The 144179-nt window shown below is 43.2% G+C and overlaps 2 protein-coding genes across 2 annotated transcripts; both read left to right on the forward strand.

Moving 5' to 3' along the window:
* Positions 1-11071: 11071 nt before the first annotated feature.
* Kif11 (kinesin family member 11) lies at positions 11072-68688 on the forward strand. Its single transcript, XM_036166824.1, has 22 exons — positions 11072-11148; positions 25139-25271; positions 25439-25536; positions 25626-25704; positions 28569-28754; positions 28863-28987; positions 31248-31338; positions 31583-31825; positions 33853-33948; positions 38832-38920; positions 47136-47223; positions 48367-48555; positions 49019-49226; positions 52779-52951; positions 58165-58290; positions 58369-58527; positions 59828-59934; positions 60471-60750; positions 62559-62781; positions 64547-64695; positions 65935-66051; positions 68520-68688. Exons 1-22 carry the CDS (start codon positions 11072-11074, stop codon positions 68649-68651), a joined length of 3168 nt encoding a protein of 1055 aa, XP_036022717.1. The 3' UTR covers positions 68652-68688.
* Positions 68689-83007: 14319 nt separating this feature from the next.
* Positions 83008-88517, forward strand: Hhex (hematopoietically expressed homeobox). The gene is made up of 4 exons (XM_036199536.1): positions 83008-83406; positions 85429-85607; positions 85776-85826; positions 87500-88517. Exons 1-4 carry the CDS (start codon positions 83043-83045, stop codon positions 87719-87721), a joined length of 816 nt encoding a protein of 271 aa, XP_036055429.1. The 5' UTR covers positions 83008-83042; the 3' UTR covers positions 87722-88517.
* Positions 88518-144179: the final 55662 nt, after the last annotated feature.

Here is a 144179-nt window from a genome sequence, read left to right on the forward strand (position 1 = left end):
CACACACACACACACACACACACACACACACACGGCAGTGGGTTGGGGAACTGGAGTTATAGTGGCACAGTGTTTCACTAGCATGTGAAAGACCTTGGGTCCAATCCCTCTAAAGAAACAAAACAAAACAAAGCAAATCTCCCTAATTTTAAACATACTGAGTAAAATGTTCTGCTGATTAACTAAAGACAATGAACTGACTCCCACCCCCTTTTTACGATAAGATCTTGCTAAGTAAGCCAGGCTCACTTGGGACTCACCATTGTGTGTTTCAAACTCCTAGTTCTCCTTTGGCATCTGAGTGCTGGATCACAGGTCCTAGAAGACCCAGCCAGAGTTAGTTTTAATGTTCAACCAATTTTTACTGACCAGGAGTGACTAGCAGTGTAGAGTCACAAAGACCAGAGTGAAAGGCTCTCTGCCTTCTGGGTTCTGCTGGAATGGAAAGGCAGAATTCCCAAGAGAAGGAACACTCAATGTTCTAGTAGTTTTTGAGACAAGATCTCATGAAGGCCAGACTGGCCTCAAACTCACTTCATAGCTGAGGATGAGCTTGAACTTCTGGCCCTCCTTCCTCCACCTCTGAGTGCTGGAATTACATGTATGTGTTGCCATACCTGGTTTATACAGTGCTGGAGACAGAACCCAGGGCTTCGTGCATGCAGGCAAGCACTCTACCAACTGAATTACATCCCCAGCCCTGTACAGTCTTTTATATATGCCATATGTATGCATATGTTTATATGCCACATATGTGTGTATATATATATATATATATATTCATATATACATACATACACACACACACACACACACACACACACACATATATATATATATATATATATATATATATATATATATATATGGCAGTAAAAGAGACAATTTCATCATAAAGCATTCTAGCCTTAACTTGCTAAGGTAGTTCCCTATGGCTATTAGAATAAAAAACCATAAAACTGGTGGCTTAAAACAGTATAAATTTGGGGCTGGAGAGATGGCTCAGAGGTTAAGAGCACCGACTGCTCTTTCAGAGGTCCTGAGTTCAATTCCCAGCAACCACATGGTTGCTCACAACCATCTGTAATGAGATCTGGCGCCCTCTTCTGTATACATAAGAAATAAATTAAATTAAAAAAAAAACAGTATAAATTTATCCTTTCCTAGTCAGAAGTTCAAAATCAAGGTTTGGCAGAGTTGGGAAGAATGCATTCCTTGGCTCTGCCAGTCCCTGCTGGCCTATGTGCTCGGCTCACAGCTGTTATCACACACCTGTCTTCACATTGCCATCTCCTCTGTGTGTCTTTTCCTCTTCTGTCTCTTATCAGAACATTTGCCATTGGACTTAGAGGCCCCCTGATTATTCCAAAATCATGTTATCTCCTCTCCTTGCAGTTAAGCACACCTACCAAGACATATTTTTCAAATAATTTAATATTCATAGGCTCCTAGAATTTGAATGTGACTATTATTTGTGTGTGGGGGGTGGTATGCATGTTCACATATGTGACACATGTGTGCAGATGTACATGTGGAGGTCAGAAGTTAACCTTGGGTATCTTTGGTATAGGTACTCAGGATCCCACCCTCATCTTGCAGGGCAGAGGCTTTACCCAGAGCCATCTTCCCAACCTCTAGAATGTAATGTGTTTGTAGGCACCAACACCCAATCTTCTACAGCACATGACCAGCCTCTACTCTCAGTGGGGCTAACTCCAGTTCTCAGGGCCAGCTGATGAAAATTCTCTCAGTGCTCTTACAACGTCCAAGTCCAGTTAGACGCCACTGTCTTCAGACTCTCCCTTGTTCTCTCATTCCTGGCGTAGTACACTGGAGATAGTCTCGCTCTGATCTGAGCTGCTGGAGATGCTAGCCACTCACTGAAGGTTCTTGTTTGAATCTTAACTTCCGCTGCTTGGAACAAGTATTATGACTGGTACCTGAAGTCACTACTGTATCACACCTGGCAATAAGCACAGTGCTTAGTAAAGACACAGCTGCTGGATGGGATCAAGCCTATTGATCCAGTTCCATTTACAGGAAATCACAGGGCAATGGCGGGGGGGGGGGGGGGGGGGGGGGGGTGGGTTTGATACGGAGTGTTTGATACACACTGGGAAAAAAAAATACCTAATCTTTAAATAATTAACTAATTAATCAATTTTTTGTTGAGACAGGATCTTGCTAGGTCATCCTAGGCTGGCTTCAAAACAGTGGTCTTAAGTGCTAAAATTACAGACATATGCTACCACGCTTGGCTGAGGCCTTATTTCTTTGACAAATTACAATATGAAGAAGAGAGGAAGGAGGAGCCTGTGGGTTAAAAAAAAGTCATGACCAATGTTTTATAAACAATTATATGAAAATGTAGAAGACAAAAAGATCCATGTCAACATTTTTTTTTTGTTGTTGTTTTATTTTATTTCTTTGGAAACAGGGTCTCCATGTGTAGCTGCCCTAGAGCTTGCTATGTAGACCAGGCTGTCCTGTAATTCACAGAAATATGCTTGCCTTTTCCTCCCCCTTTTGGCTTGGGGGAGTGCGGGGGGGGGGGTTGAGGGAATTTTGAGACGGGGGTTCTCTCTATAACTGCTCTGACAGTCCTCAAATTCACAGAGATCTGCCTCTGCCTTCCGAGTGCTGGGATTAAAGGTGTGCGCTACCACCCTCTGGCTGCCTCATTTTTTTAAGAAATGGGATTGCACTATGTTGCCTTTAACTTGTGATCCTTTTGCCTTAGCCTCATGAGTGCTAGGATCATATCATGTGCCCTCACCCCAAATCTTTTTTTTCCTATTTTGCTTTCTTGAGCTAGGGCCTCCTGTAGCCTAGGCTGGTTCTGAGTACACTGTATAGTTGAGAAGGATGTGTCTATCTTTCTAAGCCACTGTTTTATTTTTTGAGATAGGGTTTCTCTGTGTAACAGTTCTAGCTGTCCCAGAACTCACTCTGTAGGCTAGGCTGGCCTTGAACTCACAGAGATCTGCCTGCCTCTGCCTCAAGAATGCTGGGACTAAAGGTGTGCACCACCATCACCTGTCTCTAAACCACTGTTGAAGAACCTGGGTTTTTCTTTCATTTGATTTTGAGATTGTATTTTAATTAAATCTCCCCCTTTCCCTTCTTCCCTCAAAACCTTCCATATTTCCCTCCCAACTCTCCTTCAAATTCATGGCCTCCTTTTTCATCTATTGTTATTACATACATACATGTATTTATATATATACACATATATTCCTAAATATAACCTATTGAGGGTTGGGGATTTAGCTCAGCGGTAGAGCTAAATAAAACCTATTGAGTCCATACAATGTTACTTATGTATATGTTTTCAAGGCTGACCATTTGGCATTGAACAATTAATTGGTATGCCCTTCCCTGGGGAGGACCACCTCTCCTGCTTCCAGCTTTATTCAGTTGTCTGTAGTTGTTGGTGTAGGGTTGAGACCTCGTGGGCTTTTCCCTATGCAGTTTTGGGCCATCCTGTTGTTGAGATTTTACAAGTGTAGCTTCTGATGTCACCAGCAGGCACAATCTCTCAGCAAAGTTCATGCTCCTCTGGCTCTTGCAATCTTTCCACCTCCTCTTCCACAATGCTACCTGAGCCTTTGGTGCAGAGTTGTGTTGTAGATGGAGCCACTGGGACTGGGCTCCACAGCTCTGCATTTTGATTGGTTGTGGTTTCTGTAATGATCTCTATCTGTTGCAAAAGAAGTTTCCTTGATGAGGAGTGAGGACTACACTCATCAGCCTAGGCATTGGAGGAGAACATGTAGAGTCTCAGTATAGAGCTGGGTGGTGGAGGCTGCAGTTTCTAGGGTCTTGTTTGTGTGTTATTCTGGGTGGCCAGAAGATACTAGAAAGTCCAGGTTGACCTTAAACTCAATGATTCTCCTGCTTCAGCTCTGGAATAATTCCTTTGTACACTGTGAAGATTTGTTGCTATGATTGGTTTAATAAACAAGCTGACTGGCCAATAGCTGAACAGAATAGGTGAGGTGGGAAAACCAAACTGAGAATGCCAGAAAGAAGGGCAGAGTCAGAAGTCACCAGCCAGATGCAAAGGGAGCAGGAAATGAACGTGCCATGCTAATAAATATACTGCCATATGGCAGAGCATAAATAAGGAATATGGGTTAACTTAAAATGTAAGAGCTAGTTTGTAATAAGACTGAGCTATTGGCCAAGCACTTATAATTCATATAAGCCTCTGTGTGTTTATTTGGGAGCAGGTGGTCCAGACAAGAAACATCTGTTTACACACTTCAGCTTCGCAAGTGATAGGATTATAGATATGAGCCATTATACAAAGTGTTTTGAAAAAGAAAACAAAGCATTTATTTATTTTATTATTTTTCAAAAGATTTACTTATTATGTATACAGCATGTATGACCAGAAAAGGGCACCAGACCTATTACAGATGTTTGTGAGCCACCATGTGGTTGCTGGGAATTAAACTCAGGACCTCTGGAAGAGCAGGCAGTGCTTTTAACCTCTAAGCCACTTCTCCAGCCCCTTATAATTGTAATTCCTTTTTTTTTTTTTTTCTTTTTGAGACAGGGTTTCTCTGTGTAGCCTTGGCTGTCCTGGATCTCACTATGTAGACCAGGCTGGCCTCAAACTCACAGAGATGCGCCTGCCTTTGCCATCCAAGTGCTGGAACTAAAGGTGTGCGCCACCACCGCCCAGTGAAAACAAAGCATTTATCCCAAGCATTACTAATAGCATTATTAAGCTATGGTGGTTAAGACAATGTGATATGAGCTGGAGAGATGGCTCAGTGGTTGAGAGCACTGGCTGCTCCTCCAGAGGTCCTGGGTTTGGTTCCCAGGAACCATATGGTGACTCACAACCATCTGTGATGGGATCTGGTCTGTAGGTAGATCTGGATCTCTTCTGACCTGTGGGCAGGCATGTAGGTAGAACACTGTATACATAATAAATGAATGGATCTTTAAAGGAAAAAAAAGACAATCTAATATTAGCATGAAGACAGACAAAAGGGCATGAAAAACTGTTGAGTAGTACCACTAAAACTGTTTTAATATAGCTATCCATATGCCAGTCCATAATTTTAATTTTATCTATAAATAAGCCCAACGAAAAAAATGAACAAATGTGCATGAAAATACATGTACTGTAATGTTCATAACAGTAAAATTAGCTATAATCCCAAACTGGAAAGTCTAATTGCCCACTAACAGTAAAATACACAAAAAGTTAACTCTATAATATGCATAGAATATTGCACAGTAACAAAATGAACAAACATGAATGGAAGAGGCATGAGGCTCAGCAGTTCAAGGCCATCCTTGGCTACATAGCAAGTTCTAGGCCAGCCTGAGCTGCATGAGACTCTATCTAAAAACAAACAGAAAGAATGGAGAATAAAAATTAAACATATTCTTTTGCTGTGTAGGAAAGGAATAAATGGGGTCCTGGAGAGTTTGAGGGAGCTATTTTAGAAAAAGTGGTTGGGAGGGTCCCTATGAGGAAATGACATTAACATTGTCACGCCAATTTAAACACATGTGAGAAACACGACAGAAAGTGTTTTGGTCAGGAGGAAGTCTGGTATGTTCTGGGCCTGACAGGAAGCCAGGAAACTGAACAAGCATTAACCTTTGCTACTGAGATTGTACTATTTGAAAACACAGAACAATAATCAAAGTCTGGGTTTGGGAAACTCTATACTCTTATTTATTAAGACACGGTCTCAGCCAGGCGGTGGTGGCACATGCCTTTAATCCCAGCACTCGGGAGGCAGAGCCAGGTGGATCTCTGAGAGTTCGAGGCCAACCTGGTCTCCAAAGTGAGTTCCAGGAAAGGCACAAAGCTGCACAGAGAAACCTCGTCTCGAAAAACCAAAAAAAGAAAGAAAGACAGGGTCTCATGTGGCTTTGAACCTTGAACTTACTATGTAGTCAAGGATAACTTGAACTTCTAATCATCCTGCTTCTACCTCCCCAGTGGGATTATGGGTATATGCAATGAGAGCCTCAGTGGTCTATAAATATCAATTTATTAAGGGGTTCTATGGGCAAAACAGACTCCCTGATACAGGATAAGGTAAATCCAGTTGCAGAGTCCTTGGAAAGCTGGGGACCGATCACATCTGCTTTGTGCCACCAGCTCCGGTCTTCACCACCCAAGAGGCCATGAATCCCCTTCTCTTCTCTTTTAAGCTGTCACATAGGCAGATAAGAAGCACCACCTCTATCAGGCCAGATAGCCCAAGGTCATGTGCTGAGCGAATTCCCACTCCACTTCCCCTTTTTGTCTAAATGAGAAGGTTCTAAACCTAATATGAAACTATGTACAATAAGAACGATTATCAAGTATTGCCAGGAGAAAGAAAAGCTAATAGCATAAACAAAAATGGAATTACAACCAGCAAGAACAACATCAAGCAAGAAACACATACTAAAAGTCCAGACCATAGGCAACTGGCAAAATACAGAGATGACTCCAATAGCTGTCCTGTCTTGAAGAATCTAACTCTAGTACCTGATATGTTCTTAACTAAGATACCAGAGGATTGTAACTGTAACCATCTAGTCTTCAACCCCATCAAAGACCTGAAAAGAAAAATAATATTACCAAGGTCATAGGCAGAGTAAATTCCAACTACAGGTATATAGCACCATGCCTGCTTTTGTGTGGTGCTGGGGTTTAAAACCAGGACTTTGTGTAAACACGACCAAATGAGCTATATTCCTACCCTATATAAGCATTTTAAACTCTTTTTTACAAGGTTATAAGCAGTTCATGAACTATGCTTTACAAGTTTATCATACTTGTATAAACTTTATACAGTATACTATATCCATAGTTTATGAGTTCATGCAGACATACTTACTGATGTTCTCTTCGGTATTCATACCCACAGACATAACAGAACCTAACATGATTCCAGCAGCTAAAAACACATGCTTATATTCAAGAATGGCACCTTCAGTTGTTCACTGAAGAGTAGGATAGACTTTACTCAAAAGTCTTAAAAGATCATATAAATAGGAATGAGGCTTAGGAGCAATTTTTAAGGTCTTAGAAGAATGCTTAAGTTATGTTAATCCAGGATGCAAAACTACTCAATTGTGATCATACTGATTTTAAATATACATACGGACAACTTGGAAAAATAGATCAAGATATAATAGTGGTGCATGCTGGGAAGTGGAAATCTAATACCTAAGAGTTCCAGAAGCAAGAACAAAGCAAATGAGTAGGGTGTTTGATGAATTATTCAAACACATTTCTGAGAACTGAAGGAAATGAGTTGCCAGACTGTAAGGATTCTCTGAATGCTTGGTCCAATGGATGAAAGTAGATTTGCATATAAGCACAGTTGTAAAATCTCTAAGCCACTACTAGAATGAAATGCTCAGCCATGAATAGGCAAAATAACCCAAACACTGAATACCGATTTAAGAAAAATAGTAGCCATAAGCTGGTAGTACAAACCTTTAATCCCAGTACTCGGGAGGCAGAGCCAGGTGGATCTGTGAGTTCAAGGCCAGCCTGGTCTACAGAATGAGTTCCAGGATAGCTAGAGCTACACAGAGAAATCTATGTCTCAAAAAAGAAAAAAACAAACCACAACATAGTAATATTGAATATGCTGGACAGAGAGTACAAAGGATGGTAAACTCAGGAACCAAATCCTCACATCTATAAGTCAACAAATAACATTTAAAACTGATGAAACAAAATGTAACAGTGTGCATAAATTTCTTACAAAGCTGTGACTATTATCAATATTAAATGTTTCCCCAAAATTGGTAACAATTGCTTCTGGCTGTTTGGAGACATTGAGGCAGGAAAGGCTGTTGTTATAAGCTTTTTAAACTATACAAGTTGTTCTTGATTTTGTCCACATTTTACTCTAAAATCAAAAATCTTGGGCTGGGGAAATGGCTTACTGGGTAAAGTGCTTTGTTGCTTTAGCCTGAAGACCTGAGTTCAGAACCCCAGCACCCACCACAAAGTGTGGTGTGGCACCCCTGGAACCTTAGCCCTGGGGGTACAGAAACTTGATACTACCTGGAGTGCAATGGCTAGCCAGTCTAGCTGAAATGGCATGTGAATGTTCAGTAAGAAAGACTGCTGGGACTGAAGAGATGGCTCTTCCAGAGGTCCTGAGTCAATTCCCAGCAACCACATGGTGGCTCACAGCCTTCTGTAATGAGATCTGCTGCCTTCTTCTGGCCTGCAGGCATACATGCAGGCAGAACACTATATCAAATAAATCTTAAAAACAAAAACAAACAACCAAAAAACCCCAAAAAACAAATAACCAAAGACTGCTGATAAGATGGATAAAATTTTATTCAAGCCGAGCGGTGGTGGTGCATGCCTTTAATCCCAGTACTCGGGAGGTAGAGCCAGGTGGATCTCTGTGAGTCCGAGGCCAGCCTGGGCTACCAAGTGAGTTCCAGGAAAGGCGCAAAGCTACACGGAGAAAACCTGTCTTGAAAAACCAAAAAAAAAAAAAAAAAAAAAAAAAGGAGGTTCCTTTAAAGTGGATGGTCAGGAAAGTTGTTTTGTTTGTTTGTTTGTTTGTTTGTTTTGTTTTGTTTTCTTTCTTTCAGGGTCTCTTGTAGCCTAGCCTGGCTTTAACTTGCTAGGTACCTAGGCTGACTCAAACCTTGAGACTGGGATTACAGGCTTGCCCTACTAACTTACCTAAAAGTCTTCTTTCTTTCTTTCTTCCTTTCTTTCTTCCTTTCTTCCTTCCTTCCTTCCTTCTTTCTTTCTTTCTTTCCTTCCTTCCTTCCTCCTTCCTTCCTTCCTTCTCCTCCTTCCTTCCTCCTTTCCTTCCTTCCTTTCTTTCCTTCCTTTCTCTTTCTTCTCTCTCTCTTTCTTTCTTCCTTCCTTCCTTTTTTTTTTCTTCTTCGTTTTTTTTTTCCGAGACAGGGTTTCTCTGTGTAGCTTTGCACCTTTCCTGGATCTCGCTCTGTAGACCTCGAACTCACAGAGATCCGCCTGCCTCTGCCTCCCGAGTGCTGGGATTAAAGGCGTGCGCCACCATCACCTGGCTAAAAGTCTTTTAATATCAGAAGTTGGCATAAGTATGAAAGATGAGAATGAGTGTGATATCCAAAGGGTCAAAGGAAAGAGTTCCATCCAGGCAGATGGTGAATGAGTACAACAGGAAATGGGTGCACAGTGTAAACACCACCTTAGAAACTCTGGAAGCATCTCTAGTGGAGAGAAACTCGCTGAGGTTGACTGTAGTGGCAAAATAAGATCAACAGGCCTTAAAGAGATGATAAGGAATTTTGTATCTAATTCCAATAACATTGAAATCATGGGCTGGAGATAGTTAAGGTCAGTTAGGAGCATTTCCTGCTTTTCCAGAGGACCTGAGTTCATTTCTCAGCACCCACCTCAAGTGGTTCACAACTGCCTCTAATTCCAGCTCCAGGGATTCAAAGCTATAGTCTGTCCTCCAAGGGTACCACCACACTTGGAGGACACAAAAACATAAATCATTTTTTGTTTGTTTGTTTGCTTTTTTGAGACAGGGTCTCTTTGTGTAGCTTTGGCTGTCCTGGAACTCACAGAGATCCACCTGCCTCTGCCTCCCCCCCCCCCCCCCCCCCAACAAACAAAACAGCCAAGAGTGATCGGTCACTCTTGTCATACTAGTACTCAGGAGGCCGAGGCAGTAAAGTCACTGATTCACACAGGGCTAGCCTTAGGTTCAGAATGGCATGTCTAAAAAAACAAGATTAAAACGTAAGTGTCAGACATAACCCGATTGATACAGAACCTCGTGTAACTCAGAGCAGCCTCAAACTAAATGTACGAGAACGACCTGATCCTTCCGCCTCTGCCCCCACCTGTCTGCAGTTGGCTTTTAAAAGTATACTTCCTGAGTGAATGCAGTTGCAAAGGAGAGAAAAAGAGAAGTAGGGGCGTTCTGAAGGAAGTCATTCAGGTAAGAGATTCAAAGCACTGGAGGAGGGTGGTTGTTGAGGAGAGCTTGCAATAGACTTGTGAGAGTCAAAGGTTCTAGTTAACAAGCGTCAAAGTGAGGAAAAAAATAGGGTGGAGGCAAGAGTATAAAGAGTTCCTGTACCTGGTGGTGGCACAGGCCTTTAATCCCGGCATTCAGGAGGCAGAGGCAGGTTGATCTCTGAGTTCGAGGCCACCCTGGTTTACAAAGTGAGTTCCAGGACAGCCAGGACTACACAGGGAAACCCTGTCTGGAAGGGGAAGGAAAAAAAAAAGTTCTAGTGTGTCCACTTTGTGGGACATTTTGAGATGTCATTGAGTCTCCGGGATAGTGTAGTTTATTCGTAGACAGTTGACTCTAAGTAACTGAGAGGACCAGGGATCTGGACTGTGGAAGCAAGTATTTGGAAGGTCCATGGGCGCTTTCCCTTGCACCCGCCGAGATACATGATGCTAAACGGCATTTAAGATCCCGAGAAACAGAAACACAGCTCGGGGCTGAACCCACCGCGGCGGGGGCGGGGGGGAACCATCCTTACACCGGCCGCCACCTACAACCTTAACCCGCCCAGTCGCCGCCTCCGCAAACCCCGCCGAGTCGTTCGTCACCTCTACGGGAAGCGAGAGGCCTCGGAGGGCGGGCAGGACCCGGCGAGCACGGCGGCGCAGGCATCCCAGGCCCCAGCAGCCCACCAGCCGCAGGCTCCTCGCAGGACGCTCCGCGCGGCGTACGCAGAACTGACTCCCCGGCCCGCACCATTTTCTTTTCCCTCCGGCCACGCCCTAGCGTGGCCGCGGTGACGACACAGCGTCCCATGATGCCTTGCGCGCCGCGCCGCGCTGCTATTGGCTCCGTAACTCGACTGCTTTTTCAAATTGAGGCGCCGAATCGTTTGCTGGTTTCTGGGCAGAGACCAGCTCGGGGCTTCTCTGTCTTCCTGGCTGTTGCGGGACGGTGGCTACGACCAGAAGCTTCCGTGCACCGCGGAGTCGCTGAGCTGCGAGTCTCGGTCCTCCAGGCCGCGGCAGCACCGGACGAGAGGAAGCGGGCGCCCGGTCCCCCACAGCGTCCGAGTCACCGCCACGGCGGCAGGTTTTGGCACCACCGTCATGGCGTCCCAGCCGAGTTCTTCTTCGAAGAAGAAAGAGGAGAAAGGCAAGAACATCCAGGTGGTGGTGAGATGCAGGTAGGCAGAGGCTGGTACGAGCCCAGACGCGGAGGCTTCGCCCTTGGGCTCCCACCCCCCTGCGCCGTTCGCGAGAGCGCTTTGTTTGCATTTTCTGAAGGAATCGAAATTACCCGTCGGATAAAAATGGTACCGGGGTGAGATCTAAATTAGGGTTTGTTTCAGAGGTGAAAGAATGTTGGTGTTGGTTAGAGTTAAGCTGCATTCATAAAGAATTGCATGGTTGCTCTTCACTGAAAAGTGCGTTCCCTTTTTAAAAACCCAATATCGCCGAAGATTTAGGAGTCATTGCCTGTGCTACTCCATGAAGGGTGTCAGTTTGGGAATAAAGCTTCATTCTACTTTGCAGGTAGTTTGGCGCTTTCCTTGGGGGTTATTTCCACTTAGGAAAGAGTAATCGCTCGTTTTCTCTATTCTAGATGTAATAGCTTATTCACCTCTAATTAACCAAGTAGACATCACTGAATTTAAGCATTGAAATGCTGTAAAGTGGGTTTATGAAGCTCACAAGCATTTAGGTACATATCATATCTGTGATGCTCTTTTTAAATTTTTTTTTTTAGTTTTTCGGGACATGTTTTCTCTGTATTACAGCCCTGACTGTACTGGAACTGGCCTAGAACTCACAGAGATTCCACCTGCCTCTGCCTCCTGAGTGCCACCACCGTCCAGTCATTTTGGTGGTTTTTTTTTTGTTTTGTTTAGTTTTTTTAAGACAGTCTTACTATGTTGCCTAGACTGGCTTCAAACTCTGGCTGTCTACCTGCTTTACCTCTTGAGTCCTGGAGTTAAAAGCAATTCAATCGCAATTCAATCTTGAGCTGTCATACCTCACTGGCCAAGTTTTTAAACTAGGTGTCGGAGAGGAAGTGTGGCAGTGACTTCCATTCTAGCCAAAGTCACTTAACTGTTACACACTAGGGCTTTACTTTAGTTACTTAGTTTGGGGATTTGTTTTTAATCAACAGGAAAGCAAATGAATTTAGCCAAGCGGTGGTGGTTCCAGCCTTTAATCTCAGCACTCTGGAGGCAGAGGCAGGTAGATTTCTGAGTTGGAGGACAGCCTGGTCTACAAAGAGAAACCTCTGTGTGTGTGTGTGTGTGTGTGTGTGTGTGTGTGTGTGTGTGTGTGTGTGTACATATATATACACATTAATTTTATATATTTATTTATTTATAAATATATTTATTTTAATTATGTATATATGTGTGGGTATGTACATGCATATGCAAGTGCCCATGGAGATCAGAAGAAAGCATCATCTCAAGGAGCTGGAGTTACAGGTAGTTGTGAGCCACCAGGTATGGGGGCTAGAAAGAAATAGAACTCCAGTCCTGGAAGAGCAAGAAGTGCTCTTAACCTGAGCTATCTTGCTACCCAATAAGTGCACTTTTTTTTTTTTTAGTTATTTTGCACGTTATTATTATTATTATTATTATTATTATTATTATTAGACTATTATCTTTTCCGTGTGCTATTATTTCCTTTGTTACTTGCAAAATATTTGAACTATAAAAAGTTATGCCGGGCAGTGGTGGCTCACTCCTTTAATCCCAGCACTCGGGGGGGCAGAGGCCAGCCTGGTCTACAGAGCGAGATCCAGGACAGGCTCCAAAACTACACGGAGAAACCCTGCCTCAAAAAACCCAAAAAACAAAAACAAAAACAAACAAAAATAGTTATAAAGAACACTAACGGTGTGGTGTGGTGGCACAGGCCTTTAATCTCAGCACTCAGGAGACAGGCAGGCAGATCTCTGAGTTTGAGGCCAGCTTGGTCTATAGAGTGAGTTCCAGGACAGCCAGGGCTACACAGAGAAACCCTGTCTTGAAAAACAAAAGACCACTGTAACAAACATGCTTTTATTTGTCACTCAAATTAATAGATAAAGCATCTAATTTGTCCTTATTGTCCTCCTACACGTCAAGTCTTGCCTTAAGAGATTTCTTTTACATTTTTTTACCAGTGAAAAATGTTTACGTTGTGTCTGTCATGTACAGTAATTTTGGCATAGGTTTTTCTTTTTCCTGTCTGGTTTCCCTTTTCTCTATCAAGCAGTGTTTCTGGTGCAAATCTGCCATTAATTTTAATAAACAACATATGAGGTTTTCTCAGGCTTGTTGGGTGTTAAATCCAATTTGTCTTGTATCCACGTTTGGTGGCAGGGTCTCTCTACATAGCTTTCTGGCTAGCCTCAAACTCAATTGGCTGTCCAGGCTGGGTTTGAACTCAGTGTAGTCCTCCTGCCTCAGCCTCCTGAGTTACATGTGTGAGCCACCATGCCTGTTTTTGATGCTGTTGCCTATGTGTTTGGTGTCTTATCCCAGGAATCACTGCTAAAGCCACCATTGTCAGTCTTAGGTGCAAGTCTTTGGTCCACCTTGAGTTGATTTTTTTGTATGTGGTGTTAGGTGAGCATTTGGCTTCGTTACTTTGTGTGTGGGTACCCAATTTCCCTAGCACCATTTGTTAAAAAGACTGTTCTTTTCCTACTAAATAGTTTTGGCACACTTGTCTAAAATCATCTGCTCTTATATGAGAGCATTCTGTATGTATCATTATGTATGTGGGCATTCTGTTCTACTGGTCTATGTCTGTCTGTCTGTCTATGTCCTTCCCATATAGTTTTGATTACTTATAGCTTTAGAATGAATATGTTTTAAAATCGAGAAATGTGAGTCTTGCAGGTTTGTTGGGTTTTTGTTTTTAGTCTCTTGTTTTGGCATCTTTGAAACAGGCTCATAAATTCTAGGTCACCCTCCAGCATGTGGCTCTTCCTGCCTTAGCTTCCCAAGTGTTGAGATGTGCTAGAACAGGTTTTAGTAATGTTTTGTAATTTCCATTTTAAAACCTTTTTAACTACCTGACTAAATTAATTTATTCTTGATGTTATTCAAATTGAATTAATTTTGTGATTTTCTTTTCAGACTATTTACTGCTAGTATGTAAAAGTGCAATTAATTTACATGCTAATTTTAAATATTATGTGTGTGTATGATGTGTATGTCACTGTCAGCATTCACATGCCTCTGTGTGTGTGTGTGTGTGTGTGTGTGTGTGTGTGTGTGTGTGTCTATACCAGAAGACAACTTTTGGGAGTCTATTCTATCCACCATGGATCTATACATTTAACTTAGGTCCTCTAGACTTGACCCAGAAAATACTTTTACTATGTTATCCTTCTTAACCTGCCCTGACTATATCTTGATACTTTGTTGAGTTTATTATTTAAAACATTTTTAATACAAATACTTATTTGTATTGTGTCTGTATGAATGTATATCATGTGTATGCCTGCCCAGAAGCCACAAGAAGGCATTGGATTACTTGGAGCTAGAGTTATAGGCTGTTATGAATCACTAGTCAAGGGTATTGGGAAGTGAACTCGGGTCCTTGTGCACATGTGCTGCCACACAGACCTTAGTGGTCCAAGGACAACTCTCAGGACTTGGTTCTAGCCTCTTACCCTTTGGGTCCCTGGACTTGAACTCAGATTGTCAGCTTTGGTGGGAATTGCCATTTTCCCATAGACCTACCCTCAATGGCCCTCAATTTAAAATTTTTGTTTTAGTTTAAAATAGAGTATAGGGTTTCATCACGGCGTCTTTATATACCTGATATGTGCTTTCCTTGTTTGTTTTCTTCCCCACTGCTCTCCCCTTTGACCCTCCCCATCTCTAGCCAATTCCCTTTCTTCCCCCAGTTAGTCCCTAAGTTTAGTTACTAGTCTTGTCTTGTATATATGTGTAATTATTAAGGTTCTCTCCCAGCTACTTAGGAGGCTAAGGCAAGAGGATTGTCTAAGCCCAGGAGTTCAATATCAACCTAGATGTTCTAGCAGCATGATTCTGTTTCTTAAAAAGAAAAAATTGGAGCTGGGCTGTAGTTCTGTGGGGAAGTATTTATCTAGCATATGCAAGGCCTTGACCTTGGTCTCCAACACACACACACACACACACACACACACACACACACACACACACACACAAACACACACACTCTCTCTCTCTCTCTCACAAAAGATAAATATACTTGAACATTCTTCTTCATGCTACCGGAGAACAGAGATACTTGTATTTCTTCCTCTCCAGTTTGGAAGTCTATTCTTTTTCTTGCCTGATTACTCATGTTAGAGTTCCAATTGCTGTGCTGAACAGTTGTGAGAGTGGACATCCTCTTTGGTTCATTCTTGTTCTTTTTTTTCCTTTTTAAAAACTTTTTTTTTTACGTGTGTGTGTGTGTGTCTGTCTCTGTGTGTGTGTGTCTGTCTGTGTGTGTGTGTGTGTCTGTGTGTGTGTCTGTGTGTGTGTCTGTGTGTGTGTCTGTCTGTCTGACTGAATGCCATGTGCCCATGGAGGCCAGCAGAGGGTGTTGGATCTCCTGGAGCTGGAGTCACAGGCAGTGGTGAGCCCTGACGGGGCTGGTGTAAGAATATGAGTCTTTTCTATAAAATGTTATAAAACTTGTGTTGAGGACAAGGAATTCAAATCTTTTCTCTCCCTTGTATATCATCCCCACACCCCCAAAGTCTTTGTTTATTCAAAAGTCCTGCTACAATCTAAGATTAAAGTGGTTAGCCCCTTCCCCTTTCAATTCCTCTCAGCCGATTGTAGTCAGAGCCGATTTTTTTGTTTTTTTATTTGTCTAGACAGGGTTTCTCAAAGTAGTCCTTGCTGTCATGGAATTCTTGCTTTGTAGACCAGGCTGGCCTCAAACTCACAGAGATCCGCCTGCCTCTGCCTCCCGAGTGCTGGGACTAAAGGTTTGCACCACCACTGCCCAGCTTAGCTGATTCTTTTACTTACTTACTTACTTACTTACTTACTTATTTATTTTTCTGTTACCAGCTTGATACAGTATAATTTCTTATCTTAATAGTGAAATGTTTCATTGAGGCTTGCTCAGTAATTGAGTAAAACCAAAACTTATTATAAGCCACAGTCATCCTAGGGTCCCCCCTGCTATATATATAGTCTCCATGGTTCTGTGGGTTGCAGTCTAATTGTTCTTTGCTTTCTATCTAGAATCCACTTATGACTGAGTACATACCATGTTTGTCCTTCTGGGTTTGGGCTACCTCACTCAGGATGATTTTTTTTCTAGTTCCATCCATTTGCCTGCAAATTTCATGCAGTCATTGTTTTTCTCTGCTGAGTAGTACTCCATTGTGTATGTGCGCCACATTTTCTTAATCCATTCTTCAGTTGATGGGCATCTAGGTTGTTTCCAGGTTCTGGCTATTACAAATAGTGCTGCTATGAACATAACTGAGCATGTATCTTTGTAGTATGATTGAGCATTCCTTGGGTATATGCCCAAGAGTGGTATGGCTGGGTCTTGAGGTAGTTTGATTCCCAATTTTCTGAGAAACCGCCATACTGACTTCCACAGTGGTTGTACAAGTTTGCATTCCCACCAACAGTGGAGGAGTGTTACCTTTGCTCTGCATCCTCTCCAACACTGACTGTCATTAGTGTTTTTGATCATAGCCATTCTAACAGGTGTTAGGTGGAATCTCAGGGTCGTCTTGAGTTGCATTTCTCTGATGATTAAGGATGTTGAACATTTCTTCAGGTGTCTCTCAGCCATTAGGGATTCCTCCTTTGTGAATTCTCTATTTAGCTCTTTAGCCCATTTTTAAATTGGATTGTCCAGTATTTTGACGTCCAGTTTCTTGAGTTCTTTATATACTGTGGAGATCAGTCCTCTGTCAGATGTGGGGTTGGTGAAGATCTTTTCCCATTCTGTAGGCTGTCTTTTTGTCTTATTGACCGTGTCTTTTGCTCTACAAAAGCTTCTCAGTTTCAAGAGGTCCCATTTATTAATTGTTGCTCTCAGTGTCTGTGCTGCTGGTGTTATATTTAGGAAATGATCTCCTGTGCCAATGCATTCAAGACTCCTTTCTACTTTCTCTTCTATCAGGTTCAGAGTAACTGGATTTATGTTGAGGTCTTTGATCCACTTGGACTTGAGTTTTGTGCATGGTGACAGACAGATATGGATCTATTTGTAATCTTTTACATATTGACATCCAGTTATGCCAGCACCATTTTTAAAGATACTTTCTTTTTTTTCCATTGTATAGTTTTGGCTTCTTTGTAAAAAATCTGGTGTTCATATGTGTGGATTAATGTCAGGGTCTTCAATTCAATTACATTGGTCTGTATGTCGGTTTTTATACCAGTACCAAGCTGTTTTTATTACTATAGCTCTGTAGTAGAGCTTGAGGTCAGGAATGGTGATGCCTCCAGAGGTTGCTTTATCATACAGGATTCTTTTAGCTATCCTGGGTCTTTTGTTTTCCCATATGAAGTTGAGTATTGTTCTTTCCAAGTCTGTGAAGAATTGTGTTGGGATTTTGATGGGGATTGCATTGAATCTGTAGATTGCTTTTGGTAAGATTGCCATTTTTACTATGTTAATCCTTCCTATGCATGAGCATGGGATATCCTTCCATTTTCTGATATCTTCTTCAATTTCTTTCTTTAGAGATTTAAAGTTCTTATCAAACAGGTCCTTTACTTGTTTAGTTAGTATTATCCCTACGTATTTTATATTATTTGTGGCTATTGAAAAGGGTGATGTTTCTCTGACTTCTTTCTCAGCCCTTTTATCATTTGTGTATAGGAGGGCTACTGAGTTTTTTGAGTTGATCTTGTATCCTACCACTTTACTGAAGGAGTTTATCAGCTGTAGGAGTTCCCTGGTAGAATTTTTGGGGTCACTTATGTATACTATAATATCATCTGCAAATAGTGAAAGTTTGACTTCTTCCTTTCCAATTTGTATCCCTTTGATCTCCTTTTGTTGTCTTATTGCTCTAGCTAGAACTTCAAGTACTATATTATATAAATATGGGGAGAGTGGACAGCCTTATCTTGTTCCTGATTTTAGTGGTATCACTTTGAATTTCTCTCCGTTTAATTTGGTGGTGGCTGTTGGCTTGCTGTAAATTGCCTTTATTATGTTTAGGAATGTTCCTTGTATTCCTGATCTAAGACCTTTATCATGAAGGGGTGTTGGATTTTGTCAAAGGCTTTTTTAGCATCCAATGAGATGATCATGTGGTTTGTTTCTTTCAGTTTGTTTATATGGTGTATTACATTGACAGATTTTTGTATGTTGAACCATCCTTACATCCCTGGGATGAAACCTACTTGGTCATGGTGGATAATTTTTTTGGTGTGTTCTTGGATTCAGTTTGCCAGTATTTTGTTGATTATTTTTGCATCAATGTTCATGAGGGAGACTGGTCTGTAATTTTCTTTCTTTGTTGCATCTTTGTGTAGTTTGGGTATCAGGGTAATTGTAGCCTCATAAAAAGGGTTTGGTAATGTTCCTTCTGTTTCTATTATGTGGAACAATTTGAAGAATATTGGAATTAGTTTTTCTTTGAAAATCTGGTAGAATTCTGCACTGAAGCCATCTGGTTCTGGGCTTTTTTTGGTTGGGAGACTTTTGATGACTTTCTATTTCTTTAGGGGTTATTGGTCTATTTAAATAGTTTATCTGGTCTTGGTTTAACTTTGGTATCTGGTATCTATCCAGAAAATTGTCCATTTCTTCCAGACTTTTCCAATTTTGTGGAGTAGAGGTTTTTTGAAGTATGACCTGATGATTCTCTGGATTTCCTTGTTGTCTATTGTTAATGTCTCCCTTTTCATTTCTGATTTTGTTAATTTGGATGCTTTCTCTTTGCCTTTTGGTTAATTTGGCTAGGGGTTTGTCTATCTTTTGATTTATTTTTCTTTTTTTTTCTTTCAAAGAACCAACTTTTTGTTTCATTGATTTTTTTTTTTTTTTTTTTTTTTGGTATTCTCTTGGTATCTATTTCACTGATTTCAGCCCTCAATTTGATTATTTCCTGGTGTTTATTTCTCCTAGATGAATTTGTTTACTTTTGTTCTAGAGCTTTCAGTTGTGCTGTTAATTCATTGGTATGAGCTTTCTCCATCTTCTTTATGTGAGCATTTAGAGCTATGAATTTTCCTCTTAGCACTGCTTTCATAGTGTCCCATAAGTTTTGGTATATTATACTTTCATTTTCATTGAATTCTAGGAAATCTTTAATTCCTTTCTTTATTTCTTCCTTGACCCATTGGTGTTTCAGGTGGGCATTATTCAGTTTCCCTGAGATTGTAGGCTTTCTATAATTTTTTTTTTTTGTTGTTGTTGTTGTAATCTAACTTTAAGGCATGGTGGTCTGATAAGATACAGGAGGTTATTCCAGTGTTTTTGTATCTGTTGAGATTTGCTTTGTGACCAAGCATGTGGTCGATTTTTGAGAAGGTTCCATGGGGTGCTGAGAAGGTATGTTCTTTTGTGTTAGGATGGAATGTTCTGTAGATATCGATTAAGTCCATTTGAGTCATAACATCATTTAGGCCCTTTATTTCTTTGTTAAGTTTCAGTCTGGTAGGTCTGTCTTTTGGTGAGAGTAGTATTTTATTAGATATTAGGATAGCTACACCAGCTTGCCTCTTAGGTCTATTTGATTGGAAAGCCTTTTCTCAGCCCTTTACTCTGAGGTAGTGTCTGTCTTTAAAGTTAAGGTGTGTTTCTTTCTTTCTTTCTTTCTTTTTCTTTTTCTTTTTTTTTTTTTTTTGAGCTGAGGATCAAACCCAGGGCCTTGCACTTGCTATGCGAGCGCTCTACCACTGTGCTAAATCCCCAACCCAAGATGTGTTTCTTGTATGTAGCAGAAGGATGGATCCTGTTTTCTTTTCCATTCTGTTAGTCTGTGTCTTTTTTCTTTTTTCTTTTTTATAAAAAGATTTATTTATTTATTATGTATACAGCATGTATAACTGCATACCAGAAGAGGGCACCAGATCTCATTACAGATGGTTGTGAGCCACCATGTGGTTGCTGGGAATTGAACTCAGAACCTCTGGAAGAGCAGTCGGTGCTCTCAACCTCTGAGCCCATCTCTCCAGCCCCCTAGTCTGTGTCTTTTTATAGGTGAGTTGAGACCATTGATACTGATGGATATTAATGACCAGTGATTGTTAATTCCTGTTATTTTTTTGTGATAGTGTTGCGTTTTCCTTCTTTGGTATTTCTTGGTGTGGGGTTATCTATTGCCTGAATTTTCATGGGTATGTTTAGCTTCTTTAGGTTGGATTTTTCCTTCTAGTGCTTTCTGTAGGGCTGGGTTTGTGGACAGGTATTGTTTAAATCTGGTTTTATCATGGAATATTTTGTTCATTCCATCTATGGTGATTGAGAGTTTTGCTGGGTATAATAGTCTGGGTTGGTATCCATGGTCTATTAGTGTCTGCATAACATTTGTTCAGGACCTTCTAGCTTTCATAGTCTCTATTGAGAAGTCTGGTGTTATTCTGATGGGTTTGCCTTTATATGTTACTTGGTCTTTTTCCTTTGGGACTCTTAATATTTTTTTTTTTTTGGTATGTTTAGTGTTTTGGTTATTATGTGGTGAGGGGGCTTTTTGTTTTATTTTATTTTTTATTCAGCCTATTCAGTGTTCTGTAAGTTTCTTGTATCTTCATAGGTATTTCTTTCTTTAGGTTAGGAAAGTTTTCTTCTATGATGTTGTTGAATGTATTTTCTGTGCCTTTGAGTTGGTATTCTTCTCCTTCTTCTATCCCTATTATTCTTAGGTTTGGTCTTTTCATGGTGCCCCAAATTTCTTGGATGTTTTGTGTTACAACTTTTTTGTCTTTAGTGTTTTCTTTGACTGACTTCAGTGTCAGAGATTCTCTGTTCCATCTCTTAATTCGGTTGGTTATGCTTGTTTCTGTAGTTTCTGTTCGTTTAGTCAGGATTTCTATTTCCAACATTCCTTCAGTTTGTGTTTTCTTTGTGTCAATTTCAGTTTTTCAGATCTTGAATTGTTTCCTTCATCCTTTTAATTACTTTTTCTTGGCTTTCTTTGATTTCTTCCATTTTTTTGTTTGTTTTTTTTCTTAAGGGAATTTTTTATTTCCTCTTTAAGGAAGTTTTTCATTTCCTCTTTAAGGGAATTTTTTATTTCTTCTTTAAGGACCTTTATCTTCTTAAAGTCACTTTTAGGATTTATTTCTTCTGCTGCTTCTGCCTTGGAATGTTCAGGTCTTGCAGGTGTAGAATCACTAGGTTCTGATGTTGTCATATAGGTCTTTATGTTGTTGCCTGTATTTTTGCACTGGTGTCTACTCATCTCTTCGTCTGCTCGGGGTAGGCGGTTTCTGTGTCTGAAGGTGCCTCTCTTGTTCTAATTGTTAGTCTTGGTTTAGTAGGAGTTCTTCGTTAAATCGGTGCTGTGCTTATGGTTTCAGTGGTTGTTAGATTTGTAGGGGTTGGCTTTTTTTTTTTTTGGTGAAGGAGCAGGAAAGGTAGCTGTCTGGTCGCTGGGACTCCGATGGGTAGGGCCTAGGGGCTAGAGACCTGATCTGCCAGTCTGGAGATGAGAGCTTACCTGTTCCCAGTGGCTTATGATTCTGATGATCTGGTTTGGTGGCTGGGTGGAGCCTTCTTTTGTGTTCTCAGGTCATGTTTTGCTCATTTGTCAACTCCTCAGCTGATCTTGTAGATTTCAGCTGAGCAGGGTAGTCTCACCAACACCTCCAAGTTTTTGGGTTTCTCAGGATCGGCAGCTGGGCCCTGGATTGGCCTCAGACAGAGTATTCAGATCCGTTCTGGTCTTGTCCCACGGAGATTCCCCGGGTGCTGGGATTAAAGGTGTCCCTGTTCCAAGCTCTTGATTAAGAGCTTGTTTTCACTAACTCCTGAGCGGGTAATAGCTCAGTTTCTGGTCTTTATAACAACTGTGTCCTGCCTCTGCGGCCACCGCTCTGCCTGCCTCCTAGCTGATTCTTTTAAAAGAAGCCATTCTTGAAAGGCTGTGAGGTCAGGTCCCAGCCGACGGTGTTAGACTAAAAATGGAAGTGCACTTCCAGTCTCTTGTGGGTTCACTCTTACAAGTACAGTGCAGCACATCCTTTTGATAGGAGTAAATATGCATTGTGTGGACTTCAGTATAGTGACAAAATGACAGCATTACCATTACTCAGGAGTTAAATTTCCCCGATCATCACAGATTTTTTTCTTCTAACCATTCAATAATGTGCTAGTGAATTAGGTATGGGAAAAGAAGTTGAGGTATGTATTGTAAATAAATAACACCTTGGTTGTCTAGCAATGAAGGGAAGAGATTTTCTATTTAGATCTTCCTTACATAATGTGCATACTCAGTGGAATAAATAATTCAAGTTTCCTTTGGCTCAATTATGTATTCAGTATATAAATATGTTGTGGATGCTACTCTGGACTGTGGGTTTTGACAGAGATTACATGGGGGATAAATTGATAATGCTATAGCAAAACTGTTGACTTATAAAGGTTACAGTCCTCAGAAATAAAGTAGGTTGTTTTAATTTTCAGTTTACTTAGTTTTTTTTCATCATTCCTCTTGGGATGAAATTTATTAAGTAATATAGCTTGATATAGTGCCAAGCATAGTACTGGGGACTGGGGATATGTAACTAAATAAATACTCTAGTCTGAATTCTGTTAGACACTAACAGCTGATTATGTGGTAGGAACATACAACAAATGTGACCTTCTTTATGGCAAGAAGAACACCATGAGAAGGAACCCTGGGTTTCATTTTGAGACGGGTACACTCCTAAGCTGAATAAATAACTTTTTTCTTTCTAAAAAACATTTATTCATATATTTGTTTGTTTGTTTATTGGTTGGGGGCATGTGTAGAGGACAGAAGACAGCTTGTTGGGAGTCAGTTCCTTCCTTTCACCATGTGGGTTCTGGAGGTTGAGCTCAACTTTTCAGGCTTGGTGGCAAACACCTCTACTCACTGAGCCATCTCACTCTCCCACCCCAACCCCCCCTCCCCACCTGTAAAAAATGTATCTTTGTGTGTGTGTGCATGTGCAAGCCTGGAGCTGACTTTGGATATCTTGCAAGATGGCCTAGGATCTCATGGAACCCAGCACTTAAAATTCTGGCTGCTTACAGCTTGTCCCAGAGATTGCCTGTCTTCGCCTCCAAGTGCTGGGATTACAGATGGCTTGCACATACTTGGGTTTCTTGTTTGTTTTTTGTTTTGTTTTGTTTTGTTTTGAGAAAGCAAAACTATTTCTATAGAAGTAGAGAGCAATTTGGATATCTCCAAGTGATAGATAACATTGGCATGGATGAAAGAGAAACAAAACAAAACAAGCAGCCAGATAAACAATCAAAACAAGCTGGAGGCGAGTATCCCCAACAACTCAGGGACCAATTCTACAGAATAGTGGGAGAAAGAGGGGCAGTTTACAAATATTTAGAAGAGCTCAAGTTACCATTCTCTTCTCAGACCTCTCATGCAGCTTGGCTTTAAGTGAGTTTTGGGGACCCAAGCTCTGCTCTTCGCTCCTGGACTACACGTACTTCACTCACTGAGCTCTCTGCAGCCCTTATGAAATAGTGCTGTAGGCCTAGGCGTCATTAGAGCGGAGCTCACTGAGCTCCTCTGCTTGTAGCTCTTCTGTGCTTGTTTCACCATTTGAAAAGTGAAGAGAGTGTTGCTGTAAACCTCCGGCTGAGAAACTAACACAGTGAGGTAGCATAATATTCTCGGAACAGTGGTGCAGGGCATTGGATTGATGGCCTCACATGTGCCACATAAACACCGTGCTACTTAACTAAATCTGCAGTCTTTGTTTGTTTTGAGACCAACACTTACTAAATTTCCAAAGTTGCCCTTAAATTCAATCTGTAGCTCAGGCAGGTCTTGAACTTGAGATTCTCCTGCCTCACCTTCCCCAGTAGCTGGGATTCCAGGCCTTTGACAACTGTTCTTGAATGATTAATTTTGTATACTTTTTATTTTATGCCAGATAGCCTCTGGAAGGCTTACAGTTTGCATACAAATTTGATGTTCTTTCTATGATATCATAACCTAACAATCTCATTTTAAGAATATTGGAAATGAGTTGGGTATAGTAGCACATGCTTTTAATCCCAACATTCAGGAGGCAGAGGCAGGAGGATCTCTGAGTTCCAGGACAGTCAGGGCTACAGAGAACCCTACTCTGCCTCAAAATAAATAAATAAATAAATAAATAAATAAATAAATAAATAAATAAATTGAGGATAGAATTCTGAAAAAGATATTTTTACATCTTAAATTATGTTAGTCTCTGTTATAAAAAGCTGTTAGAATTGGAGCTGATGATGTAGCTCGTTTGGAAGAGTGCTTGCCTAGCATGAACAAAGTCCTAGGTTTGATATCTTACGTCAAACCCAGCTTGGTGACACACACTTATAATATTAGAACTTTGTGGGTAAAGGCAGGAAGATTAGGAGTTCAAGGCCAGTCACTGCTACATAGTGGGTTTGAAGCCTGCCTGGGCTACATGAGACCTGCCTCAAAAAGAAAAAGAAGAGGGCAGAGGGAGAAAGAAGGAAACTGCTAGAATTACAATGTTTTACCTATCTTTGAAAATGAATTTTATTTCTGGGGAACTGAGGCCTATGATTCTACTGTCTGTCTGTTTTGTTTTGTTTTTGTTTTTCGATACAGGGTTTCTCTGTGTAGCTTTGGAGCCTATCCTGGAACTTGCTTTGAGACCAGGCTGGCCTCGAACTCACAGAGATCTGCCTGCCTCTGCCTCCCAAGTGTTGGGGTATACTGTCTGCTTTATGGTGTCATTTTCTCTTTATTTCCTATGAACAACTTCATGTTACTCTTTCTTTCTCCCTCCCTTCCGTCCTCCCCCTCCCTTGCTGTCCCCTACCCCTCCTTGCTTTTGATCTTTTGGTTTTTCAACATAAGGTTTCTCTGTGTAGCTTGGACTTGTCCTGGAACTTGCTTTGTAGACGAGGATAGCCTTGAACTCAGAGATCTGCCTCCCAAGTGCTGGGATTAATGGTGTGAGCCACCACTGTCTAGCTATACATATTTCCTTGATTAATGTAGTTAAGGAAAGTGTCGTTATTGAACTTGTTAACTGAAAGTTCCTAACTTTGTATTTCTCCTTACAGACCATTTAATTTGGCAGAACGGAAAGCTAGCGCCCACTCGGTAGTGGAATGTGATCATGTGCGGAAAGAAGTTAGTGTGCGAACTGCAGGGCTGACTGACAAGACCTCAAGGAAAACCTACACTTTTGATATGGTACTTATTTTCTCCTGCCTTCTTCCATTACTCACTCATGGGAAGTAATCCCTGGAAAATGGTACATTTGTGAACTTTGTCTTCAAGTTTGTTGAGTGAGTTCTAGTGGGCAAAATTATTACCATGAATGGTGTGTTTTCAGAGCTTTTCTCTTGTGTTTTAAATAGGTGTTTGGAGCATCCACGAAACAAATTGATGTTTATCGAAGTGTTGTTTGTCCAATTCTAGATGAAGTTATTATGGGCTATAACTGCACCATCTTTGCGTAAGTGAAACAACTAATTTTTAAGTTGATAAGAATGTCTAGATGTGTATATTTGTTTTTAATTTAATGTTTTTTTGAAATCTTGACAGATATGGCCAGACTGGCACTGGAAAAACTTTTACAATGGAAGGTGAAAGGTCACCTAATGAAGTATATACCTGGGAGGAGGTATTTATTGTTTATAATATCCTTTTATCTTGAGTGTGACAAAAAATTGGCCAATTAAAACCTGGTTATGGGTCTCTGTTGAGATGCAGAAAATCAGAGAAGCAAGTCAAGCCATAAACCTAAGTTATACTAAAGAACAACAGATAGAGCTTGAGTAAAACTACTGATGTATCAGAAACATATGGCCTCGACGGAAGAGCTAAGACCAGCATATACAGTACAGTGGTAAAGAGGGGTCAGCCGGGCGGTGGCGCACGCCTCTAATCCCAGCACTCGGGAGGCAGTGGCAGGCGGATCTCCAGGACAGACACCAAAAACTACACAGAGAAACCCTGTCTCGAAAAAAAACCAAAAAAGGGTGGGGGGCTACTTGCTGGGTGGTGGTGCATGCCTTTGATCCCAGCACTCAGGAGGCAGAAGCAGGAGCATTTCTTGCATTCCAGCCTGGTCTACAGCGTTCCAGGACAGCCAGAGATGTTACACAGAGAAACCCTGTCTCAAAAAACAGAAAGGCGGGGATGGGGGGTGTGGGGGGGTCCACAGTTAGACTCCAGAATAGCAGGAGCAGAATGTCATCTCTCTCCCTACCACTCTGTTTTATCTATAGGGAAAGAGTTTAATGTTTCAAGACCTGTAGTGGGTACCTAAAATAGTAAATAGTATGTATCCTTTTTTCTTTTTTTTAACCAATGTACCTATAATAGCACCTAATTCATAAATTTGGCATAATAAAATTTTATCAATAATAACTAACAATATAACATAAGAAATGTAACAATATTCTGTAATGTTATTCAAATATAGTTTCTGTCTCAAAATTTTATACTGTTCTTTGTCACTTAAATGGAGGGCTTTACATTTTTCTCTTTCATATATCCAAATTTCTAGAATCACTGCTAGTGTGCTTTAGGTGATAGTTTAAAATTATTATTATTTTTACTACTATTACTACCATTATTTTGACTTTTGAGCCAAGGTGTTATACTATTACCCTGGCTGGCTTGGAACTCACTATGTATTGCCTTTGGATTTGTAATAGTTGTATCTCAGGCTCCATAGTGCTGGGGTTATATGAAATCAGAGGTACTCAAATGTTTACCACTGTCCTATCAGAACAGTGGATCTGAAAACCGTGGTGCTCCAACTGGCTAACATGTAGGAAGCATAGGCAGTGTAGACACATATAGTGAGGGGAGTGAGCCGTGTCCCTGGCAGGATGGTGCTACTCAGTATTACGCCCAAAATTTAAATGGCACAGCTGTTTATTTCTGGATTTCCCATTTAATATTTTTAGACTGTGGTTGACTATAACTCAGACTGAAGTGACTTGGCTTCTCTGACATGACATTAGTTAGGTTTTAGTTTTTAACTTGCCTTGGCTTAGTTATCCCTCAATATTAACAGAAAGGGGTTAATTCCAGTACATACACATATAAACACACCAAAGTCTGAGGATGGGTAAGTCTTCTTTTGTTTTTGTTTTTGTTTTGTTTTGTTTTTGTTTTTTCCGAGACAGGGTTTCTCTGTAGCTTTGGAGCCTGTCCTGTACTAGCTCTGTAGACCAGGCTGGCCTTGAACTCACAGTGATCCACTTGCCTCTGCCTTCCAAGTGCTGAGATTACAGGCGTGCGCTACCACCGCCCAGCGGTAGGTCTTCTTTTATCAGATGGTACAGTGTTTGTAGATAGGTTAAATGAATGTATCCTTTCAAATAGCATAAATTATCTGTAAGTTACTTGCAGTACTCAATATAATGCAAGTACTATGTAAATAATTGTTGCACTATGTTTTGGGGGTGAGTATTTGTTTTGAGACAGGTTCTTATGGAACATAGGCTGAACTTAAAATTGCTATATAATTGAAGCTGGCCTTGAACTAATCCTCTTCTTTCTGTACCCTAAGTGCTGCAGTTGTTGGCATGCACTACCATACTCAGTTTATACTGCACTTTTTTTAGGGAATAGTGACAAAGGAAACTGTCTGTACTTGTTCAGTACAGATAAAATTTTCAAGTTTTGGGGCTGGAGAGATGGCTCAGAGGTTAAGCACACTGGCTGTTCTTCCAGAGGTCCTGAGTTCAATTCCCAGCAACTACATGGTGGCTCTCAACCACCTGTAATGGGGTCTGGGTGCCCTCTTCTGGACTTCAGGCATAAATGGAGGTGTAGCACTTTTATACATAATAAAATAATAAACCTTAAAAAATTTTTTTTTTGCTGGGCGGTGGTGGCGCATGCCTTTAATCCCAGCACTCGGGAGGCAGAGGCAGGCAGATCTCTGAGAGTTCGAGGCCAGTCTGGGCTACCAAGTGAGTTCCAGGAAAGGCGCAAAGCTACACAGAGAAACCCTGTCTCGAAAAACACCCCCCCCCCCAAATTTTTTTTTCAAGTTTTATTGGTGATTGATAGAATGCAGAACAAATGGATAAGAAGGGTTAACTGGCTCATATTAAAATACACTGTAGGCCAGATGTGGCTTGTGACTGGAATGCTGGTACGTGGGAGACTGGGTTAGGAGAATTGCAGATCAGGGCCAGTCTAGGCTATATAGTAAACCGTAAATAAACTAGAGTTGAGTATGACAGTGTGTATCCATAATTCCAAATACCCTGGAGACTGAGGCAGAAGGATCTCAAGTGTGGGGTCAAGCTGGGCAGTTTAAGGGAGACTACTGTTTCTAAAAAGAGAAACAGGGATGGGGTATAACTCAGTGGTAGAACACTTGCCTAGTATGTGAAAGACCTTAGGATCAATCCTTAGTGTTTCAAATACAGTAATAAACTCTGAAGGAGGGCTTGGTCATGTTTTAACTGTTGTAGTAAATGGATTTTGAGTTTATTTTAATTCTTATTAATATAATTTCAGGATCCTTTGGCTGGTATAATTCCACGCACTCTTCATCAAATATTTGAGAAACTATCTGATAATGGCACTGAATTTTCAGTGAAAGTGTCTCTGTTGGAAATCTACAATGAAGAGCTTTTTGATCTTCTTAGTTCATCCACCGATGTCTCGGAGAGGCTGCAGATGTTTGATGATCCCCGGAACAAAGTAACTCAGTTTGAGAATAAAGTTTCTGAATTTTAATGGCTGAGTCTTTGAAAAGTCAGTGTACTTTTTCTTCATAAAGTAATCGATATTCTTTTGATATTTGATTAGAGAGGAGTGATAATCAAAGGCTTAGAGGAAATCACAGTACACAACAAAGATGAAGTGTACCAAATTCTGGAGAAGGGGGCAGCTAAACGGACGACTGCGGCGACCCTGATGAACGCTTACTCTAGGTAAGGGGCCGTGGCCTTTGCTCCATGTCCCTTTATGAAAGATCTGGAGGCGTCAAGTCAGGATGAGTTAGGGAACTGTGTCTCAGTGTAGATTTGGTGCTATAAGGGGAGTTCTTGGTTCTTCTCATCAGATTCATAAAAAGGGCAGCAATATTGGAAGATTGTTGAAAGGAAAACAAAGATAAGTTAAATTATTGCAGAAGTAGTAACAATTCTTTTTCAAGTGAATTCCTGGTATGGTGGCTGCAGTGTAGTGGTTCACCTCTGTAATTCCAGCATTTGGGAGGCTGAGCAGAGGCCCAGAAGCTGGAGTTCAGATGGGCACATAGGCCAGCTTGGCTCACACTGACACTTTGCTTCCAAACAAACCAACAGTCTTATCTGTAACCCTTCTGTTGATTCCAACCCGAACCAAAGATAGACACGGTGGTGCACACCTCATCCCAGCAGCAGTCTGCAGAGGCAGGTGGGCTCCAGGCCGTCCAAGGCTCAAAACCAACCAAGCAAACCACAAAACAAACAATTGAAATGAAACCATATCTGCTGGGACCCCAGATTAAATTTTTTAAAGTTGCCTCTTAGGCCCTGTTATACAACTCTTATTGAAAAAAAATCTTATGGTCTCAATAAAAGAAAAATCACACGTTAATTTTCATTCTTTTGTTTTTTTTTGGGGGGGGGGTTGTATTGGGAATTAAATCCAGGACACATTTAAGGCAAGCACTTGCTCACTTGAGCTATAGAAATTGAGATCAAATCTTTGTTTTAAAATGATTTACTTGGTTGGGGATTTAGCTCAGTGGTAGAGCGCGCCCAGTGTTTGGTCCTCAGCTCCACAAAAAAAAAAAAAAAAAGAAAAGAAAAGAAAGAAAAGATTTACTTTAGTGTCGATACACAGATGGTCACTAACTCTGGCATTCATAAAAAGGGAGGAAGGAACAAATCTCTGTTTACCACCATGCCTGGTTATATAGTTTTTTCTTTTATATTAAATAAAGATCACTTTTTATGAATAAAAAAATTAGCTCAGTTTTCCTAAGACAGTTGATATTTATGCTTAATTGCATTAATTCCACAATCTTGAACTAGAAACTGGTGAGTAGGGCTGGTGAAATGCTTCTCAGTGAGTAAAGATGCTTGTCATGCAAACCTAGCTACCCGAGTTTGGTCCCTGAAACTCACCCACCTAAAAGTAGAAGGAAAGAACCAACTCCATATGGCATGTGCCATACCCCTTATTGTATATAAGTCCAAATCTGTCCACAATAAATACAATCTTTTTAAAAGTTAAATCAGTGGATAATAATGGAAAAACATATAAGGTAAATAGAACTCAGATGTATAGTTTGTTTTTTCTTGCACCCTTCCTGCTTCTATAATTTAAATAACTTTTACAAAATAAGAATTTTTAAAAGTACAAAAGAGAAAATTGGAACTTACTATATTCTCCACTGCTAATGACATTAATAAATGCAGTGATGTTTTAGATGGGAGCCATCTGCTCTGAGACACTCCTCCTTTTCAAAGGTGCCTGAAAATTCTTTGTGTGTGTGTTGGGAATAGAACCCAGGAACTGATGTGTGCTAGATACAGGATCTACATCTCCAGCCCTAAAAGTTCTAGGATAGTTTTGATAGCTTCTTATTAGGATCAGTATTGTAGGTTGAAGTGTGACCCTAATTAGTCTTAACAATAAAAACCAGAGTCAGATATCAGGGTGAAAGCTGAAAGGTCAGAGAAGTAAAGCAACCAGCCACCAGAGAGTTCTTACCTCAAGGAAATCTCAGACTGAATGAGGCTGAGCTCCTCACACACATTCTCTCTCTCTCTCTCTCTCCTATCTCTACTTCCCTGCTGCTGGGATTAAAGGCATGAGCCTCTCAGGTGCTGGGATCAAAAGTGCACCACTGCCTGGCATTGTTCTTTTTTTTTTTTTAAAGACTGGTTCAATCTCCTGTAGCAGCCCAGGGTGACCTTAAAATCCTGATCTCCCTGCTTCCTCCCTGGACTCTATGGTTAACTAGTGGCTATCTCTGCCTTCTGATCACCAGGCCAACTTTATTTGTCAGAACACAAACAAAATATCATACAACAGTAGGTAGCAGGTAGAAATTTTGTCATCCCACGTTTTATTTTCTGACTGATGATATTTTTGTCTTCTCTTGTGCATTTAGATCTTCTTTGCCTGTTTTCAGTATTTTGTAGGGAACAGATAATGTTTTACATTGTAATGAGTGGACAACCTGATCTTGTTTTCTAGTCGTTCCCATTCAGTTTTTTCTGTGACAATACATATGAAGGAAACTACAATTGATGGAGAAGAGCTTGTTAAAATCGGAAAATTGAATTTGGTAAGTATCCTTCCTGAATGCCGCTGTGCTATTCTTGATTACTTCCTAGAGGGCTTGGGATTTCACTTACATACAGTGTGTTTATAGTTAACTTCACTAATTACTTTGGAGTAGAAGAAGAAATTTATTGTGGAAAATTTATTTTGCTAGCCATTTAGTACATTATATATAATAAAAGATATAAAAGAATACAAATCTTTGAATCCAAATATAATAGATTGACATTTTCTGTTTAAAATTAAAGGTTGACCTTGCGGGAAGTGAAAATATTGGGCGTTCTGGAGCTGTTGACAAGAGGGCCCGGGAAGCTGGAAATATCAACCAGTCCCTATTGACTTTGGGAAGAGTTATTACTGCTCTTGTGGAAAGAACACCTCATATTCCTTATCGAGAATCTAAACTGACTAGAATCCTGCAAGATTCTCTTGGGGGACGAACAAGAACATCTATAATTGCCACTATTTCCCCTGCATCTCTCAATCTTGAGGTAAGCCCTTTGGGAGAAAGCATCAAATGTGGGAGCTGCAAGTCTTTCCTGGCTGCCATATTTTTAAAGTTCATTCACTTGCTTCATTCTATACTGTAATATATATGAATCTGGACATTGTATATGAACAAATCCTAGAGGATGCCACTGTGATAAAAAGCCAGTTATGACTTCCAAAGTGGTTCCTCCCCCCCCCCCCTCTTTTTTTTTTGCTAGTTTTCTTTGAGATAGGATTTTGCTGTGTCTTTCAGGCTAGCCAAGACTCGTGATATCTCTGCCTCAGCTTCCAAAGTGTTGTGACGATAGGCATATGCTATTAAACTGGCTTTGTAATGTTAAAAAATCATTTTTGTTTTTTGTTTCTGTTTTTGTTTTTTGAGACAGGGTTTCTCTGAATAGTCCTGGCACTTGCTCTGTAGACCAGGCTGGCCTCAAATTCAGAGATTCACCTGCCTCTGCCTCCTTGAGTACTGGGATTAAAGGTGTGTGCCACCACCGCCCAGCTAAAATATTTTTTGTAGATAGTTCTCTCCTGCCCTCCACTTCCCAAATAAGCACTCACAGGCTTAATATTACTTATAAATGCTCCGGCCTGTAGTTCAGGCTTAATACTAACTAGCTCTTACACTTAAATTAGCCCATAATTCTTATCTCTGTTTAGTCAGTGGCTTGGTACCTTTTCTCAGCACATCTCATGTTGCTTCCTCTGCATCTGGCTGGTGACTCCTGGCTCCGCCCTTCTCCTTCCCGGCATTCTCAGTTTTGCTTTCTGGCCTAAATGCCGGCCCAGCTACTGGCCTGTCAGCTTTTTATTAACAATTAGCATAATCCCCATAGCATTTTCTATATTTATTTCTTTACTGTATGTTTTTTTATGAACGTGGGTGCCTTTGTATTTGGGGCATAAATGTTCAGAATAGAGACTTCATCTTGGTGGATTTTTCCTGGGACAAATATATAATGTCCTTCCTGATCTCTTTAGATTGATTTTAGTTTGAAGTCTATTTTATTAGATATTAGGATAGCTACACCAGCTTGCCTCTTAGGTCCATTTGATTGGAAAGCCTTTTCCCAGCCCTTTACTCTGAGTAGTGTCTGTCTTTGAAGTTAAGGTGTGTTTCTTGTATGCAGCAGAAGGATGGATCCTGTTTTCTTATCCATTCTGTTAGTCTGTTTACTGTATGTTTATGTGTGGGCATACATACAGGAGTCAGAAAGGTTGTCACTCCCCTCCTTCTAACGTGGGTTCCAGAAATTAAGTTCAGGTCGTTTGGCTTGGTGACAAGTACCTTTGCTCACTGAGTATCTTGCAACCCTTCATACATTTAAAAAAAAAAAAAAAAAAAAAAAGCTGTGGCTGGAAAAATGACCCGATGGTTAAGAGCTTTGGCTGCTCTTTCTTCCAGGGGACCAGTGTTGGATTCCCAGCACCCACATGGTGACTCACAACTATTTGTAACTCCATTGTAACTGATGCCCTCTTCTGGCTGCCTCAGGCACTAGCCCCACACAGAGTACATAGTCATACATGCAGACAAAACACACATACACATTAAAAAAAAAGATTGCTGAAGGTCAGTAGTGATGGGTGGTATGTATGAGTTCACTGAGAACTTAGACCCAGTCAAGCCTTTTTTGGGACTTCTTATACTTAGAAGTACTATTTTCATTATGCTATATTAGCATACTGTGCTAAAATTGTGCTGTACATCAACTTTATTCTTTTTTATGGATGCATAATATTTAATTAAATATAGGTGTTGTGTGACACTGTTGCTGGAATCTCATGGACAAATGTCTACTCACCTCAGATAGAATGCATGCCAGACCAAAGTAAACACCTTGGTGAACTGATGGGTTTTATTGGGGTTACTTATAGTAATATGAGTGAAAGACTACTTATAAAAGCAGAAATGACTCAAAGACAGCTGCATCCTCCCCCCTCCCCCCAGGTACATTTTAAATAACAGAAGTATCTTATCTTCATCCTCATGCTTTCAGTAATTAACTTTTCCTTTTCATGACAGGAAACTCTGAGTACGTTGGAATATGCTCACAGAGCAAAGAACATAATGAATAAGCCTGAAGTCAATCAGAAACTAACCAAAAAAGCTCTTATTAAGGTAATTATGAATTTGTATGGAATAATGTAATCATGTTTGGCATATCTGAAATACGGAATAGCAAGAGATCACTTTTTTTTTTTTTTTTTTAAATTCCTGAGATAGGGTTTTTCTGTGTAGACCTGGCTGTCCTGGAACTTACTCTGTAGACCAGGCTGGCCTCGAACTCATAGAGATCTGCCTATCTCTTTCTCCCAAGTGCTGGGATTAAAGGCATGTCCTACCAGGCCTGGCTAAGAATAGCAACAGATCAAAGTTAATTAAGATTTGTTGAATTACTTGTTGTAGACATTTGTTATTGAGTGAGGGTCTCACTGACCAAGCAAAAAAGGGTTCTGTCCAGGGTGGTTCTAGAGACCTGCTGCCCCCAAACTGCATCACCAGCCCCTGTGGTAGGCATTTTGTGTAATGACTTAAAATAAGTGCCTGTGTGTTACAATGTTCTTCTAACAGTGATATGTTGACATTCTAGCACAGTTGACGCTCTTGACAACATTTGTGTTAACAAATATGAATTGGGGTTTCCTTTTTTTGTAATCAAGTGCCACTGATATGCTTTCCCTCTGTCTGTCTGTCTGTCTGTCTGTCTGTCTCTGTTTTGTTCTTGAGCAGAATCTTAGTTTGTGTTCTGGTATTTGTTTCCTGCCCCTCCTGCTCGGCCTCTTTAGTGCTGGGATTGCAGGTCTGAACCTCCATGCCTGGCTTATCAATACACTTTCTACAGGTAGTTAGCCCTTCCTATACACTTCCTAGGAGAATCATACACTACATGGCCTTTGCTTCTATCTTTTACTTGATTTTATTTATGCTGTTGTTGATGTGTGCCAGTAGTTTATCCTCTGTTTTGCTGAATAATATTTCAATATATGGATAATACTAAACTTAATTTAAACATCCACCAGCCAATAGGTTATTTCCCAAAATGCTATAAGACACTCATGGGGGTTGGGGATTTAGCTCAGTGGTAGAGCGCTTGTCTAGCAAGCACAAGGCCCTGGGTTCAGTCCTCAGCTCAAAAAAAAAAAAAAAAAGACACTCATGGGATTTCCTCCTCTCTTCTTAGCTCTAATTCCTATACTCAGTACTCTGTTCTGTAGAATCTGCAGTTTCAGAAGTATTATTGAAGGGAATTTTATATAGCACATAGACTTTTGCAGTTGTCTTTTTAAATTTATATTATTCTCTGGAGGTCTCACCCAAATTGTCACGTATCTCAACAGGTCTTTTTAGTGCTGAGTGTTTTATGGTGACTGAGCTATTTGTATAATTTGTGTGGCCATCTTAAATGATTTATTGAATAACTTTTAATTTTTTTCTGTTTCAAATGAAACTATTTATATTAATTCATAGGCATTTGTGTAAATATACATGTCTTTTTTAAGACTTATTTATTATGTATACAGTGTTCTGTCTGCACATATGCCTATAGGCCAGAAGAGGGCACCAGATCTTATTACAGATGGTTGTGAGCCACCATGTAGTTGCTGGGAATTGAACTCAGGACCTCTGGAAGAACAGCCAGTGCTCTTAACCTCTGAGCCACCTCTCCAGCCCTGATACATGTCTTATTTACTGTTCTAATTGCTGTGAAGAGACACCATGACCAAGGCAACCTATAAAATAAAGCATTTGATTGGGGATTTGGTGACAGTTTCAAAGGGTTAGGCCATGGACATCGTGCTGACAAGCATGGTTGGTAGGCAGGCACAGAAGTAGTAACTGAGAGCTCACATCTGATCTGAAAGATGGAGGCAGAGAGAGCAAGACTGAGCCTGGCACCCCACTGACATACTTCCTCCAACAAGGCCACAACTCTTGCTCCTTCCTCACAGTGCAACTGGGAACCAGGGGTTCAAATATGTGAGCCTGGGTTGGAGATTTAGCTCATTGGTAGAGCGCTTGCCACCTGAGTTCGATCCTCAGCTAAAAAAAAAAGTGAGCCCTATGGGGGGGGGGCTATTGTCATCTGAACAACCACAACACATTTTCTTTGAAAATTTTTATTACTGTTACCTGTGTCTGTCCATATGTGTGCCATGGTATAGAACAAATCTTAAAAGTTCTTATTAATAAAAACAAACCTGGAGCCAGGTATTGGGGTCAACGCTGGAAGATCAGAGAAACAGAACAAGCCACAGCTACCTCATCTTGCCAATTCCTCAGCTGATCCTGTTTCCTCAGACTGGAAGCCTCTGTGTTCTCATCCAAAATGAATCTCAGCTGAACTGCTTACTACTCAAAAGCCTAAAAGCTTAACCAGCTAGTTCCTGGTCCTCACGCCTTACATACCTTTCTGCTTTCTGCCATCACTTCCTGGAATTAAAGGCGTGAGTCACTATTTTCTGGCCTCTGTGTCTAGTGGCTGTTCTGTCTCTGGCCCCAGATAAGTTTATTAGGGTGCACAATATTTTGGGGAACACAATATCACCACACCATGGCGTACATGTGAAAGTCAGACAACAGCTTTCAAAAGTCTCTTCCTGGGCTGGAGAGATGGCTCAGAGGTTAAGAGCACTGACTGCTCTTCCAGAGGTCCTGAGTTCAGTTCCCAGCAACCACATGGTGGCTCGCAACCATCTGTAATGCGATCTGGTGCCCTCTTCTGGCCTGCAAGCATGTATGTAGGAAGAACACTGTATACATAATAAATACATAAATCTTTAAAAAAAAAAAAAAAAAAAAAAGTCTCTTCCTTCTAACCCTAGACCTAACCCTGACCCTAACCCTAACTGTGGGTTCCAGGGATTGAACTCAGGTTGTCAGGATTTTGTGGCAAATGCTTTTAGCAGTCGAGACATCTCTTCTGGAATTACACTTTCATTTCTTTGTGGAAATTGTCAGGGAGTGAATTTGCTGTGATACATGGTAATTGTGTACTTCAGTTTTTAAGGAATGACTACAGTACTTTCTTATGGTGGGGTGGAGTTGAGTCTCACTCTGTAGCTCAGGCTGGCATGGAACTCTTAATCCTTCTGCCTCTGCTTCCTGAGTGCTGGGTTTACAGGCATGCACCACTATGCCCTGTCTACTAAACGAGTCTTTAGAGTTCCCATGTAATCTTGCCTTCCCACTAGCAACATAAGTGATGTAGTTTCTCCACATCCTTAGCAGCATTTGGTGGGCGTTAGTTATATCACTTGGTTTTAACTCCCATTTCCCTAATGACCAATGATGTTGAACATCTTCTCTTGTGTTATATTACATTATATTATTTTTTTAAATTTTTATTTTTATTTTATTTTATTTTTTTGTCTTTTGAGAGACAGGGTTTCTCTGCATAGTTTTGGTGCCTGTTCTGGATCTTGCTCTGTAGACCAGGCTGGCCTTGAACTCACAGAGATCTACCTGGCTCTGCCTCCCAAGTGCTGGGATTAAAGGCGTGCAACCACCACCGCCCATATGTCCTTTTTGTTTGTTTGTTTGTTTTGCTTTTCAAGACAGTGTTTCTCTGTGGAGCCCTAACTGTCCTAGAACTCACTCTGTAGATCAGGTTGGCCTTGAACTCAGAGATCTTCCTGCCTCTCCTGAGTGCTGGGTTAAAGGTGTGTGCCACCACCATCCAGTTCTGATGCACCTTTTGGTGATATGTTTGCTTATGGCTTTAGCACTATTTCCTAATGGATTGTTGGTTCTTTTATTGGTGTTTTAGACTTTTGTTTTTTAATGTATAGGGTGTTTCCCCTGCATGTGTGTTTACCTCATGTATGCAGCACCAGTGGAAGAGGGTGTCAGCTCCCCTGGATCTAGAGTTGTAGATGTCTGTGAGCCACAGTGTGTGTGTGTCTGCTGGGTCCGTTGGAGGAACAACCTTAACTACTGAGCATCTCTCCAGCCCTTAGAGTGCTTACTATAATATATTTTAGTTACTTGATTACATATAACGTTTTCTGGATTTGAGGTTTGCAAACATGTTTTCCTCCTTTGTTGTATGGCTTCCCCATCTTTGGTGTTGTCTAGTATATCAAGTTGTCCAGATTTATGTGAGCCTGTTTCCAGACTCTGTTCTATCCCATTTATGTATTCATGTCTTCTTCCATCAGTACTACTATTGTAGTTGTATAATGATTCTCTGATTGACCTGCGTTTTTATCGTCTGACACAAATTGGAGTCATTTAGGCAAAGGGAACCACTATTGATAAAGTGCCTCAACCAAACTGGCTTGGAGGCAAACTTGTGGGGTATGTTTTTAGTTAGTGATTGATGTAGGAGGGCCCAGCTCACTGGATCGTACTACCTCTGGCCAGATGGTCCTTGGGTATATAAGAAAGAGGGGTTGGGGATTTAGCTGAGTGGTAGAGCGCTTGCCTAGCAAGCCCAAGGCCCTGGGTTCGGTCCTCAGCTCAAAAAAAAAAGCAAAAACAAAAAGAAAGAGGGCCGAGCAAACCATGAGGAGCAAAGCCAGGAAGTGGCATTCGTCCATAGCCTCTGCTTGAGTTCTTGCCTCCAGGTTCCTGCCCTGACTTCCCTCAGTGATGGAGTACAACCTGAGAGTTGTATGCTTAAGTAAACACACCCCCCACCCAAGTTTCTTTTGGTCATGATATTTTATCACATCAGTAGAGATCAAAGATGGATAAGATGTTCATAATTGACTCATTAAGGCTATTGAAAGGATAGTTCTAGACAAATTAGCATAGATTTAAAACTAGAGTTATAGCTGGGGTAGGGGTGATCTTAGCATTTCAAAGGCTGAGACTGAAGATTGCCAGAAGTTCAAGGTCAGCCTGGGTTTTGGAGTGAAATGCTTTTTTTTTTTTTTTAAAGTATGATTTAAACTTTTTATGTTTGAAAAGCATAAAGGGCTAACATGATTTATTTCCTGTACACTGAATGATAGACAAAAACAACTAACTTGATATCTATATAACTTGCTCTTGTGTAGGAGTATACAGAAGAGATAGAACGATTGAAGAGAGATCTTGCTGCAGCCCGTGAGAAAAATGGAGTGTACATCTCTGAAGAAAATTTTAGGTAAGCCTTTGGTTGTGGAGTTGATATTTTTTTAAGTTTACTTATTTTAAATATATGCACAGTTTGCCTGCATGTATGTCTCTGTGTACCCAGCTCAGGATGTGCTGTAGGGACCAGAAGAGGGCAGCAGGTCTCCTGGAAATGGAGTTATAAACAGCTGTGAGCTGCCGTGTGGTGCTGGAAACCGAACTCAGTTTCCCAGACAGCAGACAGAGCTCTTAACTGATGAGCCATCTCCCAGCCCCTGTTTTTGTTTTTGGAGGTGATTTCACTATATGTAGAGCCCAGGCTGGTCTGGGCTCTCTGGATCCTGCTTCAGCCTCCTACAGTTACTGGAATTACGAAAGTGTGCTAGCTAATTGTTTCTAAACACTGTACTTTCAGACGACAGGTAGTTTGGAGTAAAACTTACTTATGCAGCGATAAGGAAACGGTGTCGACTGCCAGTAAGTACTTCTCTTGGTCTGACGTTACAAAGTAGTTACTGGGCCAGTTAGGTGGCAGTGTGTAAAGGTACTTGCTGCAGAGTCTGAGGACTTCAGTTTGATGTCTGCAACCTAGTGGACGGAGAAAGTTGGCTTCCACATGTTGACCTTTGACCTCCACATATGTGCCATGTTATTGTGCACATGTATGTGCATGCGCGCACACACAGACACACAGACACAGACACACACAGACACACACACACACACACACAAAAATAAATAATTAAATAAAGTTTGTTTGTTTGTTTGTTTTTAAGTGGCATGCCCCAGGAGGCAGAGATGGAATTTGATACTAATTCAGGCTACATAGCAAGACCGGTCTCAAAAGTAAAGCTCTGATCTGTGAACTTGGTCATTGGGTAAAGGTGATTGCTACCAAGCCTGAGGGCCAGAGTCCTCAAACCCATATGGTAGGAGGAGGGAACCAGTCCTCCAGAAGTTGTCAGCTGACCTCCATTCACCAAATAAATGTTTATACACACACACACACACACACACACACACACACACACACACACAATGTTATGAAACACTTTTTAAAAAAATCTTTTAGCTTTTTATTTTGAAATAATCATTTGTTTATGTGAAAAGTTCTAAGAATACAGAGAAGCCTCATGCATAATGATTATTTACCCAGGCAGGGTCTCGTGTAGTCTAGACTGGTCTCAAGCTCATTGTGTAGTCAAAGGTGTCCTTTAACTTTTGATCCTCCTGCTTCCACCTCCAAAGTGCTGGGTACAGGCATGTGCCACCATGCTTAGTTTTATGTAGTCCTGGGGATGAAACCCAGGGCTTTGGACACTAAACAAGTACTTCACCATTTGAGTCACATCCTCAGCCCTTTCATTATTGTTTAAGACAGGGTTCTACTATGTGATATTTGCTGGCCTTAGGTTTATAACAATCCTACTTCATCTTTCTGAGTACTAAAATTACAGGTGTGGGTCCTAACACCTGGCTCCTTGTGTATTATTTACTCAGTTTCCACCAATATTCCTTTATGTAACTGATTCAATATAAACGTAGGAGATTGACACTGGTACCTTGTGTATGTATGGCTCTGCCATTGTGACACGTGTGTACCCATCCTTGAAGTAAAGATACTAACCTCTTTTTGCCTCTTCTTTAAGGTCACGTTCATCTTCTCTTCTCACTATGAACCCTGTCCTCTTGACAGTTCTAGACTAGAGCTAAACCACCTACTTAGTCATTTCTGAAATTTCCTAACATTCAAGAATCAGTGTAAACCCATTCAAGTGGGTCTGGAAGGCCTGTGAGGTTTGTGTTTAAAAGCATACTTCAGCCAGTGTTACATGCCTTTAATCCAAGCACACAGGAGGCAAAGACAGTTCTCTGAGTTTGAAGCCAGCCTATCTTTAAGATGAATTGTTCATCATACTTTATTTTACTTTTTGTCTTGTTTTGGTTTGGTTTGGTTTGGTTTTTCGAGACAGGGTTTCTCTGTGTAGTTTTGGAGCCTGTCCTGGATCTCGCTCTATAGACTAGGCTGGCCTTAAACTCAGAGATCCACCTGCCTCTATCTCCCAAATGCTGGGACCGCTGCCTGGCTTGTTTTGTTTTTTGAGACAAGTCCTGGCTGTCCTGGAACTTTCTCTACAGACCAGGATGGCTTTGAACTCAGATCCACCTGCTTCTGCCTCCCAGAGTGCTGGGATTAAAGGCGTGCGCCGCCACCGCCGCCACCACCACCACCTGGCTATTTTACCTCTTAGACTTTGACTTTATGTTCAGATATATTTTTAAAACTTTTTTTATATATTTATTAAAATTTTTTTCATTTTACATACCAACCCCAGTTCCCCCTCCCTCCCCTTCTCCCGCCTCCTCACCTCTCTCCCGCTCTACCCCCATCCACTCCTCAGAGTGGGTAAGGCCTTCCATGGTAGTCAACAAAGTCTGGCATACCAAGTTGAAGGAGAGCCTAGCCCCTCCCCATTGTATCAGGCTGAGCAAGGTATCCCACCACAGGAAATGGGCTCCAAAAAGCCAGTTCATGCACCTGGGATAAGTCCTGGTCCTGCTGCCAGGGACCCCACAAACAGATCAAGCCACACAACTGTCACCCACATTCAGTGGGCCTAGTTTGGTCTCATGCAGGTTCCCGAGCTGTCAGTCCAGAGTCAGTGAGCGCCAACTAGCACCAGTCAGCTGTCTCTGTGGGTTTCCCCATCATGATCTTGACCCCCCACTTCTTCCTCTTTTTTTTTTTTTTGAATGCCGAATACCATTTATTGAAGGAGGGAGGAGGTCTTAAATACAGGCTTACAGCACAATGGGAGGACCCCGGAGGGCAGAAGTTCACTTCTGATTTTTTTTTTTTTTTTTTTTTTTTTAGCTGAGGATCGAACCCCGGCCTTGTGCTTGCTAGGCAAGCCCTCTACCACTGAGCTAAATCCCCAACCCCGCTTCTGATGTTTTACAGTCTTGCATCAATATGCTGGATGCACAGACAACGAACATCCCTTAAGCATTCAGGAGGGTGGAATTCTTACAGGGAATTAGCATAGGGAAGATATCAAGGTCAAGGTCAGCAAGCTAGGTAACAGCCAAAACAGGGGCCAGGGTCCCTCCCCCACTTTACTAAAAAATGAGCTTCTGACTTAGGTTGCATGGGACATCAGCAGGCCACCTTACCCGTCATGGAGACACCTGTTTGTCCTTCTGGGTTTGGGTTGCCTCACTCAGGATGATTTTTTTCCAGTTCCATCCATTTGCCTGCAAATTTCATGCAGTCATTGTTTTTCTCTGCTGAGTAGTACTCCATTGTGTATATGTACCACATTTTCTTAATCCATTCTTCAGTTGAAGGGCATCTAGGTTGTTTCCAGGTTCTGGCTATTACAAATAGTGATGCTATGAACGTAGTTGAGCATGTATCTTTGTGGTATGGTTGAGCATTCCTTGGGTATGTATGTGCCCAAGAGTGGCATGGCTGGGTCTTGAGGTAGTTCGATTCCCAATTTTCTGAGAACCGCCATACTGACTTCCACAGTGGTTGTACAAGTTTGCACTCCACCAATCAGATATATTTGCTGAATTTTATTTCTGTTGTCCCATTTTTAGCTTGTAAGAGCTCTACCACATCTTCCTGATCTTTAGAATATGGTAGATTGCACTCCTCAGAAAATTACTAGTGTTATTAAAGTTTACTCTTCAGGATCTTTTTCTTTTGTGGGGGTATTGGTGAAATTATTAAGGCCATTCCACGTAGTTTAAAGGGAGGTTTATTTTGTGGGGTAACTTACAAGTGAAGGGATAGGTTGCAGGGTCTGGGAAAGGTGTGGCGCAGGCCATCGGTGTTCTCTGGAGAACTCTGCTCGGTCAACTTCCAGCGTCCGGGGTCCAGGAACCAAGAGAGCCCTCACATCTGGATCCTGGGTCTTCAGCTTCCTCTTTCAGCCCCGCCTTGTAGGCATGACAGTTACCGAAGCCTCAATGAGGGTTGGAATTTCCAGATCAAAGCTGGAATAACTACCCACTACATGGGGGCGGGGTGGTGGTGGTGGTGGTGGTATTTGTTTTGTTTTGTTTTGTTTTGTTTTTTCAAGACAGAGTTTCTCTGTGTAGCCCTGGCTGCCCTGGGACTGGCTTTGTCCACCAGGCTGGCTTTAAACTTAAAGAGATCCTCCTGCCTCTGTCTCCTGACTGCTGGAATTAAAAGGCATAGGCTATCACCGCTGATATTTCAGGATCCTTTTTACTTTCTGTTACTTATGTTTGTTTCCTTAACTATCTAGTGACTTTTAGCTGGCATTAAAATATGGATTGTTAGTTCTGTCGGGGGTGGTTTACAGTCCTGTAAGTTGGCTGGAGTGTAATAAAGAGTGGTACCTGAAGTTAGTCTGGGCTTCCATCACAGTTTCCCTTGGTTGAATTTTTTGTAGGGCAAAGCCCTTCAATCCTTCTGAGAATACTCACCCAGTTCTCTGGTTACTCTGGCTGGCCACTGTGAACAATTAGAATGGGTTTAAGTGCCGAGGAGCTCCCATTCACTGTGTGGATTTTCGTTCAAATGCCTGGCTCTTCATTGAGAGGCAAGCTGAAGTTTACATGCAGTGAGTGCAGTCCTGGCTCTCAGGAAGGAGCTTCATTGCCCCCTAGAGGATACTCAGCAATATCCAGGCCTCTTGTTTTAATCAAAGACTTTATTGGCTGAGCTTCACACAACATTCTTTAACATTTAACTTGAGCAGATGGAAGGTGAGAAACAGTGTGTCATTCAAGTCTATAAAACAAAATAGGCCTGTGAAGATTTGAAATACAGATGAAAAGTAGCATGAAGCGGAACTTAAATATTGAAGTTGTAACATGGCAGGTTTTTTTTTTTTTTTAATGAAAACCTAGTATATAATAAAATGCCATTGAGAAATTTATCATGAGGAAAAAAGATTCTTAAAACCTGACCTTTCTCAATGCATTTTGCTTTTTTAGTATTATTTTTTGGTTAATTCCATCATTCTACAAATAAGGATTTCTAAAACTTAAAAGTCTTCCTGATATAATCCATTCATATTCCATGTGGCTTGGGAGACACCTGGTTCCTGAGTGAGCCTAGAAGGTTCTGCTGGTGTCTGGGTCTGAGATCAAGACTGTCCCCGGAGCCCAGGGCTGTGATTCAAGTGCTCTCCACACACAGTTCTCTGCTGCTGCAGTTCCTGAGCCCATTTGATAAGGTGGCATGATATGGACGTTCCCAGAAATCACTTTAAAATATATCCAGGACTTTCCAGCACTTACGGTGTATTAGGATCTGAATTAAGCTCACTAGACTCTAGGCCAACTGGCTTTTCTTCTTGAGTTATAAATCAAATCACAGTCCAGGTATATTAAACGTTCTAAAAATCTCACCCACAACCTTTTGGTAATCCTGAGCATGGGGTACTGGGTAATCACACACACACAGAAAGTTTGAGCTCTTGAGCCAAGTGCTCTCTCATCCCCTGTATTTCTTTAGATGAATTTTGTGGGTTGATTTCTTTCTTTCTTTCTTTTTTTCTTTTTTTGGTTTTTTTGAGACAGGGTTTCTCTGTAGCTTTGGAGCCTGTCCTGGACTAGCTCTGTAGACCAGGCTGGCTTCAAACTCACAGAGATCCACCTGCCTCTGTCTCCCGCGAGTGCTGGGATTACAGGCGTGTGCCACCACCGCCCGGCCTTTTTTTTTTTTTAAGATTTATTTATTTATTATGTACACAGAAGAGGGCACCAGATCTCATTGCAGATGGTTGTGAGCCACCATGTGGGTGCTGGGAATTGAACTCAGGACCTCTGGAAGAGCAGCCTGTGCTCTTAACCTCTGAGCCGTCTCTCCAGCCTGGGTAGATTTCTTTTTCGGCATTTGTTTTTCTTCCTGTAGTAAGTAATCAATGTGGTGTTATCTTTCTGGTTTAAAAAATAAATCAGTATTGCCCCTAAAAAACTTCAGTTTTATTGTTATAACTATAGCGCTGTCAAATACATTTTTAAAATGTAGTATTAACAGGTCCAAATGATTTTTTTCTCATGTTTTCTCCATTCATTAAAACAGAAACATTAAAGGTTCTCATAGCATGTATTTAACAAAGATTACAAATATTTAAGAATTCATCTTCCATACGCCAAAAGTTTAGGCTGTTTTCAAGGATCTGGTTCTGTCACTTGTTCCCCACGGCCAAGTCCAACCTGACAGCTGTGATGATTTCCTAAACTTAGAAGTAGAGGCTTCTAGCCAGGCAGTGGTGGCACACACCTTTAATCCCAGTACTTGGGAGACAGATGCAGGCAGATCTCTGAGTTTGAGGCCAGCCTGGTCTACAGAACTGGATCCAGGACAACCAGGGCTATAGAGAAACCCTATCACAAAAAACAAAACAACAAACAAAAAGACCAACCAAGTAGGGACTTCTTTTGGTGGAAAGAGGTCCAGATAAGCACTGACGCTGTCATCTTTTCTGGACAGCACTGCTCAGAATGCGGAGCAACGGTAATAAAAGTCTGTCCAGCTCAGAATTAAGTCCTAGCTCTTTAGGATATATATTCATCTCAGTATCAACACTAGCTTACCCACTTGAAGTAAAAATTTGAAGATAAGAATGTAGTTATTAAAATGCATAAAATGTTCTATTCAAGTTGCAAATAAATACATCTTAATATGTTACAACAAGCAAACACATTTAAGGTAATACAGTCCTGTTTTTATTTTAAGAAAAAATCCATTACTTTGCTTCTGGAATAGGGTGGGGTATTTATCCATCCTTTCAGTAGGATATCAGGTCATCTTCCTGTTGTTTCTACTGACAATCTGAAGGAAATATTGTGATTGTTATTTCATAGCAGCACCGTTTAAACACACCTTTGCTCAGATCTGAACTGATGATTACCATATACATTGGAGAAAGCACAAAGGCTAAGTATGCAAAACAGATGTACATTTCTGCACCATACCAGATCTCATCCAGGCCTTTTTGATGGTCTCATTGGTGTGGGTGGAGAACACTGTGGTCTTGTAGTAGATAGGAATCAGTGGTTACTGACTATCCTGAAATGTGCATGATAGCCCACAACAAAGAACTATCTTGCACAAAACGCCTATACTGCTGAAGCTGAGAAATTTTGCCCCAGTGAATCTCATTCTAGTATATCAGTGGTGTTTACAGTATACCTAGTGTTAGTATAACTGTGTGTGCGGCATCCCCTGTAGATACTGAGGATTGATACTGTTCTGTATACATAGTTTGATTCGGTCTTCTAGGTGGTTTTTGTCATTTATCTCGCCCATTTCTTGTGATGTTTCATGTCTTCAAGTCTTAAACACTTACAGCATGGGGAGGCATCTTTATACTACATATCCCTGATTCGCTGATTGCAGCCACTTATATGCCCCCCACCCCAACTTTTGTTACCTTCCCCTCTTTCAGGGTTTTTCTTTTTTAAATTGTTTTGTTTTCGAGACAGGGTTTCTCTGTATAACCCTGGCTATCCTGCAACTCTCTCTGTAGATCAGGCTGGCCTCAGATCTGCCTTCCTCTGCCTCCTGAGTGCTGGGCATGAGCCACCACTGCCTGGCCTCCTTCTGTCAGTTTTTCTATCTTCTCAACACGTTTCATTTTATATGTATTTATAGTGCTAGATACCAAATCCAGAGTCTCTCTTGTGCTTGCCGACAAGCACCCTGTCACTGAGTTACTCCCCAGCTCCTTTGCATCTCAAATTGGATTTGCACACACATGCCTTTCCTTCATAGATAAAGGTTCTCAGTTTCAGGGTAGAGGTCAAATGAGAAATGTTACATTTATAAAAAGCAGTGAGGGGCTGGAGGGATGGTTTAATTGTTGAGAGCCCTGGCTCTTCCAGAGGATCCAGGTTTAATTTTCATCACTGACATGGCTTACAACCAACTGTAATTCCAGCTGCACAGGAATCTGATGCCCTCTTCTGGTCCCCATGGGCACCAGGCATATAAATGGTACACAGACATACATGCAGACAAAAACACTCATCTGTAAACTAAAAATAAGTAAGTCTTCAAAACAAAGGATGCATTTGTTGCATTTTGCATTTAGTATTTATCACCACTTAAGTAACACATGAGGGTAAGAAGTGTGGAGATGAATTTATGTAGCTGCTATAATTTTGTTATAATATGTTGTATTTTGTTATACAATTAGATTAAAATTTTGTAGGATTAGAACAAAACATTAACTGTTAAATTTCTGTTACACCTGTTTTAGAGCCATGAATGGAAAATTAACTGTTCAGGAGGAACAAATTGTTGAGTTGGCTGAAAAAATTGGTGTTCTTGAGGAGGAGCTCAGTAAGGTAGGCATTCAGGATGACGTGCAAGGTCACTTGAAAAGGAAATGCTGAAAGAAATTTAGAATGTCTAGGGACATTTTTTTCTCTTTTGAAAGAATTTTTTTCTTTTTGATTCTTTGAAGTTTTATTATATTTTTACCTTTGTTAGTAATGAAAAAGCTTCTGTTTAGAAGAAATCAGACATTTGCTTAATGACTAAGTTATGTTTTTGAGAAGTGTATTTTAAATTTCATTGTTGTGTAAACACTATAGAATATACTTGTACAAACCTCTAAAGCCTACTACAGGCCTAGGATTCATGGTATACTCAGTTTTTATTTTTTATTTATTTTTTATATTTTTTATTTTTTTTTAAAGATTTATTTATTATGTATACAGTGCTCTGCCTGCATGTATGCCTGCAGGCCAGAAGAGGGCACCAGATCTCATTACAGATGGTTGTGAGCCACCATGTGGTGCTGGGAATTGAACTCAGGACCTCTGGAAGGGTAGTCAGTGCTCTTAAGCTCTGAGCCATCTCTCCAGCTGCCCAGTTTTTATTTTTATTTTGAGTCAAGTCTTGTGTAGTCTAGGTTAGAGTCAAGCACATGAATTTAATTACCTAGGAGGCAGAGGCAGGTGGATCTCTGAGTTAGAGGCCAGCCTAGCCCATGTAGTGAGTTTCAGGCTATCCAGGGCTACATGAAAAGACTCTTCTACAAAAGAGCGACAAAACTGTGTAGCCAACTTCTGATTCTCCTATCTCTACCTAGGATTCTAGCAGTGCATCCCCAGGCCTTGTTTTTTGCAGGATGGAACCTGGGGCTTTGTTTATACTAGGTAAACATTACACCAGTTGAGCTTCCCTGCTCCCTTTCAAGTTAAGGATTTTGGAAATTGGGAGATACTGGCCAGTTAGAAAAGCAACCTGACGCTTTCTGCGCCACTCTCATGTTGAATCTTTAGTAACAGCGATCCGCTGAAGTCCTGGAAGGAACCCAGAGAATCAACACCACTATGTTAGACCTGTTAAGTTTTGAGTGAGCTTTCCAGGAAGTGTTCTAATCAGTCTGGCACACTATCACGATGTTTATATTTGAATAATTTGTTTTGTTTTCCACTAGCATTTTTCTGCTTCTTAAAGATTGTTTAATGTATTATGTGTAGGTTACAGAGTTATTTGTGGATAGTAAAAATGAACTTGACCAGTGTAAATCTGACCTGCAAACTAAGACACAGGAACTTGAAACCACTCAGAAACATTTGCAAGAAACAAAATTACAGCTTGTTAAAGAGGAATATGTCTCTTCAGCCTTGGAAAAAACTGAGGAGAAGCTTCATGCTACTGCCAGCAAGGTTTGTCCTTTGTATTGAAAACATTGTGGGGTAGGTAGGAGTCCTTGTTTGCTCTGTATTGAAAACATTGAGGGATAGGTAGGATTGTCCTTGTTTGCTTAAGCTTCGATTATGAGATTAATTTATTCATTCCAATTGTTATTTGGTTAATTTATGACACAGTATTTTACTGTTTGACCCATGTTTCTTTTTAAAACCAGAATGAAAGTATTAGGTATACTTTTTAGGAGACAAAAAAGCAAAGGGAAAAACATTTGTGCCAAACATAATTACTGGAGTAAATTTGCCAAGTCAGTTTTCTGTGCACAGATGGTTTGCAGGGAGTGAGAGCTGGCTTGGTGGGGACTAGCCCAAGCACTGGAGTGTCTTGTTCTCACCCAGGAGAGAGCCTTACAGAACACAGGCACTTTGACTAGACTTTTTATGTTACCTTTTTTGTTTTGTTTGTTTTTTAAACATACAGTTGCTTCACACGGTTAAAGAAACCACCAGGGATGTATCTGGTCTCCATTCTAAACTGGACCGTAAGAGAGCAATTGATAAGCACAATGCTGAAGCTCAAGATAGTTTTGGCAAAACCCTCCACAGTCTGTTTAATGATATGGAAGAATTAATTAAGGATGGCAGCGCAAAACAGAAGGCCATGCTAGAGGGTCATCAGACACTGTTTGGTGAGTTCAAGCATTTCTGTGGGTGTGTCTGTGGATGTGTGTGTGTATGAATATAGAAACCAGAGGACAACCTTAAATGTTATTCCTTAGGGACCATCCATTTTTTAAAAGAGTTGTTGTTCCCTTTGCTCTTTTGGGGGGCCCGCCACCCAGCTCCCAAATAAATTACATATGGAGGCTTATTTTCTTCTTTTGGAGGTTTTTGGTTTTGTTTTCGTGTGTTTTGTTTTGTTTTGTTTTTTTGTTTTTTTTGGAGACAGGGTTTCTCTGTGTAGTTTTGGTGCCTGTCCTGGATCTCGCTTTATAGACCAGGCTGGCCTCGAACTCACAGAGATCCACCTGCCTCTGCCTCCTGGGTGCTGGAATTACAGGCATACGCCACCAAAGCCCGCTGGCTGGAGGCTTATTCTTAATTATAAATGCTTCATTACTAGCCAGCTTTTCTTAACTTTAAATTATCCCTTCTACCTTTTACCTCTGGACTTTTTCCTTTTCTTACTTCTATAACCTTTTTTTTAAAGATTTATTTATTTATTACATATACAGTGTACTGCCTGCATGTGTCCTTGCAGTCCAGAAGAGGGCACCAGATCTCATTACAGATGGTTGCGAGCCACCATGTGGTTTCTGGGAATTGAACTCAGGACCTCTGGAAGAGCAGTCAGTGCTCTTAACCGCTGAGCCAGCTCTCTAGCCCCCTTCTATAATCTTACTTTCACTCCTACTCCGTGGCTGTGGTTGGCTCTTTAGCTGGGTGGCTGGTTCCTTCTCTAGCTACTCCTTTTCTTTTTCCAGATTTCTCCTATATATTCTTTCTGCCTCCCAGTCCCGCCTATCCTTTGTCCTGCCTTGCTATTGGCCATTCAGTTCTTTATTAGACCACCAGGTGTTTAGACAATTATACTGTAGATGTAATTCAAATAAAATATCACCATAGTAACACAGCTTCACAGAAGGTTAAACAAATGCAACATAAACAGAAGTAACATACCTTAAAGTATTATTCTACAACAAGTTATTTTAGTTTTAATTACATGTATGTCTGTGTGTGTGAGTGCTTTTATCCATGGAGGCTAGAGGTGTGGATTCTCTGCATTGGAATATGAGCTACCTGATTTGGGTGCTGGGAATCAAACTCCACCTCTGGCAGAGCAGTCTATGCTCTTAACTATTGGGCCATTTCTCTAGCCCTCCACCTTATTTCTTATGAGACAAAATCTCATTGGCCAAGTGGACTAGGTTGGCTGGCTGACTCAGTTGAACCCCAGGCTAGCTCATTCACTCACCCTCATACTCTCTTCTCTCTCTTTCTACCACCTCCCACCTCCATCTCCCATCTCCCCCCTCCTCTGCCCAGTATCGCCCCTTCCTGCCTTCCCTCACCAATAGACCAGCTGGTTTCTAACTGATAATCCTGTCTCTGCCTTTTAAACGCAGATTACAGAAAGAGTATCACTCAACTCAGCTTCTCTGGACTTTTGTTTTTGAGGCAGGGTCACAGGTATCCTAGGCTGGTCTTGAAGTTGGTGTATACCAGAGGATGATTTTGAACATGTAATCCTCCGGTCTCCCCACTTGAGTAATGGGATGACAGGCCTGTGTTATTATCACACCCGATGGTAAAGATGGAACCGAGGCCTTTGTGCATATTAAGCAAGTACTCTGGCACCTGAGCTAAATCCCCAGGCCATTCTAAGTCTTTCTTTATATGTTTCATGTGTTAATTTCTTAATTTTCATTTTGTATGGGTTTTGTTTTGTTTTGGTTTGTTTTTATGTCTATCTTTAGACAGGGTCTGACTAATTTGATCAAGTTGAACTTAAAACACATTTTATAGCACAAGCTAGCTTTGAATTTGTGATCCTCCTGCCTCAGCATGAGTGCTGGGGTTACAGGTATAAGCCAACACATCTCAAAATAAATAATTCAATACTATTTTAAACAAACAAACAAACAAACAAAACAGCTCAGGTGACGGTGTTATGATACCTGTCCCATTGAACATGTTAGCTGTTTAGGCAAGAGATTAATGTTTTTGTTTCTTTACAACAAATTTTAGAGGTTTGTTGTTGATTTTAGACTTTTCTATAAAATAAGTTAAAAATTTATCAAATTAGCATTTTATCATTAGAAATAAAATTTGTCTTTATCACTGAACTTGATTCATTTCTTTGAGGTATTACTATTTAATTTCTTGGGTCCTTTCCTACAAATGTTCTCATATAAAAAATTTTGTAAATTGTGGCTGGAGAGAGTAGTTTAATTCCCAGCACCTACATGACAGTTCACAACTGTCTTTGCCTCCAGTTCAAAGGAATCCAAACTCTCTTCTTGCATCTTTGAGTGCACAGACATAAATACACACAAATTAAAAAAAAAATTTTTTTTAATTGTAAATTTCGTGTGTGTGTGTGTGTGTGTGTGTGTGTGAGTGCGTTTTTTGCCATAACATGCACTTGGAGGTCAGAGGACGATTCCTTTTCTCTCCTTCTCCCATGATCCCAGGGATTGAACTCTGGTCCTTAGGCTTGGTGGCAGGTGTTTACCCAGTCCTCTTCCTAGATATTTCCTTTGGATAAATTATCTTGCAACTTTTTCTTTTTCTTGTGAGAAGGTGTATCGTAAAAATTTTCTGTATTGTCAGAACATGTATGTATGTATGTATGTATGTATGTATATGTTGTGTTTTACACTTTCTTTTGAGATAATGTCTCATGTAGCCCAGTTTAACTTCTAGCTTACCATGTCAGTGAAGGTGACCTTGAAGTATGTAGCTGTACCATAAGGTGTAGTTTTCTCTTTTTTTACAAATAACTGTTTACTATAAAACTGTGCATTTTAGATACTAATTTTAGAATATTCTAATTCTTTCTTCCCTCCCTCCTTTCCTCCCTTCCTTCTTCCCTCCCTCCCTCTCTCCCTTCTTTCCTTCCTTCCTTCCTTCCTTCCTTCCTTCCTTCCTTCCTTCCTTTCTTCCCCCCTCCCTCCCCATCTCTCTTTTTAATTTTTTTGTTTCTTTGTGTAGCCCTGGCTTTTCTGGATCTCACTCTGTTAGACCAGGCTGGCCTTGAACTCACAGAGATCCCCTTGCCCCTGCCCCTGAGTGCTGGGATCAAAGGCGTGAGCCACCACTGATGCGGCCGGCTGCATATTCTAATTCTTAAATCTGGTGGTTCATGCCTTCAGTCCTAGCACTGGACTGGAATTAAGATCATCTCAAACTTCAAGGCCAGCCTGGTCTCTAGAGTGAGTTCCAGGACAGGCTCCAAAGCTATACAGAGAAACAAAACAAACAAACAAACAAAAAAATCATCTCAAAGAAAAATACTCTAATTTTATAATTATCCTAAGGTGTACTTGAGTATGATATGCTTTCAATATGCCAGGGCTTATAGAATATTCATATCTAAATTTTTTCTTATGTAGTAAGACAATTCTTTAGTTATTGGAAATTCCATAATAAAGATTCATTTTTTACTTATTGAAAGTGATATTAAACTGCATTTAAATATATTTATGCCGAAGTTCACATCTTTCTCTCTCTTTTTGTAGATAATCTCATGTCTTCCAGTGTCTCTGCATTAGACACCATTACCACGACAGCGCTGGGATCTCTCATGTCTATTCCACAAAATGTGTCGGCTCGCGTCTCCCAGATCTCTGATGGGATATTGGAGGAGCAGTCGTTGGCAGCACAGAGCAAAACTGTGCTGCAAGGATTAATTGTTAGTACATCTCTTCGTGATTGCCAAGGGTGACTGGCAATCAGAAACAGCGTCAACTCTCTCAGCTAAGCTTGGCCAGACACGGTTGCTTTTGTTCCCCTCCCAGAAAGACTGGTTTCCAAGAGGATATGACTAAACTTTGGAAGGGTTTCACTCCTTTGGTGTAGTTGGAAGAGGAATAATTAAGCCATTGTTTTTTACATGTTTGTAATTTTAGCATTTCAGAGATGGAGGCAGAAGGATCAGGAGTTCAGAGCCATCCTTGGTTTTTAGTGAGTTCAGAGGAACTCGAGACCCTGCACAAACAAGAGGGTAGCAGTTATTTATAAGCCTTCTAGTCGCAAAGCGCAGCTCAGGTGGATTCAGGAGACCTGCCATCTCTTATTTGGTCTAGAAACTGGTAAATCACCCTCTCCACCAGAGCTAGAGTCAGGTTAACCCAACAGGAGACAGCAGGTAGCTGGTTTCTTATTTAGTACAAATGACCAAACATAGTAGCCCATTTTCTTTTTATTTTATTGACATGGGTTTGTGGGCTTGATTGAGGGTGCATGCTACAATGTGTGTGGGCTCAAGGAACCACATTTCAGAGTCTGTCCACTGTAGGTTCTGGGGACCAAACAGGTGATCAGGCTTGCACGGTAAGTGCTTTTCCCTTTGAGCCGTATTGCTGGTTCATGGGCAGCTAATTTTAAATCTGAAATCCTATGTGGTGGTAATAGCAGGATGAGATAAATGTAATAGTAATTCAGGAAAAACCAGTAGTATCTAGGGACATATAATAACAGGGTTTCTCTGCAGACCAGGCTGTCCTGGATCTCACAGAGATCCACCTGCCTCTGCCTCCTGAATGCTGGGAGTATAGGCATGCGCCACCACGAATATTAACTGACCCTTTGCTAGATTCAGTGCTTATGTGATACAGATTTTTTCAGTCATCTAAATTTGACAACGTTATAAAACATTGCTATCAATAACTTAAGGAATTGATTCATTTGTTGGTCTATATTTATTGATATCTTTATTCATAGTAAGTTGAAAACACTGAAGTCAGGTGTGGCAGTGCACACCTTTAATCTCAGCACCAGGGAGGCAGAGGCAGGTGGATCTCTGAGTTCCAGGCCAGCCTGGGCTACAGAGTAAGACCGTCTCAAACAAATGGGGAGGGGAAAATTCTGCCCGATTAAAGGGAGAGACAACCACTGAATTCGTTGACGTTAGTGTGCTTTCAAAAGCCCTTTTAGCCTTTCTTTGTGGTTTTTGTTTTTGTTTTTGTTTTTTGGTTTTTTTTGCTACTTTACTCATTTCTCTCTTGTTTCTCCCTTTTCCTTTCGTTTTTTCTCGTGTGTGTGTGTGTGTGTGTGTGTGTGTGTGTGTGTGTGTGTGTATACATGTATGCACAGGTGAATAAGGAGTCCTTGTGGTAACTTAGGACTGCAAAACACCCTTTTCTTAGAATGACGTAAAGGCACAATTCATTTGGGTGCATAGGTTACCATTCTAAAGTATCTGGTTTCCTTACAAAGTGTTTGAGCAGTCACATACACATACAGTAAAAGCAAAACCTATTTACACTTTTAAAATTTAAAATCTGGCTAATATATATGTGTTAAACTATAGAAAAATGAGTGCTTTTTTCAGCATAATTGTGTGACTATGCCTTGACCTCTAAATTTTTTAGTGATTGACATCAATTAAAAAATTTCTGAGGGTTGGGGATTTAGCTCAGTGGTAGAGCGCTTGCCTAGCAAGCGCAAGGCCCTGGGTTCGATCCTCAGCTCAAAAAAAAAAAAAAAAAAATCTGTACACTGTGTATATAACTCTGTCAGTTTTTAATGCAAAAAGCCTATTTAAAACATTGCTTTCTGTGCATATTTCAGAACCAACAAAGGTATGCAGACTGTACCTCAAAAGTTAGTGTTTCATCGTACTATTGTGTTAACACTGTTTAAAGTTAGACAATTAGGCTATTTTTTTTTTCAATTGTTCTTTTCCAAGATAATTAACAAGGTAAAGCAACGTAAAACAACATATTGTTCCTCTTTTTATAAAATTTTCTTCCAAAGGATCTTGAGAGAAGAATCATAATGAATTTGGAAGGTGTATAAAGTATCTCTGAACAATTTAATTTTTCTCAGAGTACAATAAAAACACGCCAACATATCTTAGCAAGGCTACTTTAAGCTCAACCCTTAATGTCTCAGTGTGCTTTTATGTTTCTCATGAGACTCAAATTTGGACAATTTTAAGAGATGAGCTCACTGTGATTACATGGTTAATTCAAGTGTGGTTAGTTACCAACTTGCTATTCCTGAGGTATAATGGCCCTAACATGCTAAGCACAGGATCATCAATGATACTGAATTGAGGGAAAACAATGAAATGACAGGCTAAGAGGAAAAAAGTAAAAACAAACAAAAACCTGAAAAAATTCCAGCCAAGTGAAGGTCATGATTGTAAAAAGGCATACCACAAGAGATAAAAAGCCACAAACGGATCCTCTGAAGATATGTAGAGTATTTGATGAAATTATTTGTGAGACTTTTGAGGTACAGCTTTAGTGTTATAATAACTTTTTATAAAATATAGACTGTTTTATCAAAAATATTTATACATTCTGTTACAATATATTGCTTTTGCCCTCAATAACTGCCAATATAAAATCTGGATCCAGTGGCCTAAAATATACAAATGCACTTAATGTAAATGCTGGAGTTTGAGGTGTCTGCTTGGCCACTGTACAAAAGTGATGAAGTGGTGAAATTAAATAATATGCCTACAACACAGAATACATTACAATTTGTACATATTCATGTTCACAGCATGTATACCATGATAATCTCTGTGGCTTAACAAAGATAGAGTTCCCTTCTACAGCAGACACAAGAACAAGATGACTAGGTTGATAAAAGTGTAGAATGCATATCGATAAAGGGTTATTCAGGCTCACTGACTTTGGAAGACCCGACTGAACATCCTCGGGGTGTCTCGACTTTGGAAATGCATACAGTTAGCACAGTATCTTGGTTCCAGCTGATCAGAAGGCCTCACTCTTAATGGTAAGGAAATGCTGATGTTCCTATTGTTTACTAAAGAAAAGCTCATTTAGCGGGTAGCTCTGCTGGAAAGCTATGAGGCTCTGCTGCATGGCTGGGAAAGTTAAGACAATAAAGTGTTCTCCTGATAAATATAGAAAATTTATAAAACTAGACATTAATACATTCTCGTTTTTTTTCTTTAAATCAAACCACCAAAGGTGTACAAATTACCACATTATTTCATATTTATAGTGATTTCTTAAAAAATAAATTGTCTTTTTCAGACAGAATCACACTTTAAGTGAACAGTAATAGCTTCCAAAGCCCTATTTTTTCTTTTGTAGCACAGAGAAGTGATTAATCTTCCTTTCATTTAAGGCAGGCCTAGGGCAAAGATGGGGACTATTAAAGAGTGGTTCTTTTTCTTTTTAAAAGCAGAATATTGATGTAAAAGTATTTATTTGTAATGAATTTCCACAGCCAATGTTCACTCAACCTAAACTGTGTGAAACAGCATCCAGTGTTCAGATGTACGGTAAAAACATTGAGAAGGTATTAAAGCAGTACTTAGCCACATCTTCATGTGCTTTTAGGGACTTTTTAAAGATTTTATTTGTGTATGGTGTGTATGTTGCTGTGATGTGCTTTGTGGAGTCTGTTCTCTCTCTCAACCTTTACATGGCTTCTGGAGATGGAATTTGGTGTCAGGCTGGAAGTAAGCTCTTTCACCTGCTTAGCCCCAGGGATCTACCTGTCTCTGCTGTCTCTGTGCTACACTCGACTTGTTTGTTTGTTTGTTTTGGTAATGTGGATTCTGGGGGTTAAACTCAGGTCCTGATGCTTATACCACAAGTACTTCACTGTGGCTCTGCTAACTTATTTCTGCTTAGAGTTTATATTTATTCATTGCTCTTTCCCTAGTGAAAGGATCTTTTATATTTTCAATTTCATGTTTCTCTACAAGAACACACAATTTCTGATGTAATGGTTTCTAAATCATAGGATCTTCACAGTTAAATATTTCTAGCCTAAAAGTTTGCTCTCCTCCCTGCCCTGTAAATGTTTTGAGGCAGGGTTATACTTTGTATCTCAGGTTGACCTAGAACTCACTATTTAGTCCAAGCTGCTTTAGGTCTCATATTAATCATCCTGCTTTTGCCTCTTGAGTGTCAGGGTTTCAGGCATGAGCTACAGTTACAGTGCCTTGCTCCAAAGCCTGCTTTTTTATTTTTTTATTTTTTGGCTTGTTTGTTTATGGGAGAGTGGAAGGGTATATGCAAGTGAGTGCAGGTACCTGTGCAGTCCAGAAGAGGGCGTTGGGTCCCCTGGAGCCATAGTTACAGGACAGTTGTGAGCCACCTAAAGTGGGTGCTAGTTCTATGCAAAAGCACACACTCCTAACTACTGAGCCATCTTTCCCCCTAAGGGGCCGACTTTTTGGCTCTTAATGACGTTTTGGCTTAGTTTGTTTGATCAGTAACCTAAAGCTGTTTAAGATTAGTCATGTTAAAATGTATCTGTGGATTTTGTTCTTTTCCTGTGCTGGGGATCAACTGGAGTGCTGGAATCTTAGCACTTCACTGTCATTTTTCTCCTCTTCTGAATTCTCCAGTAGACTGTTTAAAACTGACTATAAAAGGCAGGCAGCAGCCGGGCCGCGGTGGCGCACGCCTTTAATCCCAGCACTCGGGAAGCAGAGGCAGGTGGATCTCTGTGAGTTCAAGGCCAGCCTGGGCTACAGAGTGAGTTCCAGGAAAGGCGCAAAGCTACACAGAGACACCCCGTCTCGGAAAGCCACCCCCCAAAAAAGCAAGCATCATGGTACATACCTATGATCCTGATAGTGTGGAGGCAGGAGGAACAGGAATTCAAGAGCATCCTTGGCTACACCTTGAGTTTGAGGTTAGCCTGTGCTGCAAGAGACCCAACAAACACAAAAGAGAAAATTAATTCAGCATTTACTGTATACTTAGTGAACATTGCTTTAATTAGTGGAGCAAGACTGAAAGATTTAGGCAGAATATAAATTCTGGAAATGCAGTTATATCTCTAGGTTATAAAGAATGTCAGTTAAGAATTTTGAATATTGGTGTTTGGTAATAAATATCTGAGATATATCAGCCAAGTTAATGGAAATGAAAACATTCTTAAAGATATGTTTGTTTTAAAACCCAGAATGAACTTGTGACTGACCTTCTCGCTTCCCTGAAGACCATCTTAGCCCCTGGTGTGGTTTCTATTTTGAACATCAATAGGCAGCTGCAGCATATTTTCAGTACTTCATTGGCAATGGCTGAAAAGGTACAGATGTTATTTTCTTAATTCCTTAAATTTGATAGGTTGCTTAAAGAAGAAACTAATATTTTTTTTTCTTCAAAGATAGAAGATCAAAAGAGAGAATTAGACAGTTTTCTCGGTGTATTGTGCAACAATCTACATGAACTCCAAGAAAATACAGTTTCTTCCTTGGCTGAATCGCAGAAGCTTTGTGGAAACTTCAACGAAGACCTGAAGACAATAAAGGAAACCCATTCACAGGTTTGTCTCTTCATTGACATTTTTAGTGGCTTGATGGACTTAATAATCTATGTCACGTGGTTTGAATACTATGGAAACCTGAGGTCACCACAGCTACTGTTGTGTCTGATGGTGATTTGTGTAAAATAATCAGAATACTTCTTTAGATTAGTTAATACTGGAGAATTTGTTTCATCTGGAACTCTGTGCTTAACAACATCCTGACAAACAATATGGCCGTTTCCCCAGGAAGATGAAGGCATAGGAAACAGGCCTGTGGAGGAAGGTTGCTGTAGCATTTTAAGTAAAAGTGTTACAAGACTTTTCTTTCTAGTGTGGCAATCTTTGATAAACTGAGTCCTGTCTTCTCTCACTGCTGTATCTCTGGGCGTGTTCCACCACACCAACCTCCAGCATGTTGTTCTTGTGGCCTGAGTGGTAATGAATAATCATGACGCTTTGGTAAGTGAGCCTGTTGCAGCAGGATCACACTTGTTGGTTATTCCAGCTTAGAGAGACCCTTTCTCCAAAAAACAAAGAAAAAAGTTGTTAATTCTTTACTCCTTTTTTTTTTTTTTTAAGATTGATTTATTTATTATGTATACAGAAGAGGGTGCCAGATCTCATTGCAGATGGTTGTGAGCCACCATGTGGGTGCTGGGAATTGAACTCAGGACCTTTGGAAGAGCAGCTGGTGCTCTTAACCTCTGAGCCATCTCTCCAGCCCCCTTTCCTCCTTTTTTAAAAGTACTAAAATTTTCCATGTGAGAGGTGAAATTAAAAAAGTTTTATCGCTGGGTGTTGGTGGTGCACACCTTTAATCCCAGCACTCAGGAGGCAGAGGCAGGAGGATCTTTGTGAGTTCAAGGCCAGCCTGGTCTACAAAGCTAGTTCCAGGAAAGGCACAAAGCTACACAGAGAAACCCTGTCTCGAAAAACAAAAAACAAAAACAAAACAAAACATTTTAATCCTCGCACTCAGGAGGCAGAGGCAGGAGTATCTTTGAGCTTGAGGACATCCTGGTCTATAGAGTGAGCTCCAGGACAGCCAGGGCTATACAGAGAAACCTTGTCTCAAAACAACAACAACAAAAAGAATTTATATAGTTCAGCTGGGTGTGGTGTTATGCACATGTAATCCCAGCACTCAGTGGCTGAGGCAGGATGGCCAAGCAAGTTGGAGGCCAACCTGAGCTAAATTATGAGACACGATCTCAAAAAACAAGTTCTAAATCCTCACCTATATGATCATGTTATCACTCATATTCAGAAAACAAACATGTAAGTATCACCATTTCATGTCTTTCCTTTCCTCAAACAGGAACTTTTCCAGTTAATCAATAGTTGGACAGAGAGATTCTGTGCTTTGGAGAAAAAGTGCGAAAACATTCAGAGACCGCTGAACAATATTCAAGAAAATATAGAGCAGTAAGATATTTTTAACTTCTTCTGAAATTTCTGTAAGCCTGGAATGATTTTCCAAAGGAAGAAAAACTTCAAGTAGTACAAACAATTCTGGTTTGCTTACAAGTGAATGTGTGACTTGTTGGCGTCCTACCCATGTGTATGGTATTAAGTGTATCCTTCCTCCCAGCCTCCTGTCCGTAGACAGAGCCTCACTGTAGCTCAGGACTGCCTTGACTGCAGGGAAGCTCTGCCCCAGCTCCCCAGGTGCTGAGTCCCAGGCTCGAGGCTTTTGATGCCTTTCCCAGACATTTTTATGATGACTCCTTTGAATGTTTGCCAGATGATGCTAAGGCAATGAATGCTCCTGTTGTTGGCATGTTGATTGCCTTGCTCGTCCTCTTGTGAGTGATGACTGATTTCAGATAGCTAAGGGGGCTTTGTTTTGTTCTGATGTTTGGTTTTTTTGAGAGTCTTACTCTGTAGCTTATGTTGCTCTGGCCTTGAATTTACGGTTATTCTGGTGTTTTGTTGTTGTTGTTTTTGTTTTGTTTCTATAGGAAGTCTACAGATATAATCAGCAAAACCACAGTTCACAGTAAAAAACTTCTTGCTGATTCTGATGGATTGTTACAAGAACTCAGACACTTTAGCCAGGAAGGTGCACAGTTGGTGGAAGAGTCTGTACAGCACTGTGATTCACTCACCAGCAACCTGGAGACTGTATCTCAGGAGACCACACAAAGGTGTGAAGCTTTGAACACAAGCACAGTTGATTTTTCTGAACAGTGGGCATCCTGCTTAAGCAAGAGGAAGGAGGAGCTTCAGAACTTAATGGAGGTAATGTGTCTGTACCTGGAACTAACTTGGGGAGAATAGCTGTAATCAGAATTTCTTTTATGAGCTGGACATAGTGGTACACACCTTTAATCCCAGCACTTGGGAGGCAGATATTTGAGTTCAAGGTCAGCCTGCTCTACATAGAGAGTTCCAGGACATCCAGGGATACGTAGTGAGACTCCGTCTCATAAAAACACCAAAATAAAACACTAAAACATGAAATAATTTTTTAAGATATAATGAATGACTTTTTGTGGGGAGGGGAGGTTTCAAGACAGGACTTTACTGTGTAGTTAGTCCTGGCTGTCCCGGAACTCACCATGTAGACCAGGCTGGCTTTGAACTCAGAGACCCACCGGGCTCTGCCTCCTGAGTGCTGAGATTAAAGGTGTGGACCACTGCCACCCAGCATGCCTTAAGCTTTTAAGTATAGTACTTGGTATGCTTATCTATGACCTTGTTTTATGTCTTAGTATAGATAGGTCTTTTAAATCTCAAGCTAATTTACTAATTGTTCTGTATTCTTTATTTTTGATGGGTCAGTTTGTTTAGGAATGGGTAGCTGCCTCTTACCTTTAAAAGTTTTATTTTGCCAGGTGCAATCTTTTGCCAGGTAGATCTCTGTGACTTCAAGGTCAGCCTGGTATACAAATTGAGTTCCAGGACACCTGGGTCTGTTACACAGAAAATCCTATCTCAGGGGAAAAAGAAAAGAAAAATTTAAACAAAAAGTTTTGTTATTTTATTTGATGTGTGTTTAAAAGTTTTAGTTGATGTGTGTGTGTGTGTATGTGTGTATGAGAGAACACCTTTGGAGGACAAAAGAAAGCATCTGACTCCCTGGAGTTGGAGTCATGAGCAATGAGCTGATACTGGTGCTGGAAACCTAAGGTATCCTGAGGATAAGCACCAAGTGCTCTTAACTACTAAGCCATTTCTGCACCCCTTAAAATTATTATTGTGTTTGTGTTTTGATGTTTAGTGTGGGTATACATGCCATGGATATATGTGGAGATTGGAGATACAACTCCTTCCACTTTTACATAGGTTTCTGGAATCCAATTGAGGCTGCATAGAATCTGGACATGGTGGGACGCACCTGTGATACCATCACTTGGGAGCCAGAGGCCAGGGGGATTTGATTGAGTTTGATTGAGACCAGTCTATACCACATAGTCTTAAGATCTGTCTCAAAAAGAATACAAACAAAAGAAAACCTGGTATAGAGATGGGGGACCAAATCTAGGGAAAGACCTAGTTTTGCCTTGCGCCCACCTCCCACCCCAGCCCCTTCCCTCTCTTCCCCTCTTCTCCCCTCCTCTCCTGGCTTTGAACTCATTATTTAGCCCAGGATGACTTCAGAGTCATCCTTCCTTACATCTGTATATTGGAGTAATGTTAAGAATGGGTAGCATGGGGCTGGAGAGATGGCTCAGAGGTTAAGACCACTGGCTGTTCTTCCAGAGGTCCTGAGTTCAATTTCCAGCAACCCCATGGTGGCTCACAACATCTATAATGGGATCTGGTGCCCTCTTCTGGCCTGCAGACATACATGCAGACAGAACACTGTATACATAATAAATAAATAAAATTTAAAAAAAAGAAGAAGAAGAATGGGTAGCAGGAGAGATGGCCTAGCAGGTACCTCAGGCCCCAGCACCCGCGTTGGCAGTGATCGTCCTGTTCTCTCTGCTTTTGTATGTGTTTTTAAAACTTGTGTTATGGAACGATTCAAGGTAATAAAAAATGATTCAAGGACTGAAGCACTTCCAACTTTAGTAATGAAAGTTTGTTTGTATCCTCTACAGTTTGTAAATGGATGTTGTGAGGCTTCGAGTTCAGAGATGAGTGAGAAACTCAGTGGACATACAGCTGCTATTGAGGCCCAGCACGGCTCCTTCGTCCTGCAGATAACTTCTGACGACAAGAATTTAAAAGCAGGAAGTCTGGAGCTTCATGAGACTATAAAAACTGGTCTGACAAAGCTAAATTGCTTTCTGCACCAGGATCTAAAACTAGATATCCCAACAGGTAGATTATTTTTATTTTTTAAGATTTCTTTTCCTTATTTGGGGCAGGAGTGGCTGGATATGCACTTGAGTATAATGCCCCTGGAGGCCGTGTGGAGGGATCTGACCCCTCTGGAGCTGGAATTAGGGGTGGGTATGAGCTACCCAGTGTGGTGCTGGGAATTGACTCTGGTCCTCTGGAAGAGTAATGCATGCTCTTAATCACTGAGCTACCTCTCTTTTACCCCCAGTGGGTATTTTAAAACAAATAGAATTGTTAAGAGATTTTGAAATTGAATTCAGCTGTATGCAGTCAGTGTTGGACACTCCAGTTTGCCCACTGCCCTGTCATTGACTGGCATCATTTAGAAATCACCATTTTTAAGGTAAGGTGGTGGTTGTAGCACATACCTTTAATCCCAACACTTGGTAGTGCTGTGGAGCTCTGGGTTCAAGGCCAGCCTGGACTACATAGTGAGTTGCAGGACAGCCAGAGCTATACAGAGAAACCCTGTTTGAAAAATACAACCCCCCCACCCCCACCCTACCCACCCCCACCGGCAAAAAAAAAAGAAATCATCATTTTTAGAGATCAGAAATTGCAAAGATTGGTAAACTACCATGATTATTAAGCTGATTTACACAGATTAATAGTTGATTTTTTATTGTATTATAAAGCCATTGAATTGTACACTTTTTTTGAATGACTTTTGTGACATATAAATTACATCTCAAAGCTTCTTTTGAAGAAGTAATTATAAAGAGTTTGTACTAAAGAATATTGGTTTATTTAGTTTCTTTCAGATTTGTTGTTAACTACGGATGAAAATGGAATGTTAAGTGAAAAGGCACCTGTCTTATAAAGAAATGTAACTGCCTTAAGAGCCAGGCACTACACCAAATTTATAAAGAAATGATTACTCCTTTCCAAGTTGTTGTTGTTGTTGTTGTTTTGTTGTTGTTTTTTTGAGACAGGATTTCTCTGTAGCTTTGGAGCCTGTCCTGGACTAGTTCTGTAGACCAGGTTGGCCTCGAACTCACAGAGATCCACCTGCCTCTGCCTGCCAAGTGCTGGGATTACAGGTGTGCACCACCACCACCACCACCGGGCTCTACATTGGTAAAATTTTTAATTCCAATAATGCTACCATTTCTCAGAATACCCACAAATTCATTTCTAAGCCTAATTCATATTTTGTATTTCCATTCTTAGAAATGGAAACTTCATATTTTTGGAGTTAAGATGACTTTTTCAAATTGTCAGATCTATTAAAGATCCATTACAGGGCTGGAGAGATGGCTCAGCATTTAAGAGCACTGCTCTTCCAAAGGACCGGAGTTCAATTCCCAGCAACCACATGGGGACTCACAACCATTTATAATAGGATCTGATGCCCTCTTCTGGCATGCACGTATACATGCAGAGCACTCATACATAAAATACAAATAAATAAAATTAAGAGATGGCTTTCCAGTAGAGACTCGGCTTGAACCCTAGAAGTAGGAAAAAACCAATCGTACCTTTAAAAAAAATTACTATTCGAGGGGTTGGGGATTTAGCTCAGTAGTAGAGTGCTTGCCTAGCAACCGCAAGGCCCTGGGTTCAGTCCTCAGCTCAAAAAAAAAAAAAAAATTACTTGGGGAAAAAAAAATATTACTAGCTTCAACCAGTTTGTGCCTGGCAAGTAAAAAAGATGTATGGAAATCACTTTTGTCTTTGGAAGACAACTCACTTGAACACATATTTCATACTTAATTTTCCCACTTTTCTAATGTCTGCTATAAAGGTATGACACCAGAGAGGAAAAATTATTTATATCCATCAGCACTGGTGAGAACTGAACCCCGGGAACAGCTCCTTGAGCAGCTGCAAAAGAAACAGCCCAACCGGTTAATGATGCCAAACTGCTCAGAAAATGACAAAGAGACCAGTCAGGTAATATTTAAAACATAATTTTAGAACTTTCCCATAAACTCTTACTTATTTCTGCATGTGTGGGTGCACATGTGTGTGCACATGTGTGCATACAGCATGTGTGCATCTGTATGGAGGCGGGAGGTTGACTTTGGGTGCTTTCCTTAGTTGCTTTCCCCTGAATATACTGAGGTAGGATCTCTCACTTGAACCCAGAGCTACTAGTTGTTACCAGTTCTCCTGAGCTCTGGAATGACAGGCCGGCTGCCACACCCACAAGACATTAGGTGGGGGCTGGGGATCCAGAATCTGACCCTACAACAGCAACTGCTTCACCTCTGAGTCGTCACCAGAACCCCTGTGAACTCTTGATGTGGTTGATCTCATGGAATGACTCTTTCTTTTCACTCCATGCTGTTTCCTATGAGAATTGCTGGCTCTTAAGCCTTTCTTTCTTTTTGTGGAGCTGAGGATCGAACCCAGGGCCTTGCACTTGCAAGGCAAGCACTCTACCACTGAGCTAAATCCCCAACCCACGCCTTCCTTTTAATCTTATTAATTTTGATTTTTAGGCTAGTAGATAATAATTTCTGAGCCAGCATTTAAGCTGTGGTTGCATACCACACACTGTTGTAAGTTCTTTACAAGTATGCTAACTCAGCCTTCTCAATAACCCTGTGGGATGGGCACCACTGTAGTACATCTTACGAACGAACCAACAGAATTCTTATGTCTCAGGTTACAGAGATGACACTGTGAGAAGCAAGGCAGTCAACCTACAGTTTGTGCTCTGTAGTTAATAGCAAGTATAGGAAAGTTAAGAAAACAGAATAAGTACAAGCCAATACATTATATTTTGTAGATTTTCTACTAATTATTAAAGTTTAAACTTTCATATAATGCATATGAAATCATTCAAAAAAGAAAATTGACTTCATGATGTTTTTTGGTTTTTTTGAGACAGGGTTTCTCTTTGTAGTCATGGCTGTCCTGGAACTCTCTGTAGACCAGGCTGGCCTTGAACTCAGAGAATCACCTGCCTCTGCCTCCCAAGTGCTAGGATTAAAGGCACGCACCTGGCTTTTATGATGATTTTTGGGTTTTTCCCCCTGGCTGTTCTGTCCTGGAGCTTGCTGACCAGGCTGCCTCAAACTTGCAGCCTGTCATCGCCTCCCGAGTGCTGGTATTGTAAAGCATGTCCAGCTCTGTGTGACAATCCAGCACCATGGACTTACCTACTCAACCAGCTTCTTATTTTAGGACATGGATGAAGAGAAGGAGGTTCTGGAACAATGTACTGAAGAACTTTTAAGTCAAGAGACACTGGTACACACCGGTGTGGATTGCTCTTCCAGTGGCGGTGTTCCGTTTTTCCAGGTACTTGATGGCGTGTTTCACCCACCCCGCCTTCCTCGCCTGCTGTCACTCTCACAGTTACACTAGTTAGTATAAAGGATCATGACTAACCTAGGCAGGCATGAGGATATACACCCTACGTCCCCACACTCGTGAGGCTAAGGAGGAGCTAGCCTAGGCTAACAAAGCACGGCCCGCTTTTAAAACAAAACATAAAGCAGTAACGAAAAACAGTGTTCTTGGTGTAGAACAATAACAACAACAACATTCAGTTGTCCCTTTCAAATGGCTTGTTAATCTTTATTTAAACTGTGTACATAGTTTGATACTGATGAAGGAATCTTCTATAGACTACATAAAGGTAAAATTTGACCTCATCTATAACTTTAGCAAATAATCTTCAGCTATTATTTTTGTCTCATTTCTGCCTCTTACTGTAGGAGCAGTTATTTCTCTTAATTGTACCTTTACCTAGTTGGTCCTGGTATCCATCTCTGTCCATCACACTTGGAAGGTTAAAGGATTTGAAAGTTCTGGTCTATAAATTGTACTAATGATTAGTCCTGCCCACAGGAGGCTTTTCTCTTTTGATTATTCCCCAGTGTCCCTGATCCTGGACAGTTAAACCCTATGACAGATCTTATGCCCATCACTTTGTTTGCTTTTGAAACAGTCTCTCACTCTTTTTGGTTTTTCGAGACAGAGTTTCTCTGTAGCTTTGGAGCCTGTCCTGGACTAGCTCTGTAGACCAGGCTGGCCTCAAACTCACAGAGATCCACCTGCCTCTGCCTCCCGAGTGCTGGGATTACAGGCGTGCGCCACCACTGCTCAGCCAGTCTCTCACTCTGTAGAACAGGCTAGCCTAGAATGTAGCAATCCTCTGCCGTAGTCTTCCACGTGCCGTGCTTACAGGAATATGGCATCATGGCCTTCTAACACAGTTAGGACCAAGCCATTCAAAACCACCTGGTGCAGGTGAGGTCTTGCATGCCTTTGATCGTAGCACTTGGGAAGCAGTTACATTTCTCGAGTCTAAAACTATAAAAAACTGGTTTGTGATCTGTCTCAGCATTCATAATTGAGTACACAGTATTTTAAGTTTTCTCCTGAAGCAGAGGGCTTCCAGAGGAATAGAGTCCCTAAATGCATAATGTGGAACACATCTTCCTTCCTTCCCTCCTTCCTTCCTTCCCTCCTTCCTTCCTTCCTTCCTTCCTTCCTTCCTCTATTCCTTTCTCTTTCTCTCTCTCTCTCTCTCTCTCTCTCTCTCTCTCTCTCTCTCTCTCTCTCTCCCTCCCTCCCTCCCCTCCCTCCCTCCCTCCCTCTCTTCCTTCCTTCCTTCTTTCTTTCTTTCTTTTTTTTTTTTTTCAGACAAGGTTTCTCTGTGTAGCCCTGGCTGTCCTGGAACTCTCTCTGTAGACCAGGCTGGCCTCTGCTTCCCAAATGCTGGGATTTAAAGGCCTGCACCATCACCACCCAGCATGAAACACATTTTCAGTAGAAGATAAATGGAAGAATGGAAGTGTTCCATAGTTGCCCATGTCAGCTTTTCTGCTTAGAGTAGAATGGTCTTGTTTGGTTGGTTGGTTGATTGGTTGGTCTTTTGGAAACAGGGTTTCTCTGTGTAGTTTTGGTGCCTGTCCTGGAACTCACCCTGTAGACCGGGCTGGCCTGGAACTCAGAGAGATCCACCTGCCTCTGCCTCCCGAGTACTGGGATTATAGGTGTGAATCACCACCGCTTGGAGAATGGTCTTTTCTTCATGGTGACTACGCATGCTGACATGTTAAATTGGGTAATTCTATCTGGTGACCAGCTGTCCTGCAGCCTACAGTGTGAACACTGTGGAACCCATGGCCGTCCTGGAGCTCTCACTCTCTATTGGCATATGTCCACTAGGGGGCAGAATCACTTGCTGTTGCGAACCACTGTCTTCAATGGAAATTTATAATTATGTTTTAAAAAATAATGTCAAGGCCAGATGGTGGTGGCACACGCCTTTAATCCCAGCACTTGGGAGGCAGAGCCAGGTGGATCTCTGTGAGTGAGGCCAGCCTGGTCTACAGAGCGAGTTACAGGACAGGTGCAAAGCTGTACAGAGAAATCCCATCTCGAAAAACCAAAAAAAAAAAAAAGAATGCCAAAAAGAGAAGTGTTCCTTGCCAGTTTATCCCAGCATTGGCTAGGTAGAGGCAGGCCTGGTTACAGAGTGAGTTTTAGGACAGCCAGGGCTACACAGAGAAACTCTGTCTCAGAAGAACAAAAAAAAGAAAGTAATTCATTCTACCTCCATTCCTGCTAAAATAAAGAAGGCTATACTTGATTTTTTTTTTTTTTAAGTTGGCTCAAATTTGTGCTGAACCTTTTGTCTTTTGTGGTTTTCTAATTTAAACTTTTGCCTGTAATATATAGAACTTTGAAATAAAATGTTACAATGTCTTAGCAAATGTTAGATTATTGTGACCTCATTTTTCCTCTTAAACCCACAGCATAAAAAGCTGCATGGAAAGGACAAAGAGAACAGAAGCATTAACCCAGTTGAGAAGTCTAAAGTGGAAGAGGCCCCAGAGTACTCTGTCACGAAAAGCAGATTGCCACTTCGAGCCTCAATAAATCTCTAGTTAATCTGAGGGTTAAGGCCATCTTTTTTAAATAATAAAACCCGAAACTCCACACAGTTTGAACTTGTGTACAGATTACAATGGGGTAGACTCTGCCAAGACATCATAGTGAGTGTAGTTGAATTGAAAATCCTTTTTATCATCCTTATAGTTCAAGTAAGTTGTAGGCTGGGTTTCATTTGGGATTTGTGTTGAGTATGTGTGTAGCTTGTTATATAAAGTAGCTCTTCTGTAACGAGAATCTTCTTGTATATTATTAAATACCAAATATGTGGAAATCGTTTTTCTAGGCTTGGACTTAAAGAAGTGACTGCTGTCTCTCATCCTGTCTTGCTAAGCCCGAGTTCTGTGTATGTTTTCTTACCTCTATCCTGCCTTTTCCTTTCTGTCTTCTCAGCTCACCTCTCCCTTTCCTGCCTCTAAACCATTTGTAGACCTACAGAAGGGTTTCCTTGTGACGAGATACCAGGGCTTTCCTAGAAGTCCTACATCTCAGTGATTTGATTACTTCTCCCTCATTGCCAGTAATAAACCTGACCCTGGAGGTACCCTTCTTCAGTCCTTTTCATTTGTTCCTCCTCCGTCACGGGCTCTGACACACTGCCTTCCACAGTTCCTCAGCGGCCTCCTGGAGTGTCAGTTGCTGGTACAGGAAACCCGTCGAGAGCTCTGATTCATCCTTTGAGGCCCCACTCTAAGGCTTACGTCTCTTAGAAATGACATTTTTTAGACTACCAATTATGATGATAAGTTCTATTTTGTCTATCTTTTAAAACTCTATTCTTTGTATATAATAAAATGTGTACATACATTCACTCTGTTGAAATCTTAAGCTTTGTACTTTTGATCTGACAACTATATTTCTGGAAGTTGGGCCACTTGAAGATGAAGAACCAGAGCATCTCCGTAGAAGGAATGTATGCAGAAAGTAAATGTGGTCACATCAAGTTCAGTCAGTGTGTAAAGTGATGTAACTTTTTATATTTTTGGGGACAGTCTCACTTTGTAGCTCAGGCTAGCTTTGGACTCACTATGCAGCCCAAGCTATCCTAGAACTCGGGACAATCCTCTATCCTTCTGAGGGCTGGGGTTACAGGCATGTATCACTGTGCCTGGCTTTAGAGGTTTGACTTTGTAACTAAGAATTAAGCCTTAATAGGAAATTAGAAAATATGCTACTTCAAGATTAAATTTCCTTGTGCCATCTTTCCAGCCCATTGTAGAGCTAGAAATGTTATTGTAATAAAAATAATGGATAAATTTCTCTGCAAACAAATGTCAGCCTAATCTGTGGGTGTTATCTAATATGCTCTTCGGTAAATCTATAATTGGTCAATTTGGATTTTTAAAAACATTAAATTTTTTTTCATTTTTTTGTATATGGATGTCCTGCCTGTCTGTATGTCTATACACCACTTTGACGCTTGGTGTGGTTGGAGGCCAAAGAGGCCATGAGATCCCCTGGAGCTGGAGTTACAAGTGTGCATGGCCACCGTGTGCGCGGCCAGAGCTCTTAACCTCTGAGCCATCTCTCCAGTCCTGAAATCTATTTCTGTTACTTACTTGCCCATAATTTCTTATTTGGCAGTGATATTTATAGAGCTAAGCAAGCGGCATTAAAACTCCTAAAACAAGCTTCTACATAGGTACCATCAAGGAAGAGAGCGGTCTTCCAGTGTACTCCAAGGACAGACAGTATGTGATTGACAGGAAAAAAACCCACCCTACACAACCTGAAGTCCAGCTTACGTCATTGTTCCTTAGTCATTGTGAAGTTCTCTGGGCATGGTAGTACAATTAATTTAACTGCCTGACAAGCAGATAATATCAGCATTAATACCCAGAGCCATAAATTAGCTCTACAAGTCTTCATGTGCAGTGCCAGGCACTCAAATAACCAAGAGTGATATCAGCAAACATGGGAGAGTTGCATGGCATAGTGGCAAGGGTTCATAATTCTGGAACCCAGGAGGCTGAGGCAGAAGGATCATAAAGTCAAAGTTAGCTGGGCTGTCAAAACCAAGCAAACAAGAATGCCTTGGTAGATAACTTCAAGGACTTTGAAAAGTCAAGCCTGAGACTTAGCACGTTGTCCAAACTCTGGAAACAGTCAAAGGTTTATAGCCACCAAGTGTGTGCTGAGTTAGGAGACAAACCCAAGCAGTAATTTGCTTGGCTTTTCCCCTCACATCTGGAAGATTGAAGAGTCTACAGCAGTTGTGAAGTTGCAGCTGCAGTTGCTAGGAGGATGGCTCCTCTGGTAAAGTGGCATGGATTTGAGTGTGGGTTTCTACCACCCACCCCAAAGCCAAGCAGGCCTAGCCACAGGCAGAGTAGCCCTAGACCTGGGTAAAGTGGGGGCAGATGGAGACAGGTGGGTCCCTAGAACTCACTGGCCAGTCAGCCTAGCCAATGGGTAAAGTCCAGGTACATATTCGCGCGCGCGCGCGCGCGCGCACACACACACACACACACACACACACACACACACACACACACCCCAGAAGATGGGGTCCTGGTGGGTTTTAGTTCCTTAGGTGTGGAGAGGCTTCATTCTCAAAACCTGCCTGGGACAACCTGATGGACAGACACAAGACATTTGTTTCATTAACTCACAAATGGGAGGTGGGGAACAGTTCACACACAGGACAGTGCAGATGAACCTGGTCGCCACCTGAGGCAAACAGCTACAGTGTAGATAAAGACCTATAGCCTGAGGGGAAGCAGTGGAGAAGATTTGACCAGGAGTCAGTTTCTGACTGATCTGTAGGCTCCATGCAAGGAGGGAGTGACAGCAGAGGTAGATTTTAAGTGGCCCGGTGATGCATTGACATGTAACCCAACACAGCATGTCTGCCAAGAGGATTTCTTGATTTTACTCCCCCACCCCACCCCCAGACAGGGTTTCTCTGTAGCTTTGGAGCCTGTCCTGGACTAGCTCTGTAGACCAGGCTGGCCTCGAACTCACAGAGATCCACCTGCCTCTGCCTCCTGAGTGCTGGGATTACAGGCATGTGCCACCACCACCCAGCTTGATTTTACTCTTTTAGGTGTCAGGTCTTCAAGGAAACTTTGTTTTCACTAAAGCTTTATTTTTCCTCTGTGTATATGTGTGGGCATGCAGGGACCCTTAGAGGCCAGAAGAGGGTGTTAGATCTCCTGGAGCTGGAGTTATAGGTGGTTGTGAGCTGCTCAATGTGGGTGCTGGGACCTGAACCCAGGTCCTCATGTAAGCAGCAAGTGCTCTTAACAGCCAAGCCAGCTCTCCAGCCCCCTCAAGGAAACTTCTGTTGCCAGTTTAGAAAAGTCACTAAGTTCCTACAGCCATAGCAAGCAACATAAAGCCTGAGTGGAGAATCTCGTTGGACATTATGATTGATACAGAGACCATCCAGCTTAACCCCTCCCCCAAAGAAAACAAACAAAAAACACATGGGAAGAGATAAGTGACACCCATTCACAGATAACTACAAACTGAGGAAGCACAGGCTGGACTTACATTCTTTTTTTCCTGAAGATATCTTTCTTTTTGGTTTTTTTGAGACAGGATTTCTCTAGGTAGCCTTGGATGTCCTTAAACTTGCTTTGTAGACCAGGCTGGATATCCTGTTAGGTCTAACCTAATTGTAAAACCAAAACTTATTATAAGCCACAGTCATCCTAGGGTCCCCCAGGCTATATATATATATATATATATATCCTCCCTGGTTCTGTGGGTTGCAGTCTGATTGTTCTTTGCTTTATATCTAGAATCCACTTACGAGTGAGTTACATACCATGTTTGTCCTTCTGGGTTTGGGTTATCTCACTCAGGATGATTTTTCTAGTTCCATCCATTTGCCTGCAAATTTCATGCTGTCATTGTTTTTCTCTGCTGAGTTGTACTCCGTTGTGTAGATGTACCTCATTTTCTTAATCCATTCTTCAGTTGATGGGCATCTAGGTTGTTTCTAGGGTCTAACCTAATTGTATTTGGATTTTTTTTTTTTTTGCTTGGAAGGGAATTTTTTGTTTTGTTTTGTTTTTTGAGACAGGGTTTCTCTATGTAGCTTTGTTCCTTTCCTGGTACTCATTTTGGAGACCAGGCTGGCCTCAAACTCACAGAGATCCTGCCTCTGCCTCCCGAGTGCTGGGATTAAAGGTGTGCACCAGTCCCTTACCCCCCCCCCCCCCACCCTGGCTTCTTGGAAGGGAATTTAAAAGCTGCTCCTAATGCCTTCGATTGGCAAACCAGATAAGAAGCCAATGGTTGTTTGATGGTCTTGTGTAGCCCAGCTGGCTTCCATGTAGTCAAGGATTACCTTGAACTTTAAAAAAAAAAAAGATTTATGTATTCATTCATTATGTATACAGTGTTCTGCCTGCAAGCCAAAAGAGGGCACCAGATCTCATAACAGATGGTTGTGAGCCACCATGTGGTTGCTGGGAATTGAACTCAGGACCTCTGGAAAGCAGCCAGTGCTCTTAACCTCTTGAGCCATCTCTCCAACCCCCTTACCTTGAACTTTTAACTCTCTTCCTTGACCTTTCGAGGGCTACAATGCTTGGATTATTTGGGGATTGAATCAGGGTGTCATACATGCTAGGCAAGCACTCTGCCAACTGAACTACATCCCCAGTCTCTGAGGCAAGAATTTTTGTTCAGCTAGTGCATCAGTAATGGACCTCATCTGGGACACTCTCCCCTTAATTACTCATTGAATTACAGACAAGGTGATTGGACAAATCAGAATTTAAAAAATTTTAAAAGTTTTTAAAAAAAAGCTACCTTAATTAAAAAAAAATTTATGTGTTTTGCGTGCGTATATACCTGTGAACCATATATATATAGTATAGTGTAGTATAGTATAGTATAGTGTGTATAGTATAGTATAGTATAGTAAAGTATAGTGTGTATAGTATAGTATAGTATAGTATAGTGTTCTTGAGAGCTGGAAGACATTATTGGGTCTCTTGGACCTGATGTTACAGGTGTTTGTGAGCCGACATGTGGGTGCTAGGAATCAAACCCAGGTCTTTTGCAACAGCAGCCAGTGTTCCTAGCCACTGATCCATCACTCCAGTCCCCTTAAGCTTTCTTCTTAAGAATAATTTCAATTTAAAAAAAAAATCAATATTAATACAATATGAGCTGATAAGTGTAACAACCTTTTCCTGAATTTTCTATAAAGAATATAAGGCTACCATATTTTTTGGACAAAAAAATACAACCTTAAAAAAACTCAGTGATAGAGGTCTTGGATTTGGTTCTCAGCTCCAGTATATAGATATAGGAGATAGGACTCAGCAGTTAAGAGCACTGGCTGCTCTCTAGAGATCCCAGGTTTGACACCCAGCATCCACATGGTAGCTAACACCCACCTATAACTCCAGTTCCAGGGAATATGACTCCCCTACAGGTAATGTACATACATGCCTACAAAACACCTATTCACATAAAAGAAAAATCTTAAAAATACATATTAGATAATATATTGGGCATGGTGGTGCAAGGCTTTAATCACAGCACTTGGGAGGCAGAAGCAGGTGGATCTCCGTGAGTTCGAGGCCAGCCTAGGCTACAGAGTGAGTTCCAGGAAAGACACAAAGCTACACAGAGAAACTCTGTCTCGCAAAAAAACAAAAAACAAAAACAAACAAAACAGCTTATATATCCCCTTATTCTCTTGCCTCCACACGGTCTCTCTGTCTCTGTCTGTCTTTCTCTTCCCCCCTCTCTCTCCCTCTCTCTCTCAATAAAGCTCTAAAAAGGTTAAAAAAAAAAGTTAAAAAAAAACTTAAAAATACATATTAGATAATATATTGGGCATGGTGGTGCAAGACTTTAATCACAGCTCTTGGGGGGCAGAGACAGATGGATCTCCATGAGTTTGAAGTCAGGCCAGCCAGGGCTACATAGTAGATTCTGTTTCCAAAAAAAAAAGCGGGGGGGGGGGGGGGCTGGAGAGATGGCCCAGTGGTTAAGAACACTTGTTGCTTGCTGTGGGATGTCTTTCTGATGCTGTGAAAATGTGTTGCTAAGATTGGTTAATAAAGAAGCTGCTCTGGCCTATGGCAAGTCAGATTACAGCCAGGCATGAAATCCAAGAGAGACAGGAAGAGGAAAGGAGAGACGGAGGAGATGCCAGCCTGCTGCCCAAGGAGCAACATGCCAGCAGACCGGTAATGCCATGACCAAGTGTCAATACATAGATGAATAGAAATGGGTTAATTTAAGATGAAAGAGCTAGCTAGCATGAATTCTTAGTCATAGGCCATACAATTTGCAATTAATATTAAGTCTCTGAGTGATTATTTTATAAGCAACTGAGGGACTGAGTAAGAGAGAATTGTCCCAACCATGGGCCAGCAGGACACAGGAAATCTTACAGGTACAGTTGCTCTTGCAGAGGACCTGGGTTCAGCTCCCAGAACCCACATGGTAGCTCTGTCTATAACTATAACTCCAGTTCCAGAGGGTCTGATGCCTATTCTGGCCCAGAAGCCTGGGAGAGCCTAGGGATAACTACTCCATTACAGCTGGGGTTGTCATTAGCAGTGGCTGATGCTGTATAATCTTCATGACAACTGCCATTTATTGACTGCTTACCATGTGCCAGAAAAATGTACATGTAACAATGTATTTAACTTTGAGTAACATTTTCCCACCTCTTCTAATAATCCCACAATCTGTTAATAAGCCAGTTTAAAATAATTTTGTATTTCAAGTTTATTTCCCAGCTGGGAGAAATGTGGCCTCCAACAGTCAGACATTGCTTGACTGACCCAGTGGTGAGCTCACTGCAGCTGTACCCGGAAGTTCTGGCTTTCAGATGGCCACCCCACAGATCCCCATCCTTCAGAACCCCACAGCTTTTCTTCCACCTCCTTGAATTGATCTCCCTCTCTCTCTGTCTCTCTCTCATACACACACATAAACACACATCAGTGTCTCTCACACACATACATACACATATACACATCTGTCTCTCTGTCACACACACATACATGCACACACAAACACACACACATCTGTGTCTCTCATACACACATACATACACATGCATCTTTCTGTCTCTGTCTCTCACACACACATAAACACACATCTGTGTCTCTCACACACATACATACACATACACACATCTGTCTCTGTCTCTCTCTCACACACACACTAGCAACCATAAGAAACACAGTCCTGGGTTGGGGATTTAGCTCAGTGGTAGAGCGCTTGCCTAGCAAGCACAAGGCCCTGGGTTCAGACCTCAGCTCCGGCAAAAAAAGAAAGAGAAAGAAAGAAAGAAACACAGTCCTATGACTTCCTTATGGTCTGGCCTCTCGATGTTGGTTGTCTTTTTCTTTTCTCAGAACAGACTCCTTGGAGTCAAGGATGGAAGAATTCAGTCCCTATAGTCTCTCAAATGACGTGGTGAAACCTTAAAAACCAAGACCAGGATCTAGACTGTTTTGTTCCCTTCAGACGCTTTGGTCTTTGGCAATGAAGCCCATCTTTCTCTGAAAAAAAAAAAAGAAAAAGGATAAGAAAACGAAGAGACGGTGGATCCAGTGGGACGGGTTGGTGTGCTGAGTAGAAGAGCCCGTGATTCAGACCGCAAGGGTCCTGGCTCATCATTTTGGCTACCTTCTCCATTGTCGTTGCCTAGGTGTCTGGCTGTACACCCTCAGACTCAGATTATCTGTTAAGATATCACTTCTGATGTTGTAACACTTGCTGAAACTCTAGGTTACACACATAAGGATTCCAGATGACATCATTTCCTCATTACAAGAAGTACAAATGTGAGATGCTACTTTAGTGAAACAATTTACATATTATACAGTTCACACTCTTTCCCCCCCCCCCCCCTTGGGCTGGGAAGACAGCTCAGTGGTTAAAGAGCTTGTTGTGGAGCAAGTATGTGAATTCAGATTCACAGAGCCTGCATAAACGCTGGGTGGGGATGACAGCCTACTTGTAATTTCAGTAGAGACAAGGGATCCTCATAGCAAGTTGGGTTTGATTGAGAGACCCTGCATATACATATATTTACATATACATACACACATACATACATATATTTGGTTTTTCAGAGACAGGCTTTCTCTGTGTAGCTTTAGCTGTCCTGGAACTCACTCTGTAGACCAGGCTGGCCTGGAACTCAGAGATTCACCTGCCTCTGCCTCCTGAGTTTAATCTCCTGGGATTAAGAGCATGTACTACCACGCCTGGGTAAATAATATTATATTGTATATAGATATACCTCATTTTTACTTATCCCCTTGATGGTCATTTGGATTGTTCTCTTTGGCTATTGCATTTCCATTGTGTGGCCATTATGAATAATTCTGCGGTGAACATTGTGAAGAAGCTTTTCTGTTAACACACATGGTTTCTGGAGTCTAACCTTGAGGAACTGCAGCAGCCCACTGGAACCAGTGTTCTCCTGGCATTACAGGAGTGGCACCCCAAGAAGAATGAGAGTGCTTTTCCATTTCATTTTACGTGGCTGCCACCCAAGTGTGAGGATTCCATCAACACTTTTGCTTTTAAAATCTTCTCACAGCTATCCTGTGCAAAGCAGTGTCTCATCGTGGCTTTGATTTGCATTTCCCTGGTGATTAATGATGCAGAACATCTCTTCACTGCTTACTGGCTACCTGCATCTAGTTTTTCTGGGGAAATGCAACTTCAGATCTTGTACCCATTTGAAAAACTCGGTGCTCTGATTATTCAGTTCATCGCTTTTTAAACTGTACAAATAAATACCATAAATGATGTAGTCCGGGTGCAGTAAAATTCACCCGCGGTAGAGTGTTGTAAAGTGCACGTGGTAGTTTAGAAAGCATGGAACAGGAACGTGGGTGAAGATGCCACAGTGACGTCGTCGCCTCTATTATTTCAGTGCCTAGATACCATTCATGATGGACTAGGTATTTTCATTTGATATACTAGTTAAAATAAAACTCTTAGCTTTTGTCATATGTTAAATAAGATAATTGGGTATATGGTTTAGTAAATTACTCATCCCAACATTTGACCGTAACTTTCAATGCAAATGCAGAAAGAACCAACTGGCTCAAGCAGAAGCCAACTGGAAACTCTAACTGTGCATACGTGGTTATTGAGAGCAAGTGCAGACGTGTGCCTAGGCTCTGCTTTCACAAACGAGGGGCCAGAGCCGCTTTTCCTTTCTGCAAAGTTTGCTCTCTTGCACGGTAACAATGCCCGAAATAAATGGCGCCAAATTTTCAGCGAGTCTTGTTTAATTCGGCATATAATTAAAATCTCATGCAGCCTTATTGGCTTTAGTATCCAGCAGAGAGAAAATATTGAAACTCCAAGAGATTTTGAATTAAATAGCTACAGCAGTTTTGTTTTATTAGTTCTGACTGTGTGAAAAAAAAAAATCATAAGGACAACTTTGGAAAAATTGAGTTCTTTTAGAGCCCCCAATGACTTTTAAAACAATAAAACAAACTATAAACCCTACACAAGTGATATTAAAATTATGTAGTTCAAGAAATGTGACATTCACAAATGTGGTTGTAATTTTTTTTTAACTACAGCAAAGTGGACATGGATCTATTGGGTTTTGAGAAGGCAGTGTTATATAGTTTAGCAGAATTAAGGGCTTCAATTTGCTGGTGAGGATTATGTAGCTGGGTTGGAATGTCAGAAGCATTGCCCCTGAGGTCTCCACCCACTTTCCAGGTCTGTGGCCGCAGCAGAAAAAGGACGGGTGCCCCTTTGACTGGCAATTACTTAACAACCCTGCACTAGCAGTTATTCCCCAGCATCTTAGTGTTTACTTTTGGAAGGTTTGCAGATTTAGATCTTTCTGCCTGGCGGCTGCATCACCCATACACATACATTCCTGAAGAGGCGAATGAACAAAATGTTGGGGAAATATTTCACAAGGAAGAACAGTTCCCTGCTAGTTCCCTGCGGCCCCACTTTTTTTGGTTTTTTGAGACAGGGTTTCTCTGTAGCTTTGGAGCCTGTCCTGGAACTCACTCTGTAGACCAGGCTGGCCTCGAACTCACAGAGATCTACCTGCCTCTGCCTCCCGAGTGCTGGGATTACAGGCATGCACCACCACCGCCTGGCGGGGGGTATTCTTTTTGAAGACACATTTGAACTTCAAAGAACACTGGTCCTTACTTGGTCCCCAGAGTCTGTGCCATTCTGGGATCTAAAGCACACTGACTTCTCCATCAGGCCAGGTGATGAGAATGGTAGGTGGTGGAGTCACCTGAGGAGACAAAGATTCTGTAAGGATGCTCCCCCAAATGTTTCCAAAGACAAGACACTAGTGAAATTTCATATAGGCCTAATGAATAACTAAAAACCAAACCAAACCTAACAAACAAAAAACTTGAAAATTGAGTGGTAGCAGGTGTGATGGCTCAGGCCTGAAATCCTAATTGAGACCCTGAGGCAGGCGGCTCTCAAGTTCACATTTCATCCTGAACAACTCAGGAAGACCCTGCCTCAAAAGAAAAGAGGGGAGGCTGGGGTTGTGGCTCTGTTGATAGTTTTTTCCCTAATGCGCATGAAGCCCTGGGTTTGATTCCTAGTACTGCATAAACTGGGAGCAGCACATGCCTGTAACCATGGCACATAGGGAAGTGTAGGCAGAGGGATGGAAGTTCAAGACCATCCTTGGAGGCCAGCCTGGGCTACATGAGACCTTGTCTCAAAAAATAAAAAATAAGCATAGCTCAGTTGTAGAGCATTTGCCTACCATGTGTAAGGCTCTGACTTCAACTCCTGCTAACAAGAGTACCTGTGAGTGAATGCTGTGTGTGGAGTGTGTCCACAGAGGCCAGAAGAGGGTATAGACTTACAAGCAGTTGTAAGCTTCCAGATACGGGTGCGGGGAACTGAACTTGGATCCTTTGGGAAAGCAAGTAAGTGTTTTTGACCAATGAACTGTCTCTCCAGCCCCATATTTTAAAAAATCATTGATTTGTACGTGTGTGTGCCTGTTTGAATTTATGAGCACCATGTGCATGCACGTGCCCTCAGAGGCCAGAAGACAGAACGTGGGATCAAACCTGGGTCCTCTACAAGTAACGCTTAACTACTAAGCCATTTCCCTAGTCACTATGCATGTGTGTGGGGGCTTTAAGTACCACAGCCAATGCATGTGTGGTCAGAGAGACACCTTGTCAGTCAGTCCTCTCTCTTCACAATGTCCCAGTGATCAAACTCTGGTCATCAGGCTGTGTCTTTACTCACTGAAATATCTCTATGACACAGTGCTTAAGTTTTTCTTTCTTTGTTTGTTTCTTTTTTTTCCAGAGCTGAGGACCGAACCCAGGGCCTTGTGCTTGCTAGGCAAGCGCTCTACCACTGAGCTAAATCCCCAACCCCAAGTTTTTTAATATACAAAACTATACTTATTCTTTTCCAGTTTTTATACTGAAAACTTTCAAAGCTACAGTGAAGTTGAAACTATAGCATAACAAAAACCTGTATTTCATCACCTAAACTCATCAATTAGTACTTTTTTTTAATATTTGGTTTATCTTCTTCCTTATGTATACATAGATATTTATAGTTGTGTACACATGTGTAAATATAATGTGTATAATGAACTACTTGAAGGTTGCAGATATCATGACCCTCATCCTTAAATACTGCAGTTTGCATCTCTTAGTAGTGGGTTTTCCAATATTTAACTCACAAGACCAAAATCACACCTAACACAGCACCAGCAAAATACTGACATCTATGTACAATTCATTTTTTTAAAAAAATTATTTATTTCATATACATTGGTGTTTTACCTGAAAGTATGTATGTGGGAATCAGATCCCCTGGAACTAGAGTTACAGACAGCTGTGAGCTATCATGTGGGTGCTGGGAATTGAACCTGGGTCTTCTGGAAGAGCAGCCAGTGCTCTTAACTGCTGAGCCACCTCTCCAGCTCTACAATTTATTTTTATTTCTTTTACCCCAAGTCCAAAAAATTTGGTTAATTCTGTAAGACCTTTTCAGAATCCTCATCTTCAGTATTTCACTCAAGAGTTGTGTCTAATGAGTCTTTCTTGAATGAATGGTTTCATTTCCTGAATCAATAAAATTCGCTGCATTAAAAGGTATCTCATTATTATTGTGTATGATGTGTGTTGTGAACACTCACACCATGGTGCTCCATTGGAGGTCTCTTTTTCCACCCCCCTCTCTCTCTTTTTTAATGTGGGGTCTGGAGCTTGAGGTCAGAGCCTCAGGTTTGGAGCACAGGGAGGCAGTCTCCTATAGGCTGAGCCATCTCGCCAGCCTCAGATGTTTTATATTTGTCCTGGCATTCCTCCAGTTTTCCCATCCACCTTTACTTCATTTGAATTCAATGGACTTAGGCATTGTCAAACTTTAGTATGAACTTTCTAGACTTCATTACTGTTGTGTATAATGTGTCATAGCAAGCATATGGAGAGCAGAGGGCAACTGTGGGATTAGTTCTTCCTTCCACCGTGGGTTCTGTGGATCAAAACTCAGGTTGCCAGGCTAGCTAGCACCCTGACAAAGCTTAAATCACCCCAAACTGCCCAACGGGGGCCACTTCAAGCAGCCTGTTGTCCTCCCACGGTGCCTGGCACAAGATGTCTTTGAGATCACCACAAGTATCCCATGGTTCAGCTCTCCAGGTATTCACAAGTGTTCCTCTCTTCCTGGAGAGTCAGCGTTAGCCCCGTTGCTATCCTTTCGTTCTTGTGACGGAGTGAACACATTTTTTTGAGCTGAGGATCGAACCCAGGGCCTTGCACTTGCTAGGCAAGCGCTCTACCACTGAGCTAAATCCCCAATCCCGAGATGTATTCTTACTAGCTCCCAGGGTTTTAAGCCGAATCACAGCACTTACACTCACTGGTGTGTCTGCCATTATTCTGAAAGGTGTCGGTGGCTCCATCCCCAAGCAGTTAGGAAGCTTTATGACAAGACCCAAATGTTTCAGAAGAGAAAAGCCCACGGCAATAAACTGACTGAAGCTGCTGCATTAGGTAACCCACTCACGTGCTGTTCTAACTTGGGCTCACTCACACCCTGGGCTTGTTGACACCTACTTATCTTTCAAACATCATTTCCTTTGGGGAGCCTTTCCTTTCCCTTTCTCAAAGTAACTCTCCTTTCCCACAAAATAGGGGCTGTCCCTAAGGTGTTGCACCACTGTGCACGCTTTCTCCCTAGTATGTATATGTTACTGGGTTCAGTTTGTTCCCTGCTTCCATGAGGACAGAGGGGCTGCCTCTCTCATTTGGTAAAGACACAAGAGTAGTTGCTTAAGAAAAATGTGTGAAGTGAAAACCCGAACCCAGGTCCTCTAGCTACCCAGTTTTCTCGTTTGCCCGATCAATCCTCTAGCAGCTGAAGATGGAATTCCAACGCATAAAATTTAAAGTCTCAATAGGAAAAAAAGTCAGGGAGTTTTTTCTATCAGTAGAAAAACCTTAGCAGAAACCGCCCAACTCAAGGTGTGGTCACGGCCGGAGGGCGTCAATCAAGAAAATGCCCCTTTGCCCCAAAGGCGAGTGAAGCCGCACAGGGCCGAGGCCACAGTGAGCAGCGCGCTACGACTTTCAATAGAAAACACGTGTAAAACCTCGGAGCCCGGCTGCGCACAGCTGTGTCCTTCAGGGCCCCGAGACAGAGATCCAGGAGTAGCAGCCCCCCTCCCGATCCCCATTGGATCGAAGAACACTGCATAGCCTCTGCCGGGCGTCGTGAGATCCAAGTCTTGCCTTGATTCCCGTCTGGAGCTGTTTCTGCCAGCATCGAGGGAAGTGGCGGAGTTTGTGGGTTCCCAGAGAAACAGTCTGGAGCACCTGCGGTCTTGCTGTAAGTACCCATCTGGGGCGTCAGCCAAAGGCTAGTGTCTTCTCCTTGGAGCTCTGAGCTACAGAGAGCCCCCCCCCCCCCCCCCGCGCACTAGGCAGTGTCACCGTTACCCCAAGGAGCGCAGCTTCCCGGGAGGTTGCTCGGGCGCCCGGAGGGGACCTCCTGGCCCGCAGAGTCCCATCGCTCCTCCAGGGGCCAGATGCTGCCTGTGTTTCTGCAGTGGCGCCTTCCCGTTGGGATCCGCGTTCCTGGCACATGCCTTGTGCTCATCTCTTCGACGGTCGCAGTCGCGTTCTGGTGCCTGGAGCGCCGGGTGGCCGCGGGACACCCGGGAGCAGGGTCCCTAGAGCGTCTCGGGGGCGGGAGCTGGGCCGGCGGGGGGCGGGTCGGGGCAGGGGCGGAGGCGAGTCCGGGGCCCCGCGCCATTGGCCGCAGGGCCTGGCGGCAGGAAGGGACCGGAGCGCGGCCCCACCCCGAGGCTGCCGGAGCCTATCGCCGGGAGCGCAGAGCGCAAATAAATGTAGCGCGGTGGCGCGGGCGGGCAGCTCTCTCCGAGGGGCTGCGGCACAGCCATGCAGTTCCCGCACCCGGGGCCCGCGGCTGCGCCCGCCGTGGGAGTGCCGCTGTACGCGCCCACGCCGCTGCTGCAGCCCGCTCACCCGACGCCCTTCTACATCGACGACATCCTGGGTCGTGGGCCTGCCGCGCCCACGCCCACCCCCACGCTGCCATCCCCCAACTCCTCCTTCACCAGCCTCGTGTCCTCCTACCGGACCCCGGTGTACGAGCCCACGCCGGTCCACCCCGCCTTCTCGCACCACCCCGCCGCCGCGCTGGCCGCCGCCTACGGCCCCGGTGGCTTCGGAGGCCCTCTGTACCCCTTCCCGCGGACGGTGAACGACTACACGCACGCCCTGCTCCGCCACGACCCGCTGGGTAAGGCGGCCGGGGTCTGCGGGGCCGAGCGCGGGCGTCCGTGGGGAAGGCGCCCCCGGCGGGTGGCAGCGCGCGGGAGGGGGCGGGGGCGGACGGGAGACGCAGGAGAAAGTTGCGGCGACAGCTCTGAGCGAGCGACTCGCGGGTGCGCGCGGGAACAGGAGGCGCGGGCTCCCCGGCTGCGGCGCGCTGCCGGAGCTGGGACGCTCGGCGGCGACTCTGATTGCTTTCCCTTGCACCTTGCAGACATCGGGGCGAGCGTAGTCGGGAGAGGCCTGGGACGCCCGGGGTAGTAGTGGAGGGCAGTCCTGGCCACGCGTGTCGCCTCGGGTGGGGCTCCCTTAGCGAGCGACACCGGGCAGAGGACGTCGGGGCGTCCCGAGCCTGGCCCCTGCAGCGCAGGGATAGCTGCCGGGCCGGGCGGTTCCTGGGCTGGGCTTGGTTCAACAAGCTTGTGCAGTGAAGGAGCCTGACCCTTTCCGTTCATACAGGAAATCTTGAGTTCTCGATAGGAGTAAATCTGGTTTCTGAAGCTGTTAAGTGTTTTCCTGGCTTCATGAAGCAGACCCTTCCCCCGGAGTAGTGCACGCTGCTGATTATTTTATCGACATCCTCAATACAGACAAATTCAGGAAACACTCGACGTCTGATAGCCAGGATCCGTTTTTCTGATATTGTTCATTTCCTCTGTGTGGGATGTGACTTTATGGCAGCTAAAATAACCAGTTGCTTCCTCTCTGCCTACCCCCCCCCCCCTTTGGAGGCTGTTTTGCACTAGTCTGAAGCCTGACGCAAGCAAAATCTCGAAAAAACAATGCCAGCTTTCAAAATGTTTAGGTATAGGCCTGAAGACAGAGGGACGGACATAAGGACGCACCGCCACCACTTTGGAGTAGGAAGGTGCAGACCCTGAACGGTTAGGAAGGGCGATGGAGACACATTGACTGTATGGGATTTTCCAGGCTGGTCCCCACAATGTTCCTAAGAAGAAATAAATAATCAACGGTGACAGGGTTCGGGCCTGAATCGCCTGCGCTATCTGAAACCCCAGAGTGAATAAGGGCTCACCAGGGTTTAAAGTCAACACTTTGGCAGTTTCACTGGGGACCTTGGAGACAATTAACATTTTAATGAATTAGCATTTTAATGTCAGCATTATTATGACGAAGCCTCCAGCGCTCCCCTCTTGTCACCGCTACCGGGATTCGGGGTGTGGGTGTTATAATTTTGTACTTAAAAGGTTATCATGTTTGTATTTTTAAATTTCAGTCTGTAGGGTGTGTGACCGGCCCCTACTCTATCCCCCTGTGGGGGCAGGAATGGTCCTGGGGCAAACATTTTTTACAGAACTGGCCATGGTTTCCTTGGGTTTCTGCTGGGCCTGAGCAGAAGGAAGCACTTTTTTTTTTTTGAGACCGACCAACAGGAAACACATTGACGGAAATGTTGCCATAGCCCACGGGGTGGCTTTAACTGGCCGCCCCCGCAGGCCGAGTGTGAAATCAGAGGAGGCCGAGGTGTGCTCCAGCCACGATTGGAGGCCCCACTCGAGGCCTAACACGAGCGCCCTGCGAGAGCTTCTGTGCAACCAGGCCTTGGGAAGTGTAACAACCCCGCTTCTCCCCTAAATGCTCACACTGGATCCTTTGCAAAAAGTTGTGTACACACAAGAGCTGGTCGGTTAAAGGAGATCGCGTTTTTTTGTTTTTGTTTTTTAAGCCCGGCAGGGGTTCGTTCGGGGTTGAGAAGATTTTTTTGCATTTAGCCACAGGTGTGGTGGTCGGGTCGTGTGGTGTCTTGAGCGTCCAGAGGTGGTCTGTGTGCTAAAACATTTTAGCTGACTTTGTGGGCATTGGTAGGGACTGTTGAATCCATCCATATGCCGGAGAATGTATGTGATGGGAACATGGGAACATGTTTGCTTTTTGGCCTCCCCCATTGTGTTACCTGGGACCAGGTAGGTCTGGGTATTGCCCAGGGCGCTCTAGGACCGTGGTTACCCGCCGTTCTTCTGGCCCACAGGCAAGCCCTTGCTCTGGAGCCCCTTCCTGCAACGGCCCCTGCACAAAAGGAAAGGCGGCCAAGTGAGGTTCTCCAACGACCAGACCATCGAACTGGAGAAGAAGTTCGAGACTCAGAAATACCTCTCCCCACCTGAGAGGAAGCGACTGGCCAAGATGTTGCAGCTGAGTGAGAGACAGGTCAACTCACTGGGTCCCACCACCCCAGCAGGTTTCTAGGGCTGAAGAAACCACTGTGCACCCTGGGCATGTTCCTTCCCAACTGCAAGGCCGGTCCTCCTCTTCTCCCCTCCTGCTCAGGCCCCTCGGGATTTGGGACTTTCTGTAAACTTGTTTTCTTTTCTGTAGGTCAAAACCTGGTTTCAGAATCGACGAGCTAAATGGAGGCGGCTGAAACAGGTATTGACAGGGCTCTGTTTCTATGGAAATAAATGTTTGTATCATGTTATCTAAATGCGGAGACCTGTTATGCGTTGTATGCAAAAGTCATTTGAAGAGACTGTTTAACCTCTTCACCTTGATTAAAAAGGCAAATAGTCCTGCTGAACTTCGGGATGAGTTGCTCAGGCGGCACTAATGTTAAAAGCACCTAATGCAGTTCCTATATCAATTATGCTAGGGTTTCACACACTGGCCAGCACACCCCTGGCTAATTGTTTTATAAACCCCATATGTTGTTTATCTCATTAACGCAGGGAAGATAAAGTAATTGACAGTAAATGACTTAAGTAGTTATCTTCGGGAGAAAATGGTTTCTTTTATTTACACAGCCATAATAAAACCAGGCAGGACTCAAGGGTAAACATAAAGACACAGACACCTTTAAGTCTTATTCGCACTTTTATGAAAAGGAAGAATTAAATATCAAAGAGTTTAAAAATTACTATCCATCTTTTGCCAGCTCTCAAAGTGAATATAGAACACATAAAGAAATCACCACGCCTATTTAAACTTCCTAAGAAGGCTTTCGATACCCTTGTTAAGAAATGTGATAAAGGAAAAAAGTGGAGGCTAACTCATCCTCCAAAGCAGCCCTGCTGCGGACAGAGAGCTGAAGTTTTGTTTTTGAAGTCCTGGGATGTTTCCAGTTATCTGACAACGCTGAATGACTCATCTGGCAGTGTTTTAAATAACAGGGTAGCTTGAAACAAAAGTTTGCTAAGTGGGAAAGTTAATGTAGATTTTAAATTGTATCGACCATACTTTATATTTAAAAAAAAAAAAAAGATGCTATCCCAAAGAACATTTTGAAACAGCAAAAAACTTTCTGTAGTTTTCTTATTCACAAGTATTTTCGGATTCCCTCTCATTGCTAACCTTGTACACCTTTTGCAAACTTGGTCACTAGAAAATTACAATGTTTCTTTATAATATATCCATATTAGCCACCCACAGGCTTAAACACGCACTGTCTGGACTTGATTCTTATTCAAAGGCTAGTTTCCCAGGAACTTTTAAAATAGTACTTTCTATGAAATATGGAATTTTTCCCCAGAAAAATTTGCCCAGATTTTAAGCAAATTGCAATCTCTTCATCAGTATTACTTGGTTCTGTGATTTTTCTTTGCCATGATTTAGTAATTTGGTACATAGTTATATGTGTATGTGTTCATAAATTTACTTCAGGAGACAAATGGAAAAGGATTTTCACAGCTTCTTAATTTAGTATATGTTTTTCATTTTCTTTTCCTAGGTGGGGCGGGGAGGGGGGCTTGGTCTTTTAAATTGCTACTGAAAACTCCGGGGTAGTATTTAAAGAATGAGGACTGTGCAGTCTGGACTGAACTGAGTTTGGTTTGGTTTTGTTTTGTGTTGTTTTTTTTTTTTTCTCCTTAACTGAAAATATTGAGGTCATATGTCTGTGTCATGTATAATATGTCTCTGATGTGATTTTTTTTCCCCTCTTCTTTCAAATGGGGAAAAGAATCACACAGGTGTCTTCTTAGGAGAGAGATTTTAGATATAAACAGTTGATAAACTAAACTTTGTAAGCATGCTAAAGGCTGGGGGAAAACCATTTTGATTTTTATGTCTTTGAGCTCACTGTCTGCATTTTCATTCTCTTCACCCAGGAGAACCCTCAAAGCAATAAAAAGGATGAGTTGGACAATTTGGACACTTCCTGTGACCGGGGCCAGGACTCGCCCAGTGCACAGAGTAAAGGTGCCTCTTTGGATAGTTCTCAGTGTTCACCTTCTCCAGCCTCTCGGGAAGACCCTGACTCCGAGATCTCAGAGGATTCTGACCAGGAAGTGGACATTGAGGGTGACAAAGGCTATTTTAATGCCGGATGATGGTCACCGGCGGAGATGCATTCAGAGACTGGACTTTCAAATAGTGTTTTGCTACAGACAAACTGGAAAACTCTATGGGAGAGAAAAAAGAATATCATTCTTCTAGTGTCCTGAAAATATTTGGTGTCCTAGCTAATTAACAAACATGAATTGAAACCTTAATTTTGACTTAACAGATGGTATATATACCAGTTTTAAGTTGTTTTGGTAGTGACTAAATGTATCCCCATTTTTAAAAAAGTGAATTATTTCTATTTATGAGAAGTAATTTGAATTTTTGTTTAAAACTTAAATTATAGCTTTAAAGGTTTTAATAGGCTGTTCTTGAAGGACTTATCCTCAATCTGTGGTTAATACTCTCAACTTCGAGGTGCACTTAGAAAGGGGAGGGGCCCACATTTGCGGCTCCTTGGGGCAATTTAAAAGGGCACGTCAACTCTTACATGACATCTTCCATTGCTGCCTTAACTCCAAAGCCTTTCCAGAGCACTTGGCTCCAGGCATGTGTTCTTATAAGCAAGATAGTTGATAAGATTCTCAAAATCTTGTTTTGCCCCGTCAGTGCCTGTCAAGGTATGGTACAGTCCCTATAGGCAGGGAGACCAATTCATTTGTGATTGAAGGTAATCCCATGTGAACTAGAAATAACAGGACAATTAAATGTAAGTAGATTGTAGATAGTGTGTTTTATAGAAACAATGTCTATAGCATGTATATAGAATTATTCACTGTAAAAACCCTGCCAAAACGATGTTTGTTTTTGTTTTATTTTTTTTTAAATTTTGAGTTAACTTGTTGTGACCCTGTTGGAGTTCTTTGGTTAAAAAAAATCTAAACACAGCACTTGAATTGCTTTGGGGTGTGTGTGTGTGTGTGTGTGTGTGTGTGTGTGTGTGTATGCACTCACACAGGGGTAGAGGTAGGGGGCTGAGGCCTCATGGGCAGTGGGGTGCCCATCTCCTGGAGTATGAATTTGAGTTTTCTTAGGGGTGTTAGCTGGGACAGGTATGTGTGTTGGGGACTGAGCAGGGCAGGTTGGGGTTGCCACTGAGCACCATCGATTGGTGTGTGCAGCTACCGTCCTTGACCAGCAAGAGTCAACAACAGTGCGTCATCCTCACCCCCCTTACCCCCCCTCCCCTCGGGAGCCAAGCTGCGCTCCGTGCAGTGTGGGGCAAGGCAGGCTTTGGAGGAGCAGATTTAGGAGGTCTGGGAACGTTAAAGCCAGCAGCCTAGGGAGGATTTGAGAGCCAGTGGCTGGAATGCTGGCGGGTGTGAGAGAGACCCGTGGGACGAGCACTCCACCTCATCCCCTGCACACAGGTTTCCCTGCCAGTGTCGGGTTGGGGACAGCAAGCAGAAGCAGGAAGCGTCAGAATGTCAGGAATCTGGCTTAGAAAAGGAGGTCCAGGATGGGGAATCCTGGGGAGACAGAGGAAGAGTACCCAACAGGTGGGTGTGGCCCTGGGTATTAACCTGCATCCAGCTACCTGTCTGGCAGAGTCCGGCTCTGACAGCCCTTCCACTGAGACCTGTTCAGGAGAAGCCAGAAATTTCTTTTAGCCTTGGCCTCCGTGGAGTCTTAGTTGCACAGTAAAGAGCCTGTTTCAGAATCGGTCCAAGGGAAGATGTCACTCTCCCGGACATCCAGGAGAAGACAGGTCTTTACACCCTGCCTCCTTAGCATCTGAGAAGGCCATGGGACTGCAGATGAATTAGGTTTCCAGAAAATACTGAGCACTGCTCCTGCAGAGGGAGTGCAAGGGTAGGTCTGGAAGTTTAAAGGTCTAGGTTGGAATTTTAGTTCTTGGTCTCAGAACTCTGAGAGAATGGCCCAGCTGAGCTCCATGACTCCCTCCAGGTCCCCCTAGACCCAGCTCAGTTCATGCGCTGCACTGTCCCTCCTTAACCATCTCCTCAGTGTTGGAGCCCAAAGGAGCCATCCAGTGGGAGAGTTTTGTTTCCAATCAGCTGCAGACTCCAAGCTCCAGACCTGCCTAACAGGTTACATCGAAGTTCAAAGGCCACAAGTCAGTCTGGTCTGAAAGTGGGACTGTCTGAATCCAAGTTCTGGAGAATGAGACATGTGTATGGAATTAAAATGACCCTGAAATCTCTGTGTTTCATTCCTGGCGATAACCTCTGGGTAATGTGTACTCTCGGGAGGAGCTGTATCATGAGTACTAGGCAGAGGGACAGCGGCTTCTGTATTGATTGACACTAGAAAAAAGCTAAGGGGTGAAGTCTTGTTTTAAAGTGGACAATTCGCTGAAAGCCTGCTGTTTTCCAATTGGAAGCTAGCCCAGGTTCCCTTCAAGTTGCTCATGTTCTGACTGTAAACACGTCCTTAAGCATTGAGAGTGTTGGTTGAAGGAGGTACAGCATTCCCAGGACACGGTTAGCATTAACTTTTTATAAAGTGCTCTGTTACAGGCTGCCAGTGGATGTTTACAGATTCTTCTAGACATTTTTCATTTGTTTACCCTTCGGCTATTTCATGGAGAAGCGGCATGTATGACCTTTATGGCACAGCTCCTGTCTTGTTTTTTAACTTTTTATCAGGAGATTCAACTTGAAAAACGGTTATCATTTAGCAGAAAGACAAACAGAAACGCACATTTTTGTAAGCAAAACGTTAATGATTGGGAGAATTGTCCTAATTTCGCCGTGACAGTGTGTGATTAATCCCCTGGGTCGTGTACTTATACTTTGAGTTATTCCGTTCATTGCTCTTTGATATCCGGAATCCTACCTAACTTAATAGGGTATTGATTCTGCTGGATGATGTACTTTGACTCTTTATACAACATCACTTTTAAGGATGACTAGCCTGTTGCGTACTATTTTATTTAGAGAACTATTGCGTAAGCTTTCTTTTTTCTTTTTATGGTTTTTCTCAGGGTGAAAGCTGATAAGACATCTTGTGGGAAAAGAGGAAACCATCACTGATAGTGAAAGTACCTATTCTCTTTCAACATTTCTGACAAGCTCTCTTGTTTATGGTTTTATCACTGTGAATATTCAGCTTGGTTAAGATGTGGACAGGATAAGGATTCAAGAAAACAACTACTTAGGTTTGGGGGAAGTGCCCTGAACTAGGGATGGAAGACACCATAATTTCCATGCTAGCCACACTGCCTTGAGGAAATAATTTCTCTTTAAAATCCAGTAATTCGTGATCCAGCAAATCTGTGACTGGAGGTTTTACACACACACACACACACACACACACACACACACACTGGAACACCAGTCACCCTGGATGCCATCATATGGTTAGGAGCTTGTTGCCTTGTGGTCAAAATAATCACATACTGTATTAACATTCACTTTTCATCCATTGAGTTTTTTTAAAACCCCAGGTGGACTCTGTAAGTGCCCAGTATAAGTTTCCTTCTCCTTCTTCTCCTCCTCCTCCTCCTCCTCCTCCTCCTCCTCCTCCTCCTCCTTCTTCTTCCTCTTCCTCCTCCTCCTCCTCCTCCTCCTCCTCCTCCTCCTCCTCCTCCTCCTCCTCCTCCTCCTCCTCCTCCTCCTTCTTTGTATTGTTAATCTAAACACAAAGCACTTGGCAGATTCCTTATCACAACTTCAAGGTCCACAGAGCCGCAGCGTCAGAGATAGCTGTAGAAACCAGCATGGAGGCGGGCAGGCAGGCAGGCAGGAGTGTCCTCCCTTGCTGCCTGGGGACCTGTATTCTAGCCTCCAGCCCTTTGACCGCCACACTCGGGAGGAGGCATGGGTACCTGGAGCCCAGTGACCACTATGGCCTGCCAGCCCAGGAGTCCAGGCTGCGGCCTGAGTCTTCAGAAGTTGAACACACACAAATCTCTTCAGACTGAGCCGTTGTAGGAAGAAGAACTTGGAGCTGGCGTTTCCTGTCTGTGCAGGACCATGACTCTGGAGCATCCGGCAGCCCCCGCGAGCTTTTCGAGGCTGCCGACAGTTTTCCTGCACAGCGCTTACCTTTTTTTTTTTTTTCCCGGAGGAGGAGGAGGAGGATGATGATTTTATTTATTTATTTATTTATTTATTTTGTCGGAACTGTGGACCGAACCCAGGGCCTTGGGCTTGCTAGGCAAGTGCTCTACCACTGAGCTAAATCCCCAGCCCCTCTTTTTCTTTTTTTTCTTTTTCTTTTTTGAGGAGTATTTAATGTTAATTTAGGGTGATTTTCCAGATGAAAACCGGTGAGGGTTGCTTTCAAGAAAGTTTAGTCAATGTGTTTTTACTAATCCTTTTTTAGGACCTCTTTTAATTTGAAAGAGGAGATTGCCATCACAAAACCAACACAACAATGAGAACAAACCCTTAAGATATGCAGATGAACAAGCACAGAAGAGTTAGCAGTAAAGGTCCCCCCTCCCAGTATTCACAAATACTTGTAGAGAGAGAGGCTTGTTGGGCCTGTCTCAACCTTTATATTTTTATATATTTTATAGCTTACTCATGTCTTTCCATCTTTCCTCACACTTTCTTTCCTGTCCTTATTCATTCTCCCCCACCCAGGATGCTTTGTACTTATTTAGCTTATTTTCCCATTAAGAACAGAAAATGAATAATCTCAACTGTTTGGAGGTCAGTGTAAGGGACAATGGTTTCTTGAACTTCGTCGGAGTGCTCTGCTTTCTGCTGAGGTGAGAATCCAACTTCCAGCCCAGTGGCTACAAGACTTTAGCTGTGAGAAGTCAGGGTAAGCAGCATCAGGACCTCACCAGAAGATTAAGAGCAGAGCTGAGAGAGTCTAGGCACTTGGCACCCCTGGGGCACATAGATGGATGCCTTAGAGAGGATGGGGCAGAGTCAACCTGGACTTCTAATTTGAAGAAAGGAAATGGGACGCTGGCCCCTAAAGAGGCTTGAACAAGGATTCAGGTCTGGAGGTGAAAGAGGTCAGGGAATACACAGGACTTTTATCATCAAAGGCTTTTGGATTTCAGGTTTGGGATAAGGGATTGTAGACCCGTATTGTCCTCTGCTGTTTGCTTTCCTATCTGCAGTTCCTCTACCTGGGGCTCCCTTCTGCTGGGTGACCTCATGGCTGTCTCCTTACATGCACCCCTAACCCAGCCATCCTCTGAATAGCCACAAAATCCTTTTCCTTATACCTTCCCGAAATTCCCTTTTCTCTATTTCACTTATCACCATAGGACACATTTTCAGGAGATTGAGGTAGGGAGGTTGCAAGTTTATGGCCTTTCTGGTCTACAGAATGAGTCCCAGGCCATCCTGGGTGACTTAGTGAGTCCTTGCCTCAAAAATAAAAAATAGAAGCTGAGCGGTGGTGCATTACTTTAATCCCAGCATTTGGGAGGCAAAGGTAGGCAGATCTCAGAGAGTTCAAGGCCAGCCTAATCTACAAAGCAAGTTCCAGGACAGCCAGGACTGTTATACAGAGAAACCCTGTCTTGACAAATAGTAGAAAGAGGGCTACAGGTGTACCCCAGTAGCACACTGAAGCCCTAGATCCATTCCTTAGCAACAGCAAATAAATAGTGTGTGTGTGTGTGTGTGTGTGAGAGAGAGAGAGAGAGAGAGAGAGACAGAGAGAGACAGAGAGAGACAGAGAGACAGAGAGAGACAGAGAGACAGAGAGAGACAGAGAGACGGAGAGACAGGCCCTGGAAGGCCATATAGATGAGATAGATGAGGCTGGGCTTCAACTCCTGATCTCCTGGCTGGGATGATAAGCAGGAGTCGCCAGGCCTGTCTCAGGATATATTTCACACTGAGTCATTGCTTCTGTGTCTCCTCACAGATATTGAATCTGTTGTATTCGGTGCTGTACTTTTCTACCCCAACACCTAACTGCAGGTTCAACAAACAGATGAACATACATTAGGTATGCTTTAAGGATTAGTAGTAGTAGTGGTGTTATTGTTACTATTTTGACAGAGTCTTCACTGTGTATCCCTGGATGTCCTGGAACTCACTCTGTAGACCAGGCTGGCTCAAACTCACAGAGAGCCACCTGCCTCTGCCTCCTGAGGGCTGGGATGAAAGGCGTGCGTCACCAAAAGCCGGCCTAACTATCGTGGACCGTCTTGAAGTGTTTCTGTCCTCACGACAGCACTGTGAGGTCATTCCTCCTGTAGTGTCATTGTTTTCCAGGTAGAGAAACTCACAGAGGAGTGAAGCTACGGTCCCATGTCCTCAGTCACTGCTGCAGTGAAAACCTCACAATCTGCTGAGTTGCCTTTCCTGGAGTCGTTCTCTCTCTCTCTTTCTTTTTTTGAGACGGGATTACTTGTAACTCAGGATGACCTTGAACCGCTGATCTTCCTGCCTTCACCTGCCACGTGCTAGGATTACAAGTATGAACCACCACACCTGTCTCTATTTATCAGACTACTGTACTGGAGGGGGGTTTCTTGTTGGTTGGTTTTTTTTTTTGAGACAGGGTTTCTCTGTGTAGCTTTGGAGCCTGTCCTGGAACTCACTCTGTGGATGAGGCTGGCCTTGAACTCACAGAGATCTGCCCGCCTCTGCCTCCTGAGTGCTGCACACATTTAGTTCTAGATTCTCTGTATACAAAAACAAACAAATAAGCAAAAAAAAAAAATTGGTATTTTTCTGAAGCTGGCTCGTTTTGCTTAGCATAACAATTTCCAGTTGTATCCATCTTCTTGCAAATTAATGATTTTTATCTTCCTTTACAGCTGTGTGAAATTCCACTGATACATGATATATCTTTCACAGCATTCAAGACTTGTCTGCCTCTAGGCCCATGTTTTTTTGTGTTCCAAACTGTTCAGTATATTTCGTTTGTGTCATCCATCGATGCGTGTTTTGCAGAGAACTCTAAACATTACGGTACAGTGGCTTCCTTCTATGACACCAACATCTGTACTTGGCATGTAGTAGGTTTTTAATAAATACGGCAGAATGAAAGTGAAAGCTGTGTGTCTTCCCCAAAAGAGAGGCATTCTCTCCCTCCCCAAGGCATTTCCCATTCTTGGGCCACAGGAAACACACTTCTCCTAGATGGCTCCAGGAACACAGCAGTTACTAATGGGTCCTGATGCTGGAGAGAGTCCCAGGCTTTTGAATGGGTGGGAGAGGACACGGAAGTCTGTAGAAGCTTAAATAAGTGTCCAGAGAGCCTTCCCCATTTTTACAGCATACATTTTAAGAGGAAGTGCTTCTGTGGTTTTTATTGGCTGTCTTTCCTTTCCAACGTGGCCATTCCATTCAAGGTCCAATTCACACTTCTCAATTTCAATCAAGAGTTTGATTGAAAATATATCAGTTAAAAAAAAAAAAAGATGCCCTTTGGGGCGGCCTGTTACTACTATTTGCTAGCATCACCATTTAGCAAATGGAAGCAGGAAACCCAAGTGTTTTTCAACAACTTCCAAAAGTATTTCACAAATTGCAGGGAATAGAAAGTATGTCTGTGTAAAGTTTCCGTTTTCCTTAGCTTCGAGTGGAAATCCACATTATGACACATTTTCCATTAATTGTAAATTAGACCAGGCTAGTTTAATTAATGTTTAAAAAATATCCCCTGAGTATAGGTTCAGCTGTCCAGAGGAAGTGGTTTCTTAGACACCTGCCTCCCATAATGGCTTGATGTTACGTAGGTGGAGGGAAAGAGGCAGCATGATGCTGTCTGGTGGTGTTTAGTTAAAGGAAGGTAAATTTGTTAGCTTCACCAAGCAATTAGTTGATCTCATTAAGGTCTTTAAAGTCACTGGAACACCATTTCTCCGGAAGCAGCTGCCTGTTGTTTAGATGTTATTTCAAGCATTAAGAAATACACAGTGGCCGGGCGGAGGTGGTGCACGCCTTTAATCCCAGCACTTGGGAGGCAGAGCCAGGCAATTTCTGTATGTTTGAGGCCAGCCTGGTCTACAGAGCAAGTTCCAGGACAGGCTCCAAAGCTACACAGAGAAACCCTGCTTGAAAAAACAAAACAAAAAGAAATACACAGTGCTAATGGTGACCAGTGAACTTAAGCCTACAATTCATTATTAACCATTCTGTCTGAACATGAGGTGCTAAAATACATTTTTATCTGCATAGTGTTTTATTTTTCAAGGAAAATTTTATTTGAAGTACATGTCTACAAGTTACATATTTTCTAATAATAAGTAAATTTTTAGTTAGATGTTTTTACCTGATTTTGGTCAAGGTCACTAGCCTAGGCTGCTGGCTAACTTATGTAGCTCAGGATGGTTTTCTTTCCTCTACCTCCCCAGTGCTTGGGGCTACACTGGGTTTATGTGGTGTTGGGTACTGAGCCCAGAGCGTCATGCATCCTGGCAAGATGTGTCCCACCAAACTACAGCCCATCCCTCACAATACTTGAAATAGTTTATCTAGGCATAAAAACTGTGCCACAAAATTGATAAGAAACACTTCACATTTTCCAATAAGACTAATATTTTAATGGTTTTATTAGCATGTACTAATTATACATAGTAATTATTTCATGTTGCCATACATGTACATAGTGTCTTTGATCATATGGAATCCCCATTACCCTCTCTTGATCCCCTCTCACTCCCGCTGATCCCCTTCCTTTGCCTAGCTAGCCTCTTCTACCTTCATGGCTTTCCCCCCATGACCAGTGAGTTTCATTTGGGTTACTCACAGAAGATTGGCTGGGGGGTTATTTATAAAAGGATGGGTACCTTACTAGTGGTTACACTAGTAAGAAAGAGAGTCTCTCCCTTTTCCACAAATAACTGGTAACAGCCCCAGAAGATGGTGCAGCCCCCTCAAACTCTACCCTTCCATAACAGGATGTTGATGGGTTCCACTTGTAGAGACCTTGTGCATGTAATCACAACTGCAAAATATGTGCACCAGACAGTCACTTTCCATCCTGTGTTGCTTTCAGCTCCCGGTAGATGCCCCCACTCTTACTTGCTCTGGCCTTGAACTTTCAAGGTTCATGACAATGTAGCATGTAAGGTGATGGTAAGTACTTCATTGATAGACCTTTTTAGTTGTTTCTTGCTGTTAGCCGTTATGAACAGTGACCATATGAACAAGCATTTATTTTGGTTTTTCGGGACAGGGTTTCTTTGTGTAGCCTTGGCTGTCCTGGAATTAGTTCTGTAGACCACATTGGCCTCGAACTCACAGAGACCCATCTGCCTCTGCCCGGAGTGCTGGGATTAAAGGCGTGTGTCGCTGCCACCTGGCCCAATTAATCTACTTTTATTTCGTTGCATGTGCTTCTCATTTTACATCTAATGATCTGTTGTCAAAACTCTGTCTACAACCAAGACACAGATATTTTCTCTTGAAGTGGTTCTGAAACAATAAAGATAGAATCATGTCAAACAATGAGTTGGTTTGGAAGAAAAATCTTATGTGTATTCACCGTTGTAAACAAATGTATTGAGTTAAATTATTTGGTGGTCCAGGTATTAACCATTGCTCCTAGGACTTCATCATCAACTCCCAGCTCCTCCTTCTTCCAAAGAGAGGGTGTCTCCCTTCATGGTTGTCACTTGTATTCCTAGAGACTTCAGGAGAGAGAAGTTTTTCCAAAGACGGTCAGACCACTTTGATGAACGTGCTCATTCATCCCTGGCTCATCAGTAGCTCAGAAATGAACTAAGGGGGTTGGGGATTTAGCTCAGTGGTAGAGCACTTGCCTAGCAAACGCAAGGCTCTGGGTTTAGTCCTCAGCTCTGGGGGGAAAAAATGAACTATGATGCCTGTCAAGGTGTTGGTCACTTTCCCAGTCCCAATGGAAGGCATGAGTGAAGGTTATCCCCACGAAGAGTCCTGTGAATTGACAGTGAACACTCAGCTTCCTAGAAGAAAATTAGGGAGGTTTCAACAGAAAACGAGAACGTAAATGCTCGTTAGGTGTCCTAGTTAGGGTTACTACTGCTGTGATGAAACACCATGACCAAAAGCAACTTGGGGAGGGAAGGGTTTATTCGGCTTATGCTACTGCATCCATAGGCCGTCATTGGAGGAAGTCAGGACAGGAACTCAAGCAGGGCAGGAACCTGGAGGCAGGAGCTGATGCAGAGGCCATGGAGGAACTGCCTACTGGCTTGCTGCCCCTGGCTAGCTCAGCCTGCTTCCTTATAGAACCCAGGACCGACGGCCCAGGGATGGAACCACCCACATGGACATTGTTTTCATCTGGGGCTCCCTCCTCTCAGATGACTCTAACCTGTGTCAAGCTGACAGAAAATGAGCCAGCTGACTAGTAAAAATGGCTACTTTTTTTTTTTTTTTTTACCTCAAATGGGAAAGTGCTTTTTGCACAGCTGCTGAATTTCCATTAACCACTGGAGTCACAGCGGCACCTGCCTTTGAAGGACAGCTTTCCATGAGAACTAGGCCAACTGTTTTTGGTGGCAGGCCTCTGGAAAAGGTGCTCCTCTCTCATCCTTCATGTGGGGAACTAAAGCTTGGGCCCTGGAGCCAGGCCTTCTGACTTCAGCGCCTATCATGCCACCGCGCTGCTGTTCTGTCATTTCCCCATTCTTCCTGGCAGCCAGTCTCCTCTACTGGACTTGACCCTTCCATTGAGAGGCAAAGTTTATGTCCAGGGAGGATGGTACAGTATATTTACCCTCCCCGACACCCATCGGCAGATAATGTCCATCTCTTGTAAAATTCTGGGTCCAGAGGTCCGGCCCCTTTTCCCACTTCAACTGAACAATCTTTTGTATTGGTGGGGGATCTTCAGCCCCTCACTCAGCAGCAGATGATCGAAGTCCGTCCCTGGGCCCAGGCCCCCACCTCTCTGTCAAGACAGACAAGCGCTATCTTGTCTTCATACCTGAGGATGAATCAGGTATGTCTTCTCCATTTTCTTTTCTTCTTCTTTTTTTTTTTTTTTTTTTTTCAGCGCTGAGGACCGAACTCAGGGCCTTGCGCTTGCTAGGCAAGTGCTCTACCGCTGAGCTAAATCCCCAACCCCAGTCTTCTTCATTTTCACACCTTGGCAGATGCTGCACAGTGGTTCTACCTTGGGGAGGAATGTCTCAGGTGTACCATCCACTTTCAGTCCTTTCCTGGTCACCAAGTAGAGCCTAGGGTGCTTTGAACAAGATGTCTCCCATAAGTCTCTGGCATTTAAATACCCGGTCTCCTGTTGGCAGCTCTTTAGAAAGAATTGGGTTTGGCTTGGTTCGAGAAGATGTGTCACTAGGGATGGGCTTTGAAGTTTCAAAAGCCCAGTGTGCTGTCTGCCTGCCGCTTGTAGAGGAGAGTTGAGCTCTCCGCTGTTCCTTCTGCCGGGCCTTTGCTCCTTTGTGTTGGAAGCTAATCTTGTGAAAGTCTTTGGTTTTGAGACAGGGTTTCACTACCGAGCTCTGGCTATCCTGTAACTCGCATGTAGACCAAGCTGGCCTGGAACTCATCACGGAGATTCTCTGGCACTAAAGGCACGTGCCACCACACCCAGCTACACTCTGAAGTCGTAAACTCAATTAAATGCTTTCTTTACAAGTTGCCAGTAGCCAGGGTGTTTTATCACAGGAATAGAGAAGTAGCTAAGAAGTAGGGTGTGGTGTATGCCTTTAATCCTAGCAATTAGGAGGAAGAGGCAGGCAGATCTTTGAGTTCGAGGTCAGCTTAGTCTACAAAGTGAGTTCCAGGACAGCCAGGGCTACCAAAAGACTAAATAAACAAACAAACAAACAAACAAAACAAAGCAACTTCCCCAGCCCCCAAAGAAAAGCAGCGAAGACAGAGGCCAACAGAAAGGCATGGCAAACAGATGGGATTTCCTCTTCAGTCTGGATGCCTGAAAATCTGTGTATTTCTAACCTAGTTTTAATATATTGATTATTTACTTACGTGTGGTATATGCATGTATACATTTTCACATGTGTACAAGTGTGTGTGTGTGTGTGTGTGTGTGTGTGTGTGTAGGCTGAGGTCCAGGTCAGATAGCTCCCCCTATGACTTTTGTTTGTTTGTTTTTCTAAACAGGGTTTTTCTCTGTAACAGCCCTGGTCAGCCTGGAACTCAGAGATCCACCTGCATCTGACTCCGGAGTGCCGGGATTTAAGGTGTGTGTCACCACCGCTGGGCCTACATTATTACTTTTAGGGACAGGCTTTTCTCCTGAACTTGGGGCTCACTAACTAGGCAAGACTAGCTGCTCGGCAAGCTCCTGGGACCCTCTTACCTCTGCCACCCCAGTGCCAGGATCATAGGAGTGTGCCACTGTGCCTGACTTTTTACGTTGGTGCTGGGGATTCAAACTCAGGTCCTCAAACTCACAGAGTGAGCACTTGACTGAGCAGATCTCCTCAGCCCCTTTACCCAGGTGTATGGTGATGATCTGTTCTCATTCTCTGCCCAAAGACAGTTGATTTGACTGTGTATCTTTGGAAGGGCTTGTTATGGTGTAGAATTTGGTTCCTTCGGTTCCTTGGCAGCTCAACTCTGACAGGCTCACAAAACACGGCTTTGTAAGCTATCCACCTTTCCTAGCTGTTAATGTGGAAGTAACATCCTTGTATGGCTTTTCAAAAGTCTGAATGGAAGATGAGCCTTAAGTTGCAAGCTTAGAAAAGTTTCCACAGAAACTGTGAAAAATGCACTAGCCTAAGCCAAGTGCAGTGGTACACGCCGATAGTCTTAGAGTCTGAGGCTGAGGCAGGGGGTTGTTTGAAATTACGAGTTGGAAGCTAGTTCAGGCAGGAAGTATGTAATCTCTTTCTCTCTCTGTATGTGTCTTCTTTAGAAACTCTGTGTGTGTGTGTGTGTGTGTGTGTGTGTGTGTGTGTGTGTGTGTGTGTGCGCGCGCGCGCACGTGCGCGAGTGCGTGCAGGTTAGTGGAGGACTTGTTGGAGTTCAGTTCTCACCTTTTACCATGTGGGTTCCAGGAATCAGTTGACTTAGCCACATCAACAAAACAGATCAAGTTAAGGTAGGGGAGGCTGGATAGTTGGGAGACTGGGGGAAAACAGCCCAGGTGGTCAGGCTTCCTGGTCTGAGTCATTTCACTGGTCCCAAGAACTGTCGCTTAAAATAATAAAGAAAGACAAGATTCAAAGAGTGTGGGATGGGAAATAAAGGATTTGGGGGCTTGAAGTAATCACAAGAAATTTGGCATATTTTCTTTTTTGGCTACCTATACAGTATATTACCACCTTACAGGCTTTGACAGCTCCATTAGAATAGAGAAATACATTTAATTTCATCTAATGCAGTGTTTCTAAAAATTTGCTTATGTAGAGCCCTTTATTTCTTTTAGAATTAATCTCCTGTGAAAACGGTCTTGGAAATAGAGGTCTAGAACCATGGTATTTTGTTTGCCCTGAGACTCTCCCAAGTCTTTGGGGTCACAAGGCATTGCTCTAGAAAAATGTATTTCTTTGGGATAATACCAGGATCCCTGGGAATTTTCCTAGAGCCCAAGGGCACCCTGAGGTCTGGCTGCTGGGTGGCACTTTGGAATGGCCTTAGTCAGTAGTAGTCAGTGACTCATCTTACTGCTGTGACTGCAAGGTGAAGTCACAACCCTGGCCTGGAAGTGTGAGCCTAACATGCCAAATGCTTGGAGGGTAGAGACAAGAGATCAGAAAGCTGGAGGCCTATCTAGACTGCAGAATGAGTTCAAGGTCACCACGAGTAACTTGGTAAAAGTCTTTTTTTCAGAACTTAAAAGTGCAGATGGTGTCTTTGGATGTCCATCAATGGCCCTGCAAATATGGAGCTGTGGGAGCTTTGACAGTTGGTGACAGTCTGACCCTCATGACCTCAGCATCTTTGGTCCCCAGGAAAGACACCGGAGCCCGTGTGCAGCTGCTGAGGACTTAGAGCTAGCCCAGGGAGGAGTGGTGGACACTTAGTTTCCTTTTACTTCTTCCTGGGCATAAGCGTAGGACTTTGCCTCTGAAGAAATAAGGTTGCTTTATGACAGAAAAAAAATGGCTGGGGCTTAGCCAGGCTTGGGAGAGGGAGAGGATGCTTAAATGAGTAGAATGCAAATTAGAAACCATAGGTCAAAATAAAATGTCTCTCAGTCTCTAGATCACCCATGGCTCTCCACTCCCACATGCCCCTTCCAACCTGTCTGAAATTGGTACCAAATTTCTTCTTGGTCTTTGTAGTTACAAATGACTTCGATGCTGTGGGTGGGGCCAACCCTATAGTTGATACTGTATCACACAGTGGGGCTGGATGGGAACCTTTTTTTTTTTTTTTTTTTTTTATAGCCTCTCTTGTGGTTGGAAAATATTCCTATGCCTCTTATTAAAAGCCCAGGCCCCAGTCAGTCCTACAGGTTTTTTGTTTGTTTGTTTGTTTTTTGTCGTCCCCCCCCTCCCCCGGAGCTGAGGACCAAACCCAGGGCCTTGCACTTGCTAGGCAAGCGCTCTACCACTGAGCTAAATCCCCAACCTATAGGTTTTAAGAGTGGACTTTGGATGCAGGCCCTCCAGACCCCAGAGGCATCCTTAGCTCTTCAAGCAGCTTTTGTATCTGTTGTTCCTGTTAGTTGTCCATAACAATGAGCAGAACAGCTCCCTAGGACTTGCATGCTAGTTCCCTGAGCTGCACAGCTCTTTGGTACCTGTTGATTGAGCCCGTTTGGGAAACGTGACACTGTGTCAGTGAGTATGCAGGCTTTTGAAAGTCATTTTCAGGAAGCGGGATTCATGGGTGAGGGTGAGCACTCTGCTGGTGGAGAGCTCGCCTCACACCATTGGAAGCGAGTTCAGTCCCCAGCCATGTATATAACCAAACCCGTAATTCTAGCATTTAGAAAGGAGAGCAAGAGGGTAAGAAGAAAAATCGGGATTTGTATTACCTAATAGCCCCACAAAATTGTCCTGTTAAGTACACAGGACCGGGACTGAGGACTATGGACTCCAGCCATGTGGTAAGTCCAGAGCTTGCCAATATCACCAATATCTGGTCCCAGGTTGTCTTAAGTCATTTCTCTTCCAATGCTCTTACGTAACAGGTCACCAGGAAATGGGCCTTGAACTTTGCCAGCTCAGCTGTTACTCAGTTGAACCAAATGCCCCACTTTTTCTTTTTAACTTTGAAAAAATCTGATTTTATTTTCTTAATCAGAAAGAAGGATATTTGTGTTAAGTTTAGAATTTTTAGCTTCCCACTGGTCTCTTAAACCACTTTTCTTCTTCAGTTTCTAGGACATAGACAATCAGCCTGTTGTCTGCTGTCGATGTTCTAAAAACTGAAAAAGAACAGTGCTCGGTTTGCTAGCACATGCTCATACGTGGACGGTGGAGGCAGGAGGATCAAGAATTCGAGGGCATTCTTGGCTACATAAGTGAGTTGAAGGCCAGCCTGGTCTATAGGAGACTCTATCTCAAAGACAAACAAACAAGCAAATAAACCAAAAAAAGAAAAAGGTGTCCGCAATCCGTGTGACAGTATCTACCTATACTGTGATATCACACACTTTTCGGGAAAGTAATAGCCAATGTTCATCAGGCATTGTCTGCACACCAGGTGCTGCTGGCCCAAACCTCTCTGCACTTCTGCTATTGGACTTCTAAAATATTCTATTTTATTTTATATGTGTGAGTGTTTCGCCTGTATGTGTTATCTGTGTACCGCCTGAATTCAGTGTCAGTGAAGGCCAGAAAGGATCACCTGGAACTGGAGTTACAGATGGTTGTGAGCTGATGTATGGGTGCTTGGAATGGAACTCAGGTCCTCTGCTCCTAACCCATGTCTCCAGCTCCTCTGCTATTGGACTTCGCAACAATCTTTTAAAGTAGTTTCCTTTGGATTTCATAGAGTAAGAAATTGGAATCCCAGAGCAGCTTCACTGCTCTCCTGAGATCATGCACTGATGCCTCAACCCAGGCAGGCTCACAGCAAGACTTGCTGCCTTGATTCTTGTCTGCATTACCCTTTTGTCAGCAGTTTGGAGATACTGAACACATACTTCTTGAGTGCGTCAGACAGGAGAATCCTGCTGTGTTTTAAGGATGTTTAAGGGGCAGCTCTTCCTCTTGAAGACTTAGATATTAACCAATGAGTACATTAAAGATGTCCTACCGGGCGGTGGTGGTGCAAGCCTGTAATCCCAGCACTTGGGAGGCAGAGGCAGAGGCAGGTGGATCTCTATGAGTTCGAGGCCAGCCTGGTCTACAGAGCTAGTCCAGGACAGGCTCCAAAGCTACAGAGAAACCTTGTCTTGAAAAACAAAAAACAAACAAACAAAAAGATGTCCCAAGGCATACACATTGGAGGCATACAAACACAGGACAGTCAATGGCAGGCAAGAAGCAGTGACTTCCTGGAAGAGGTAGCATTTATAATCCCCTTAAATGACAATTGATGTGCATCTGTGGAGAGAAGAGAAGGGCAGTTCCCAGAAGCCAGTGAGGGTAGGTGTGTGTTCTACAGCCCTACCTTCCTGAACTTACCTGATCTTGGAAGCTAATGAGAGCTATTCCCTATAGGCTGTAAAGCTTCATCTGTGGACCTCAGTTCCCAAACTGTTGTTATTTTATTTTATTTTTTGGAGACAATGTTCTGTTGCGTAGCTGGCCCAGACCTCTTTATGTAGTCCAGGCTGGCCTCTAGCTCCTGGTGTCTAATGCATCTGAAGAGCATCAGAAGGGGCTGGCTGGGACACCCTCACTCTTGGGCTTCCTGAGGCGTTTCTGAGGCCGCCATCCAGCACTTGTCTGGGACACAGGCGAAAGCAGCCTTGCCAGGACTGCACTTCAGTCAAATGATTAAAACGGGTTGAACCACTTCAGCTCCCTAGACAGTTTGTAAAGGAAATGAGCTCAGAGGATGAACTTCAGCGCCATGGCGAGGGGCTACTGTAATTGAACAAATGAGTTGTTTATCAGCTTTCTATCTGCCCCTAACAAAATGATGTGAAATGAGGCATTAAACCCCCGGTGTTTTAAAAAGGATGACAAACACTAGCTAATTTACTGGAGTAGAACATATTGAGCCAAATGTTTAGTTTTGCATTAAATCTATATCTGGCATTTTCATTAAAAGGGCCAAAATGTAGACTTTATTGATGTTTCAGTGCCCATTTCCAGATTAATGCTTAACGTTGAGAACTGGGCATGAAATGGCAAATGTATCTGCAAACACATCCAAAGGGGCAGCTAAGTGCTGTGTGCGCACTCCCAGCCAACCTTGCTGAGGCTGCGGAGTGTTATTGCAGGGCTTATTTGGCTGCCCTTGCATCAGCTGGGCTAGGTAATATCCCTGATTGCTTAGTTAAATATCCTTCCAGATAGAGGGAAAGCATGCAACAAATTAGGGGGCCGTATCATTTTTGTGTAATGAACAATTAAGTCATAATATAATTCTTGATTCATAATTGATACTCCCAGGACAGTTTGGTCAGTATCTTCTTAAAAAATGGAACTAAAACTAAAATGAAGTTCGTCCCATTGTGAGGTAATAACTTTTATTTTTCATAACCTTGAATCTTAACTAACAACTGTGTTCCTTATATTTGTACATTCAAATGGCCAAGGAGTCCTACTGTAAGTCAACTCTGTTTGACTCAGGCTAAGCCCCTCAAACTTAAATCTTCTGTGGATAAATACAGGTCAAAATGTGGATACTGGTACTTCTTCTCCAAAATGTCAGCATTATTCCCACGTGTGGCCCTCAGTTCTCTACTGATTAGGTGAGCAAGTTGCCCCTAGGTGCCTTCTTTGGCCAGTCTGCTGTGTTCCACATTTCCTGGGATGCAGTGACATTTGCTCAGGAATACTGTTCAAGTTGTTGCTGACTACCTGACACAGGTCCCACTCGATACCAGTGAGTGAGGAAACTTGATGGGCACGCAGAGAACTGTCGATCCTCGGGGTTAAGGAGAAAGTGAGCTGGCTGGCAGTGGCTGTTTCCCTAGGCTGCTGGCCACCTAGTTTCTGCTCGTGCCCATCTCTCCCTCTGATTAAGAAGGCAAGTGGGTACCAAAACACCTGGGTGTTCTTTTTCTCTCTCCCTCTTCCTCCTTCCCTCCTTCCTTCCTTCTATCCCTGCCTACACTGGGGACCAAACTCAAGGCCTCTTGCATGCTAGCCAAGCCAAGCGCTCAAACACTGAGCTACATCACCAGCTCCTTAAAGTCTGGCTTTCCTTAAACAGTCTGGCTTTTTTTTTTTTAGTTTTGAGCCAAGTAGCAGAAGCTGGCTTTGAACGTTCTATACAGTCCAACATGACCTTGAAGTCTGGTCCTCTTGTCTCTACCTCCTGAGTGCTGGGATTAAAGGTGTGCAACACCACATTTGGCACCAACAATTAGGAGTGTTTGCTGTTCCATTACCTCATTCTCATCAAAAGATGTGACCATGTAGGTATAAGAGAAGCTAGCTGAGCCACCGCCTGTGGAGGGAAGAGAGGCATGAGACCTGGACACTTTCTGCAGCCATCTGGAGAAGTCAACAGTTTCCAGGGAAGGTCCCCCGGAAGCACATTTTTGTGGGCCATGGTTTGGGACACACAGATTCAGTTAAGTGTGTGTGTGTGGGGGGGAGGGTAATATGTAGCTGTCTCTTCTGTGCCAATTACTCAGAAACTGGGGAAATAACCACAGATTGTTTACAGCACATTTGGAAATTGAGAAGCGTCTTTCATTTTCACCTTGTCAATATTTTGACCGGGCACGGTCACTGTCTTTTCACATAAGAACAGGTGGTCAGCTGGGTTCCAGGGTATAAGTCTGAGGGGCCGCCTCTGGTGAACATTCTTGATGGTGGCATAGTCACATGGCAAGAGACAGGGGCCATATATATTAACAACAGCTTTTGTTTTGTTTTCCCTTTGCTGTGTTGTTGTTGTTGTTCTGACAGGGGCTCTTGTAGTCAAGGCTGAGGCTAACTCTGACTCTTCTGCCTCCACTTCCTGAGTGCTGGGATTCAGGAGTATGCCACCATGCCCAGTTTATGCAGTACTCAGCCTCTTACTATTTTTTTCTTTAAGAGTATCATTTATTGTCGGGCAGTGGTGGCACACACCTGTAATCCACCATTGCCTGGCTTAGATGTTATTCTTTACAAATGGTTTGTGCTAACCCTAGCAGGCATGATCTGGGTCAAAATGGGAAAGTGGCCGGGTGGGGGTGGCGCGCACCTGTAATCCCAGCACCCGGGAGGCAGAGGCAGGTGGAGCTCTGTGAGTTCGAGGCCAGCCTGGTCTACAGAGCTAATCCAGGAAAGGCTCCAAAGCTACAGAGAAGCTGTCTTGAAAAACCAAAAAAAAAAAAAAAAAAAAAAAAAGGGAAAGTGACAGGTGCCCTTTCAGGGCCCTCCCCTCATCCCTTTGAGATCCAAGTTCTTCAGCCCTCTAGGACCTCAGGAGCCCAAATTTCCAAGGCTCCCCAAATTCTTGTATAGCCAGGTTGACCTGTGATAAAAACAGCTCATGGTAGCTTAATTTTTATTCTTGGTTCTAAGCACAGACTCAGTGGTACATCTCAGACCCATGACTGAGTGAGGAGGCTACTGGAAGACAAAGGTCATATACCACCCTTCAAACTACCCAGGCATCTTAGGGTTTTATTGCTGTGATGAGACATCATGGCCATGGCAATTCTTATGAAGGAAAACATTTAACTGGGGCTGCCTTACAGCTTGAGGTTTAGTTCATTAGTGTCATGGTGGGAAGCATGGTGCACACAGACAGACATAGTGCTGGAGAGGTAGCTGAGAGTTCTACAACTGGATCTGAGGGCACCAGGAAGATACAGTGAGCCACTAGGCCTGGCTTGAGCTTCAGAAACCTCAAGGCTCCTCTTCCCCCCACGCCCAGTGACACAGTTCCTCCAACAACACCACACATACTCCAACGAGACCACCCCTCCAATAATGCCACTCCCTATGAGTCTATGGGGGCCATTTTCATGCAAATCACCACACTAGTAATGGTTAGTTTTCATTGTCAACTTCATACAACCTAGAGTCACTGGGGAAGGGAGTCTCAATGGGGGGTTGTCTACATTGTGTTGGCCTGTGGGCATGTCTGTGGGAGGTTATCTTAGTTCACTGATGTGGGAACACCAAGCCCAGTGTGGGTGGTACCACTCATTAGGCAGGGGGTTCCCAAAGCAGGTGCATGCGCAGGCAGAATGGAGAAATCAAGCTGAGAACAAGCAGGCAAAGTGCATTTCTTTCTCTCCCTTTGTTCTTGACTGTGGATGGGGTGTGGCCAGCTGTTTGAAGTTCCTGCCTTGACTTCTCCCCAATGATGGACTATAACCAGGAATTGTAAAGTGAAATAAACCCATTTCTCCCCGAGGTGGCTTTTTAATCTCCCCAACTCCAGTTTTCTTTACATCATATAACTTACAAAATAAGTTCATCATCAGAGAGAACTTTACATGATTACTATAAGTGAGAAACCAGTATGACTCATCGTAAACAGAAAACAATCATGGAAAAAGAAGCAACATTCCTACTCTCTAGCTCATTCCCTACGAAGCACTGGGGTAGGCTGGGAGCAATGTGTCTGGCTGGGGTCCTGGCCGCTAGGGAGGCTGAGGTGGGAGAATCATGTATTTTGTTTCTAGGAGTTTGAGATCAGCACATGGGTGGGTCTCATGGAGTGAACTCTGAGATAGAGAAATGTTTCCTCTTTGTTATAAAATAGTGGGGTGCTGGACTCAACAGCACATACACACAAATTAGAAGATGACCATGGCCCCTGTGCAAGATGACCTGAAAATTTATGAAGTGTTCCCTCCTTCTGTTTTTGATTCAGGGTCTGGCCTTGAACTCCATATGTAGCTAGAGAGGACCTTGAATTCCTGATCCTCCTGTTCCTAACTTGTTGGATGACAGGTGTGAGCCACCACAACATCAACACTTAAATGGACTTAAATACTCATAAGCACCAAACTCAGGTGTTTCTCCATTGACTTAATCCAAAGGGACCAGAACCCCAAGAGGTAGTGACCCTTTGATTTGCCATTAGTAAATGCTCACAGAGATCCATTATTCCACAAGTGGCCACATGGCCAAGCGCTAGACCCCTGAGGACAGTCCTTCAGTCAGACTGCTCAAATCTCTCCTGCCTTACTCCAAAGTCCAAGCCACTTCCTCCCTTACTGATTTTGGTTTCTTAGATTCTCTCCCGGAGCTCTTCTTTGTCTCATAGGCCTGTGGAATCCACCTCGCCCGCCATTATTCAGATCTACACAGAGGCAAATTTTGATGGCATTCTTCCTAATTCCTGACTCCAAAGACTCCCCTCATGTTCACTTCAGGGATGGATGAGCAAACTGGCCTCACAGGCTGTTGCAAGGATTAAATGATTGGAAGAGAGAGAGAGAGAGCATCTTGCATGATGGACGAAAGTGCTCAGTAAGAAGTGTGGGGAACCACTGAGGCGCTATGTCTGACCTCAGTGCCAACTCCTTTCAAAGGCTCGGTTCCTTTAACACATTTTTTATTACGTTAGTTATTTGTGTGTGTGTGAACATGCGTGCATATGTGTGAGCATGTGCATGCCACGGTACAGTGTGGAGGTCAGAGGATAATCTTTGCAAGTGAGTTTTCCTGTTTCCTCCATCCTGTGGGTTCCCAGGATTGAACTCAGAGGTTAGGCTTGATGTCGATAGCGTTTTTTACCAGCCGAGTCATCTCACCAGCCTAAAATTCCTATCAACTCTTCAGCTTTGGCTGGCCTGAACTCACAATATAGACCAGGCTGTCCTCAAACACACAGGTTTGCTTGCCTCTGCCTTACAGAGCACTGGGTTCAAAGTCGAGGGCCACCACCACCCAGCATACGTTCTGTCATTAACCCACCTCTTTCACCCTTGCTACCACATCCTCAGTGGTTCTTACAAATGCTGCCAAGCTATGGCTTTTCTGAAGCTCCTGATTAGTGATAGTTTGTGTTTGCACAGGGCATCTCAGCCCTGCATTAGCCACCGAAGTCAAGTGGTTCTGAGAGGCAGTGTATTTGGAGAACACATCCTACTGCCTCTCCACCCCCGCCCCATTGGCTTCATGGAAAGACCTTTGGATTTCCTCTCCTATCTGACGCGTGTAGGGAGGCACACTCTAAAAAGAGACACGGTCTTACGACCTCAAGGGGCCTGAGTCTGGCGCTATATACACACATGGGAGATTCAGTTCCTCCATACCAGCCTCTCTTGCCTTGCACCCTAGATTCTTGGAAGCCAGGCTCCTCCTCTTAGAAAAAGACACCCAAAGGAGTCATACAGTAAACGGAGGCAAGCATTCTTTTAAACAAATTTATCAATTTAACACAGCATAGTGGTGTCGAGTTACCAGGGTCAACGGGTAGCAGCCACATTCCTCTGTTGTTTGATTAGTCAGAAGAATTGAGAGCCAACAAAACCCTTTCTGATTAATACGTCGATAAACTTTTTGTTGTTGTTTTGGTGGAGTTTTTTGGGGGGCATAGGGAGCATTGCTGAAGATCTTTTCCTTGAATCTGCTCGGATGACTGCCCATTTGAGTACAAAGTGAAAATAATAAATAATAATACATAAATAATAAATAATAACAGCAGCTTCTGGGCCTGGAATTTTATTGTGCCTCACAGTCATTAGCTTATGTAGCCACTGCTGACCTTCATTGTGCCTCCTTTTACCTATTGAGAGACGTGAGGACGTTAGGTGAGTGAGCAGGAGTCCTGGAAGCAATGGCAGCAAGAGGAGAGGCCGTTATGAGTTGAGCCTGAGGGTATTGCTTATTGTCAGGAACCAAAGTGTCCGAAAACACTGAACAGCCCTTTAGTGGACCGTCTCCACTTCCCACACCAGTGGCATTTGGGGCTGGACAGCTCTGTTACAGGTAAGATGTTGATTCTCTGCCTAGCGATGCCAGGAGCCTCTTTCTCCGTCTCCCAGTGTGATAAAGAAACAACCTTTAGATGTTGTTACATGTCCCCTGGGGAACAAAACCACCTCTAGTTGAGAACCATATTCTAGATGTACAATTATGAATCCCAAATAACCACGCATGGCTTTTCTTCCCAGCTTTGTCTAGGACATCATTGAAAACAACTGAACATTGACCTCCTCTAGGGCCTTCCTCTTGGGTGACTCAGTCACCCGCCCTCTGCAGTAAGATCTTTTCTCTGCACGGCCCCTTCCCTCAGTTTCCCTTTCTCTCCCTTCTCCTCCTCCTGATTCTCCACACAGAACACTGTTCTGAGCCACCAACCAAGGACAGCTTAACAATTAACCAGGGAATTCTTTTTTCCTGATGTCTGTGATACTTTGGACAATATCCAAACAAAACTCTCTTAGTCACCCCCAAATAAAATGAATGCTTTGTTTGTTATCTGGGGTCTTACTGTACTGCCTAGGCTGGCCTTGAACTCCTGGGTTCAAGTCATCCTCTTGACTCAAACTCCTGAGTACGGGGACTAAAAATGTGTGCCACTACACCCACAGACATAAGTACTTTTTAGTTGAAACAGAAATCTAAGTGTGAGAAACGTATGTGAGTGTTGAGAGCCCTGGTGAAGGAAAAGCATGGTACACTCCATCAGTGCCATGGGCACAATCTCATTCCGTTCACGTTGTCGCCGTGAGGGCACAGAGATTTAGCGAAGTGGTTTATTCAAGTCTCCAGAGCTGAAGAGGCTGCGTGAAGATTTGAACCAAGGCAGCATGACTCTTGGGTATACTTAGCCCCGGTTCATTTAGCAACAGTCCTTAAGGGGTGGAGGAGGGTCACGGAATGAGACCTGAGACCAAGGGGAGGGAGGGGTGACTTTTCAGGAGTTGTAAGCACACATTGGCTGAGTTCTGATGCTTGGCTTTCAGTGTCTGACCCTATGCAAATCACCAAGTGAATGTGGTCCCATGTCTGTTTCCTTCTGTCTTAGCGAAACTGCCTTTGCTTAGCGGTGTGGAGTATTGCTTTCCCAGTTTAGAAAGTTAATGTACTGAGGGCAGCTGAAGTGAAGAATATGGTTCAAGAGGGTGACCCAGCTCGCAGGTGTTGGGGGCAGAAGGTAGAGGTAGGGAATGGAGGGCAGCAGAACTGAGAAAACCTTGAGTCTTTGAGTCTTTAGGAACAAGGGGGAGGGGGGGGGGTTGGGATACAAAGCCTTAATAGTACCTACTTCTTAACCGTTCTAAATTCTGTTTGAGGTTCATTTTGTATTTTCAATATAAAACCAGAAAATCATAGCTTCTAGTTTTTTGGTGGCATTAAAAAAAAAAACCAAGCCAAACCAAACCAAACAAAAAACCCCACACGAACTTGAAGAGGACCACCATATCCTCCAGCACTGCGACAGTCAGTGTGTGTCAGAAAAGAGAAATGAGGAAGGACCAAAATATAACCCACAGTCCCTCCCCCGGCAAATCGGTGAGGTTACTGTGAGCCTGATTCTCGCAGGCCACAAAGACAATCTTCACCTAAGTTGCCATCAGATAATTGTGTTGAACAAGATGAGAAAGAGGAAGGAGAAAAGCCCGAGAATAAGTCACAAAGAACAGACGAACCTCAATGCCAGCTGCTGTCTAGGGTGTTCACGAAGCAAATGTTACTTCCTAATGATGGGGCTTCCATAAGGTCCCTTCTTCACCACTGACCAGAGGCTGAACCTACCTCCAAGCCTGGAGCAACTCCTCTGTAAGCCCTCGGAAAGCCCTACATCCATCCACCTTAGAGCTCCCCCCAAGAAGCAGTCACCCGCAGCCCTGAACACATTCCTGGACATTTGGTCACGGGCAGAGCCTCAAGAGTCGTGGTCTTTATACAGACTTTCAAAACTCCAGCATTGCCAGGAATCCATCCTTCTTGGACCTCTTGGAAGGTCGTGTTTCTAAAGGCAGAAGAGGGGCTGAAGTCCAGCGATCACCAGAGAACACTGGTTTAGGTTGAAATATGTCATGTGTCCATTTGACTGCTGTATAGCCAACTGAGTGTGTGTGTGTGTGTGTGTGTGTGTGTGCGCGCGCTCGCACGCGTGCGTGTATGCATGTGCACACACACAGGTGGCATATACTTTTGACATGTGGCTTAAGTATTTTTGGCTTTGAGAGAGGGAATTTTTTTCTCATACAATGACATAAACATTTTGATTTCAATAGAAAAATCCATCAACAGAACACCCAAAATGCCCAAGGAAAAGAAGGCCATGGGGAAAGTGGCCCTGGCTCCTCCGTGGTGAAGAGTAAGTGGCCAGAGGAGGTAGATTCCCTGATTGAGAAGAAAGCCTAAGAATTTGGCCTTGAACAAGACATTAGTCCCCAAAGGACCTTACCTGCTGTGCCAAATGGTTCACTATCTCTGGCTCTTTTCCTGGCTGGCTCAGAGAGCCTCCTTGAGATTTAGCAGTTGTACCTGGCCTGGGGCCACCGGGCAGCTAAAGTGTCCCAAGCTGGCCCGAGAACTCAGGCCAGAATAGAAGAGACTGTTAGAGTCCATTAACAAGTCCCCACACTGCCAGGAGTGTGTAGTACCTAGCTTGGAGAATCCGAGGTTGGCACCTGCATGAAGTGTGCATTCTATCTGGCTGGTGGGGGCGGTCTTCCTGCCTCCTGAGTCTGAAGCTGTGTTCCCTGTTGCATCCTCAAGGGAAGGTGCGAGGGGACTATATGCTCACTAGAAGCCAAGTACCACTGCTGCCTCCTCATGAGTTAACTCTGAGGATGAAGGTACTGCTGCCCCCTCATGAGGATGAAGGCACTCTAGCTGAGCTGGTGGAAGCACTCTGAATCAACACAGTAAGTGTGGTGTGGTGGCTCATGCCTGTAACTCCAGCATTTGAGAAGCTGAGTCAGGAGAACTGTCATGAGTCCAAAGCTAGCCTAGTTGATAGAGTGAGACCCTATGAAACTAACCAATAGACACCAAAGAACAGATCTAATGACAGATACAATAAAATCAGCTGCCCCTAGGGAGGTGGAGTCTAAAAGCTAGGCCTTACACTGGGGAGTGGGGGTGGGGAGGTCAAGGGAGCCGAGTAAGCCACTGGCTTGGGTTAAATGAAGATGGCCGAGTTATGTGTACACAAAAATAATCAAAACTACCCTTTACAACAAAGCTCACACCATGAAAACTCAGCCTCTTTCCAGCCTTATCTGGTTTTCTAGTTCCCACACCCAGAGGCAGCTACTCTATTGATTTCTTGTGTATCCTGGTAAAGAAATCCATTCATACACAAACATGCCACCTTCAATCTGTTCTCTGGGATCAAAGAGAACTCTCTGATAGACACCTGGGCCTGCCATTCCCCTTCAAGGCTTCCTCAGCAGACTGAGAACAAATGGGGTCCCCAAAGTGCTCCCCTCCTTTCTTTTTAGGGAAGAGTTGTGCTGGGGCATGGGGGGGGGGAGGGGGGCAGGTCTCAAGTAGCTGAGATCTCAGATCACTGAGGATAACCTTGAACTTCTGATTCTCTGGTTGGCACTTCCCCAAATGTTTGGGATTACAGACCCTGGCCTGAAGTGCTGAGGATTGAACTCAGGGCTTCATGCAGCTGCCAGGCAAGCACTCTGCCCATTGAGCTACATCCCCGGCCCCTCTAGCTAGCTACCCCTTTAGTCCCCAACCACACTGGGGATCTCGATCTTTCTGTAACTGAATTCTTTTCAGGCCTTTGATTTCAGTCCTTCAAATGAGCTGTCCCTAAATGTCCTTCATTATCAACACCATCAGAGCCTTCTTTGGAGTATTCTATGCAAATTCTTAAAATATTGTATTAAGTTTTAGTATGCATCTGTATGATTATGTATTTAGTCAGGTTGGACTAGAAGCCCCTGAGGGTAGAGACTCTAGCATCCCATGCACTAATAACACACAAAATCCTGGCCTACAGGATTTCAGCAATATTTCTTTTTTGAAATCACAATTATTTATTTTGTGTATCGGGTAGGGTAGCTGAGGAGTATTCATGCCACAGGGTACATGTAAAGATCAGAGGACAGTTTTGGGGGGTCAGTTCTCTCCTTCCACTGTGTGGAATTGAACTCAGATGGTCAGGCCTGGTGGTGAGTGCCTTACCTTGCTGAGCCATCTAATCAGCCTAGACAAATATTTTGTGAGGAAATAGATCAAGTCTTGAGTGATGGAGTTGAAAAGAATTATGAGTCCCTTGCTTTTGAATTTAAAAAAAGTTACAAAGCATTTTAGATGTACACAAATTAGAAAAAAAAACACAATAAACTTCTCTACATATATCATTTGGTAGTATTAGTTGTCATGGTTTTAACACATTTTAAATGACTTTTCTTCTTTCACTAAACAATTTCCTAGCCTTCTGAAAGCACAGAAGCATTAGTTACCATTTGTTGAATGTTTACTATGTGCTGGACATTGCGCTAAATGCTTTGCCCACATATAGTCACTTTATTTTCTCAACAACTCTGCCAGGTGGCATTCTTAGCCCCATATTAGAGACAAGGAAATTGACACAGGTGAAATCAGTTTATGCTGTGTCCCTGGCTCAGGTACATACCTGTGTATAAGGCTCCTGCTTTAAAAACAGTATTATTTATTTAGATATGAGTTTATGTGCACCTTGTGCATACTCTTGGAGACCAGAGGGAGTCTGGTCTCCTGGAACTGGAATTACAGGCAGTTGAGAGTGCTGGGAACTGGGCCCTGGTCCTCTGTAAGACACTGTGTTCTCTTAACCATGGAGACATCCTCTCAAAGCCCATGTTCTTAACTATAAAACATTGCTTGTTGTAGTTTTAATCAAACGTAATTCCTTTCTACTGCCTTTCCTCCTGCATATCTCCATGGATTTCAAAGAAAAATTGAAGCTTTTTTTCTTTTTCTTTTTCTTTTTTTGTCTAAGATGTAGAGGAAGGGATATTATGGTTGTCTTCCCCCCACCCCCATCCCGACATGGTTTCTTTGTATAGCTTTGTGCCTTTCCTGGAACTCAGTAGCCCAAGCAGGCCTTGAACTCACAGAGATCCGCTTGGCTCTGCTTCTCGAGTGCTGGGATTAAAGGTCTGCGCCACCAACACCCAGCTAGGATATTATGGTAAGAGATTATGGAACAATTAATGTGGAGGACTTATCTGAGCTGAAATCCTGCATAAGCCTTACTCATTAGATTGTGGCCCCTGCTTGGACTCCAGAGCCCTGAGGAAAGGGCTCCTTCTTCTTTCCTAGCTTCCACTGCTAACCCATCAAGCCCTGGGTGGGTGGGCTACGAAGGCAGAGCTCCTGGTGCCTTGAGGTTTTGATGAGACTGAGGTTGGAAAGGCTGGCCCAACATAGGAAACATGCCTGATGGTTCAAGGCTCAAGCTTTCCAATGGTGCATAGCCAGAGTCAAGAGGCTCCCTGCTGGTACCTAACTGAAAGGAATGGGGGTTGGTGGCCATTTCCAGATGGCTTGCTTCTTCGACTTCATCTCTAGAGTTAAGTTCAGTCAACTTACAATGGCGAAGAAAACACTACCACCTGTGTAGCCCTCAAAGAATAAAGCCAGAAGATTTCCGTACGAAACACACTCTCTGTTTTCATTTTTGCATACAGAGTATTAATAGCTTCCCCTTGGTGAGTACACATATGTGAAGGCGTTGTCCTGAGCCTTCTTCACACACTGCTTTGTTCTGTTCTCTTCACAGCTCTGTAAAGCAGGCATATTTATCTCACTTTTATGCAGAGGGACACTAGCAGTCGGGCTACCCAAGGCCATATAACATGTGGTAAAAGTGGGCTTTGAACACTTGCCCGTACATGTAACCATCATCTTACACATGTCTGTTTTGGATGGAAAGATGTGTTCAGTCAGGTATGTCTCCTGACTCACAGCATAAGTGTCAGGCTATTATTCAAATATTTCCAAGCCTGATGTGGTAGAGCATACTTGTACTGTTCAACACTAGAGGCAGAGTCCAGAGACTCACGAGTTTGAATTCAAGGTCAGCCTGTGCCATACAGGGAGACCCTGTCTCAAGGGAAACAAAGGAGTGAGGGGGTGGGGTGGGGCTGGCAATGTGGTTCACTGGTAGAGTGTTTGTCCAGCTTGGACTAGGTCCTGAGTTTGATCCTAGCACTGAAAAAAAACTTTTTCTGTCTCCTCTAGGTTGGGATTGTCCAACCTAAACGAGAGTTAGTTTCTTTTTTTAAATGCCGGCTTCTCTCATCATGTGTGACTGACAGCCAGGAATCTTCCCTTTTTTTCTTACTAAGTAACCCATGATTCACTCTCATGTCACAAGCCCCAAACTGGCCATGCCTTCTTACCTGCCACCCTCACTGATGGGCAGAAATGCTGTCAGAAGGATGTAGCTTAAAAATCTTATAATGATTTTCAACCTGATAATCTCCTCTGTGTGCAAAAGAAAGATGGAGATCAGAAAGGACCCAGATGAGGAGAAGATGGGGCATCGCAGAGTTTTGGAGAATCAAAGATACTCTAACGAGACAGAAAACATCATTCCATAGAAAGCTGAAGCAGGGGGTGGTGGCTTTTGGCTAGGTTTGGATCTTATATGTCCCCCAAAGCCCAAACACTAATGACTTGACTGCTTGTGGCACCACTGCCAATGTGGGACCTTTAGGAGGTGGGGTGTCACTGTAGGAAGTTAGGTTAGGGCACGACCCCTGGAGCAGTTATTGGAATCCCACCCCCTCTTCTCTCTGCCCCTCTCTCTATTATGGGCAACATGAAATGAACCAATTCCCCCTGCCCCGTGCTTCTGGCATCAGTGTAACACGAAATCTCTGAAACTCTAAACAAATTAATCCTTTTCTCCTTATAATTTCTCTACGTCTGGTCTCTTGTTATCGTGATAGGAAACCAACAGAACACACTCTGACAGGCTACATCCACGGTCTGAAGATGACAAGCATAACCAGGACTTATTTTTAAGCTTGGGTTCAAGTAAAATCACAGATTTGTAACTCTTAGCTAGCACTGTGTTTTATTTCACCTTTTAATCTGAGGAGACTCCATGTTCCCTCCCACCCCCCATATACTTTTTTTTTATAGGACAAAGTCACCGAACGCATAGCAATAAAACTCATATTTGTTTTGGACTTACCGTTTACTATTTTAAGCACTTTATAGATGTTCTTTCATTTAATTTCACAACCAGCCTGCGAGGGAGGTCCTGTCATTACTGGCATTTTACAGGTGACAAGTTAGAGAGGTTTGCAAAGGGTACAAAGTTACAGTTCCGGTCTAGAAAGCTAAGGTACAATGTGAGAACTGCAGTTAGAAATGCCCTATTGCATGCTGGTATATTCCCAAAGAGTTGATTTTAGTTTTAGTTTTTCTTTTTTAACACACACACACACACACACACACACACACACACATCGCAACTGTGAAACCATAGATACGCTGATCTGTTTGAGTATAGTTGTTATGTACATGAAGAGACATATATTAACAGAGCAAGCAAAAGGGTAGTGGGGAGGCTAACTGTAGATCTTCACCTCTCCTCCGCATCTCCCAACTCAATCCCCCAGTTTCATTCCCAGTCCTGCAGCAGAACACCCACTGAGGTCTCCCTTCCTCACTGATCCTCATTTCTGGCAGATCTTGCAAACCTCCATCAACCTTCTTTCCACACTCATCAAATTATCCCAGCCTCCAGCCCCAGCAGGCATTCCCTGGGAACTCACCGACCACTCACTGGCCAGGGCAGCAGGCAGCTGGATAACAGCAGGTCGTCACTCCCCCAAAATTCAATCCCCCTTTGCACCGGCAGCTCTCTAGCAGACCACTTGCTGCAGCTTGGCCTGCCTCCCTGCCTCCATCTCCAGTGAAAGGCAAGGTTCTTCCCCTCAGTCATTGTTTTATTCCAGTTCCAGTCCCCACCTCCAGCAGGCACTCCCTGGGACCCAAAGGCCACACCAGCCAGGCAAGCAGGTAGCCTTGCCGCAGATCTCCACCTCTCCCTCTTCTCCTCCAAATCTAATTCCATAGTTTCACCCCCATCTCTGTTCAGACCTGCTTCTGTGCGCCAACTGCCCCCCTCCCCACTGAGCCCCCATCTCCAGCTGATTACACAGATCTCCTCCAACCTACCTCCTCTGTCATCCTGTTATCCCAGCCACCAGCTCCAGCGGGCATTCCCTGGGAGCCCACCGGCCAAGCCTGTCAGAGAAGCATCCAGGCCAGCTAAGCAGGTAGGTGAGCTTCAGATCTTCACTCTCTCTCCTCTCCCTCATATCCAATCTCTCAGTCTCATCCCCAGCTCTGTAGCAGACTACCTGTTGTGACCTCTCCACACTCTCTGTCCCTCATTCCCAGGGAACTAAGCAGATCCTGGTGGAACACCCTGCTTTCTTCCTTCCTGTGGACCTTATCCCACTCCCACCCCCAGCCCATCCCTATTCATAAGTGTCAGCTCCCAATACCTAGAAAACAGTTTACCTAGAATCCCCAATGGCCACACTGATCAGGATCCCAGAAGAATTTCTTACCTGGCAACACACAGCCACCACACTCTTCTAAGAACCAGACAGGGCAACAGAAACCAAGCACCCACCCAACAAAGACAAGACTAGATATCAGCACTTAGAATTACGATCTTCCCAAACCTAGATGCCTATACACCAGTGTGAAAACACAGTGAATAACAGCTAGGACATGTCTCCACCAGAACCCAGTAACCCTTCCACAGCATGCCCTGAGAATTCCAAGAGAGCTGAAGTCAAGACAAAGACCTTAAAACAGTCTTTGTGAATATGATAGAGGTCCTTAGAGAGGACATGAATAAATCCCTCAAAGAAATCGATGAAAACACCAACGGTGGAAGGGAATGAATAAAATAGTTCAAGATCTGAAAGTGGAAATAGAATAAAGAAAACCCAAACTGAGGGAAATCTGGAAATGAAAAATGTAGGAACATGAACAGGAGCCTCCAAGGTAAGCCTCACCAACAGAGTACAAGAAGAGGTGGAAGAGAGAATTTCAGGCATTGAAGAAATGGATACATTGGTCAAAGAAAATGTTAAATCTAAAAAATCCCATCACAAAATACCCAGGAAATATGGGATACTATGAAAAGACTAAATCTAAGAATAATAGGAATATAGGAAGGAGAAGAAACCCAGGTCAAAGGCACAGAAAATATTTTCAACAAAATCACAAATGAAAATTTTCCTAACCTAAAGAAGGAGATGCCTATCAAGGTATAAGAAATACACAGAACATCAAATAGACTGGACCAGAAAAGAATTTCTCCTCAGCACACAATAATCAAAACACTGGACATATAGAATGAAGAAAATATTAAAATATGCAAGGGAAAAAGACCAATAACATATAAAGGCAGATCTGTCAGAATTACACCCATCTTCTCAATGGAGATTCTACAAGCCAGAAGGACTGATGTTCTACAGACTCTAAGAGATCACAGATGCCAGCTCAGACTACTATACTCAGCAAAACTTTCACTCAGAATAGATGGAGAAAATAAGATATTCCATTATATACCCAAATTTAAGCAATATCTGTCTACAAATCCAGCCCCACAGAAGGTGCTAGAAGGAAAACTCCAACCTAAAGGGGTTAATAACACTTGAGAAACCATGAAGAACAAATAATCCCAGAAAGGGGAAACACACACACACACACACACACACACACACACACACACATACACACACACACACACACACACACACACAACACTGCCAACAAAATAAAATAATAGGAATCAACAAACAATGCTCACTGATATCTCTCAACATCAATAGTCTCAATTCCTCAATAAAAAGACACAGACTAACAGAATGGATGAAAAACAGGATCCATATAAGAATGCATATAAGATGCATATAAGAAACAAACCTTAACATCAAGTACAGATATCATACTATAGTTTGATATTTAGTATAAAATAATATAGTATAGTATAGATATTTTATCTCAGGGTAAAAGGGTGGAAAAATATTCCAAGCAAATAAATCTAAGAAACAAGCTAGTGTAGCCATTTTAATATCAGACTAATAGACTTCAAACCAAAGCTAATCACAAGAGATAGGGAAGGACACTACACATTCAACAAAGGAAAAACCCACCAAGATGACATAGCAATTCTTAACATTCATGACCAAACACAAGGGCACCCAAGTGTGTAAAAGAAACACTATTACAGCTTAAATCACATATTGACCTTACACACCAATAGTGGGAGAACCCACTCTTACCAACAGACAGATCATCCAAACAAAAACTAAACAGAGAAATGCTGGAGCTAACCGACACTGAAAATCAAATGGTCCTAACAGATATTTATGCAACATTTCATCCAAACACAAAAGAATATGCCTTCTTCTCTGCATGAAACTTTCTCCAAAACTGACCTTATACTTGGACATAAAGCAAGTCTCAACAGATACAAGAACAAGAACTAACACCCTGGATCCTACCTGACCACCACAGGCTAAAACCAGATATCGACAACAACAGAAACCTTACAAACTCATGCAAGTGAACACTTCTTTACTGAATGGAAAATGAGTCAAGACAGACATTAAGAAAGAAATGAAAGACTTTCTATAATTGAATGAAAATGAGTAGAGGCCCAGCATGTTGTCTTTCTACAGTGGAGATTCTTCCAGTTATGCCCAGGAGACTTTTATGGGACATTCCTGTTGAGCAGCACCAATTCCCTTGATTGTATAATAGCATCTTTCTTGTGGACTCACATCCATGTGGCTGAAGAACAACTCTGTTTTCTAAAGGCCTAGAGAATATGTATCAGATTCCTTTCTTCTTTCTGGCACAAAGAAAGCCATAAACACACGTTGAGACCTGATCACACCAGTGCGGACCTTTCTATCACTTAGTGCTTTGTGACAAAGTTGACCCCACCAATAGTGTGGGTAGTTGTCCTTATCACACATGCAGTGAGCCTGAGACTCAAGGTTGTGAGATCATTTTACAAAGGCCACACAGTAAGTGGTAGAGGAGCGAACAAACACTCATCCAGACCTTTTCATTCCAAACAGTGAAACCATAAACATCACTATTTATTTTCTGTACCTTACAGAGGCATTATTTGTGAGACATAACCTCTGATGTGCCAGCAGGACGTCTCAGAACCATTTGTTATCAAGCAGAGAACAACGTGGTGTGTGTGTGTGTGTGTGTGTGTGTGTGTGTGTGTGTGTGTAGGGGAGCCACAGGGAGACATGTGTGGGAGCAGAGTAGAGTGATCATCATTGAGAAGATCCATCAGACATCACAGAGAGGGAGTTCCAGGGAGCTTTCAGCTGACATATGCTTGGTGACATCAAAGCTGACACACACATCATAGGGTCAGAGATGATTTTTGCATGGTCTGACTTTGTAAAATCAGTTTCAAAAATCAAACAAAACAATGGTGACTACCCAGAAACCCATCCATTTTGCAATGGAAGAACAGCCCTGCTAGGTGATGGACTCTTTCCTGGGCAATGTTTTTGTCTAGCTCAGTGATCAATGCATTCAAGGTTGTGAAGACCCAGGCTTTTGCCTGTTACTTAACTGAGGTATTAATTATATTTGCACTGTTGTTATTGATGGAAACAACGGAAAGAAATACTTACTTTGGCACATGGTTTAAGAGGATTTTAGTCCAATGGGCTGGGGAGAGGGAGGCAAGTGGGATAGTTCCTTTCATGGCAGTGGGAGCATGGAGGAGGTGATTCACATCATGGTGGACCAGGAAGCAGGAAGCACAACAGGAGATAGGGGCTAGCTGTGGTCTTCAAAGGCCCAGCTCTAGCAGTCTACTTCCACTAGCTGGGCCCCATCTCCTAAAAGCTCCACCTGGTCCCACAGTTGCTCTATCAGCTAGGGAACAAGTGTTCAAAGCATGAAGCTGTGGGGGACATTTCATAGTCAGTCAGATCAATCAGTAACAAAAGAGAGGGGGTTAGTTTTTCCAGACCATAATACCTTTCTTTATAAAACGCTTATGTGTTCTACAAAGTTTTGTCTTCCAAAATACATTCCCCCCCCCCCCACACACACACACAAGGCGGAGGAGAGCACTGGCCTGGAATTCCTGGCACATAGGGGTTGGTCAGCAGATGTTTGATGAGTGGAGCTAATCGAGGCGGTGAGACCAGTTGAAAACAAATCCCTCCCATGAAGGCATGTCCTGTTTCCTACCATCTTTGCTTCATCCTTCACCGGCCCTTGTGTATGCTAGCAAATGTATCATTTCCTGGTTGAGAAAACCTTTCCCCTCATAAATTATTGCCCCCCCTTTTTTGAGGGGGTGTGCTAGGAACTCAACCAAGGACTTTTCCTGTACTCCAGGGAAGGATTCTGCCACTGGGCTGTATCCCGTCCATTCCTCATACCCTTAATTAAAAATAGTAATTATTAAATTATTATGCTTATTATAGGGGAGATGGTGTGTTTCTCTCTCTCTCTCTCTCTCTCTCTCTCTCTCTCTCTCTCTCTGTGCAATACAATTGTCTGCTGGCGTTCCCTTCACTTTCTTCAAACAGAAGCGGCTAACACACAAGCCGTTCTCCCTTTTCAGTGAGCAAAGGCTCTAGGTGGTCTCTGCTGAGCTGTGATTTGAAAGCTAAAGAAGCATCAGTTCCCACCAAAATCTCAACAGATGTAGTTGTGGTTTGGAAAGCACACACCCCCCCCCCCCCCCCGCCTTCCCTCCTTAGCTTTTGCTCATTAACTACTTTCCTTTTCTTTTTTCCTTTTTTCAGTTTTCCCTGTCTCATTTCCTTCCTTCCGTCCCTCCCTCTTTCCTTTCACTCTCCCCCTCTGTCTCCTTGTCTTTCTGTTTTAAGTTTGGTAATAAAAGCAACTTCTGTTGAGATTCTAAATGTTTTGACTTGTGGGCACCATAGTGTGAGCATGTGAGGGCCTGGGCATCATCTAAAGGGAAGAAGAGGCCCAGATCGGGTAAAGGATTGTGCCACAGGTCAATGGAATCCTGCTGAGATCAGAAACCCTGCTGCAGGGGTCTGTGGAGATGGCTGAGTTGGTCAGGTGTTTGCCGTGCAAGCAAGAGGACCTCCGGTCAGTGCCCAGAACCACGTCACAAAGCTGGCCATGGCAGTGTGTGCCGGGGAAGCAGAGAAAGAGTGTCCCTGGAACTCAGTGACAACCAGTCTAATCAGCAAGTTCCAGGCCATGTGAAAGACTCTGTCTCAAAAACCAGGGTGGACAGCACCTAAGGAATGACGGCTGAGGTTGACCTCTGGCCTCCACATGTGTACGTACATGTGTGTGCACACACACTCAGCACACATGTGGAATGCAATCTGAGTAGTAATGGTAGTCCTGAAGGGTTCTGTGGGTGCCAGGTCTTTGTGTTGTTTTGTGCAGTCTCAGATTCTTTTGCTTCCTTGAAGGTACTCCAGGGTCCTTGGCAGGAGTCTCAAATGAAAAGAAAACCTCTGTTCACACCCAGCACTTCAGAATCCTTTGAGGTGAGGCACAGATTGCTTAAGGGCCTCACACAGAGTATGCGGCGGTGTGTGTGTGTGTGTGTGTGTGTGTGTGTGTGTGTGTGTGTGTGTGTTCTTGATTTTAGAATATAGTAATCCATCGAAAAAGCTGAAATGGCAGGGCTTGTAGAACACCCAGATTCTCAGCCTCTGGGACAAGCCAGGGAGGCTTTCCATATTGGCACACTTTCCCACCACAATAGCTTCCATAGAGGAATCTCAGTATACCGTGGAGACTCAAGAAAGAAATACTCAGTACGAGACCCGGGATCAGACAGGGCCCCATCAAGAAAGCGTCAGTGAGAGAACCTGGGAGGCAGAGATGGACCAAGGCCCCCTTAGCTCACAGAATCTGAGCCCTGGCCTTAGAAGGAGCTCTGATGTTTGTTCTTCAGGGGCAGCTAAATTATGGAGGAGACTACTGAGATTAGGAGATAATCCAGTTTCCTTTCAGCCCTCCATCACTTCCCCTGTAAAATGGGAAAGAATGGGCTCACATGACTACCAAAGTCCTAACTAGACACAAGGACCCTGTGACTCTAGAATCACATTAAAATAGTAAAATGACAAGTGACCTAATTGCTTAATTTCTTTTTCCACTACCAAGAGTTTTTTTAAGATAGGAAAGAAAGAGACACATGAACAGGCCTGTGGAAACACACGTGGTCAAGAGAGAAAGTGCTTAATTTTTTTTACAGCCCTAATTTTATCCCTATCCTACTTAGAGGTTTAACCAAATAGACTGAACTTAGTGGAATTCTTTGTAGGAATTTGATTTCAGTGTCTCCTGAAGGATGTTAAAACTGATGCATGATTTTGGAGATTCAACACCAGGGAGCCTAGAAAACAGAACACAGTGAAAAGTTAGCAGAATTAGTAGGATGTAGCTTTGGGAAGATGACTCAATGGTAAAGCATTTGCCATGCATGTGAAGGCTGGAGTTTGGGTCCCCACATACATGCAAATGCTGGTAGTGTAATGGCCTGCCTATCATAACTAGCAACGGGTGGGGTGGGGGGGAATAGGGGAGCAAGCTGGCTAGCCAGGTGAGCTGAACTGGCAAGTTCTGGGTTCAAGTGAAAACCAGATCTCAATCTACAGTGTGGAAAGTGATCCAGATGGACCTCTGTGTCCATTTCTGAGCTCTACCTACATGTGCATGAATTTGTGTAAGTACATCAGAACACCCTCACACACCCACACACACCCACACACACCTAAACATACATAGACACACCACACACATAAAAAAAGAATTGATGGAATATTCACCAGGCGTTAAGCTCCCACACGTGGTCTACACGTCTTGTAGGATCTGGCTTCTCACTTACTTCAGCCTGGTGACTTTCCCTCTGTGTCTTCTTTCCTTTGATTCCCCAAAGGCCTAGATTCTTCCCAATCAAGAGCCTGTCTCTCAAAGTTGTTTTTTTTTTTTTTTTCCCTGCAGCTCGTTCCTCTCTCCTTAGTTTACCTAGACTACTCAGGTCTCAGCATTGCATAGGTTACGTCTTTGCGGACTCCCTCATCAAAAGTTGATCACTCTGTCCCTTTCTCTTCAGAGCAATGAATGAAGTTTGGATTGTACATTTATTTTGTGAATTTACCCTAGTTTTGTTGCCCTAGGTATGATGTAAAATTCTAGGTTGTTGTCTTTTTTTTTTTCCTTTTTCTGTGTTTCCTGCTATTTTCTGGCACATAGTAGGGATTCAGTGAAGACTGGCTGTGTAGTGACTGAGGAAGGGTACTTAGTTGGTAGCCTCAATTTGATCCCCAGCAGCCAAATAAAAGAGGGACACACACACACACACACACACACAACACACACAACAAGAGAGAGAGAGAGAGAAGAGAGAAGAGAGAGACGAGAGAGGAGAGAGAGAGAGAGAGAGAGAGAGAGAAACAGATCCCTGGGGCTCACTGGCCAGCTATCCTACTTGTTGAGCCCCAGGCCACTGCAAGACCTTGTTTCAAAAACAAGGTAGATGACTTCTAAAGATCACCTGAAATTGACCTCTGGCATTAACACTCATGCAAAAACATGTACGTGCATACCTGTACACACACATGAAAAAAGTACTAGTACCAAAATAAAATTAAATGAAAAAAAAATTGTTTGCATTAGTGAGTGAAGGAGTGAATGGATGTATTAGCAGAAAAGTCCCAACACATTCCACACTTACTGGTTATTGATGATGTTTTTGAGACATGGTCTTGTGATGGGGCCCAGGCTGGCCTTGAATTTAGATCCTCCTGTTTCAGCCTCCAGAGGACCAGGACTCTGGTGTGAGCCACCACACCTGGCTTTTCTTGGTTGTTTAATATATGACACAACCTACACAAATACTCAGTGAAATCGCCCCTTTGACCCCGCTTTGGCATTGTGGAAACAGCTATCAGTCTCTGGCAATCTGGCATTTACTCCGATGTGTGTTTATTTAGACTGAATGGCCCTCTTTTAGTGGTTCAATTAAGAGCACCACCTTGCCAGTTACTGTAGCCTGGGTTCTTTTCCATCCGAATTACATCTCAGGGAAGTTTATGGGGCCAAGAAGTGACCTGGACTCAAGGCTTTGGATATCAACATGAGAAAATATCCAAGTGGCTTTGCTAAAAACAAGTCAGAATCAAGTCATAACGTGGATTACCTCAGGGTCAATCTGGCTGTCGTTGGTTTTGGCTTAGATGCTGCTGGGACCACTCTCGCATTAAAAAAGAAGTTATTTATTAAGGGCAGAATAGTTCTTTTAAATTCTGAAGCAATCATGCCCTGCTCTCTCTCTCTCTCTCTCTCTCTCTCTTTTCCCCTCCCAGTCCATGGAAAGTGTTATCTCAGGCAGCTCTGTGCAGGAAGTTGTGTTTTATCCGCTTCCTCACAGTCGCAGTGTGTCTTAGGACTTAACTGCATGCTATCAGATTACCATCAAATGTAGGCCTTTGTGTGTTTAACTCATCAAAGGAGCAGTGGACCTCAGGACTGGCTATCGCTATTCGCTGCATACGCAGCCATGTAGCAACAAAGCCTATCTAAAGCGGACACAAGTATTTCTGTTGTGTGGTGGCTCTGCAGGCTTCTCTCTCTGGCCTGCAGCAATGCTCCAGGGTTCAGGTGTTCTGCCGGGTTTCACTTTCTGATTATATTTATCTTCTTTAGAATGCTGTCATTTGCCTGGTTTTGTGTGCAAGGAAGGAAAACCCAAAATACTAACTTACCAGGGAGGAGGCAAGATCACTACAATCCACAGTGTCAGTTGGGCTGGCAGACCTTGACCTCATGGTTCTTGATTTTCATTAGGGAGGGTCAGTGAGTGCTATGGAGGGTATGTGGAGCCTGCCACCCAGGTTTGAAGTGGCTCAAGAACCATATGTACTGAGGATGACCGTTGAATTTCTCATCTTCCAGCTCTCACCTCTCTGGTGTGTAAGGATTCCTGCGGTTTTGGTTCAGAGAGTCCCGCTATGTAGCTCAGGCCTAGCTTAAACTCACTAATGTATGTTCAAATAAATCCAGCTGGCCCGAACTCAGAATTTCCTGCCCAAATTCCCAGTGTCAGGACTACAGACATTAGTCAACACATCCAGCTCTCTAATCCCCTGATACCCGAATGAGTCATATACATCAAAGAACATGTGAGAAGTGCCACTAAAATGCTCCCCAGGGGGGACTGTGAGCCATTTGAGCCTGAGGGCATGCTGTGGTGCCAAGTCCCACAGAATGGGAGACTGGCAGACAGCTCTGGTCCCAAGGCTGGTTATACATTTCCAACATTTGAGGACCCATGGCTATTTTCTTCTTTCCTTCTTTCTTTTTAGACAGGGTCCTCACTTTTTAACCACTGCCCTGGAACTTGTTATGTAGGCCAAGCTGCTGGCATAGAAAGCTTGCCACAACTCCTCCCTGCTTCGCCTCCCCGTGCTGGGTTAGACGTTCCAACAACCTTATACCTGTGGTTTTTTTCTTCCCTTTGGTAGGCTGGCTGACAGCCGCTGCCTCTATTGGCAGCACAGGAAGCCAATGCACTGTGAAGTAATACTTCTGCCCAGGCGCTGGACTCCACTGTTGACCAAGGTTGTTTTTTTTAAAGCTCATGCTCAGCCAACTCCTTTTAATGCTTTGGCCCTAAAAGGGAGTTCTCAACCTCAGCCTGCTGCTGAAGGGAAATGGCTGACTGCCCTAGAGTTCCGACACAGGGCTTTCAGGGGGAAATGGTGGGATCAGCTTACCACTTGGGAGTTAAAAGGGTCCTGCCCTGGCAGCAGCTGTCCAAAACGAAGCCCTTCTTCTTTTTCGCAAAAGCAGAATGCCAAAGGAAGAGCTGGGATTCTTTTAAACGTCTCTGGCTGGTATGATAGATGAGACAGTCTTAAACAAGTAATTTGCATGGAGGAAGTATGACAATTTTTCATAAGGCCTATGACTGGAGACATTGAGAGTTACACCAGGTGAAGTTCAGTATCTTTTAGAGAGGAGGTACTAAACCAAGGTTTGTTTTCCTTTTTCTTTTCCTTTTTCTTTTTCTTTCTCTCTCTCTCTCTCTCTCTCTCTCTCTCTCTCTCTCTCTCTTTCTTTCTTTCTCTTTTTGAGACAAGATTTCTCTGTGTAGCTTTGGAGCCTGTCCTGGAACTTGCTCTGTAGACCAGGCTGGTCTTGAACTCTCAGAGATGGCCTTTAATCCCAGCGTGCAGGCACGCAGGAGGCAGAGGCAGGGTCCACTGCCCAGCTCAAGGTTTTTTTTTTTCTAATGGAGTTATTTTCATTTTTTTCAGTGAATGTTTCAGTACTTATTTTATGTAGATATGTGTAGCTGGAGACCTTCTCTCCAACCCCCACCAAGCCCTGTTAGTCCAACAACCCACTTATAAAATAAACACACAGACATTTATATTATTTAAACCGCTTGGCCATTAGCTCAGGCCTACCATTGTCTAGCTCTTACTCTTATATTTAGCCCATTTTTATTAATCTATACTTTGTCACGTGGCTTGTGGCTTACCAGTACTTTACATCTTCCTTGTCATGGTGGTAGCTGGCAGTATCTCCCCTCAGCCTTCCACTTCCCACAGTTCTCCTCCTCCTCCTCCTCCTTGTCCCGTCTACCCTATCCTTCCTGCCTGGCTACTGGTCAATCAGCATTTTATTTATTTTAATCAACCAGAGCAACGCATTTGACATACAGAACATCCCACAGCAAATATGCCCAAAATGCCTCTCTGTAGCCATGAATCATTATGTTAGTCATGAAACAGAAAACAATTCATACACTTTACTTTGTTTCTCCAAAATGAGAGATGTTTTAAGATTGTGTTTTCATAAGATTTGCCAAATTTTTACATTACACAATAGCTTCCCCCCCCCCTCTTCCTTTTGGAGAATTGATGGGGTGGATGAAGCTTGGAACAAAAGCATTGACAGTGGATAAGACAGCAAAAACAATGTGATTCAAAGAAAAGGTTTCTGGGAAGTGACACTCTCCAGAATGCTTGAACTGTAGCTGTAGGAAGTGTCTCATCTTCAGAGGATGTTGTGATTTATGTGGAGTGGGCAGAGTCTAGGGAGACTGACAATCTTGCAGATAGTCGCAGGCCATACTAGAACTAGACTCCTCAAGGTAATATTTCTAGGATCTGCTGCTCAAAATTTGCCCCCACAAATCATCTCTTAGGCAAATGTTAATCCACTTACCTCTCTCTCTCTCTCTCTGTTTTTCCAACACAAAGTTCTGTGTGTTGCCCTGTCTTGTCTTGGAACTCACTTTGTAAAACAAGCTTGCCTCGAACTCACAGAGATCTTCCTTCTCCAGCATCCCAAGTGCTGGGATTAAAGGTGTGCACCACCTCCACCCGACACCTTTCTCTGATTTTAATGCTCCCAAACTCATTAATTTAGGAAAGAAAAAGGAAGTGTTTTGTAAAGCATGCCACTTATTTATTTATTCAGACTTTTTTTTTTTTTTTAACAGAGTCTTACTATATAGCCCTGGCTGTCCTGGAACTCACTATGATCCTGGATCTCACTAAGTAGACCAGGCTGGACTGGAACTCACAGAGACCTGCCTGCCTGCACCTGCTGAGTGCTGGGATTTATGGTGTGTGCCATGGTGCCTGACATCATCCAGGCTGTTTGAGGCAGTCATATTATATAGCTGAGGCTGGCCTTGAACTTGTGCTTAGTCTCCTGAGGATGAGCCCCACACCCAGTCAGTAAGGGATTCATAACAAGATGTGTGTAGTCAGACTCTCTCACCACACATATACCAGCCAGTTCCTAAATAACCCACAGGGAGACTTAATATTAATTACAAATGCTTGGTTGATAGCTCTGGCTTGTTACTTGCTAGCTCTTACATTTTTCAATTACCCCATATTTTTTATCTATGCTTTGCCACATGATTACCTTTTCTCAGTACAGCATATCTATCTTTCTTCTTTCTGCGTCTGCTCACTACTCCTCTGACTTTGCCCTGCTTCTTCCCAGCATTCTGTTTGGATCTCCCCTTACCCTTATCCTGTCCAGCTATTGGCCAGTCAACTTCTTTAATAAAGCAATCACAGTGACATATATTCATACAGTATAAAGGAATATTCCATAGATGTAAAAAGCTCTTTCCATAAAAATAATTCAGTTTGAACATGGAGGCACTAACAAATTAGAAGTATTTGCAGAATACAGCTGAGAAGGCCCTTTAGGCCGTCTGGTTCTGCTGAGTTTGCTCATCTTACAAGAGCAGACAGAGAGCTTGCTTACAGGGCCACAGACAGACCTGGAACTCAAACTTTCCAAGGCCTCTGTTGAGTTCTCTTTGCTAGAAGCATAACCAGCATTTATCAAACACTTGCTGAATGTTAGGTTCTGAGTTAAACACCTTCCACAAACTTCAATAATGAAAAAAATCTCCTCCAAAAAGAAAGCATTTTAGGTTGAAAGGAAAAAGCACCATGCAAACAAATTGTCTGCTGGCGTTCCCTTCACTTTCTTAAACAGAAGCGGCTAACACACAAGCCGTTCTCCCTTTTCAGTGAGCAAAGGCTCTAGGTGGTCTCTGCTGAGCTGTGATTTGAAAGCTAAAGAAGCATCAGTTCCCACCAAAATCTCAACAGATGTAGTTGTGGTTTGGAAAGCACACACCCCCCACCCCCCCACCCCCGCCTTCCCTCCTTAGCTTTTGCTCATTAACTACTTTCCTTTTCTTTTTTCCTTTTTTCAGTTTTCCCTGTCTCATTTCCTTCCTTCCGTCCCTCCCTCTTTCCTTTCACTCTCCCCCTCTGTCTCCTTGTCTTTCTGTTTTTGAAAGTTTGGTAATAAAAGCAACTTCTGTTGAGATTCTAAATGTTTTGACTTGTGGGCACCATAGTGTGAGCATGTGAGGGCCTGGGCATCATCTAAAGGGAAGAAGAGGCCCAGATCGGGTAAAGGATTGTGCCACAGGTCAATGGAATACCTGCTGAGATCAGAACCCTGCTGCAGGGGTCTGTGGAGATGGCTGAGTTGGTCAGGTGTTTGCCGTGCAAGCAAGAGGACCTCCGGTCAGTGCCCAGAACCACGTCACAAAGCTGGCCATGGCAGTGTGTGCCGGGGAAGCAGAGAAAGAGTGTCCCTGGAACTCAGTGACAACCAGTCTAATCAGCAAGTTCCAGGCCATGTGAAAGACTCTGTCTCAAAAACCAGGGTGGACAGCACCTAAGGAATGACGGCTGAGGTTGACCTCTGGCCTCCACATGTGTACGTACATGTGTGTGCACACACACTCAGCACACATGTGGAATGCAATCTGAGTAGTAATGGTAGTCCTGAAGGGTTCTGTGGGTGCCAGGTCTTTGGTTGTTTTGTGCAGTCTCAGATTCTTTTGCTTCCCTTGAAGGTATCCCAGGGTCCTTGGCAGGAGTCTCAGAATGAAAAGAAAACCTCTGTTCACACCCAGCACTTCAGAATCCTTTGAGGTGAGGCACAGATTGCTTAAGGGCCTCACACAGAGTATGCGGCGGTGTGTGTGTGTGTGTGTGTGTGTGTGTGTGTGTGTGTGTGTCTTGATTTTAGAATAATAGTAATCCATGAAGAAAGCTGAAAATGGCAGGGCTTGTAGAACACCCAGATTCTCAGCCTCTGGGACAAGCCAGGGAGGCTTTCCATATTGGCACACTTTCCCACCACAATAGCTTCCATAGAGGAATCTCAGTATACCGTGGAGACTCAAGAAAGAAATACTCAGTACGAGACCCGGGATCAGACAGGGCCCCATCAAGAAAGCGTCAGTGAGAGAACCTGGGAGGCAGAGATGGACCAAGGCCCCCTTAGCTCACAGAATCTGAGCCCTGGCCTTAGAAGGAGCTCTGATGTTTGTTCTTCAGGGGCAGCTAAATTATGGAGGAGACTACTGAGAATTAGGAGATAATCCAGTTTCCTTTCAGCCCTCCATCACTTCCCCTGTAAAATGGGAAAGAATGGGCTCACATGACTACCAAAGTCCTAACTAGACACAAGGACCCTGTGACTCTAGAATCACATTAAAATAGTAAAATGACAAGTGACCTAATTGCTTAATTTCTTTTTCCACTAACAAGAGTTTTTATTAAGATAGGAAAGAAAGAGACACATGAACAGGCCTGTGGAAACACACGTGGTCAAGAGAGAAAGTGCTTAATTTTTTTTACAGCCCTAATTTTATCCCTATCCTACTTAGAGGTTTAACCAAATAGACTGAACTTAGTGGAATTCTTTGTAGGAATTTGATTTCAGTGTCTCCTGAAGGATGTTAAAACTGATGCATGATTTTGGAGATTCAACACCAGGGAGCCTAGAAAACAGAACACAGTGAAAAGTTAGCAGAATTAGTAGGATGTAGCTTTGGGAAGATGACTCAATGGTAAAGCATTTGCCATGCAATGTGAAGGCTGGAGTTTGGGTCCCCACATACATGCAAATGCTGGTAGTGTAATGGCCTGCCTATCATACTAGCAACGGGTGGGGTGGGGGGGAATAGGGGAGCAAGCTGGCTAGCCAGGTGAGCTGAACTGGCAAGTTCTGGGTTCAAGTGAAAACCAGATCTCAATCTACAGTGTGGAAAGTGATCCAGATGGACCCTCTGTGTCCATTTCTGAGCTCTACCTACATGTGCATGAATTTGTGTAAGTACATCAGAACACCCTCACACACCCACACACACCCACACACACCTAAACATACATAGACACACCACACACATAAAAAAAGAATTGATGGAATATTCACCAGGCGTTAAGCTCCCACACGTGGTCTACACGTCTTGTAGGATCTGGCTTCTCATTACTTCCAGCCTGGTGACTTTCCCTCTGTGTCTTCTTTCCTTTGATTCCCCAAAGGCCTAGATTCTTTCCCAAATCAGAGCCTGTCTCTCATAGTTGTTTTTTTTTTTTTTTCCCTGCAGCTCGTTCCCTCTCTCTTAGTTTACCTAGACTACTCAGGTCTCAGCATTGCATAGGTTACGTCTTTGCAGACTCCCTCATCAAAAGTTGATCACTCTGTCCCTTTCTCTTCAGAGCAATGAATGAAGTTTGGATTGTACATTTATTTTGTGAATTTACCCTAGTGTTTGTTGCCCTAGGTATGATGTAAAATTCTAGGTTGTTGTCTTTTTTTTTTTTCCTTCTTCTGTGTTTCCTGCTATTTTCTGGCACATAGTAGGGATTCAGTGAAGACTGGCTGTGTAGTGACTGAGGAAGGGTACTTAGTTGGTAGCCTCAATTTGATCCCCAGCAGCCAAATAAAAGAGGGACACACACACACACACACACACACACACACACACACACACAGAGAGAGAGAGAGAGAGAGAGAGAGAGAGAGAGAGAGAGAGAGAGAGAGAGAGAGAGAGAGAGAGAAACAGATCCCTGGGGCTCACTGGCCAGCTATCCTACTTGTTGAGCCCCAGGCCACTGCAAGACCTTGTTTCAAAAAACAAGGTAGATGACTTCTAAAGATCACCTGAAATTGACCTCTGGCATTAACACTCATGCAAAAACATGTACGTGCATACCTGTACACACACATGAAAAAAGTACTAGTACCAAAATAAAATTAAATGAAAAAAAAAATTGTTGCATTAGTGAGTGAAGGAGTGAATGGATGTATTAGCAGAAAAGTCCCAACACATTCCACACTTACTGGTTATTGATGATGTTTTTGAGACATGGTCTTGTGATGGGGCCCAGGCTGGCCTTGAATTTAGATCCTCCTGTTTCAGCCTCCAGAGGACCAGGACTCTAGGTGTGAGCCACCACACCTGGCTTTTCTTGGTTGTTTATATATGACACAACCTACACAAATACTCAGTGAAATCGCCCCTTTGACCCCGCTTTGGCATTGTGGAAACAGCTATCAGTCTCTGGGCAATCTGGCATTTACTCCGATGTGTGTTTATTTAGACTGAATGGCCCTCTTTAGTGGTTCAATTAAGAGCACCACCTTGCCAGTTACTGTAGCCTGGGTTCTTTCCATCCGAATTACATCTCAGGGAAGTTTATGGGGCCAAGAAGTGACCCTGGACTCAAGGCTTTGATATCAACATGAGAAAAATCTCCAGTGGCTTTGCCTAAAAACAAGTCAGAATCAAGTCATAACGTGGAATTACCTCAGGGTCATCTGGCTGTCGTTGGTTTTGCTTAGATGCTGCTGGGACCGCATTAAAAAAGAAGTTATTTATTAAGGGCAGAATAGTTCCTTTTAAATTCTGAAGCAATCATGCCCTGCTCTCTCTCTCTCTCTCTTTTCCCCTCCCAGTCCATGGAAAGTGTTATCTCAGGCAGCTCTGTGCAGGAAGTTGTGTTTATCGCTTCCTCACAGTCGCAGTGTGTCTAGGACTTAACTGCATGCTATCAGATTACATCAAAATGTAGGCCTTTGTGTGTTTAACTCATCAAAGGAGCAGTGGACCCTCAGGACTGGCTATCGCTTCGCTGCATACGCAGCCATGTAGCAAAACAAAGCCTATCTAAAGCGGACACAGTATTTCTGTTGTGTGGTGGCTCTGCAGGCTTTCTCTCTCTGCCTGCAGCAATGCTCAGGGTTCAGGTGTCTGCCGGGTTTCACTTCTTGATTTTATATTTATCTTCTTTTAGAATTGCTGTCATTTGCCTGGTTGTGTGCAAGGAAGGAAAACCCAAAATACTACTTACCAGGGAGGAGGCAAGATCACTACAATCCACAGTGTCAGTTGGGCTGGCAGAGCCTTGACCTCATGGTCTTGATTTTCATTAGGGAGGGTCAGTGAGTGCTATGGAGGGTTGTGGAGCCTGCCACCCAGGTTGAAAGCTGGCTCAGAAACCAGTATGTAACTGAGGATGACCTTGAATTTCTCATCTTCCAGCCTCTACCTTCTGAGTGTTAGGATTCTTCGGTTTTGGTTAACAGAGAGTCCCGCTATGTAGCTCAGGCTAGCTTAAAACTCACTATGTATGTTCAAATAAATCCAGGCTGGCCACGAACTCAGAATCTTCCTGCCCCAAATTCCCAAGTGTCAGGACTACAGACATGTAGTCAACACATCCAGCTCTCTAATCCCCTGATACCGAATGAGTCATATACATCAAAGAACATGTGAGAAGTGCCACGTAAAATGCTCCCCCAGGGGGACTGTGAGCATTTAGAGCCTGAGGGCATGCTGTGTGCCAAGTCCCACAGAATGGCAAGACTGGCAGACAGCTCTGGTCCCAGGCTGGTTACATTTCCACATTTGAGGACCCATGGCTATTTTCTTCCTTTCTTCTTTTCTTTTTGAGACAGGGTCTCACTTTTTAACCAGCTGCCCTGGAACTTGTTATGTAGGCCAAGCTGCTGGCATAGAACTTGCCACAATCCTCCTGCTTCAGCCTCCCCAGTGCTGGGATTAGACGTTCCAACAACCTTATACCTGTGGGTTTTTTCTTCCCTTTGGTAGGCTGGCTGCCAGCCGCTGCCTCTATTGGCAGCCACAGGAAGCCAATGCAACTGTGAAGTAATACTTCTGCCCCAGGGCTGACTCCACCCTGTTGACCAAGGTTGTTTTTTTTTTAAACTCTGCTCAGCCAACTCCTTTTAATGCTTTGCCTAAAAAGGAGTTCTCACCCAGCCTTGCTGCTGAGGGAAATGGCTGACTGCCCTAGAGTTCCTGACACAGGGCTTTCAGGGGGAAATGGTGGGATCAGCTTTACACTTCGGGAGTCTAAGGGTCCTGCCTGGCAGCAGCTGTCCAAAACGAAGCTTCTTTCGCAAAAGCAGATGCCAAAGGAAGAGCTGGATTCTTTAAACGTCCTCTGGCTGGTATGATATGATGAGACAGTCTTAACAAGTATTTGCATGGAGGAAGTATGACAATTTTCATAGGCCTATGACTGGAAAGACATTGAAGTTACACCATCTCTCTCTCTCTCTCTCTCTCTCTCTCTCTCTATATATATATATATATATATATATATATATATATATATATACACACTTAGGAAGGTAGGTAATTTTTTTCTTTTTAAAAATCTGAACCCATCTAAAATAGGGTATTTAAATAAGCCTCATGCTTTATTGCTTCTTCTTTCCTCCTTTCTTTCTTTCTTTCTTTCTTTCTTTCTTTCTTTCTTTCTTTCTTTCAGTTGTTTTGGTTTGTGTTTGCTTGTTTCTTAGAGGCAGGCAGGGTCATATGCTATAGCCCAGGCTGGCTTAGAACTCACTATGTTGCCCAACCTGGCTTTGAATTCTTGATACTTTTCCTTCCTCAGCCTCCTGAGTAGTGAGATTTCAGGCATAAGCCGCCACATCTGGCATCTACATTGTTTTTGTGAGTGTATTGGCACATCTATGTATACACATTAAATTGCATGTGGGCATTCGTGTGTGGGGTGTGTGTGCTTGTGCGTGTGTGCACATGCATATGTGTGCACATGTAGAGGCCAGCACTAAACTAAAGCTTACCTTTTTGCCTTATTTATTTATTTACTTATCTTTCAACAGGGTCTTCAATTTCCTTCTTAGAAAAAGATTTATTTATTTTACGTGTCTGGGTATTTTGCCTGCACGTATGTATGAATGGATTTATGTATATATGTGTATCACAGGTTTGTAGTGCCCTGGGAGGCCAGAAGAGGGCACTGGATCCCCTGGAACTAGAGTTAAGAGATGGTTGTGAGCCGCCCTGTGTGTGTGCTAGGATCCGAACTCTGATCCTCACTTTCCAGTAGCAAGGACTTTACCAATGAGCCATCTCCCGGCCCAGTGATCTACTTTCACTGTTCTTTACACTATGGTTACTCATTCACTGCTGACTTGCATTCTTCATGGCTTCTTCTCAGGATGTGGGAATATCTTCTCTGTTGAGAGAACCATCCATCACTTCCACTCAGTGCTAGCTAGCTCTGTGTGCCAGGTCCCCTTCACTTGGTTTTGCATCTCTGCCTGGCTCCTTGGAGTGAGCTCTTTGGCCTCCCCCCCTTGCCCCCGTCCCTTCAGCCTTTGCCCCTGGATGCTGGTCCTCAGCTTCTCCATAATGGTTATAGGGTGGATCTCATCCTATCTTAGACACTACAGAGACGAGATTCCCAGTGTCAGCGCAGAACTGAGTGTTCCCTTGTCTGGAAAAAGACTTGGGACATTTGCCTGGAGCCCTCTTAAAGTAGCGGTAAATGCTGAGTGCAGAGATCAGCACTTCCTGTAGAGTGATATTAAAAAATCTTCTTTTCTAATGACAAAAGTAATAAATGTGTTTTATTAATACAGACACCTCCCTAAGTACAGAAATGTATAATTTAAAAATTTATGTTGCTGGAGGGCTGAGTGGTCGAGAGCTTGCCCAGAACATACAAGACCCTGGGTTTGGTTCCTAGTACATGGAAGGAAGGAAGAAAGGAAGGAAGGAAGGAAGGAAGGAAGAAAGGAAGGGAGGAAGAAAGGAAGGGAGGGAGGGAGGGAAGGAGGAGCAAGGAGGGAGGAGGAAAAATACAACAACAATTATTACATACTGTTCTAATACACATAAAAAAATCTTGGGGTTGAGGACTTAGCTCACTGGTAGCGCATTTGCCTAGCAAGTGCAAGGCCCTGGGTTCGGTCCTCAGCTCTGGGAAAAAAAAATCTTACTGTTTTTACAAAGCTAAAATGAAGCCAGGGTGGTGGTGGCTCTTGCCTTTAATCCCAGCACTTCAAGGCCAGCAGACAAACAACAACAACAAAGCTAAAAATGAGTTACACACACGCTCTTCTGAAACTAGCATGTTTTCCTTACCAGTGTCTTGGATAGATTAAAATGTCAGAGTGGACATATTTGTCCCACTGTTTTGTGTTGCTCTAGCTTATAGATGTTTCAGGGTATAATGTGCTATGACTTATTTACTTAGTTTGCTGCACTAGACTTCGGACTATTTCAGTTAGGTTTTTTTTTTTTTTGGGAGGGGGGGTTGTTTTTCTGCTGAACAAATAGTTCGGTATTGAACATTCCTGTGCAAACATCTTTTGCTCATGTGTCATTCTGTGGAAATGCTACTGACACATGAAATAAAATAGCCAGGGCTGCATACACAAAAAAAACTCTGACTCGGAGGTGGAAAAAAGTATGCATATTTTACATTTTAATAAGCATTGCTAAATGGAGCGCCCGTGTACCCTTTTGCAATCCGCCCAGAAGTCCAAGAGGTCGTGTTTCCCCAAACACCTAGTAACACCGGTGTTATCCAATTTTATGGAGTTTCGTTTCATTTGTGTTTCCTTGGCTGTTAGTAAAGTTGAATGTCTTTAGAACTGTCTAGAGGGCCGAGGAGAGAGCTCAGAGGGTCAAAGTGCTTACTGTGCAAGCCTGAGTACCTGAGTTCAATTCCCGGAACCCATGTAAGGTGCACGATGCACGATGTGGTGGCTCACGTCTGTAACCTCAGCACCCCCATGGTGAGGTGCGCCGTGGATAACGGCCAGAAGCTCAGTTTAAGCGGTGCTGCAGCAGAAGCAAGAGAGACTGTGCTCGAGAACAGGGACGGAGGAGAGAAACGGCTTGGGAAGAGGGTGGCACTCTCACCCCACGTGCGCACCGTGGCACACGTGCTTGTGCCCGCCCCTGCCACCAAACTAACACATCAATCTTAGAAAAGTGGTTTTTTTCTTTTCTTTTTCTTTCTTTCTTTTTTTGTTTTTTTGTTTTGTTGTTGTTGTTTTTTGGAGACAGGGTTTCTCTGTAGCTTTGGAGCCTGTCCTGGACTAGCTCTGTAGACCAGGCTGGCCTCGAACTCACAGAGATCTGCCTGCCTCTTCCTCCCGAGTGCTGGGATTTCAGGCCTTACCTGCGTGAGCCACCACCTACCGGCTTGAAAAGTGTTTTTTGTTACACTCATCAAAGAAACTCTCTTTGCAGGAAACAGGCCACCACAGAAAGCCCAGACTGGTTAAAGTACAGAAAATAAACAAGCAAAAACCAGTAACAACCACCAATCAAGGGCTGCCCAGCCCCAGTGGATACATGACAACTCCTCCAATCAAGGGCTGCCCAGCCCCAGTGGATACATTAGACAAGTTAATGTGTACGTGTGTGTGAACTACAGGCACTAATGACTTGAGAGTGGGAAACTTAGCTGGGCATGGTGATTCACACCTTTAATCCCAGCACTTGTGAGTTTGAGGCCAGCTTGGTCTACAAAGTGAATTCTGGGATAGCTAGGGCTGTTGAGAAACCCTGTCTCAAAAACTGAGAGAGAGAGAGAGAGAGAGAGAGAGAGAGAGAGAGAGAGAGAGAGAGAGAGAGAGAAAAGAATTAGTGTTTCCCAGGGGTGAGCTCCTAATTGGTTATCCAATACCAAGTGGTCAGTCCTGAAATTAGGACTTTTCTACACACTCTCTTTGAAAAGAGATGCATTATTATTATTATTATTATTATTATTATTATTATTTACCTTAGTGGAACGGCAGTGTTCCAGGAGGACACAGCTATGTAAGCAGCCAGCTTGATCAGGGTTAGCTTTTAGAAGCTGCTCACCTCTGGACTGGACTCCTCTGGACTGGACTCCTCTGGACTGGACTCCTCTGGACTGGACTCCTCTGGACTGGACTCCTCAGATGGTGAAACCCGATGTCATCCCACAGCATTTTCTTGCCCTTTATCTTCTTCACTTGCTGTTTGTTCTTGTTCTCATCCTAGTCCAGCTGGGCCTGGGGGCATAGGCCTGTGATCCCAGCTGCTTGGATGCTGAGGCAGGAGGACCCACAAGCTCAAAGCCAGCCTGGGCAATTTCCTGAGATTCTGCTTAAAAAAAAAAAAAAAAAAAAAGGTAAAATGTGGGAAGGGAATCAGCAGATTGATAGAGCATTTGTTCAGGATGTGTTGGCCTGTGCTAAAAAGAAGAAGGAAGTGAGGAAAAGAGGGAGAGAAGGAGGGAGAAAAGGAAGGAAGGATGGCAGAAAGGAAGGAAGAAAGGAGGGAAGGAGGGAAGGAGGGAGGGAGGGAGGGAGGAAGGAAGGAAGGAAGGAAGGAAGGAAGGAAGGACAGAAGGAAGGAAGGAAGGAAGGAAGGAAGGAAGGAAGGAAGGAAGGATGGAAGCCGGCAAGCAGGTAAGCAGGTAAGCAGGCCAAGCCAAAGAAACCCATGATGTTCTCTGGTGACCTAGTGGTGGGATTTGGTGCTCCCACCACTGTAGCCTGGTTCACTTCCTGGCCACGGAAGTCTTTTTCTGACAGCTGGAGACGGAGCTCAGTTGTAGAGTTTGTCTGGCATGGACAAGATCCTGGGTTAAAATCCAGCACCAAGAGATAGATAGATAGATAGATAGATAGATAGATAGATAGATAGATAAAGTAGATAGATAAGTAGATAGATATAGAGAGATAGAGAGCTTTCTTGACTCTGAATTTAACTAAAAACTGGTTCTTTCAAAGAGTTTTCCGTGTCTCCCTAACTTCCAAAGCTTTTTTCTTTCAGGTGTAGGATGAATCTGCCCTTCTTAGGCTCCAACCACCTCACCTCTCCCATGTTTCTTTGGTGATACGAAGTGCTGGTCGTTGTTCCCTTCAGACTCACATTCCGTCTATCTGTGAACTGGAGCCTGGTTTCTGCTGAGTGACTGTTCACCAGCTAGTGATCTGGTGTCCTCTCCAATCCCTGCCCCAACTTCCTAAAACTTTCCATTTCCCATATCAAGCAGCTTCTTCTGGGGGACCACACATGGTTTTATTCTTATTTTATTTTTTTATTTTTGGTTTTTCGAGACAGGGTTTCTCTGTGTAGTTTTGCACCTTTCCTGGAACTCACTTGGTAGCCCAGGCTGGCCTCAAACTCACAGAGATCCTCCTGGCTCTGCCTCCTGAGTGCTGGGATTAAAGGCATGCGCCACCACCGCCTGGTACACATGGTTTTAGATCCTCTCCCTCAGCTAGTTATTTGTGCTCACCCGATTCTTCCTCTCAGTCACTTGTACATTTGCTTGACTTAAATATTTCATCCACACCTCACTGATTCTTTGCAATTAATCTTTATTTCTCCTTTATTTTTAGTGTTACTTCCCTTTTTTGGTCTAGCTCCTTTGCTACAGCAAAAAAGAACTAATATGCACCAACTCTACCATAACTTTTAGAATCCCTTTAAGGAAATGTGCATCTGAGTCCCTTTAAATGCACTGGGGCTGTGTGTGTTGCATGTTATGTTGAAAGAACATAGTTTTCATGGCTATCAAGGGGGGAGACCTGAGGACCAGGATGGGAACCAGGCCAGGAGGACCACTCTCAAGGGCTGCGATTAGCCGGATATTTATCATTTCCTTTCCCTTCCTAGCTTGCTTTTGCAGGCCCCCCCCCCAATATATTTTTAGACTTTTTTGAAGCAGGAACTTGCTATATAGCTCAGGCTGGCCTGGAATTTGCTGTATAGCCCAGGCTGGGGAAGCACGATTTTGCTGTTTCAGCCCCACCCCTGGGGTTCTGGGAATCTGTGTATGAACCACCAGCCCATTTTTGGTTTTGCTGTAGTATTTGGTTGTTTCTACCTCCCAATCACTTTCCTTGAATCCTGTTTTGTTTTGTTTTCAGAAAGATGATAAACGGAAAGAACATGGACTTTGAACGATAAATAGACTCAAGTTTCAACACTATCTTTCCAGGTACTGGACCTGAGTTCTTGGGCAAGTTATACTTTCAATTTTTTCTTCTAACAACTGGGTTTTAAAATATAAATCATATTTATGAAGCACAGTGCTTTCTAGAGACACCCTACAAGTTTCTTTAATATTATCTTACACCCCTGATTTTCTCTCATATTCTTTCTCTAGTCACTTACAACTTGTGGTTTTTGTTTTGTTTTGTTTTGTTTTTGTTTTTTTCAAGTCAGGGTTTCTCTGTGTAGCTCTGCACCTTTCCTGGAACTCACTTGGTAGCCCAGGCTGGCCTTGAACTCACAGAGATCCCACCTGCCTCTGCCTCCCCAGTGCTGGGATTAAAGGCATGCACCACCACTGCCCAGCTGTGATTTTTTTTTTTTAATTGTTCAAGACAAGGTCTCTCTGCATAGTCCTGGCTGTCCTGGAACTCACCCTGTAGACCAGGCTGGTCTTGAACTCAGAGATCCACCTCTGCCTCCAGAGTGCTGGGATCAAAGGTGTGTGCCAACACCACCCAGCTTTCTTTGGGTTTGGATGAGTCTACACACTTAGAATCCTTGAAAGCTGCTGTTTCTTCCTCCTGCCTGAATTTGGAGCTCACCAATACAGCTAGACCTGGCTGGTCCCAGGGATCCTCTTATCTCCGTTTCTGAAATGCTGGGTTTACAGGCACAAGTCTGTGAGCCAGGCTTTTTGTGTGGGTACCACGGATCTGAACTCACATCCTCACACTTGTGTTGTTTTAATTTGGCACAGTGGCTGCACCTTAATCTACTGCTAGTTCAGCCAGCAATTGTGACTCCGAAGTTACCAGCCTGCTTCTCTGGCAGGGGCTGAGCTGCTCAGGCCTTGGCCTGGCGGGAATCCTGTTCCCTCAGGTACCAGCTCTGCCACTGCTGCTAAAGGCAGCTTTAACTAAATCTCTGTCGTTCTATTAATAAATAAGATTTGAGATTCAGAGGCTGGGGTGAAAACTTGCTAGCTCAGAGAGGTTGAATAGCAACTTAGCTAACCTTCTCTCCTTGCTGAAGTCTCCCAAAAGGAGTGTCCTTCTGTTCTGCCAAACAAATAAACAAACTAACAAACAAACAAAAAACTGTGCCACCTCAAATCCCTCTTTACCCCTTCCGGTGCATCTCTCCACCTCTTCCAGATGCTCTATGAGTGCTTTCCATCAACTAGTTGCTAACTCAGCCTCCTGACCCAAGGTGAATTTTTATTTAATTAATGTAAATGCAACCTTGGGGTTCAGTGTAATCCCCCAACATGCTTGTGCAGCAAATATTTTTATCAACAGAGCCATCTCCCCAGCCCCAAACACTTTTTGAATTGAGGCATAATTCATATAACACTTAACTATACAATATGGTGGTACCTAGTAAATTCATAGTACAAAAGGATCCTCTATAGTCTTGATCACTCCATGTGTGTGAAGCATTCACTTCCCATCTCCCTTCACTCCAGTTCCTGTTAATCACAGGTCTACTATCTTGATGGGTTTAGTTTTCTGGATATTTCTTGTAGAAGGAATCATACAATGTGTGTTCCTTTGTGTTTGGCTTCTTCCACTTAGCATAATGTTTTTAGTAATCAATAAAAATTATTAATAAAATTCAAGTATTACAGAAAAGTAAAATAAAGAAAAGAAAACATTCCACCGTGCCAGTCAGCCCGGATGAGACTGCTTGCTGTGTGGCTGGCTACTGTTGCTAATGCCACTGTCTCTCATATAAACAGACTTACACAATTTGTACCTTTTTTCTTTCCAGCTCAGTGTTCTATTTAACACTCTGTATGTAACTTGCTTTGTTGCTGCATGTGGATCGCTTCCTTCTCTCTAGTGGAAATGCAGGGTTTTAGTGTATGGTGGTAGTCTAGACGGTTTGAGAAGCTGATAGCAGGCTATTCTTTTCTCTTTTCTCCCTCACTTACCTGCTAAGTAAAATAATTTGCCCATTCTAATCTTCCCAGTGTGAGTTATCCTGAAATCCTGCTATTGGAGAAATAAATGGGAAAGGTTTGTATTTCTGTAGGGTCAGTGTTGTGTGACAAGACTTTCTCCAGGGAGACACAACACACACACACACACACACACACACACACACACACACACACACACAC

This window comes from Onychomys torridus, chromosome 1 (genome assembly GCF_903995425.1).
Source record: "Onychomys torridus chromosome 1, mOncTor1.1, whole genome shotgun sequence".
NCBI classification, from domain to species: domain Eukaryota; kingdom Metazoa; phylum Chordata; class Mammalia; order Rodentia; family Cricetidae; genus Onychomys; species Onychomys torridus.

Bases quoted from the DNA above. Each gene is read 5' to 3' on its own strand.
- Kif11 (XM_036166824.1), top strand. From the start codon at position 11,072: ATGGCGTCCCAGCCGAGTTCTTCTTCGAAGAAGAAAGAGGAGAAAGGC. The intron at 59,935-60,470 runs GTAAGATATTTT...TTGTTTCTATAG, and splicing joins ATTCAAGAAAATATAGAGCA to GAAGTCTACAGATATAATCA. The intron at 60,751-62,558 runs GTAATGTGTCTG...TATCCTCTACAG, and splicing joins AGCTTCAGAACTTAATGGAG to TTTGTAAATGGATGTTGTGA.
- Hhex (XM_036199536.1), top strand. From the start codon at position 83,043: ATGCAGTTCCCGCACCCGGGGCCCGCGGCTGCGCCCGCCGTGGGAGTG. The intron at 85,608-85,775 runs GTCAACTCACTG...TCTTTTCTGTAG, and splicing joins TGCAGCTGAGTGAGAGACAG to GTCAAAACCTGGTTTCAGAA. The intron at 85,827-87,499 runs GTATTGACAGGG...CTCTTCACCCAG, and splicing joins AATGGAGGCGGCTGAAACAG to GAGAACCCTCAAAGCAATAA.